Here is a 144,179-nt window from a genome sequence, read left to right as displayed (position 1 = left end):
GGCCTAAAGTGCTTTAAAACATCTTGCATGTGTATATATCAATCAGGTAGTGTAATTAAGGTACTGCTTCACACTGACACACCAAACTGTTCACTGAACAGAACAGGTATGCAGTGGCGGGTTCACTGAACAGAACAGGTATACAGTGGCGGGTTCACTGAACAGAACAGGTATACAGTGGCGGGTTCACTGAACAGAACAGGTATGCAGGGGCGGGTTCACTGAACAGAACAGGTATACAGTGGCGGGTTCACTGAACAGAACAGGTATACAGTGGCGGGTTCACTGAACAGAACAGGTATACAGTGGCGGGTTCACTGAACAGAACAGGTATACAGTGGCGGGTTCACTGAACAGAACAGGTATGCAGTGGTGGGTTCACAGAACAGGTATGCAGTGGTGGGTTCACAGAACAGGTATGCAGTGGTGGGTTCACAGAACAGGTATGCAGTAGTGGGTTCACAGAACAGGTATGCAGTGGTGGGTTCACAGAACAGGTATGCAGTGGTGGGTTCACAGAACAGGTATGCAGTGGTGGGTTCACAGAACAGGTATGCAGTGGTGGGTTCACTGAACAGGTATGCAGTGGTGGGTTCACAGAACAGGTATGCAGCCAGGGACAAGCTAAGCCTAACTAATCTTTCCCTATGAGAGAGTGTGCAGCAGCTCGCCCTACTCTAACTAATGCAGGCACACGAGTGACCGTAATGGCCGCCGCTGCCTGCCTTATATAAGGGGGGTGGGGCTCCAGGGGCTAGTGTAGCCTAATTGGCTACACTGGGCCTGCTGACTGTGATGTAGAGGGTCAAAGTTGACCCTCCATGGTGCATTATGGGGCGAACCGAACTTCCGCAAACGTTCGCCTGCGGGACGCGAACGCGAACCACGGAAGTTCGCATGGAACCGTTCGCAGGCGAACCGTTCGGCCCAACTCTATTGCTGGTGTGCTCTTATTAGTACAATGAACAGAGGACTTCTGCCCAAAAGAGTCACAGACAGCAACTGCAACCTGACAGAGGTGCTAGAGCTTTTCTTTTATCTCCAAAACTGGGAGAATAAAAGTTTGTAAAGTTTTTGTGTGAGAGAAGAGGATCGATGCAGCAACAAGGCACAAGTTGCACTAACTTAGTGTTTTAACCTCGATGTTATGGATTGTTCTCTAGAAGAACCTGAGATACCTTACTACGTAGATGCTAATGGGTTTTAGTATTAAGGTGGAAAGTTAATGTTCCTGTCTGAAGACCAAGCAGAATGTGTGTCACCCCATCTGCTCATATTTTCCACCGCTGGTTACACATTACCGGATAACAGACACAAAGCAGTTTTTCTGGCTGGTTGGCTTTTGTCTCCAGCTAACACTGAGCAGAATTCCGGCTAACAGACTCATCATTAACCGGACTCTGATTATTGTTCAACATCTGGACTGCTGAGACCTCATCTCCTACAAGGGAAGAGTTCCTTGATAGGTGCATACCCAATAATGGCCTGGTACCTATACCCTTTTTACAACCACCCCCCCCCCCCCCTACTTATCTCTACAATAACCACTCTGGACTGCTGATGACATTGGATAATTTAGGCCAATGCAGCCTGAGTTTATTTAAATTTACAACCTTATTTTAATGTAAAACAATATAACCATAATACTTCGTATAACAAGAAAACTTTATAACCGTTGCAAGGCAAGGAGTTCCGGAGGTAACTAAACCGATGAACAGATCCATCAGGAAAAACTTCGGGCATGCAGCCATATTCTGGCCCCCAGCCGCAACATGACTCGGGGACAGCGGCATGCCCCTTTTTAAACCTTTTGTTATGACGCCTCTTAATATGAGGAACTCACCCGTGTGAATTCCTCTAACCGGTTCTACCTCCCTTCTCCGGAAACCTTGCCCCGCCAGCTGCAATGACTAGAGCTCCAAACCATAAGAAGAGGGCGGGCGGGTGGGCACTTCTTCCAAGCTTCCTCCTAATGGCTGCCTCTCCTCTCTCTATCAGCCCCGGGCGAAGCTCCTCCCTTCCTGTTCCTGTCCAGTCACTCACTCCAGCTCCTCCCTTCTAGCAGAGGCCCCGGGAAAAAACCCTGCCCTGCCTGAACTTAACCCCTAACTCCCCGTCCCTATGGCTAGCCCTATCATGGGTGGCCCTCCTCAGCTACGCTCCTCCAGGCCTTGCTTGATAGGTGCATACCCAATAATGGCCTGGTACCTATACCCTTTTTACAACCACCCCCCCCCCCCTACTTATCTCTACAATAACCACTCTGGACTGCTGATGACATTGGATAATTTAGGCCAATGCAGCCTGAGTTTATTTAAATTTACAACCTTATTTTAATGTAAAACAATATAACCATAATACTTCGTATAACAAGAAAACTTTATAACCGTTGCAAGGCAAGGAGTTCCGGAGGTAACTAAACCGATGAACAGATCCATCAGGAAAAACTTCGGGCATGCAGCCATATTCTGGCCCCCAGCCGCAACATGACTCGGGGACAGCGGCATGCCCCTTTTTAAACCTTTTGTTATGACGCCTCTTAATATGAGGAACTCACCCGTGTGAATTCCTCTAACCGGTTCTACCTCCCTTCTCCGGAAACCTTGCCCCGCCACCTGCAAGCAAGGGAGATACCTCACCCTTGCGCTGCCCGCAACGAAAAAGCCCTCTGGATTCCTTCCTCCAAAGCCATATTCCATAAGTCGGTGCCTATGGCGTTTAAGTGAACCCCATCCCCACTCAGGAACAGCCTAGTATCCTCCTCTAGCTCTACGTGCCTCACCGCCACGCCCCCGTGATTAACTATGAATCTTGAAACCTCTCGATTCAGCTTCCTCCTGGCCCTGTTGATCTTGTCAACAGACCGTGCGAGTCTCCATGTCATCCGGCCGATGATCTCTGACCATACAACCACGGTGCTAGGGAAAGTAACGCGCAGCCTTGTCAAGTCACTTTTTATTTCTTGAGTGATTTGCCTCGTGGTCCTAGAGGCCAAATCGTTACCACCGGCGTGAATTACCAGAACATCCGGCGCCCTGTCCAGGGCCACAAATCGATGTACCTCGGATAAGACACTCGACCAGCACATCCCAGGAATCCCAATCCACCTGAGACTTGCCGTCAACCTGGAAATGCCCAATTGACGTCCGTCCGGCCTTACCGCGGCTCTCCGGGCTCCTCTTGCGACATATGAATGCCCTAGGATCCAGACCAGGAACGGAGCGTGTAAACCAGCTGGAAAACAAACAAAAAGGGGGGGCAGCAAAAACTAACGGCAACCTCCCCTACAACCTCAGTCATGAACAAACTAACTTTTTATTCTACACCGCTAGGTGCGGCCTAACATATAGCAGAAACCTAGATGACTCCCATCTCCCTATTCGCTTGATTTGCTCGTTACCCAAGCCCCACCTGGCTGCCTCCGTAGCCGCCCCAATCCTAAATGAATGAGAAGCATATTCCGCTGGAATGTATCCCAAACATGCTAAAGCTTTTCTAAAAACCGCTGTGAATTGGAACTTCGAAAGCGAAGTACCATCCGCATGACATAGAAATGCCCCCTCGACTCCTGCCCGTACTTCCATGAAATTCTCCACTATACGCACCGGGCATGCCGTAAAATCAGCCAAAGGAAACAACGATATCAGTCTTCCCTCCCCTCGCCGATCCGTTTTCGATCGGCGCAGGAAAACCTGCAACCCTTCCGAGGTGCGGTGCACCTCGCTGCGTGTCAACCCCCCAACGTGCTTCCTATTTCTGCTAACTAATTCGCTGATTCTAAACGCCCCGAAGAAAGCCAATGCAAATGCGGCACTAAATAAACGCACCTCGTACTGGGAGGTACAAAGTCCTTCCAGCGTACCCATCACCGCCACTAACAACTGGAAAGTGACTGGGCGTCTAGTGTCCTGCGCAACCCTGACTTGCGATCTAAAACCCCTCATGGCCATACGCACCCGGAAATCCTTCGTAATGTCCGTACTACCCTGCATCTTAAAACAAAAAGCCAATGCTGCTAAGCATTTCGCAAGCGCTGCTGCTGATATGCCTGAAGCCCCTTTTAAAGCCATAAAATTAAATAAAAGATACAACCGCTCTTCGTCAGTATTGCAGCCTCCAGCCTGCCGGGACAATTCGTTCCATTGTCCCCATACAGCCGCATATGCTGCCCATGTAGAAGCTGACAACGCTCTGGAAATCCAGTCTTCTATGCATTGAGGGGTATGTCCCATAAGGCCCAGGGGCAGAGAGCCCCCTGCCGATCCGCTTCCGGCACGATGCTCCAAAATCTCTGCCATTGGAATCGAGAGAGAGCGTCAGCCACCTCATTCTCAACCCCAGGCAAATGCACAGCGAAAACAAACATGTTGAACTTTAAGCAGCTGAGAACTAGTCGCCGTAACACCCGTATCACCGGTGGGGATGAAGCCGATAATTGATTCACTGCTGTTACCACCCCGAGATTGTCGCAGTTAAAGCGAATACGTTTGTTCTGCAATAAGGGTCCCCACAACTCCACTGCTACCAAAATCGGGAACAGCTCCAATAATAGCAAATTTTTAGTGAAACCTAACTGATCCCAATTGTCTGGCCATCGTTCCGCGCACCACTTACCTGCGAAGTAGGCTCCAAAACCACAGGACCCTGCTGCATCTGTGAACAGCTCCAAGTCGTGGTTACCTACGCAATCTTCCATCCACATCGAACGACCATTGTAGCCAGCCAAGAAAAAGAGCCACATGCGTAAATCCTCCTTATGCTCCGCCACCAACCGAATCCGGTGGTGTGGTAGCTGTGCTCCTGCCGTGGCCTTAGCCAAGCGCCTGCAGAAAATACGCCCCATTGGCATAATCCTGCAGGCAAAATTCAGTTTTCCGAGAAGGGACTGTAACTCCCGGAGGGTCACCTTTTTCTTGGCCAGTACCAAACCTATCTGGGACCGTAAATCATCCACTTTATCCTGTGGCAACCTGCATTCCATGGCCAATGAATCAATCATAATTCCTAAGAACTTCATTACCGGCTGAGGGCCCTCAGTCTTTTCTTCCGCCAAAGGAATGCCGAATTTCTCGCAAACTTGCCGCATGGTTGCCAAAAGATAAGCGCAATCTGCCGACTCCCTCCCGCTGATGAACAGAAAGTCATCCAAGTAATGGATGACCGTCTGCACACCCGAAACCTCCTTGACCACCCACTCGAGAAAAGAACTAAATCGTTCAAAATATGAACACGAGATGGAACACCCCATTGGCAGGCAACAATCGACGTAATATCGGCCTTCCCAAAAGCAACCCAGCAAACGAAAACTGTTTGGGTGTACCGGGAGCAACCTGAACGCGGCTTCGACATCCGTCTTAGCCATTAATGCCCCCTGGCCAGCCCGCTTCACTAATCGCACCGCTGAGTCAAATGACGCATATAAAACCGAAGTTGCCTCCGGGTCAATGCCATCATTGACTGACGCTCCCTTTGGGTGTGAAAGGTGGTGTATGAGCCGAAAGGAATTTGGCTCTTTTTTTGGAACTAAACCTAACGGTGACACAACTAAATTCTCAACCGGAGGTTGCAAAAAGGGGCCCGCCATACGACCCAGACTTACCTCCTTGTCCAATTTTGCCGACACCACCTCTGGGAAACTTGTAACGGATTTTAGATTACGATGCGGGGGATGGGAACCACTTACCCCAAAACTGGGAATGACAAAACCTTCAGAAAACCCTCGGCGAAGAAAATCAGCTATGGCGACGTCCGGATACTTACTTAGGAACTGTTCCATCCTTTCCACCCTCACCGGACTCCTCCCTTTTCCCAGCAGCATCTGATGAGCGACTCTTCCCATGGCGGTAGCACCTGGAGACTGTATGGCTCCCGCCGCAGGAGGAGCACTCATGTTTGAATCTGCACGAGCTTCCGAACTTACATGCTCCTTCATTGTATTTCCAGCACACTCCTGGTCGTCTGCTGGCCGGCTGCCCCGATGTTCCTGAACCGCCGGCCCCCCCTTGAAAGGACTGGCTAGTCCTGGTTCCCGGGATCATCAGACTCATCCATAGGTTGATGTCTTTATGATTCCATTTTATTGCAGGGTGACATGCTTTTGACTGCCGAAAATGTTCATCATAACGCAACCACGCGTTACCCCCGTACATCCTGTGCGCCTCGCCAATTGTGTCTAGATAACAAAACAGCGCCGAGCAACACTCCGGCTGTTTTTCACCCAAGACGCTTGCAAATATCGAAAATGCTTGCCTCCAATTCTCAAAATTCCTCGGAATCAATCTATATCTCCTCCTCTCTTCTTCTTCCTTCTTGCTCTCATCTGGCTTAACGCGGTCTAGATTAAATTTACTCAGGCGGAGGAGTGAGAATATTTCCACATACTCACCCCTCCAAATCCTCTCCCGAGTCTCCTGCTTAAGATGCGAACCCAGTGGTCCGCCCACGCACAGATATGACTCCCCCTTTGCTGTATCCGCTAGCCGGACTAACTCCGTCTCATTCTCGCTTGCTCCGACCTGCACTGACGCAGTTCCCGTTGTTACGCTAGCTGTTGCTGACTGCGCGCTCACTGCGCTTACCTGTGGTTCTACCGCAGCAACTGCCTGCGCCATTCCCCCCGCACCAATCCAAGCTTGGGCAGGTGACCCCGCTGATGCTGTATTTTGTGTAGGTGGATGCAGCGCATCCCTAATAGTCTGCATAAATGCTGACATCAGAGCCACCATATTTGGGTCAGTAACCGGCGTGGGCTGGGAAGCCCCCGGTAGAGTTGCCCCCCCCCCAGTACCCTGAGCCGCCCTGCATCCCGAACAACCACCACTGCAAGATAGTACATTGGACGCACGAACACAGACTGTCTCACCTGGCTGCACCGGATGGCGATCCCGATCAGCCGGAACCTCTGGTCTCGCTGCCGTGCCTTGGTCTCTCTCTCCTTCGGATCCCCCTGAACCTGACTCCACAGGTGAAGCGGATCGCCTGGCATCCCTGCGGCTGACATGCGCTCGACTCCCATGGCTGTGACTCGTTCCTGGCCTTTCCGCATCAGCCGGCCTGCCGTGACGTTGGCCGTGTGTCCCCATTTCGTCGTCCCGTCTTCGTTGGCGTGGGGGTGATATAGAGGGTTGCCTGCCGTTACTGGCAGCCGTTCCCCCACGACCCTGCCCAGAGCTGGGCTTGCCCTTCCCAGGTGCCGATTTTCCCTTTGCCGCTGTACCTGTACGCTTGGCCGGCTGCTGGGTTTTCTGCTGCCTCTTCCCTGCGGCAGCCGCGGGGTTTTTCCCTGAGTGGCCTGCCTCTTGAGCTGTCTGGGACCTCGTGCTGGCCGTGCGGCTCACCGCTGGGGCTGCCACGTGCTGCTGCTCTGGACCCTCTGCGGCTGGGGATTCCCCATTGGCGTCTTGTGCGGCGCTGGTGGCTGCAGCAGCCGACTTCCCTGCTCCCCGCTTGCCGCTCGCCCCCTTGCCGCTCTGACCTTTTCCTTTTTTGCTGGGGGGCGCAGGTGGAGTCAGCGGCGGACTGCCGCTTCTTCTGCGCCGGCGGGGGGATGTGGCTGGGCTCAGCCGATCCGGAGGCCTGGACACGCGGGCACTGCTGCGACCTGCGGGATCGCCGGATCCGCCTCCCGCCATCCGCGCCATCTGGTCCGCGATCCACTGCGGGCCCTGAGCCGCTGCTTCACTCCGCACGAACTGCAGGAGTCTCTCCACGTCCTCCATCTCTTCGGGTAAGGCAGGCACTTCTTCCAAGCTTCCTCCTAATGGCTGCCTCTCCTCTCTCTATCAGCCCCGGGCGAAGCTCCTCCCTTCCTGTTCCTGTCCAGTCACTCACTCCAGCTCCTCCCTTCTAGCAGAGGCCCCGGGAAAAAACCCTGCCCTGCCTGAACTTAACCCCTAACTCCCCGTCCCTATGGCTAGCCCTATCATGGGTGGCCCTCCTCAGCTACGCTCCTCCAGGCCTTGCTTTCTGCTGCTGGGGGAACAGTCAGTGAGTGTTGAAGGAACAGTTAGTGGGTGTTAGGGGAGAAGTTGGTGGGTGCTGGAGGAACATTCGGTAGGTCTTGGTGGAACAGTCGTGGGTCTTGAGGGAACAATCGGTGGGTGTTGGGGAACAGTTGGGGGAGTCGTGGGCATTGGGGGCACAGTCGGTGGGTGTTGGGGGAGTCATGGGTGTTGGGGAACAGTCGTTGGCTGTTGAGGGAGTCGTGAGCATTGGAAGAACAGTCGGTGGGTGTTGGGGGAGTCGTGAGCATTGTGGGAACAGTCAGTGGGTGTTGGGAAACGGTGGGTGTTGGGGGAACAGTTGTTGGCTGTTGGGGGAGTTGTGAGCGTTGTGGGAACAGTTGGTGGGTGTTGGGGAGTCGTGGGTTTTGGAGGAACAGGCTGAGGGTGTTGGGAAACAGTCAGTTGGCATTAGGGGAACATTTGGTGGGTGTAAGGGGAGCAGTAGGTGGGTATTGGGGGAACAGTTGTGGATGTTGGGGGAACAGGCTGAGTGTGTTTGGAAACAGTCAGTTGGCATTAGGGGAACATTTGGTGGGTGTAAGGGGAGCAGTAGGTGGGTATTGGGGGAACAGTTGTGGATGTTGGGGGAACAGGCTGAGTGTGTTTGGAAACAGTCAGTTGGCATTAGGGGAACATTTGGTGGGTGTAAGGGGAGCAGTAGATGGGTATTGGGGGAACAGTTGTGGATGTTGGGGGAACAGGCTGAGGGTGTTGGATGAACAGTTAGTTAACATTAGAGGAACATTTGGTGGGTTTTGGGGAACATGCGGTAGGTTGTTGTGAAGACAATTGAACACACTTTTTAAAGGAGCTCACAATAATAACAGAATATTGTTTTGGGTGACTTCAGTTGAAAGTGGTTACAGACCTTTTACATAAGAAGTAAAATTTAAGAGACTGGAAGAAATGAGGAAAGGCAAATGCTCACTACCAAGCTGCACCTAGCTATTTAAATGAATACCTCACAACCTTCTGAAGTAAGAAAGAGGCACACCTTTAAGACACGCCCCTGCCACACCTCTAGACACGCCCCTGCCACACTCCTAATCATGCATACCACTAAGAGTTCATAAGCAAAATACATTGTTTTTATAATTCAAACCAACTGTTTTTAATATCATCATTAGTTTTCCTTCATATTAACATTTGAAAACAAGAAATATATCTACTTAATGGATGGAAATAAAGTTTAAATTCAAATAGACACATTTTTCAATAGAAAAATATATATATTTTCCTAGATCTGTAGACTGGTACTGAAAGAGGGACAAATCAGGAGGAAAGAGGGACAGGGCTCCCAAAGAGGGACTGTCTCTCTCAAAAAGGCATAGCTCTCAGCTGTCCCTCTTTTGGAGGGACAGTCCCTCTTTGGGAGCCATGTCCCTCTTTCCTCCTCATTTGTCCCTCTTTCAGGACTTTGTCCCTCTTTCTATGTAAATATATGTATTTCACACTAAAAAAATGTGTTTAATTGACGCTAAACTTTATTCCTATCTTTTAAATGGATATATCACTAATCTTCAAAATGTTAATATGAAGGAAAATGAACCAGGATAGAAAGTACCAATGTGGTTTGAATTATAAAACAACATATTTTTCTTATGAAATCTTTATGGTATGCGTGACAAGGGGTGTGACGGCGGCATGATCAGGGGCGTGGCTTAAATGTCCCTCTTTCTCCTCTCAAAAAGTTGGGAGGTATGAAAAAGGGACAGTTGGGAGCTATGGAAATGGTCTGCAGGGTAAAGCTAGTTTGCAGATTTAAACGCACAGTGTATGTGTCTGTACCTGCAGTACCCGGATTTAGCACTGACTGAACCGAATACGTTGTATCCTGTAAGTAAATATTCCGTTTTGGTTTGTTCGTTTTTTTCTACTTTTTTTCATTACAGGTTCGCATTAGTTTCTCTCAGTTTTACAATAGCAATTAACATTTGACTTAGTTCTTCTATTATTATTATTTAGTGTATTTATAAAGCACCAACATATTACACATTGCTGGACAAATATATAGGAAGGGGATACATAGACAAGGGGTGACAGGCAGAGTGGTAGCACATGGTAATACAACACTAGCTGGTCGCCCGGCGTTGCCCAGTTATGTATTTGGCTGGTGTTCGATACGGCCCCTTTTTCTAACCCTAACACACAATTACTTAATGACCAAGTTTGTAAGCTTTGGGGTCTTTGTCATCAATAATTTTCATTGAAATGAAACCAATCTGATTGGCTGTTTGTGGCTCCACCCCCTTTTCTGAATTTGAACCCCAGTCACCCAAAGACCAACTGTACCAGGTTTGAGGCTTGTGCCATTAACAGTGCAAGAATGGCAGCAATGAAATATTTCCCTTGAAAATCAATAGGTGGATTTTGATTGGCTTATGTAGGCTCCACCCATTTTTCTGAATATTAATCTCAGTCACCCAGTGACCAACTGTGCAAAGTTTGAGAACCCTACCACTAATAGTGTAAGAATGGCTGCAGTTTATATTTGACCAATGAAATTTGTATTTGTCTCCGCCCACTTTTTGGTTATGGGGATATAACGTTTCCTATACTTTATTCCAGGTAATGTACTGTGTGTGCCAAATTTTATTCAAATCCGTTCAGCCATTGTTGCGTGATTAACAAACATCCGAACTTTCCCATTTATAATATAAGTAGGATAGTACAAGGTTATCCATGCAAACAGGATATAGGGCCCGTTCACACTAGGGCGATTAGCGAGCGATTCCTGCTAATCGCCAAAGTGCTAGCGCTTTTTAAAGCACAAGTGTTATACTAACCTATGCCAGTGATCTCAGTGCCACGATTGGCGCAGATCGCAGGCGTTTTGCGATTAGTTCCAATCGCAAAATGCGTTACTTGCAGCATTTTTGCTACGAATATGGAGCAATCGCGGTACAGTGCTTAAAGGGGAACTTCAGCCTAAACAAACATACTGTCATAAAGTTACATTAGTTATGTTAATTAGAATAGATAGGTAATATAATCTCTTACCCTCCCTGTTTTAAAAGAACAGGCAAATGTTTGTGATTAATGGGGGCTGCCATCTTTGTCATGGGGGCAGCCATCTTTTTGGTTGAAAGGAGGTGACAAGGAGCAGGAGAGACAGTTCCAACTATCCTGTGTCCTGATTACCTCTCCCAGCTGCACACGCTAGGCTTCAAATGTCAAATTCAAAATGTAAAAAAAAAAAATTGCACCAAAACAGCAGAACGAGAACAACAAAATCAGAAATCCCATCATGCTTTGCACAGCATCAAGGGAAAAAAGCCCGGGCAGTTTTCTTCTGTGCAGCTAAAAATGAGGCTTGTATAATAGAAACAAAGTTCTGATGCTGTGAAACTGTTAAAGAAACACAATGCCTTTTCAGTGCTGCTGAGTCGATTTTTAGTCCAGAGGTTCACTTTAATGAAGCGCTGATCACAATCGCTCTGAATCGCGGAAGTGCTAATCGCAGTAAATTCATCTGCGCAAAACGCTAGCATTTTGTGCTTTTTAAGTGTGAACAGGCCCATAAGATGCATGCGATTTTACAGATACCGAGCAATTCAAATCTGAGTTAGTCCATAGGAAGGGTGGCATTGCTGCTGGGGTTGCAAGATTAGTAAAGGCACACGGGGTGCGGGGGTGGGGGGGGGGGGGGTTAAAAGACCCTGCCAATGGCTTACAATCTAAATGTATGCATTTATTCTCCTCTAAACAGTGTGCATCATCAGGTGAGTATAAATACATTTTTAGAAGGTGTCTTAACACAACCTGCTGGGTATAGCTACTACAAGAACTTTTCTAAAGCTGGCCATACACTGGCCCGATTTGCTGCCGTTTCGACAGCAGATTCGATCACTGGGATCGAATCTGCTGCCAATCGTTCGTGCTACACGCCGAATTTCGATCCATTTTGTCCGATCCCGTCGATCGCTCCGTGCGGAAAATTACCGTCGGTCTCCCGCGGGTAGGGAGCTAGCGGCGTTCGAGTGCCCCACGACCGACGCAATAGAGCGGCAATACACTACCTGCTCCACCGGCGCGACTACCCCCGGTCACCGCTGCTCCGTGTCCGCGCTGGTCTACGACATGCTTCAGTTCCTCCTGCCCAGCAGGAAGTTTAAACAGTAGAAGGCGCTCTACTGTTTAAACTTCCTGCCGGGCAGGAAGAAGTAAAGCATGCCGGACCTGGAGACCAGAGCGGAGAAGACAGCGGAGACCTGGGGACTGGAGTCGCGCCGGCGGAGCAGGTAATGTATGCGGGGGGGGGGGGGGGAGTGGCGGCAGCACCACCACCACAACAGATTGTGAATGGTTTCAGGCTGAAATCGGTTCACAATCTGTTTGCAGTAAAGGTAGCCGTACGATCCCTCTCTGATCAGATTCGATCAGATAGGGATCTGTCTGTTGGTCGAATCTGATGGCAAATCGACCAGTGTTTGGCTACCTTAGGGCAGAGCCATTCATTCTATTGACTTTAAAGATTATGGGGTTAGTTAAAGCTGATCGTCAGCAATCTCTTTCTGTAATCATCGCCTTCAAAACATAACAGAGTTGACCAGAGTTCTATTTTGTTCATTCATTGGGCAGCATGGTGGTGTAGTGGATCCGCCCTCCTGCATGCAGTGCAAGGCAGGGCATTATCTGCAATGATTTTGTATGTTTTCACCCATGTCTGCATGGTTTTCCTCCTGCCACATGCCAAACACATACACATAACCTGATTAGCTTCCCCCTACAGTTGGCCCTAGACTATGATGGACACATGACTATAGTAGGGATTAGATTGTGAGCCCCTCTGAGCGACAGTTAAAGGGGACCTGAACTCAGAACTTCCTCACTGCTCTAAAGGTTATCATGCTGTTGTTTGTCTTTTAAAGAAAAACATTTCTTTGTTACAGATTATACAAATCCTGCAATAATTCTGCAGTGTGTCTAATTTCTGCTTTCATGGAAGCAAACATCCTGTGCTTACAAATTAGCTGCTCTGCCGAGGACTGCCAAGATTCCAGAGCTGACACAGCCGAGAGATCAAATTACACTGGTGATTAGTCACAGATGAAGGGGAATTACAGGCTAAACTCTCTAAATACATACAGAATGTATTTCTCTGTTTTCCTTCTATATTGTGCAAGAGTTCAGGTCCGATTTAAGGATCAAACTATATACTCTGTACAGCGCTGCGGATGATGTCAGCACTATATAAATACTAAATGATGATAATTCTGCAACCAGCCACGGATTTCCAAAACTGACAGCAGGCACACATTGCTTTTCACTGTAACCTTGGCAACGGATTTCTGTTTTGAGTACTGTGTTGCCACAGGACTACCCAGGGACTCCTAAGAAGTATATTGCTGTTTACAGAATAAGGCGTTGCTGGACTGACACCCGCCCTGGCACGCAGCGATGTCCCCAGATTAGCGGCCGTCATGATGGTGTCCCTTGAAGTGGATGTCACCAAGTAAAGCAGATGCCACTGCATGTGAAAGTTCAGAGTGACTGTATAATTAAACCCCAGCGCTGTCCAAACAGAGAAACAAGAAGGGGAATGAATCATGCTGCTAGCTGGGTGCGGACGCCACTTACACACCCTCTGAGTGCTCCGCCAGGTGATCTGAGGTGTAACTCAGGAGGAGAGGTATGAGGAGGCAGTGACAGGGTGCGAGTCTGATGAGAGCTCTCTGCACAAAGAATGTCAATTATCTCTGATGAGAGACCATCCTCGACAGCTCAGAAATTATATAAAGGGGATCTCTGGGGGTTGTAAAGCTAAAACTACTTCACTTTACATTTTTAAACCGACGTCAGATTTAAAGTGGTATGAAAAAGCATTTCCTCTTTGCTCTAAAAGATTATTTACAGCATAAAATCTACTACCACAAATGTAGCAAAACAGCATTCAAATAGTGAAACACAGCACTTTGTTCTTCAGTGGAAAACTCCTTGCTTCAGTGGGCAGCTTCTGGCCATATCCTAGGAGGTGATAACATTATCTTTTGTTTACATACCTTTGTCAGATACATTTAGTAAACATTAGCAAACTGCTGAAACTGAGCTGTACTGAGCTGAAAAGCAGAAAGAGCTGAGAAATGATCTCTAGATAGATTTTAATATATAAAGCAGCTATGCAATAAACTGCAATGGCAGCTTTCAGAGCAGATAAACTGTACTTTGGGAACTTGTAATTTGTAGACAGGCAATATTGCTTGTGCACAACAGCAAATATATGGGTAATAAAAAGTAGGAAAACACAATTTTATTGGATGTTATGTCAGAGTTTTATGCCACTTTAACCTGCCTGGCGTTCTATTAAGATCGCCAGGGAGGCTGCGGGAGGGTTTTTTTTTAATAAAAAAAAACTATTTCATGCAGCCAACTGAAAGTTGGCTGCATGAAAGCCCACTAGAGGGCGCTCCGGAGGCGTTCTTCCGATCGCCTCTGGCGCCCAGAATAAACAAGGAAGGCCGCAATGAGCAGCCTTCCTTGTTTTGCTTACATCGTCGCCATAGCGACGAGCGGAGTGACGTCATCGACGTCAGCCGACGTCCTGATGTCAGCCGCCTCCGATCCAGCCCTTAGCGCTGGCCGGAACTTTTTGTTCCGGCTACGCTGGGCTCAGGCGGCTGGGGGGACCCTCTTTCGCCGCTGCTCGCGGCGGATCGCCGCAGAGCGGCGGCGATCAGGCAACACACGCAGCTGGCAAAGTGCCGGCTGCGTGTGCTGCTTTTTATTTGAGCCAAATCGGCCCAGCAGGGCCTGAGCGGCAGGCTCCGGCGGTACTGGACAAGCTGAGCTCGTCCAGACCGCCCAGCAGGTTAATAAAAGCATTGAATCAAAAATCCATATAAAGGCTGCCATCTTCATCGTCTAACAAACAATGCCCGTTGCCTGACTTCTGTGCTGATGCTCCGCCTCTTAAAGGGAACCTGAAGCAAGGAAATGTATTTAAAATAAACACATGACGTAGCTGCAAATGAATGTTACATACTAACCTCACCATCAGTTCCACTCAGAAGCTCACCATTTTTTTCTTACTGTGATCCCTTCCAGTTCTGCCAAGATTTTGGAAACAAGGCCTTACGATCCAATTTCCTGAATGGCCGATCATCCAACCCGATCGCTGCGATTGATTGGAAAAAATAATTTGGGCCCACCAACAGAGAGAAGAATGATAAGCAATCTGACCAGGCTAAAACAATCATTCTGAAATTCATGTTGAAGGCATGATCTGGAAAATGATTATTCCTCTTGGATCAGCAACATTAAAGAGTAACTGTCAGGCTGCAAAAGTTAATTTAAACCTCTATTCTCCTGTGTTAAACAGTTTAGAAGGAAGCCAAAAAGGCAATACTGAAGTTAAAAATTTCTCTTACTTTGATGTGTGCTGAACAGCAAGGCTGTTATCCCCAAGCTCCTAAGGAGGCCGGCAGGATGCATAACAGATACTGCAAAGCATTCTGGGGCTGCTTCTTCTTCCCACTGCACTACCTTGGGTCCTCCCCTTTATTTCCCTATCACGCCCTAAGGCTGCTTTCACAGTGGGAAGTTACAGGCTCATGTTACAGCAGCTTGTAACAGCAGCCTAAACTCACGGCACTGAAAAATCACAGGGCACATGTTCCGTTAGAGTATACTGCTTGAGTCCGCTATTGTTCCTAGCCACATGGATAATTAATAATCACTGCACAGTAGTGTTGTCCATTACGATCTTTTTTGTGAGTCCAATCATCAGGAAGCAAGGAGGATATGACATCACAATTGGCTTCATAGGAGACAGACAAACATGGAACCTGCCATGAGCTGTCAGGAGCATTATTCTCTGCAAATACTATATAAAAATTCTGTGAAATCCAAACGTGGACAGTGAAATGCATATGTAATGTAAGTACAGACAATATTTAGCTACTGATATATGTGTTTTTTTTCTCTGACACCCTATACCTAACAGCTCCTCTTTAACAGAATCCGATCGTTTAGGAGACTGTTCCAATAATGGTCACCTTTATACTATATAGTCCATGGCCACAACACATTGTGAACACGCCCAATATCATTGGCTACTGCATCTCACTGATCCAATCCCAAACTGCGTAAAAGTTACATAAACTTTGCATCACCTTGAGATTAATTTGCATTTCACTCTCCATCTTTACTCTTTATATTCTATTATGGTGTGTACATACAACGTACAGTTTCACCTTCTTAAAACTGAAGGCATTTTCAGATTTCACTTCTATGAGCGCTGTAGGGAACGACCAGTTCCAAGCAGTAAATTTGGGCGCACGCGGCAAGTGGGCTAATTGGGCGCCGCCATAGGCACCAATGTATTTTAGCGGTATTTGGGTGCCGGAGCTGAAATTTGGGCTCCTGATATGCTGTTTATCGGGCACCGGAATTTCAGCTCAAGGCCCCGATGGTGGCGCCCAAGAATTTAGGTTTCGGCTGTGATGGGGTGGGTGGGTGATTAGGCGTTAGGTAGGCAGTTTGGGAGGGAGGTAAAGGGTTAGGCTTAAGGTAGGTAGTTTGTGGGTGGTGTTTTAAGGGTTACGCATTATGTAGGTAGTTTGTGTGTGTGTGGGGGGGGGGGCGTTAAAGTGACTCTGTAACAAAAATTACAACATTTTTTCTACCATCCTACAAGTTCCTAAACCTATTCTAATCTGTTCTGGCTCACTGCAGCACTTTCTGCTATCACTATCTCTGTAATAAATCAATGTATCTTTCCCCTGTCAGACTTGTCGGCCTGTGTCTGGAAGGCTGCCAACTCTTCCATGCTGGTCTGTTCCTCTATGCACACTCCAGTGTGTGTTTTATTTACATAAGCCAGCAGCTTCTCTGCTATCTTATCAGTGATAGAAGAGTGCTGGATAAAAATCCTCCTCTGTTAGGCTGTGAAAGTAGCTGGCTGACACATACTGAGGAATTACAAACACAGTCACAGGCAGAGCTGTCTGCAGGAAGCCTGTAATGTTCAGTGCATGAGAGAAGAAGGGGACAGAAGGTAAACACACAAATGAACTTTTGAGATTCAAAAGGAAGGGTGTATACAGCCTGCTTGTGTATGGATGTATTTTCTATGTGTGGACATACTGTACATCAACCTACTTCCTGTTTTGGTGGCCATTTTGTTTGTTTATAAACAAACTTTTTAAAACTGTTTTTGACTACTTTTAATGCGGCGCGGAGCGGCGAAATTGTGACAGAGGGTAATAGGAGATGTCCCCTAACACACTGGTATGTTTACTTTTGTGCGATTTTAACAATACAGATTCTCTTTAAGGGTTAGGCAGGTAGCGTGTGTGTGTGTGTGTGTGTGTGTGTGTGTGTGTGTGTGTGTGTGTGTGTGTGTGTGTGTGTGTGTGTGTGTGTGTTTTTAAAGGTTAGGTAGGTAGTTTTAGGGGGTTAAGGGTTGGCCGTTAGGTAGCTCATTTCTTGGTAGGGGGGGCATTAAAGATTAGGCAGGTAGTTTGTGTGTGTGCGTGGGGGGTTAAGGGTTAGGTAGGTAGTTTTAGGGGGTTAAGGGTTAGCCGTTAGGTAGCTCATTTCTTGGTAGGGGGGGCATTAAAGATTAGGCAGGTAGTTTGTGTGTGTGTGTGCGTGGGGGGTTAAGGGTTAGGTAGGTAGTTTTAGGGGGTTAAGGGTTAGCCGTTAGGTAGCTCATTTTTTGGTAGGGGGGGCATTAAAGATTAGGCAGGTAGTTTGTGTGTGCGCGTGGGGGGGGGGGGGGGGTTAGGGGTTAGGTAGGTTGTTTTGGTGGGTTACGGGTTAGGTGTTAGGTGGGTAGTTTGTGGAAGGGGGGGCATTAAAGATTAGGCAGGTAGTTTGTGGGGGTGGTTAATGGTTAGGTAGGTAATTTGTGGGGGGAGTTAAGAGTTAGGCAGGTAGTTTGTGTGTGTGTGGGGGGGAGAGGCTTGAGGGTTATGCAGGTAGTTTGGAGGGGTTAACGGTAGGAGTTAGGTAGGTAGTTTTGGGGGGGGAGGTAAGAGTTAAGGGTTAGGTAGGTAGTTTGTGCGGGGGGGGGGGGGGGGTTAAGGGTTAGGTAGATAGTTTGGGGAGATTAAGGGTTAGGCTCTAAGTAGGTCGTTTTGGGGGGTTAATAGTTAGGTGTTATGTAGGTAGTTTGTGCGGGGGTTGGGGTGGGGTTAAGGGTTAGGTGTTGGGGGGGGGGGGGTCTATATAAGAGTAGGGTTAGGTTTAGCTATAGTAAAATATCAGTATTTTACACACTATAGTAAATTATTGGTATTTATTAACAATATGTTACTAGCGAATTACTGGGCAGAATTTGATGTACGCCAACCAGTTATGCAGGACAGTGGGTGGAGCTATGCAAATCACTCCTCTGAGCACTTGTGAGCCAGGCGTACATCCAGAACCGTTCGTTTACAGCACGCCTGTCAGAATTACTCTGTAAAGTTATTAATCCACCTTGAGGACAGCAGTTTCAGGATTTTTTGGCCTTGATCACTGCAAGGTGTGGACTAGATATGGATCTATACATAGGGCTTGTGAGAGAAAAATTAAAAGTACATGATTGCTTTCTTAAAATAGAAGGCATTAGCAGGTATCCCTTTCGCGGAAGCAGGAAATTTGGGAGCATGAGGCAGGTGGACAAAAAGGGCGCCGTCATTGACTCCCATAATAAATATCGTTTAATGGGCGCCCAACAGGAAAAAAAGGGCGCCGGAGAAAAATAACGTTTTAAAAGCGGCGCCCGGAGACTTTTAATGTTTTATAACTGCTTCTCATGATTACACATTATTTAATGATTTATAATTTTTTAAACATTATTTTTAAACGAAAAACAGTACAATATTTTTTTAAAACATTTATTTTAAACGAAAACCGTACAATTTTTTTTGTTTAAAACATTATTTTTAAACGAAAAACCGCACAATGTTTTTTTAAAACGTTATTAATGCTTATCACAGGGGGGTCTTAGGTTTAGGCACCACCAAGGGGGTCTTGGGTTTAGGCACCACCAGGGGGGGTCTTAGGTTTAGGCATCACCAAGGGGGTCTTAGGTTTAGGCACCACCAAGGGGGTCTTGGGTTTAGGCACCACCAGGGGGGGTCTTAGGTTTAGGCATCACCAAGGGGGTCTTAGGTTTAGGCACCACCAGGTAGGTATTAGGTTTAGGCATCACCAGGAGGGTCTTAGGGTTAGGCACCACCAGGGGGGTCTTAGGTTTAGGCACCACCAGGGGGGTCTTAGGTTTAGGCACCACCAGGGGGGTCTTAGGTTTAGGCACCACCAGGGGGGTCTTAGGTTTAGGCACCACCAGGGGGGTCTTAGGTTTAGGCACCACCAGGGGGGTCTTAGGGTTAGGCACCACCAGCGGGGTCTTAGGGTTAGGCACCACCAGGGGGGTCTTAGGTTTAGGCACCACCAGGGGGGTCTTAGGTTTAGGCACCACCAGGGGGGTCTTTGGTTTAGGCATCACCAGGGGGGTCTAGGGGTTGGGGTAGGTACAGGGAGGGTTCTGTGTGAGAGTAGGGTTAGGTATAGCTTTAGTAACATTCTTATTAATGTTTTATAAAACGTTATTATAAATTTCACTTTTTAAACAGGGAAGATTAACGTTTTTACAATTGCCGATTTCATACACATTATTTAATGATTTATAACTTTATAAAACATTATTTTTAAATGAAATATAGCACAATTTTTTTTAAAACGTTATTCTTGCTTATCGTTTAAAACCCTGCGCCCTTTTTTAACGTACGCCCCTTTCACGTGTGCTAAAAGCATCACCCACAATGCATCACTTTAGGGCATTAAGCAGAACATGCAAACTAGACCTTTATCCACCTGGACATCTCCTCTTGTGACAGTAAGGGCCCTTTTCCACCAGCGCTGGCTGAATCTCAAAAACGCAAACCGCTAGCGATTTTACAGTCGCTACGGTTTGCTTTTTAACATAGGAATCGCGGTAGGTCATTTCCACTACCGCGATTCGTTTTTTACTTGATCGCGATCGCGCCGCGGAGCGACTTTTGCCGCGATTTTGCTATGCAGTGCATAGCATAGCAAAATCGCGGCCGCGAACGTCGGGGAATCGCCGCTAATTGCGATTCAGCAATCGCTAGCGTTCAGCGTGAACGCTAGCGATTGCTAGTGGAAAAGGGCCCTAAGTGGGGACTTATCTACAGAGGGTCCTATTTAGTAAGTAATAAAACATTTATAGCCTGGGGAAGACAAAAACCTCTGTAGTACTTAAAAGACAACAATTGTGAAAAAATGTAAAATTAAAAAAAAAAACAATACATATAAATGTACGTGTATTTCAGAGTAAAATGAACTGCAAATTACTTTTTTCCTATGTTGCTGTCACTTACTGTAGGTAGTGAAACTCTGTCAGATTTTGGATTAGTCTATCTCCTCATGGGGGGTTCTCAGGTATTTCCGTATTTACAACAGCACTCACTGAACTGCATTTGCTTAGTCTAACTGCAAAAATAGTATGCAAATGAGTAGGAAGGCTAGCCTGACATCTTTGTATAGATCATTTCCAGGGAGTGCTTTTATAAAGAATAATACTGTACTGAGAATCCCCCATGAGGAGATGCTCTAGTCTAAAATCGGTCAGATCTGTCAGCTTTTTACTACTTACTTGTAAGTGGTCGCAACATAGGAAAAGGACAATTTACAGTGCATTGACTCTGAAAGAAATGTAAATTTCTATGAATGTATTATAATCTTTACCACTTTTCACAATAGTGGTCTTTTAAATGGTTGCCCCCTTACTTCCTGTGCCCAGGACCACAAAGGTTAAGCCTAATGGTCACAGAAGTCCATGGGGGTGTCACGGGGGGACATTTATCAAGAGTGCCTGAGATAAAATATTAGAAGATTTTTAGAAATCCGTGCAGAATTGTCTCAGTCATCTTAAGAAATCACTAAATGGTGCAGATTCCTTCTTAAACTGTTAGGAATAGGAGGAGCTAGGAAGGTCTTTCAGACAGTGCAGTGTGTGAGGGGAATTGCTGTTGCCGAGGTAACCAATACACCTGCTGTATTGCATCAATGCCCAGCACTGGAAGGGTTAAGCACAGAACAGCTTCACAGGATTCAGCAGGGGGAGGAGCCCTTCACAAATCACATCTAGCCTGCACTGCACCAGCTGTGTAGAAGTGCTAGTAAGCCATTCTTATTCTGCATATATCTGCAGCAATTTAGGGATGGATTTGCACTTTTCTTAACTGTAGTGCAGCTCTAGAAATTCATGCTAAACTGCCGCTATTAAGTAGAATTTAGGAACGTTCTTATTATCATGCAGAACAGTTCCTCTGCTGGTTGGAACAGTTTAAAAGGGTTCTGTGGAGTGCTGCAAAAAATTAAAACTGACACTTACCTGGGGCTTTTATCAGCCCCCTGTAGCTGTTATGTCTAGCACCGTCCTCCTCCGATCACTCGTTCCCCGCCGCCGGTCCCGATCTAATTACGCGTCTAGCAGCGCGTGCGTGCGTGCATGCTCGCTCGCGTCTCTGGGAGCTTACTGCACAGGCGCAGGACAAGAAAACCTCGTACTGCGCCTGCACAGTAAGCTCCCGGAGACGTGAGCGGGTGCGCTCACTATTTGTCAAATTATTGACTGGTGCTGGCGGCGGGGAACTGGTGATGGGAGGAGGACGGCGCGGGACATAACAGCTACAGGGGGATGATAGAAGCCCCAGGTAAGTTTCAGTTTTTATTTTTTGCAGCACTCCACAGAACCTCTTTAAGAAGAAAAAACTGTCAGTAATGCTTTGATAAATCTGGCCCATAGAGACAGGAAACACTTGAGGTGCGGGAAACACCTGACAGAACTGAGCTATGCATAACTAACAAAGTGCTGCTTTTGTTGCGCTTTCAGAATAAAATAGGGCCTAACCATAAAGCAGGCCCTACATGGGTCTGGGGCTATCAAGCATAACTGCTCATGCATGAACATTTGTTAGGGCCTAGTATTGTCTGTCAGGAAGATAGCATTAAGCTATTTGTGAGGTAAAGTCTCTCCTGATTGGCCAAGTTTTGGTGCAGTGTAAAAAAAAAAAATAAAAAAAAAAAAAAATGACAAGGTGATGTCAGTCAAGTGTGATTGGTCGGCTGACAGGTGAAGGTATGGTGGTCAGATGTTGCTGGGGGCTAAGGTAGTTTTGGCCGACCAATCAGGTGTGAGTTAGGACTATATAAGTAGGTCCGTTTCAGCTATCAGCTGCCTGTCACCTCTGTGGCATAAGGTGAGCTCTGAGCTGTGATACGAGGGCTTGTAATACCGGCTCACCTTGCCACGATGGAGGTCCTGAGGCAGTTGGCGGCGAGAGCGGAAGAGCCCGGCGGAATGGAGGTCCTGGAGCGGTGCCTTAGACTGGCGGAAGAAGAGCAAGGAGGTCGGGTGGAAGTTGCAGGCAGAAGCGGAGAAGCAGGAGTTTCCAGCCGGCAATCCCAGAGGAAGAAGGCGGCGAAGCGTGCCTACTCTCCTGGAGAGCCCAGCGGTGCCGCCCGGCGCGGATCGTCATCGGATCAGCAGCGGGCCAGAAGCGGCGCACCCCATGGGAAGTCTGGCGGCAGTGGAGGCGGAGATCGCTCTTCCAAGAAGAAGGGAAGCGGAGCCAAGGGTTCCGGAGCGGCGGCGCATCCTGTCCCGGCCAGTCGGGCCTTTCCGGCAGCAACAGGAGCAAGCGCGGCCTTTCGGGCCGCCGGTGAGGTGGCTTCAGCGTGTGCAGCCAGTCGGGCTGCGGAGGAGGCGGCTTCGGTGTGCGCAGCCAGTCGGGCTGAGGGGGAGGCGGCATCTACGAGCGCAGCCAATCCAGCTGAGGCGGCTGCTACAGATTTAAACTCAGCCAGTCGGGCTGTCCTGGAGGCGGTGCTGGGCGGGAGCCTGGTAGCGGCGACCAGTCGGGTAGCCGCGCTGGAAAGTGGGCGGAGCGGAGTTCCAGCGTCAGCGGTGGTAACCCAGCCCGGGCTTCAAGAAGATGGCGGAGGTCCGGCATCCAGGTCGACTCCTTCCGGAGCAGCAAGCAACAGTGTCGGGGGGCGTGTCCTCGCCCCTGCAACATCGGGAGAAGCAGCGGTTACGCGGCTAGAAGAGCGCAGTGACCCGGGCGGTGGGGGCAGGCGCACGCACACAGTGGCTGCAGCGGGAGCATTTCTTGAGCTTGGTGCCCCTCATGCTGCGGCTGCTAGTGGTGCAGCGCTGCCTCATGCCCTGGGTCCTGTTGAAGATATGACTCGTCTGGGTCAGCCTCCGGGTCCAGGATATCCACAACCTGCAGGAGCCGGTGAGCATGCTAATATAGCACCTTTGTTGCAGGCTTTTTTGCAGGTGTTACAGCAGCAGACTAGCATTAATGTGGGCAGCAGTGGGGCTAATGTGGTGTGGGGTAGTCAGGTGAACGGGCAAGGGGCACAGCATAGCTTATTACAAAGTGCTGTTTCAATGATTCCGCCCCCTCCTCCCCCGCCCACCCCCCTCCTCCCCCGCCCACTTCCCCTCCCACTCCTATCATTGACTCTATTCCTGTAAATAGACCAGGTGTGGACGAGTCAGCATATAAGGAACACCTTCCTTGTGACTTGTCCCCCCTGGGTTTTCATTTATCAACAAGCACTAAAGAGAAAATTTGGAAAGGGGATTACATTGACATTCTGTCATTATTACCCCTTTCCAAAGACTTTGTAAAGAAAGAAAAAACGGACGATAAAGGTGATATCGATAGGAGAAGACCAGTGAGTAGGTCATTTAACAACTGGTTACAATCATTTTGTATTTACGCCAGTGTATTAGGCGAAAAGTACCCAGAAAAATGCCCTCAAATGTTTCAGTATTTAGATATAATTCATGGAGCATACAAAGCCTTTGGTGGTTTAGCGTGGTTTAACTACGATGAGGCTTTCCGCCAAAGAATCTCGGTGTACCCTCAAATGAAATGGAATACCAAGGATGTCGGGCTATGGCTTGAGCTAATGATGCCACAGAGGGTATCTACTTTTAAGCAGCAATCTTCTAACGCTACTTCCTCCACAGGTTACAAAAAAGGTGTATGTTATGCATTTAACGACACTCAGTGCAGATGGCCGGGGACTTGTAAGTACCGCCATGAGTGTGGTTTCTGTGCCGGATCGCATCCAATTGCAAAATGTTTTAAAAAATTGAATTCAGGTTCAACTAGCTCAAAAGAGCTTTTTCTCAAAAGCAGCCACTCCAGTGAGGCTGCAAAACATGTTGCCATGGCTACAAGTTTATCCAAACAGGGAGAGGGCCCAGCTGCTAACTGAGGGTTTTAGGGAGGGTTTTCGTTTGCCTGTATTTTCTGGTTCAGGATGCTCATGGTCAGCTAATTTAAAATCTGTAGATGCTATGATAGATGTGGTACAAGAAAAACTTGACAAAGAACTTAAAGAGAAACTCCGACCAAGAATTGAACTTTATCCCAATCAGTAGCTGATACCCACTTTTACATGAGAAAAATAATGATTTTAACAAACAGACCATCAGGGGGCGCTGTATGACTGATTTTGTGCTGAAACCCCTCCCACAAGAGGCTCTGGTACCGTACGGTACTCTGGGCAAACTGTCACAATGTAACAATGTTCAGACAGGAAATAGCTGTCTGTTAAAGCCAGACCAGCTAGAAACAGCTCCATAATCTGCCCACAGTAACAATGTCACCATGTAATACAAGTCAGAATGTGAATCTGGGAGAGGAAAGATTTTACAATGAGCAAACACTGACTAAATCATGTATACATAATTATTGTAAAAATGAAGCACTTTTTTTATTACATTATTTTCACTGGAGTTCCTCTTTAAGGAGGGTAGAATAGCAGGTCCTTTTCCTCTCCCTCCTTTTAAGAATTTTAGGATTTCTCCACTTGGTATTGTCCCTAAAAAAGAGCCAGGCTCATACAGGTTGATACATCATCTATCTTACCCAACAGGCCAGTCTTTAAATGACGAAATATCCAGTGACCTGTCCTCAGTTTGTTATGCATCTTTTGATGATGCTTTGCAAATTTTGAGGTCTTTAGGTCAGGGAGCGTTATTGTCAAAAGCAGACGTCAAATCGGCCTTTCGTTTACTTCCAATTCATCCAACTGCATTTAATTCACTAGGGTTTTATTTTCGGAATGCTTATTATTTTGATCGTTGCCTGCCTATGGGCTGTGCATTATCGTGCAACTATTTTGAAAGCTTTTCGTGTTTTTTAGAATGGGTGGTTTCTGCCCTTACGGATCAATTTTCATTAATTCATTATTTGGATGATTTTTTGTTTATGGGCCCGAGGGATTCTGAAATCTGCAAAAGGCTTTTAATTACTTTTTCGGTCATTTGCAATCATTTCGGGGTTCCTCTAGCTGATGAAAAAACAGTGGGTCCTTGTACCTGTCTTGAATTTTTAGGTATCATTATTGATACTGTTCAGATGGAATTCAGGCTGCCAGCGGCCAAGTTAGAAAAAATTGAGCGTTTAATCGGAAATTTTTTGCGGCGCAAAAAAGTTCTTTTGAAGGAGATGCAATCATTGCTAGGAAACTTAGCCTTTGCTACAAGAATTATGCCCATGGGCAGAATTTTTTCCAGGCGTTTGGCAACATCAATGAGAGGATTGAAATCCCCTTTTTCTCATATTAGAGTGAATTCGGATTTAAAGGCTGATCTACTGGTATGGGCGGAGTTCCTTTCCTCCTATAACGGTAGGTCAATTTGGCAGAGTGAATTTGTATCCAGTACTGAACTAAATTTTTTCACAGATGCAGCCGGCAGCGTGGGCTGCGGTGCATTTTGGTCCAATAAATGGTTTTGTGCTCAATGGCCAGCAGAATGGTGTCAGCCAGAGATTACAGGCAACATCGTGTTATTAGAACTATTCCCTGTGGTGGCAGCTTTATTCATATGGGGGGAGGCTTTTGAAGGGAAACGTATTATAATTCACACTGATAATAAAGGAGTTGTGTACGCAATAAATTGCCTCACTTCCAAATCCCCGCTAGTAGTTAATCTATTGAGAGTGTTAGTGTTGTATGCATTGAAGTTCAATGTATGGATTAAAGCTCAGCATATACCGGGTGCAAAGAACGACATTGCTGATTCCTTGTCACGGTTGCAGATGCACAGATTTTGGGTATTGGCTCCAGCTGCGCAGCCCAGAGGGGAAGAAATCCCGTCGTTCCTGTGGAATCTGATTTGGAACTGATATGTTTAGGGATTCAGCAGTCTGTATCCATGGCGACCTGGCAAGCGTATTCCGTCGCATGGAAAGAATGGAAGGCATTCATGAACAGCATAAACAGTAATGAATGGAATATATCCGAAGAAACCGCATTAAAGTTTGTGGCGTGTAATATGCAAAAAGGTTACTCACACTCTCATATTTCAAAAAGTCTGTCGGGTATTTCGTTTTTTCTAAAGCTTCGTAACCTCCCTGCGTGCAATTCGTATTTTTCGGTTAGGCAGTTGCTAAAAGGTTTCAAACGAAAATCTTCTCACCCAGACACGAGAAGGCCAATTACGGTCAGCGTGCTGTCCTTGTTATGGGATAGTTTGGAAGCGGTATGCTCCTCTAGTTTTGAGGTCTTGCTTTTTAGATGTGCTTTTTCTTTAATGTTTTTTGCGGCATTGCGAATTTCGGAGCTTGTGTCCCAGAGCTCTCAGATTTCGTCTGGTTTGAAATATGAGGATGTGAGTGGATCTACTTCAAGTTTGAGGTTATGCATCAAAAAATCTAAGACAGACCAGTTAGGTAAAGGTTTGTCAGTACACTTAAATTCTTGGCCTGAGAGTAAGTTATGTCCTGTAAAAAATGTGAACAATTACCTTCTGGTAAGGGGTACCTCGTTGGGCCCTTTGCTTAAGCATGAGACAGGTCTACCTTTGACGAAATTTCAGTTTAACGCTGTTTTGAAACTTTGTGCGTCTAACGCAGGATTTCAAAAAGAAAAATTAACTTCACATTCTTTTCGCATAGGCGCAGCTACAGAAGCAGCCAAGTTAGGTTTAGACGATAGCGTAATCCAAAGGATAGGCCGTTGGAAGTCTGCAGCGTTTAGATTGTATGTTCGTACTTGACTTAGAGCTTTATTTTGCAGGAAAGAAAATAATAGTCTGGATCGTAGGACATTCTTTCATATTTTGGGCATATGAGAGAGCCAGCAACAGATCATACTCCTCTAACTTGAACATGGATCGCAGCAAGTATGCAATTTACTGGTATGGAATTAGGGGAATGTTATGGTCACAGCTAATATCAGAACTGTTTCAATTGTTAAACGTGTTCCCTCTGCCAGACATCTTGATTGTTCATTTGGGTGGCAATGACATTGGGAAAAAGAAAACCCTTGAATTATTCTTTAATATTCGAGATGATCTGAGTACCTTTCAGGCATTTGCAAAAAATACAGCTATTGTATTCTCAGAAATAGTGCCACGTTTAAAATGGTTGTCATCTCCAGGGCTGTTTCCTTGTGAGAAAATCCGAAAGCGTATTAACCACCAGCTGTCAAAATGTCTGCAAAAACTTGGATTCTTTACTTTTAGGCATGTTGATTTGGAAGGAGGCCTTACAGGCCTTTACAGGGAGGATGGTGTACACCTTAGCGATATAGGTCTAGACATTTTCAACTGGGACCTCCAAAGCTGCATTGAAATGGTCGTGGGTGGGGTGCCAGCCTAGGAGTCTGGCCGGTGGGGTCTGGAGTTCATATGGTTTAACATATCTGGACTGTAGTAGTCAGATATGCATCTGAGTTATGTTATCACTATTTGAATTTACGTTTATATATTTATATATCTATTGGTTAATAAAGTTATTTATAGACCTCAATTTACTTATTTATTTACTTACTTATTTATTTGTTTAAATTGACAAATAAAGATGGCCACGGCCTTTAAAATGCCAGCTTGGAGTGTCTTGTGTCTTCAATTTAGTGGTTAAGTATATTAAATTTATGCGGTATTGCCTCCAGTCCCATAAAATAGGGCCTAACCATAAAGCAGGCCCTACATGGGTCTGGGGCTATCAAGCATAACTGCTCATGCATGAACATTTGTTAGGGCCTAGTATTGTCTGTCAGGAAGATAGCATTAAGCTATTTGTGAGGTAAAGTCTCTCCTGATTGGCCAAGTTTTGGTGCAGTGTAAAAAAAAAAAATAAAAAAAAAAAAAAATGACAAGGTGATGTCAGTCAAGTGTGATTGGTCGGCTGACAGGTGAAGGTATGGTGGTCAGATGTTGCTGGGGGCTAAGGTAGTTTTGGCCGACCAATCAGGTGTGAGTTAGGACTATATAAGTAGGTCCGTTTCAGCTATCAGCTGCCTGTCACCTCTGTGGCATAAGGTGAGCTCCCCGCCCACCGCACCCTACTGGTTCCAGAAGACGTCGTGGTCATTCTTTATGAAGTCAGGTCTTGCCTAAGGCATGATTAGGTGAAATTGGGGTCTGGAGTTCATATGGTTTAACATATCTGGACTGTAGTAGTCAGATATGCATCTGAGTTATGTTATCACTATTTGAATTTACGTTTATATATTTATATATCTATTGGTTAATAAAGTTATTTATAGACCTCAATTTACTTATTTATTTACTTACTTATTTATTTGTTTAAATTGACAAATAAAGATGGCCACGGCCTTTAAAATGCCAGCTTGGAGTGTCTTGTGTCTTCAATTTAGTGGTTAAGTATATTAAATTTATGCGGTATTGCCTCCAGTCCCATTGATTTTCACGTCTTCGGCCTCAGCATCCGTCAGCAGAGGAGTTGGGAGGTGTCGCGATGCCACAAGGGTTAATTAAAAGGGAGAGCGTTCACGCTGCAGCGAGCACAGGTGGGAACCAGCCTTCCCAGACTTTGCCCTGTGCGTTAAGGTGCTGGGATCCTGTTACTATTTAACCTGCCTGGGCCCCTCCCACCTGCACCTTCATGTCAGGGGCGTTGGTAGGGAATCCTGTGCCTGACAGACAGACAGAGAGAGAGAAGGAGCTTCGCCAGACCTGCCCTGAGCTGCTGGCTGCAGTCACACACCTTGTACGAGCAGCACGTATCCCTTATGAGCATCGCCCTCCCCGCCCTACGCTAAACACCCTCAAACAACAATGGCCGAGTTCCCCCCCAAAGTCAGCACCCAGACCAGCACCCCGGAGGCCACCGGCCTGGGCTTCAGGTCCTTCTGTACCCCCGATATCGGCTTCCTCAAGTCCATCCCCGGAATCCTGATGATGATTGAGATTGTGAGTACCTCTCTTTCATTTTTTCTTTTCTTGACATTCTACCAAACCCGTTGGGGTGTTGGGGGGCTTCTGCGGATTTTCCATTTCATTCAAAAATATGGGGTACGCTGAAGGGGACGAAGACCCCTTTACTAATGTCATCCCGGTGATGGTATTGGCCTCGCAACCCCTTGAGTTTCGGTTGTGTTTGTCCTCTAAGGGGATGGAGATCAATCATTCTTCACCACGTTCACCTGATGTATCTCGTCAAGTTTCCCCAAAAAATTCTGTTTGGACCGTCTCCGCTCTCCACGTAGCGCCAACGTTTGTAGACTCCCTCGACCTCCCTTCAGAAGTCTCCTTCTCTTCTATGAATAAACTCTAAACCTGACCAGGTACATTCTGGCGGGTAAGGTGCCAACCTAAGCGCTTACAGCAATTCTGCTGGATTCAGCCATTCAGTCCAGGTCCTTGTTTGCCGTCTCTCCCCTCCCCCCTCCCCGGAGCCCCTGGGAACAATCGCGCTGCTAAGAACAAGCGTAATGAGTGAACTATTTGTTGCGTGTAACCCTGTACACATGTATCTATTACAGCCACAGGTACTAAGATGACAGGGACGTGTCGCTGTCACCCCAGACTAAAGATCATCCGTAGTCCTCCCAACCCTAAAGATGCCCAGAGCCGTGATACTACATATCGGCCTGTTTCTACAAACTACGAGGCCTGTTTTTACTGTAAACGATCTCACTTGTAGCTCCAGCAGCAGAACAATGGGTGCATGTGACAAAAGGCGATCAGGTTGGGTTTTGTTTGCACAAGTGTTGGTGAGTTTTGCTTGTCTATACAGGAATGTTGGCTTCAGTGATTATTACACGTCTGTAACTCTAAAGGATTAGTCTGTGGAGGCTTTAATACAAGTGATCGATTGCTTGTTGTTTAAGGGGCCCACACACTTGTCGATTTCAGCGATCGATCGATTCTACAGAATCAGAAATCGATTCTAATTACCCATTCGATCGATTTGCGGTCAATTTCGATCGATTTGATCTATCTGACAGGGTGGAAAATCGAGGTCAATCTGCTGCTGGCAGCAAATCGATGGCCTATAGAGTTGCATTGGATCTAGTGGTCTAATGATGCATTTAGATTGATTTCCAGTAGATTTCATTCTGTAATCTATTGGAAATCTGTTCCTAGTGTGTGGCACACATCAGATAGATTCCCGGCAGATTCACCCTGACAGGCATCTGACAGAAATCTATCTGATGGCCGAATCTGCTGCAAATCTAGAAATGTGTGGCCACCTATAGGGAATATTGATTACTCTGCTACGTCGTACCGCTGAACAGATTGAGAGATAGAGACCAGATGACTTTCCAAGAATGCCAGGAACCCAAAAAGCAAACAAAGAAACAGACCAGGGCCCATACGCAATTAACTTTTTCACCTTAGTTTTCTCCAAAGTGATATTTTCAAAACTATAAACGAAATGCCTTTTAAACGATGAGCAAGCAACAAAATACTTTGGCCTCAATTCACTAAGCTTATCTCCTGTCTTTAATAACTCTTCTAGAGTTGTTACCATGGTGATAAGGCATGATGGCCTCAATTCACTAAACTTATCTCCTGTCTTTAATAACTCTTCTAGAGTTGTTACCATGGTGATGAGGCATGTAGTATTCAGGAAACATTTTACCTCAGGCAAGCCTAAAGTTAACTCTTCTGTCTTTAAATTAACTCTCCAATCCTTAAAATAACTCCAGAGTTAAAGACAAGCTGTTAATTAGCTGCATGTGAAAATAACTACAGAGGAGGTAAATTAACTACAGGAGAGGTAACTTAAGGAATGAAGAGGTAAGATAACTCTCTCACGTGTGGAGGTAAGTTTTCTCTTGCCTTATTATCTCTAGCATGATCTTAGTGAATTGAGGCCGTAGTATTCAGGAAACATTTTACCTCAGGCAAACCTAAAGTTAACTCTTCTGTCTTTAAGTTAACTCTCCAATCCCTAAAATAACTCCAGAGTTAAAGACAGGCTGTTACTTAACTGCGTGTGAAAATAACTACAGAGGAGGTCAATTAACTACAGAGGAGGTAAGTTAAGGAATGAAGAGATAAGATAACGCTCTCACTGTGTGAGGTAAGTTTTCTCTTGCCTTATTATCTCCAGCATGATCTTAGTGAATTGAGGCCAAAATAATTTTGATAGTACTTTTCCACTTACTTTTTGGTACTTTTTCCATTACATAGTGCTAAAAACATATTTCAAATAAAAGATGAAAAATGATCTCCTAGAAGAAAAAACTCAGGAGAAAAAGTATTATCGGCCCCGGAGTCAATAGTGCAGTATTGTATTACAGCATGATGTACATCAAATCTTATGCTGGGTACACACAATGCAATAACCGATGCGATTGATGGGTAATGTGACAGGTGGCTGCATCGTGTGTACATGTCCAAACTGCTCCCGACCGATAACGGGATCGATTTTCCTGTGATAATGTCAGAAAATCGATCCCGTTATCGAACAGGAGCAGATCTGGCATGCCCAAAATAATCGTCTGATTACCGTCGATCAGACAGGAAATGACATCGTGGATACCCCAGCATTATGTCTGGTACAAACCAAGCGATTTCAGATAGACTGGTCGAATCGATTATTTCCAACAGGTCCAATTTGAGTTCCGATAATTTTTCTGATTGATTTTCTGATCACTTCTATACAAAATCGATAAAAAAAACGATCGGAAATCAGATCGGACCTGTCAGAAATAATCGATTTGACCTGTCTATCTAACAGTAAATTGCATGGTGTGTACCAGGCAGGCCCGGATTTACATCACAGGAGCCTATAGGCACAGATGTCCTGCCACCCTAGACTCCGCCCTCCATGAACCTACAAACCCCCACAGGACCGCATTGCATGTGTTCTGGCTGGCCCAGCTGCAGGGGCATAGCAATAGCCATAGCAGCTACTATGGGGCCCCGGATCAGAGGGGGCCCAGGTGCTACTTAATGTATTCACCTTTAAAGGGGAACTGAAGTAAGAGGTATACGGAGGCTGCCATATTTATTTCCTTTTAATGAATACCAGTTGCCTGGCAGCCCTGCTGATCCTCTGCCTCTAATACTATTAGCCATAGCCCCTGAACAAGCATGCAGCAGATCAGGTGTTTCAGAATTTAAAGTCAGATCTGACAAGACTAGCTGCATGCTTGTTTCTGGTGGTATGCAGATACTACTGCAGAGAAATAGACCAGCAGGGCTGCCAGGAAGCTGGTATTGATCAAAAGGAAATAAATATGGCAGCCTCCATATATCTCTTACTTCAGTTCCCCTTTAACTTTCCTGTGTTTCTCCTCTGAGTTTGTCTCAGTGCCCATGAACTATGTTTAGTGTAGATTGCATGAGAATGTAAATTGCCCAATTAACTCAAATCTATAGGGTAGGGCAGATGGCATTGCTTAACCTCCTGGGCGATAATCCCGAGCTGAGCTCGGGGTATGTCGCGCAGGAGGATTTCTCAGGCCCTGGTGGGCCGATTTGCATAATTTTTTTTTGTTACACGCAGCTAGCACTTTGCTAGCTGCGTGTAACTTCCGATCGCCGCCGATCCGCCGCTACCTGCCGTGCCGCGCAGCCTCCCCCCCAGACCCCTTGCGCAGCCTGGCCAATCAGTGCCAGGCAGCGCTGAGGGGTGGATCGGGACTCCCTCTGACGTCACGACGTCCATGACGTCGGTGACGTCAACCCGCCCCGTCGCCATGGCGACCGGGGAAGCCCAGCAGGAAATCCCGTTCTGAACGGGATTTCCTGCTTACTCTGATCGCCGAAGGGTGGCGCTAGGCTAGCTACATGATTTAAAAAAAAAAAAAAAGTGATGCGCCCCCTCCTGGGCGATGTAATTGTATCGCCCAAAGGGTTAAGAGTGCCTAAATCTGAGCGCCCTGTGTACATTTTGCTATGGGGCCGCATAATCTCTAGCTACGCCACTGCCCAGCTGTCAATTCTCCCTTACTTCCCTTGCCCGTCGTAGGTACCTACAGGTGTCCTTTAGCATTAGGTAGCCAGATCTATTCACAGTAATAAGTAGCTGGAGGTGCCCCCGACTGAAGGAAGATCTCATCACTGGAATGCTGAGAGCCGGGTGAGTAACCTCTCATTTATGCTCTGCTCGGGACTCTGCATAGGGACGTAAGGAGGGAGGCGCTGGGGGAGGGGAGTGAGCTCCATTTCCATCATAAGGCGCCTGTAGGCTTGTGCCTACAGTGCCTTATGGGAAATCCAGCCCTAGTACCAGACATAACTCACAAGACAGGTTGCAATGGATTGCAACCACTACTGCAAGCCAACAGAGGGAAACAACCAGTCCTCATTTTGGTTTGGGTCCCCGGAACCAGGGCCGGCCTTAGGTTTCACAGCGCCCTGAGCGAAACCTGATTTTTGTGCCCCCCCCCTCATCCTCTTCCCACGTGCATATACACGCACGCACGTATACACACACACAGGCCCATATGCAATTCCCCTTTTCTCCTGAGATATCTCCTAGGACAGTGGTTTCCAACTTTTTTGACGTTGTGACACATCACGCCAAATGCTCAGATCTCTGTGTCACGTATGTATAGTAGAAAAAATACTATTAAAAACCACGAATGGATGGAAAGAGTGCATTATCCTGAATACACTTAAAATTGAAGGCTAGAACCTTTCAGGAATATTAATAAAAAGTGGGGCAGTTAGCCGCCTCCCCCCCATTTAGAATGAAAGCACAACATCGACAATTTGCACCATGCGTTATAGCCGCAGTGCCCCCCTCACCCCCCAAAACGCCCTCAGACTCAGTATAGGTAGGTAGCCAGTTATCGGTGCCCCCAGTATAGGATCTCATGTGTAGGCGCCCTCAATATAGGTTGCCAAGCATATGTGCCCCCAGTATAGGAAGTCAGTTGAAGGTCTCCATCACCCCCATAGGTAGCCAGGCGTAGGTGCCTCCAGTATAGGTAGCCAGGTGTTGGAGCCCTCAGTAAAGGTAGCCAGCTATAGGTGCCCTCAGTATTGGAAATCAGGTGTAGGTGACCTCAGTATAGACAACCAGCTATAGGCGCCCCCTTGGAAGCTGGCGCCCTGAGCGACCGCTCCGGTCGCTCATATCAAAGGCCGGCTATGCCCGGAACTTCGGAACTCAAATGGCCGCGCTCCTGAACAGATACTGGTTTTAAAATAAAAAAAGAAGCTACAACCTCCCAACAGAAGTGTATACAGTAAGTAGCAATTTAGGGTGGAGGTGCCAAAAAAATGATAAAATAAGTTAAAAACAGTTTAAAAAGCGAAGTGTTGTTGCGTTACCTGTCGAGAAGATGCGCACCAGTCATATTTTGGTGGGTACTCTAAATTTTATTGTCATTATTGTTTAAAACGATTCATTTGTTAAAGGCCACTAAACCAATCAAAATAAGAACAATTACAATGCGAAATGTAATCAAAAGGCCAATGGTACTACCATCCACTGTTTGATTACATTATGTATTGACCACTTTTCCACGTGGCTTCTCCAGTTTCTATCCACTGACATTTCTTCCATCATCATTGGGGACTTTAACATCCCCATAGACACTAATTTCCCCACTACCACTAAACTCTCACTCACCTCATCCTATGACCCCCTGTGGTCCTCAACTTCCACCCACAAAGATGGCCACACTCTGGACCTGATATTTTACCCGGCTCTGCCCAGTTTCTACATCTATTAACTCTTCATATAACCACTTTCAGATCACAATCTCATAACTTTTACAATCAGCCCCTCCCTGCCTCCTCCAGCTACTGTACTGCAGCCTAGGGGCTTGATTCACAAAGCGGTGCTAACCCAGTTAGAGACTTTAGGCGTGATAACCATTGCACCATGCTGGTGAAAAGACAGTTTAGGTGTGATAAGTTTAGGTGTGATAAGTTTAGGCATGCTAAGTTTAGATAAGTGTAGATAGCGTGCAAAGTCCCGCACGCAAAGCAGCGCCATTAAACTCTATGCGAAGTGCACCAGACTTTGCTAGCGGAAAACTTTTGATCAGCTGTGCACTGCGGTGCTAACGCAGTTGGTGCCTAAACTTATCATGCCTAAACTTATCACACCTAAACTTATCATGCCTAAACTTATCACACCTAAACTTATCATGCCTAAACTGAGATTAGGCATGATAAAGGGCTTTTCACCAGCGTGCTAACTGTTAGCACCGCTTTGTGAATCAGGCCCTATATACTCATGCAGGAATTATCGCAAACTCGGCCTCTGCTCCCTGGCTGATTCTCTAAAACCCCTGGGCTCCCTGTCGTCCTACACTGACCCCGAGACAGCATCCATCTACTACTCCACCAGAGTCACCGCTGTCATGAACACAGCCGCCCCTCTCACCAACTTCCGCCCCCGCCGCATCAACAGACAGCCCTGGCTGACCGACTCCATCAAACAACTGAAAAGGCGCTCCAGGGCAGCAGAATGGCAGTGGAGGAAAAGCTCCACTGCAGATGACTTCTTCCACTACAAAAATACGCTACTCCAGCTCAGAGATGCTCTCTCACTTGCAAAGCAGTCATACTTCTCTATACTTATTTCTTCGCAATCCCATAACCCTAAATAACTTTTTAACACCTTCAACTCTCTTCTCCACCCTCCGCCTCCCCCTACAACCACATGCTTGTCTGCAGAAGACTTTTGTGAATAAAACTGCAGCATATTTTGTGAATAAAATTGAAACACTACAGAACAGCTTTCAAAAGGAACCCACTTCACCAGCCCAGTCACCTCTTCCTTTCTCCTCTCTGCCCGGCAGCTGCCCAACTATCAACTATCCCTCTCTACATAACCACTCACGCACTCAAAACTCCTCCCTGCTAACAACCTTCTCTGCCTTAACTGAACAGCTCTTTCTTCACTAATCTCTAAAGGCCCATACTCACGGGGGACGGCCGTCGCCGCAACCGCGTGGCACGCGCGTGTTGCGGCGACAGTTCCCCCGTGTGTATGATGCGCGCGCCCCGAACCGTCGCCCGTCGGAGCTGTCGCCAGGCGATTGAACTGTTCAATCGCCGGCTACAGTCGTCGCCGCAACCTCGCCGGAACTGTCGCTAGCCCCGCATGTGTATGCGGGCTAGCGACAGCTACCCACACACACCACACGGAGCTTCCGGCGGGGGGAAGGAAACTCGGCGACAGCTTCCGCCGCATCGCTAATCCCTCTGCTGCCGTGTGGATGCAGAGGGATTTGGCGACGAGCTGTCGCCGAACTGCCGCCGAACTGTCGCGCACACACTCCCGTGTGCGGCGACAGCTACAATTGTACCCCCGTGGGTACTTAGCTTAAAGCTCATCTTACTACATGTGCCCTGGACCCTATTCCCTCTCATCTTATCCCCCAGCTCTCCTCCCCTCTTATTCCTGCTTTAACAACAGGCAGAGGCGATAGAGGCTCCAGCCTCAGGCGCAGTGTAGGAGGGGGCAAACAACTTACTCAGCTAGTATTCCCCTATTGTGTTTGAAGCAGAGAGAAATAAGAAAAGGGGATACATGGCAGTGACTGCAAGCCAGATAACTAGAGATTAAAGAGAACCTGTACTGAGTAAAATTATTTAAAATAAACACATGAGGTAACATCAAATGAACATTACATAGTTACCTTGCCATCATTTCCTCTCAGAAGCTCACCATTTTCTTCTGACAATAATCCCTTCCGGTTCTGACAACATTTTGTCAGAACTGAAATATATCAGTTGCTGTCGGTTATATATCAGCAGCTGTCAGTTATACCTGAGAGGAGAACTGATGTGTCCATGTTTCCCTATGGCTCAAGTGGGCGATGTTACAGTTTAACTGTGTGCTGACCAGAAAGCTGTTATGGGGTAATGGCCATTTTCAAAATGGAGGACAGAGAATTCCCTTGATCACAGTGAACAAACAGGACACAGGAGAGGGGAAAGAGATTGAGAAGTAGACTGCACAGGAGGTAAGTATGACTTGTGTATGGTTATTTTGACTTTTAATTTTCAGTTCAGGTTTTCTTTAAGGAGTTGGGGGCCCTTGTGCCTCTTAGTCTAATATCAATCAGTGTTACGGGTGGGAGGGATGGAGGGGTGTACTTTGGTGTCTCAGCCTTGGGTGCTGGAGGACCTTGTTCTGGATCTGCATAGCTGAAAAGTGGGAGTGAGGTCTATCTCACACAGGCTTCCCATCCTCAGGACTTACCAGCATCACACTGCTCATGTCACAGTTGAGGCGGCACAACTGACTGAGAGACGTTGCCTGGCAACACAGATGCCACTCACCAGCCCTGGTCCCTCATCCTGATCAGTGCAGGGACAGTGCGGCTGGGCTGTAAGGGGTAGCGCATGTCTCTGCTGTGCTACAGTCTCTGGCAGTGGCTGCACTGTGTCACATTATGGGTTAAATAAAAGTGCCCCCAAACCCCTCCTCACCTCTGCACCCAAGCATGATGCCTCTCTCGCCCCTGCCTCGCCCAGCTTTGCCCCACCCACTGGATGCCATGCACAACAATAGACCCTCAGTTCCCCACCACGTCACAACAATTAATTGCTTGTAACAGAAATAGTTCAACTGGTTATAAAAATCAAGTAGCGATATTGGGCTGGTACACAAGTATGAGGCCTGTCACCCAGCAGGGATGGTTATTGTGGAAATACCAGTCTGACTGGGGTATCTCAGCGTTGTACCTGTGCAGCTAAAAACAAACAAAAAAAAAAGAACGTCATAAAACTACTTTTTATTGCGAGCAGTAAAATGCCACAAACATATAAAGTAGCTTCTTGGGGAAGTGTGACGTCACATCACATAAATACAGCAGCTTATGCTTAGAGTGTGTATTCAGTTATAGAACCTCTCCTATATGTGAAACTGAGGACATTCCTTCAGTCCAAGCGTAACCAAACATATGAATTGTGTGTTGTTGATATTCTGACTATTCGCACTTCCTGGAGAGTGGAGAGAATCCTCAGATAGGAATTGTACATGAAACAGCGAGCTGTGGACTTTGTCTGTTGGACTCTTGGCTGTTGTACATTTGTTATGTTCCCTCTAATGCTAGGAACACACGATACGTTTCTGCGTTCAATAGATGCGTTCGATAATTTCCGACATGTCCGATATTACTTCCGATCGCTTTACGTTCGATCGTTTTTCTACTGGCTTTAGAACTCTCAGTAAATAAACATTCTGCAGAGATCACCTGCCATACATTTCAGAAAATAAATCAGGGAGAGGAAAAATGGGCAAACACTGATGAAATAATTTATAAATGAACACTGTAAAAAAAAAGAGCAATTTATACATTATGCTATTTTGACTACAGTTCCTCTTTAATAACACCAACCTGACACTAGTGGGCGAACTACTAAGGTGCCCATAACATGAGGCAGAGCTCTGCCTGATCCAATCTGATCAGAGAGGGATCTGTTGCTTGCCCATACACCACAGACCGGTTTCCATCAGAATTTGGCGTGCCCTGTAAAATCTCACCTCCCCGCCAGCGAGATTTGTGGCCTCCTTCGCTGTCACCACTGTATCTGTGTTTACAAAGACACAAGCGTCTGATGCCACGTGGTAAAGGCGCTAGCGGTAAAGGTGGACATGGCATTGATGGCGGAAAGGTGGGACTTTAACCTATTCCGGACCGCGTGTAGTAAATCCTACACCACACTTGAGGCTAGTCTAGCCTGATGTGGTGTAGGATTTACGCCCCCCGCCGTTTCCACTCATGACACCTGAGAGGGGAGATTAAGCTGTCATATGACAGCTGACATCTCCCCTCAGTGATCAGGGGCCATAGCGTAAGGCTTCTGATCACATAATCACTACGATCACCGGCGGATTGTAGTGATCACTGTTTAGTGATGCGGCGGTAGGGGGGGAAAGAAGAAGATCCACTCACCTTCCTGACGTTCCCTCAGCGATCGTCACTCCCCTCCGCTCTTGCCGGCATCCCCACTTGCTCTGATGTAAGTGTCGGGACCCGGCTTGATGACGTCATCGAGCTGCGACCCGGAACCAGGGATGCTCATTCGGATCTCGGGTATCCGACCTTTTTCTATTATCCGGATCGGATCCGGATTCCAGATAGTTTTGCAGATATCCGGATTGCTATCTGCAGATAGTTTAACCACCGATCCGGATATTCGTATTACCCGAATCACAGATTAAAAATCTCAATCTCTCTCTCTCTCTCCCCCTTCCTTCATTCCTCCTCATCCATCCATCCAGTAGGGAATTGCAGTTTTTCAAAACAGCTCACATACCATAGCTGGGATTAGAACCCAGGACTCAGTGTGTAGTAGGTCTCTGTCTTACCCACTAGACCATTAGCCACACTACATGCTAAAGCTGGCCTAGCATCAATGTACCATACTACCATTATGATCAATTCAATAGGGAGGAGGAGGAGGAGGATTTTAACCTTTAAAACGATTGTTTAAGGTTTTCAGTACAGGTATCCGAATCCGGGCGGATACCACAGATAATAGCGTTGGGTATCAGAATTCTGTTCGGGTACAAAAAAATGTCAAATTCGTATATCCGAATTGGATCCGAATAACTGGGTACCCGGATCTGGATTCGGGCAGGTAGTAAAATTTACTACCCGAGCATCCCTGCCCGGAACTTAATGTCAGTGCCAGCCAGGATGCCGGTGAGAGTGGAGGGGTTTACAGCGGCTCATCACTGGAGCCTGGGAGGTGAGTAAAGGCTTCTGGCTACAGGGGGGACATCTGGCTACAGGGAGGACACCATGCTCAGCAGGCCACACTCGGGATCCGGCTGCCTGACCCCCCTCAAACCCGCCGGTCCCAAAAGGGTTAAAAATATGGCATGGGGGACATTTTAAATGGGAGGGGGGGGGGTGAGACCGTCCGGGGGTCTGTCAGGTAAGTAGGTCGTTGTGATATGGAATACCATTACTGCCATGCACTCGATCGAGCACTTGCGACTAAGATTTTCTAGCATGTCCAATTGATCCCTTTGACGGATTTCTGACCAAAATCGATCAAAACGATGTCATGTTGCGGCACTGATTTTCCTCTGCTTCACTAAAATTGGAAGGTGGATTGGCCCACAAATAATGTATGGCCACCATTACTGTAATCTGTTCAAACCACATTCACTCGGGGCGACCTTTGGCCATTATAGTTGGTAACGTTGTGAAAAGATTGTCCAGTCAGATTGTAATGTGTGCAGGCCAGGCAGGCTCACATAAGTCCACTGTAATGCTGAATACTCACCTCACGATGCAGGAAGATGGATCCCAGCAACGTCTCACAATGACGAGCATTCCCCTCCAATCAATGCTCTGCCGCCGGATAACTTTAATGGCTGTAAAGGTGGCCACTAATAATCCAATTTCTAGCGAAATCGTTCGGAAGTGAAATATTGTTATACATCGTTCACTACACCATCAACGAGCCAATCTTTGCTTCCTATCTATGAATACCAACAAGAAAATCCAAATTTTGGTTCGACGAAAATTCATTCGGCCGACATTTTTTTCACTTGTTCATAATCGATTGTGTCCACCAATGGAGGTTATTTACAACCAATCCGATCAGAATTTCTGATCGCTCAAACGATTTTTCGCTAGAAATTGGACCGTTAGTGGCCACCTTAATTAGCTTATCAGTGATGTTTACTATATTCCCGACACGGTACCGGCAAGGCAGAAGCTGTCACTTGCATGCCTAGAAATTAAAATGGTTATTGATGGTTTTGTGGTTATTAACCACTTCACATCCAGACCTTGTTTCCCCCTTATGGACCAGAGCAGTTTTGACATTTTAGTGTGTCCCTATTTAATCAGCAATAACTTTATCCTTAGTTATGCCACCTAAATGAAATATATATTGTTTTTTTCAAGACTAACTAGGCTTTCATTGTATGGCATTTTTCCCCTCAAACAATTGTTTTCTATGCATTTTAACAGGAAAAAGAGGGAAAAAATAGAAAAAAAACCACATTACTTTTCAGTTTTACCAATTCCAATTAAAAAATAAAAAGCGCTATTGTAGATAAAAAACACAAATTTTATTTAGCTGTTTCTACTGCTTATCACAAAACTAAAACTTATGTTCCTGTCACAATTTATGGTGAGGATATTTGATTATGAAATAATGTTACAGTGTGTATTTTTCATTATGAACTGAGAAAATAAAAGTATTTTTAATAGTAAAAATCAATCTTATTGACTCAGGGAGCATGTATTCCCTTTCACCAATTAGTGCTGCAGCAGATAGTGCGGAGGTTTTGCACAGGAGCAAGCCCAATCCTGCACATCTGTGCTTCAGCTACGCGACTTATATCTACGTCCTCTGGCTTAGATGAAGTCACAGAGGACGTAGATGTACTGTACTGGTGGAAAAAGTGGTTAATACGGTGTTGTGGTTATTAATGTTTTGTACTATACATACACATGTTTATCTCGTCATGTCACTCGGGTAAACTTTAAAGATCCATTCCGCCGCGATGGTTGTTGTTGCCGTGCGTCGTCAAACCTTGTTCTTGTAATTGCATGCCTGTACCTACGTCGTAGCCGTGTTCAGATGCGGCAGGAGGGGTGTTACCGAATGCTGCCAATTGTCTGCGTGTAATTGCAGCTGATGGTGCTTTGTGAACAGCTGAATTGTTCCACAAACAGGCTGATCATCAGTCTTCCATGGAAAAGAGGCCTAACTGCAGCACCGGGAAGACCTGGGATATCGGTTTCCTGGACGGGTGTGATGAGTCTGCGGCTCCTACAACATCTCTTATCTTTAGTTAATGTTCAACAAGTCCCATGAATGGGTGACCTCCGGTTATCAAGCCCAGCGGAATCATGGCTTCCTCAGGTGTTCTGTACACCCTCTGTAAGGTCAGAGGTCAGGGGTAGTGATGTCGCGAACATCACATTTTCGGGCCGCCAAGGTTTGTGAACCACCATAGACTTCTAAAACCTAGAGGGACTGTTTCTGGGCACAAAAGTGATGGAAAAGTTGTTTCAAGGGCCCTAACACCTGGACCGTGGCACCGCACATACAAAAAGGGAGTCTGGAAAAAAGGGCGCGGGATATAGCCGAAATAAGTTTTTATCTAAAACAACATTTTTCGTTTATAGCTTATAAACAAAAATCAAATGCTAAATATGTTGACTAAATGGAAATGAAACGGCAAAATACCGTCTATAACAACAAGCGATAACGGAAATAAAGTGGCAAAATACCGTCTATAACAAAAATGATATTTACACTTGTTTTAACCATAGTAATACAATTGTAGATATTACAGGTATTTTACTGCAATTATACCTAACTGTACTCTCACACAGATCTCTCCCTATCCCATAGACCCCCCCCCCCCTTTGTGGAAATATGCATAATGTATTAAATTGTATATATCACAAATATTTTACTGTAACTATACCTCACCCTACTCTCACACAGAACCCTCCCTGCACCTATCCCTAACCCCTAGACCCCCTGTTGGTGCCTAACCCTAAACCCCCCCTGGTGGTGCCTAACCCTAAAACACCCCTGGTGGTGCCTAACCCTAACCACCCCCTGGTGGTGCCTAACTCTAACCACCCCCCTAGTGGTGCCTAACTCTAACCACCCCCCTAGTGGTACCTAACCAAAAAATCCCCCTGGTGGTGCCTAACCCTAAAACACCCCTGGTGGTGCCTAACCCTAAAACACCCCTGGTGGTGCCTAACCCTAATCACCCCTCTGGTGGTGCCTAACTAACCACCCCCCTAGTGGTGCCTAACCCTATAATCCCGCTGGTGGTGCCTAACCCTAACCACAACCCCCGTGGGTGGTGCCTAACCCTAACCATCCCCTGGTGGTGCCTAACCCTAACCATCCCTACTGCACAAACACCCTTACACACATATAAACAATAATATATTTAATCCGTAAAATTCTTCACTAGAAATATCGAATATAATAATTTATATATTTTTAATAGGATAAATGGCCTTAAAATCACGTACACGTTAAAAATATTATAAATAAAAAAATTTATATATTTAGAATAGAATAAATAGCCTTACAATCACGTACGCATTAAAAATATTAAAATAACTGTAATAATAAAAGGGATATATTAGTAAGATAATAAATCTGAAAACTATAATCGACGCATTATAATTCTGAACAAGGTTAACTCCAAAAGCGATGTATTTCTAATACATATGTGTAAAGGAGAAAAAGGCTGGTGGCACTAGATGAAGATCAGAGGAGGATGGCTAGTACTGGAGTATAACCTATAGTTACGTGCACAACATATAGATTGCTTACTGTGTCATCAGAAGAAAAAGATTGAGGCACTGTAACTTGCAAAAGGTACTTTTACTCACAGTATACAGACAGCGGAATTGCGGTGGGGGTGACGAGGCCTGACAGCTGTTTCGCTTAGAATAAGCTTCCTCAGGTACATACCTTTGGCCTCTGAGGAAGCTTATTCTAAGCGAAACAACTGTCAGGCCGTAGAGGAGATCGGCGATCCCCGGCCTCTGATTGGCCGGGGATCGCCGGCATCTGATAGGCTGAAGCCTATCTGAGGCGGCGCAGGACGGATTTCCGTCCTGCGCAGCCCATAAGAAAGAGGGGAGGGAGGGAAGGAGGCAGAGGGAGGAATAGCGCTGCGGAGGGGGGCTTTGAGGAGCCCCCCCCCGCTAGGCACAGCAGCGTGGCGGCGATCAGGCCCCCCCAGCAGGACATCCCCCTAGTGGGGAAAAAAGGGGGGAAGTCTGATCGCCCTGCCTGCTATCTGATCTGTGCTGCGGGCAGGAGAGCCCCCGCAGCACAGATCAGCCAAACCACCCGAAATCCGCAAGTGCTTAAAACATCAGCGCATGAATTGGCATTTTGCAAGGTCTTGTCTGGGCTTAGGGAGTTTATAACAATGAAGAAAGTGAACCCTGCTTCATAGAACAATAATAAAGAACGTCCCTAGATCAGAGCTTTGCGGTTTGCTTGGCAGTTCCGACGGTAATAAAAAGATAAATGCTCAACATGAAATCATGTGACCGAAGCTGGCCAGGACCTCTCCTCTCCAAGCAGTAAGTCCATAAAGTAGGAATTGGATGAAGTTTTGCAATAACTGCAGCACCTCTCTGACCTCAGAGAGACAAATTCAAACTACGTTTCAAGAAAAAGAAGGGACATCGAGAGCCCAATATAGTGTAGTAAGTTGGGTGATGGGTAAATGGAAAAAGTATATGATAGATATACTCACAAGTCAGGGTTACCAATTAGGCAACCACTGTATAGGCAGATGAGGAGATTAGACCTGTCCTCACTCAGGATTAAAATGTCGCTCTCTGTAGATTAGGAGAAGAAAGGGAATTCAACCCCTCCACCAGGGGTGGATGCTGATATTGTAAGGAGAACAGAGGCGTCGACAGAATAAAATATATCTAAAAACTTGAAAATTCCTCGGGAGGCGGTGGTGGACTCATCTCCCCGAAGCAGACATGATACTGTCGGTTTTAGTACAAACCCATTTATTTATATACTCCAACATACAGCGCAACGCGTTTCACGGCTTCTTCAGGCAATAATTAACCAGTTCGGCCTATCTGGACGAGTTTCCTCGTCCAGATAGGCACTGCTGTTTTCCCTGCGTGGTGCGCGCGATCGGGCGCGCGCCCGCCGCTAGCCCCCCGATCAGTGAATGGGAATATAATTCCCATTCACCGATCTAGCTTCCCCGCAGAAATACCGACGCTTTCTATCCAGAGGGCGCAGTATTTCTGCCCCAAGGAAACTTTTCCCCAGCATTTTAGTTCCTGGATGCGAGATCGTTCGCATCCAGGACTTTTTTCACTGTGGCCATCTTGTGGCCAAATAGTAAACTGCACCCACATACATTTTTGATTAAAAAAAAATATAATTTTACATTTAAAATTAGCAGTTTCCCTCCCACACCAAAAATTACCCACATACACTTTTTTTATTTAAAAAAAAAAAAAATACAATTAAAAAAAAAAAAAGAAACAACATAAATAGTTACTCGAGGGTCTGAACTTTTTAATTATGCATGTCAAGAGAATATGTTATTATAATATTTAAAATTATAAGCTTACAAATAGGGATGGACGCAAATTGAAAAAATGCACCTTTATTTCTAAATGAAATATCGGCATCATAAATTGTGATAGGGACATCGTTTAAACGGTGTAAGAACCGGGACATATGGGCATTGGGCAAATAAAATACATGCGTTTTAATTACGGTAGCGTATATTAATTTCAAACTATAATGGCCAAAAACTGAGAAATAATAAATTTTTTCCGGTTTTTTCTTATTCTTCCTGTTAAAATGCATTTACAGTAAAGTGGCTCTTAGCAAAATGTACCCCCCAAAGAAAGCCTAATTAGTGGCGGAAAAAACAAGACATAGATCAATTCATTGTGATAAGTAGCAATAAAGTTATAGGCGAATGAATGGGAGGTGAACGTTGCTCGGATGCATGAGATTTTCGGCACTGCGGCACTGAACTGGTTAACAGGAATACACGCAGTGCAGTCTTTAGGTCACGATAAGCGCCTCTGAAGACTGCACTGCGTGTACTCCTGTTAATTATTGCCTGAAGAAGCGGGAATATACTCGTGAAACGAGTTGCGCTGTATGTTGGAGTATATAAATAAATGTGTTTGTACTAAAACCGACAGTATCATGTCTGCTTCGGGGAGATGAGTCCACCACCGCCTCCCGAGGCAACCGACAGTATCATGTCTGCTTCGGGGAGATGAGTCCACCACCGCCTCCCGAGGCATTTTCAAGTTTTTAGATATATTTTATTCTGTTGGCGCCTCTGTTCTCCTTACAATACGTTTCAAGAAGAGAGTGTTTAGAATTATTTTTGATAGCATGGAAAGAAAAGCATGAAAACCTGTTTTGGGGTTTTTATTTCTGTTTGTCTCCATGTTGGATGATTTTACTTACGTCTTGCTGTGAGAGGAAGTGGATTTGAGCCAGTGAGATGCATTTCCTGTCGTTTTTGACTGGCCCAAGTGTAGGCTGCATACATTTTGCATTCAATTTGCATGTGGAATTATTAGAATTTTATTTACATTTGTTACCCAAGACTAAAAGAGTTTACCATAAAGGAATGGGGGTCCATGGAACATAAAAAAAAATGTCTTCAGTGGGGACACAGACAGCAGTAAAACCTTCAAAAAAGGTCTGTTTTCACACTTAGGAAAGATAAAATAACACATTTTCCTGGAGTTAGCATTTACATAATGCCTCGGCAAATCAGCTAATTTGTAAACACAGGATGTTAACACTATGGGCTCGATTCACAAAGCGGTGATAATTCAGTTATCACGCCTAAAAGACTTTAGGCGTGATAACCTTTGCACTAGCAAAGTTATCACCACTTTGTGCTCTAACTCGCGCGAAGCTACTGCGCGTACAAAGTCCCATAGGGCTTAATGGGAGCTTCGCGCGAAGTGCCGGGTGCTGCGCGCGCGCAAAACTGAGTTTAGGCGTGATAAAGGGGTTTTCACTCGCGTGCAAACACTTTGCACCGCTTTGTGAATCAGGCCCCATGTCTGCTTCCATGAAAGCAGGAAGTAGACACTGCAGATCTATTGCAGAGTTTGTATTAGCTGTAACGAATGTTTTTTTTAATGTTATTATGCTGTTGCTTATCTTTTAGAGTAGAGAGGACATTCTGCATTTGTATAAAAATGTAAATACATTTGCATAAACTTGGAAATATTTGCTTCTCATTGATCATCCCTAGTGGTCAGTGAGCCGCCATTAATTCTGGCTTGCATGCAAATTTAATGCAAATGATATGCATCTTGGAATTAGGCCAATCTGGATGCAAGTTGGAGTAAGGGCCTGCTTGCACTAGATGCAGACTAGATGCAGAAAAACGGACTCCAATGAATGCCTATGGGAAAATCTGCATCAGAAAAATCGCGTTTAGTGGAAACAGGCTAATAGGCTTTCATTGGAGTCAGTTTTTCTGCATCCAATCTGCGTCTAGTGGAAACAGACCCTTAGTCACATGACACCAACCATCTCCAGTATCTCCAGCTGGTGGGAAACTTATCACCAGGTGACAAGCTGACTCTGCTATGGGCCATTTAGGGTTTGTGACAGGTTTACTGTGTATAAAGTTGACGTTTTACGACAGAATCTATAGAGTGAGATTGTTTGTAGTGTAAACACATCAGTGCCACGGAGAGAATAAAAAAGTGTGTTCAGGCGTGAGATTGTGAGAACGCCGCCCTTCCCCCGACACCGCCAGTGGGCGGGACAATAAACGGAATTTCAGCCTGGGGCTTCGCAGTACTGTATGCCTATACCATGCATAGATGTGCAACATGTATGGATAGAGAGTCTCTCCAGTATTTGTGGTAAAAGCATTTATGTCGTGTGTTCCCTAAGGGCCCATTCACATTGGTGCGTTGAGACATAACGGCTGCTTTGTAATGCGACTTGCCGCATGGCAGTGCACCACCTATAGTGATGCTCACAATGCAGTACAATGGCATGCGGTATGGTACAATGGCTTGGAAGTCCTGCGCATGCACGGTTCAATATTAGAGAACCGCGCATGCGCAGGACTCTCACACCGACCGACGTGATGACGCGTAGTTGGCCGGCGTGATGTTGTGAATTGAGGAAGCGGGAAGCAGCCCTGACCACTTCAGGCAGAAGTCATCCCATAACGGAACCGCCAGCCGGGAGAGGAGCCAGGAGGACGCCAGGGGACCTTGCAACAGTGGGCTGGAGGAAGCCCCAGGTAAGTCACTATTTCATTTTTAGTGAGTGCTCAGGGTCCCTTTAAGGAGCACAGGTTTACACCCCCCCAGGTGACTAGGCTATTGTTTACAATTCAGGCCACTGCAGCTTTAACAGCTCACTGCAGGGTAATACGACGTAGCACACAAATTAATCTGCCCCGCTTTTCTGCCCACCAACAGAGATTTCTATTGGTGGGCTCTGATCTCTGCCGCAGCTGTATTTGTTTTGTAAATATACTGTAAATGTCTATTTTTTTATTTTTCTACCCAACTCCCCCCCCACTGAGGACCAATCAGAGCGATCCTCTCTGATAGGCATCAGCCTATGAGAGCCAATCGCTCTTGAGACTCTCTAGGCAACAGCCGAGTGACACGGCTGTCCCCAGTACAGCGCTGCCTTAGATCGCAATGTAAATAAATGGCGGTTTCGCCGTCTAACAATTTGCCGGCAACGATCGCCGCCGGCACACTGGTTACGGAGCACTGCTCCGTCACTCAAGCGGGGATGCGATTGACTTGACGACTTTCGGTGTTAGAGGGTCCCAGGGGAGCCACTCTGCGCCCGCCGATCGGCATTAGGCGGTCGTAGAGTGTTAAAGAAGACAGTAAGCAAACTATCATATATGTTTTACAGAGAACATTGTAAAGAGGACTGATTTCCTTTCAGGGTGATGAGTATTGTGTGGACATTTGGGCAGCCCACTCTGAACCTTCTTTTGTATGTATGTTTTTGATGTAATGTAAGGCCCTGTTCACAGTGCTCAGTTATGTTGCAGAATTATTCTGCAGAACAACTCACTGCCCATACAGTTCTATAGGCCTGTTCACAGTACTGCCTTGTAACTGATCGCGTTATTCGAACGCCCTGCATGCAGGCTTTGTTTAAAGTCTATGTCAAGTCTCTGTTTCAGTTCACTGTCATTATAACGCATGCGGAATAGATACAGAGCCAGATTAAGACCATACCCGGCCCCAAACAGAGAAATAAATGTAAGCCCCACCCTGGCCACCCTTATAAAAGGATGTCATCCCAGTATAGGTGACCAGATGTCCCCGCAGTACAGGGGACATCGGATGACCCCTAATTTAGGTAGTCAAGTGAACCCCTCCCAGTATTGGTAGTCAGATTACCCCCCCCCCCCCAAAGTATAGGTAGCCAGTCTGGTCAATCACAAGTCTAAGTGAGAATTTTTTTGTTGATTGTAGGATCATTTTCAAAAAGGTAGCCTTAAATAGACACTAAAGAGTTACTTAAAGACTACATGGACAGGGGCAATATTTATGGGGGCTCTTAACCGTTTACTGGGCCCCAATCAATTGCTTGGGTTGCCTGGTCAGTAATCCGGCCCTGGATAGGAACTAGGAGAGCACACCTATAACAAGCAATAATATATGCTTCACTGTATGCGTCAGAAAGCGGCCGTTACGTGCGGTATGATTTTTCCGTTCTGTAGCAGTCCTATTATGCAGAGGACAAAACGTCCCACTGCAAATGTGGCCTCAGGCTATGTTCACAGTGGAAACTGCTTTGCAATCCATTTGCAAAACAGAAATGCAATGAAACGGAATAAAAAAAGTCACACGTTATGCGACCTTTAGGAAATATACAGTGAAGCATGCATTGAAAAGTATGCTTCACTGCCTCTGTTAACGCACACATCATGCAGTGCGCTGGGATACTGTAGTGCATTGGATCCCAGTGCAACGCGAGTTGCGACTTTATTGATATGTTGCGATGTGATTGAGGAACAATTGTGTCACAACGTAATCTTCATAGTGTGAAAGGAGCCCTAGGCTGCGTTCACAGCGGTGTAACTTTGTGGGGGCATCTTAATTCAAAATCGCACTGCAATAGTCATTTTCTGCAATGTTCATAGTGCATATGTTACAAAGTATAAAATGCAACTTTTATTACAATAGCAAAACTTTTGACATAATGGACAGTGGATCATTCAGGGCGTAGCAATAGGCCCTGCAAGTAATGCATCCCCCATCTAGGGGGGCCCAGAAGCCGCAGGGAGACCCGCGGGGGGAGAAGCTTCTTTTCCCTGTCCTGAGAGACTGACAACTAAGGGCACAAAGAGAAAAAAAACAACTTTCTGCTCTCTGCACAATTATTCTAACATCTGCATCTGCTCAGCCACTAATAAGGAATCATACAAAGTTTTGCAGACAAAGATTTGTAGACAGTCCCTATTCAGTGTGCAGCAGGCTCTTGTTTACAGCGCCCAGCCCCCAACCTCTCTACCCTTCCCCAAGTGCTGTGTACTGTAGTGATGCTGGAGAAGGCTGCAGAGCCACTTCTGCTCCATCAGAGATGGACAGAGTGAGTGTAATAAGCTGAGGCTGGGAGCTCACTCATGTGTCGGTTTTCTGTATGTGGTTTCTGCACTTGCCAACCAAATAACATTGGTTCTCAGTTTAACTGTGCAGAAAGAGGGGGGGCATCCAAAGTTGTGCAGGGGGGCCCAGTGATTTCTAGTTACACCCCTGGGATCATGGTATCAAATCTAACTGTGGAACATTCAGCCTAACGCACGTTTCACAGACACCCGTGGGGCACTTCATCAGAGGCAGGAAGTTGTGGTAGAAAGTCCACAATGATATCAATTTAAAAGCAATATCTATAAATCAAATAGAAAGAAAATCAGTAACAAATCACGAAATATGGCGCCGTCTCATGATAGCATTGTATATCGCATAATCTTCTCCATTTGATGGACAAGCAATGGCGTGAGCAGAGACTCGGTGTTATGTGGCAATGGTTGCGTCGGTGTATTACCAACCTGGCTGTTATGCTTTGTACTAGCTGCTGGCAGGTCCTTACTTGGAAGACCTGTATAGAGGACTTTGCAGTAGTTCACCCATGTTATGGTGAAAGCATAAACTACGGTTGACAGATTCTGGTGGGATGGGTTGTTTAATCTTCATAGTTTTTCTATTGTGAAAGTAGGAATATTTCACAGCAGCAGAAATTTGACATCTGAACTGTAATTCGTCATTTAACCTCCAAACAGATCTGAGCTCCCTAGTCCCTACCCTCGGTAGTGATGATTGAGACTGGAGCTGATTTGCTGCCAAGCACTGACCTCCACTGCCAAGAACCTCAGTTTTCAAAAACAAGGGGGACTGGAGCGCAATCCTAGGAACTTTGTAATTTATTGAACTTTCATTGGCTGTGATACATGCATTCTTGGCCGGCACATCATTATGCCTTCCTCAAGGTCCATGGATTGCTTTCTTGTGAATGCTATGAACCTCAGTTTTGTCAATATTTAGTTACAGCCAGTTGTCATCTACTCCTGTAACTTATAGTAGGGTCTGTGACGCCAGGTTTAAATGATAAATATAGCAGGGGGTCATTAGCATAACAGGTATTTCAGGCCATGTTTTTGGCATGTATATAGTCCATGGGAAAGGAGCAAGCCTTAAGGCACACTCTATTTTAGCGATACAAGGTTGGACCTACAGATACCCTTTGTGTTCTTCTGAAGCATCTGGACCCCTGGAGAACCAAGCCATCAGTGCCACAGAACCCCTGTTACCGGCTAAGCAAGAGTTCATGGACTAATCTGCTGTATCAGATGTCTCTGAAAGATAAAACAGAATCAGGAGGAACACTCACCTCTGTCTCTGGCCATAGGCAGATCATTGTAAATTTGGAAGCCAAATTGAGGAGAAAGTCAAAGATATTGTGTCCTAAGAGCCAGGATTCAAGGTAGATGGCCCTTTCAATAACTTTCTCCAGATATGGGGGTTGAAGACAAGTCTGTACCTGCGTACAGCAGGGAAGACTTGATGAGTAGAATCCTAATGACTGCTTCTTTCAGGGCTTTTTCACAACTTTTATTACAATAGCAAAACATTTGACATAATGGTAAAGGGAGGGGGGGGGGCACCAAGAGCCCAATAGTGTGATATTGTATAGATGATAATTAATAATGAGTAATATAACAATTTAATACTCACAAACCAGGGTTACCATTAGGCAACCACTGTGAAGGCAGGTGGGGAGATTAACCTGACCCCACTCAGGATTAAAAGTCGCTCTCTGTAGATGGGAAGAAGATGGGTACAACCCTCCACCAAGGGTGGACTTAGCAATATGTAGAAGCTTTCCAGAGGCGCCAATAGAATGAAAGTCACTTAAACAAGCTTAAAACCGATGGGGCAGTGGTGGACCTATCCCATCCATGCAGACAAAGCAAACAAAGGAAGGACTGTGGCATCAACAGTCAAACAACAATTTATTTATACTCCACAGTAAAAATAGGCAACGCGTTTCACGGGCTCAATCCCGCTTCATCAGGCCAATCAAAAAGGAGCATACAGCTTATCAGCATCAAAACCACACTGAGTGCCTCTGTCAGAGGCGCTCAGTGTGGTTTTGACATCCTTTCACATAATGGATCATGGTATCAATTGTTTTGCAGGTTTTTTTTGAGCGCCAGCGATTTTTAAAAATGCCCTGAAATCGCTGAATGAATCCTTATGGGATAGTTCATATCAGCGCGTTTCTTCTGCTTTCCACTCAGAAAAGCGCTGCATGTACCATTTTCTAGGCGATTTTGCTACAATGGCCTCAATTCACTGAGCTTTATCAAACACTTTATCAAGCGTTTGATAATTTACCTCACGGGTAAAATCTCATTTTGAATGCACTAAGGCAGGGAACACATTTGACTTTCAGTTTTCCGTGCGCGTTTTTCTGCATACTTTTTCTGCACACCAAGTGTGTTTCCATGCAGGAAAACGCGCGCGTTTTTTCACAGCAGCTGATGTAAATGATAGAGGAAACTGCCAAAATGTGCAGAGTCATCATGCAGAATGTCAGTTTTTTTTCTGCGTGCGAACAACACAGTAAGTGTGCACTAGCACATTGATTAACAAGAGTTCTCAGTATTTCTGCGCAGAAAACGCGCACGAAAACAGTCAAGTGTGTTCCCTGCCTAAGGTGTTAAAGATTTATTGAACGCTTTATCGATAAGCATTAGATAAATATTTAACACCTCAGTGAATTCAAAATTATATTTTACCCATGAGGTAAATTATCAAACGTTTGATAAAGCTTAGTGGATTGAAGCCTATGGAAGGTATAGGAAAAACGCAAAATGCTCACAAAATCGCTTTATCCGGCGATTATCTGGCGATTGCGTTTACGCGTTTATAAATAAATACATTGTATTTATTCTTTTCCATGACCGTCAGCGATTTCGATTTTAGATGGGAACAAAGCCTTAGAGCTTGTAAGAAAAAGTTAACTATTTTGTGAAATCCCTGTCCAAACAGGTCAGGGCATTTCAACATGCCTGTGATGGGCAAAGGTCCAGGTCACAGACAATGTGGCGGAGGATTAAGACCGTCAAAACTTAATTCAATGGCCTCAATTTACGGAGCTTTATCAAACACTTTATCAAACGTTTGATAATTTACCTCATGGCTAAAATCTAATTTTGAATTCACTTAGGTGTTATAGATTTATTGAACGTTTTATCGGTAAAACATTCAATAAATATATAACACCTTAGTGAATTCAAAATTAGATTTTAGCCATGAGGTAAATTATCAAACGTTTGATAAAGTGTTTGATAAAGCTCCGTGAATTGAGGCCAATGTCTTTGTTGACTTTTAGCTTTTAGCTTGACTTGGTTTCCTCTGAACATTGATGGCCCGTTGCTGATCCAGTAGAGCACTCCCAGGGGTGGGGAGGAAGGGGGTGTATAGGTGTGTTGTAAAAACTTTTTTTTTTGGAACTGCTGATTATGGGAAGGGTTAACTCTGGCAGTTGTGAGGATGTTGCCAAGATTAGTAAAAGATTATGGTTGGCATTGTATTATACAACATATCAGCGTGCCTACACCCCATGCCAGGCACTGGGCCAGAGACCTCAGGAAAACCGGTTAGTGTGTTGGATACACAGAAACGTCTAAAGAGTAGCGAGGCAACACTATTCCTTTTCTTTGTTAAAGAGGCATTATAAGAAAATACTAAGGGGGGGGGGGGGGGGGAGAGTTGGGAAATAAATCAATCAATACATTGAAAAATGAGAAGTTTAAAAATAGAAGATAGATCAAGAAATTATTTCGCTATGTAATTTATTCATGTTGTTTGATCCACCTTGAGCCTGCATGTCATCATATTTACTGTTGGCAGACAAGAAAAAAAGGACAGCACTTTTCCTTATCTATAAACACACCCACTAACAATATGATAGGCTAAAAGATTTTTTTAGATAGATATATATAATATATAGACAGAAAGGGAGATACTGCTTGCTTTGCAGTTAGAAACAGCTGTTATTTCCCACAATGCAAAGAAGTACAGAGCCATGGTCATGACATCACACTGTGGGATCTATTTGAGAAAAGATAAAGCTTTCTCATGGGTAAGGGGGTATCGGCTACTGATAGAGATGAAGTGCAATCCTGGGTAGCGATGGCAGAACACGGTCGGCGGCGAATGGTCGCTGCTCACCCATTTATGAGTAACACAAACAACACGGGCCGTTCGACTTCCTTATTCTTTTCTATGGAGCCATTTTTTGACCCTTCACCCTGAAGTCACATGGGAGAGGATGGCCAATCAGAGAGTGTCACCATCCTATACCAACAGGTATCAGTTTACCTAATGCTGGATCCAAACCATACAATTTTTTAGCCCAATTTACCCACCCAATCGGTGATTTCCAGCATGTCCGATCTAAGGATCAATCGATTTTATGAGCGATTTCCATAGAAACGTATGGAAATCGGTCATAAAATCGCTCATAGAAATCGATCGATCCTCAGGTCGGACATGCTGGAAATAATCGATTGGGCAGGTAAATCGGCCGAAAAATTGTATGGTGTGAATCCAGCATTAGGTTAACGATCACTGTGGACACTCTGAGGAGCGAGGAACCTCTGGACTTCTGGGTGTGCGGGGTTGACCTGTGGCCAGAGCTGTCGCAATTTGCCACGGAGCTTTTGGCTGGCCCCGCCTCAAGTGTCCTATCAGAAAGGACATTCAGTGCAGCAGGAGGATGGTGACAGACAAGCAAAGTCACCTAGCGCACAGCAATGTCGATTGACATTCATAAAAACGAATGAGTCATGGATATCCGAGTTACATCACAGATGTGTAATACGATCATTACGCATTATTACCCAGGCACATGCCAGTTACTCCAGGCCTCAAGTCCACACTGGCCACAGGCACAGCTATCCTGCACCTCCACCAACATGGCACCCAGTATCCCATTTGGTCCTACTTTAATTGGCTTTACCCAAATAAAAAATTCATATTATTATCCTGGTGCAACCCAGTTACTCCAGGCCTCTGTCTCATCATACCTCCCAACTTTTTCAGATGAGAAAGAGGGACACTTAAGCCACGCCCCCGTCACACCCCTTATCACGCCCCTGGCACATCCCTAGTCACGCATACCATAAAGATTTCATAATAAAAATATATTGTTTTATAATACAAACCACACTGGTCCTTTCTATCCTGGTTAATTTCCGGTCATATTAACATTTGAGAATTAGTAATATATCAATTTAAAAGATGGGAATAAAGTTTAGAGTCAATCAAACATTTTTCAGTAGAGAAATATAAATATTTACCTAGAAAGAGGGACAAAGTCCTGAAAGAAGGACAGATAAGGAGGAAAGAGGGACAGGGCTCCAAAAGAGGGACAGTTGGGAGCTATGGTCTCATACAGAGGCTGAAATTTACATATTTTCTTTGGCAGGAAAAAGCCAAATGTTTGTGGACTCTGTCTCATACAGAGGCTGAAATTAAAATATATATTTGGCAGGTAATTGCCTAATGTTTCAGGCCTCACATACTGTGGCTACAATCAGGGCCGGTTTAAGCAACAATGGGGCCCCAGGGCAAAATAAACCAGGGGGGCCCCCCCAACATATACCCCGGAACAAAAATCAGCATTAGGGGACCTTTTTTGCAGCTGGTATAACAGGGTGTGAAGTCCCAATCGGTCGGAGCTCCACATTCTGGCTATCCCAGCCTGCATGGGGGACAAGGGGTTAAAAAGTTTCAAGAGGGGGGACCCCACATAATTTAAAAAAAAAAATTCCCACACTCTAAACATAAAAAAAAAAATTGGGAAAATAGGAAAAAATGCCAGAGATCTTCATACAGCCATATTGCGGCTGTATAGCGATCCCTGGCCAAAGCGCTGCGGCTGCGTATGGACCCCCTGGAAACCCCGTCAGGAAATTTATTGCGCTTTCGTTTGATGCATGTAAAATTACACTACCGTTAGGTTTGCTACCGTATTTAAAAGTATACTTTTTTCCTTCGAAACTTTAAAATCTATTTTCTCAAAAACTATAAGGTCTTTTTGAAAAATTGTTTTTTCCTCTTATTCCTAATAATCTCCTTAACATATCCTGCAAATTTAGGGTTTCTAGCATTTAAGGTGGATTTGCTATTAACCATTAAAGTCGGCAGGTTTTTAAATGTGTATTTTTTTTCCTTTGAAACTTTAAAATCGATTTTCTCAAAAACTATAAGGCCGATTTGAAAATTTTTTTTTCCTCTTGTAGCCCCTGGGGGCCCCTACAAGCTCTGGGGCCCTGGGGCAGCTGCCTACTTTGCCTTAATGGTAGCGCCGGCCCTGGCTACAATTTAAAATGTTTAGGCAGATCTCAGACACTGGCTGCACATAACGATTTATAGGCAGGCACACATGGGCCCATATGCAATCCATTTTTCTCCTAGGTAACTTAAATAAAATGCATTTGAAACCAACAGCAAGCAATAAAATACTCACGTTTTTACAGTCATTTTTCACCTACTTTTTGGTTCTTTTTCCACTGCAAAGTGCTAAAAAGTTGTTTTAAACTGTAGATGAAAAATTATCTCCTAGGGGAAAACTCAGGAGAAAAGTGAATTGCATATGGGCCCTTGTGTCCGTTCTAAAGAAATTGGTTTGAAAAATCTTGAAACTATTTATTTTGTCAATTATGCATGAAAAAAAAGCCGTTGATCCCCCGCCGCCGTGCCACTGTCCCGGTTTCTGTGCATGATGAGCACTTTTTAAAAGAAATCGTGGCTGCAGAGATGCTCTGAAGGTTTTTGATGTTTGCCTGCCATTAGGCTGGTTTCACACCAGGACGTTGCGTTTAGGGGACGTTAAGGTCGCATAACGTGCCCCTAACGCAACGCCTGGCGGTGTTGGAGCAGGACGCTACCAAGAGCCACGTTACAAGCAGCTCTTGGTGCGCCTGCTCTGTCGGATACGCTGCGGAGACCACGTGAGCGGGGCTCTCCGCATCACGTGGTCCCGCCAGCCAATCAGCGGCCGCTCCAGGAAGTAAACACTGCAAGTGCAGTGAATAATAAGTAGCCATGTGCCTGGCTACGTAGCGGACTCTCCCCGCCTCCTCTCCGCCCATAAAATAAAAAAAAATTCACATATACTGAGCATGTGCAAACAGTCTAGAATGCACAGTATGCTGCACTTCAAAAGAACGTGCAGCGTTACTGTGTAACGCAACGTGGGCACTGTGAACAGCCCATTGATTTTTCATTGCTGTGCGGTGGGCTGTGTTACAGGCTGCACTAACGTGCGCCTGTAACGTCCCACTGTGAAAGCAGCCTTAAAGTCAATGGGGGCTTGCATTTTGCAGTAATGGGGGCTTACCGCAAATTTCCGGTTCAGAAATTTTCATGGTAGGTTAAAGTTCCTCTTTAAATCCTATTTTTTTTTCTTTTTTTGTATTGCAATCTGTTGAATTAAATTTTTCAGGTTTGCAATTTTCCATTTCGAGGTCTGATCAAATAGAGAAGGATTTAGCTGCAGAACTGTAAAGTGATGCAATTTTACCAACTTCTACTGACGGGCCTTTAGCGAATAAAAACAAAAAAGGTCCCCACTGATATCAACAGTCTTTCATACGACGAGAGTTGAACCGGTTCTTGCAGGAATCTTCATTATAAAGATATAGACATGCGCGAGACGTGACATCATTGGTCATTTCTGCCCTAATCATTCTGTAAATTAACATTAATAAAAAAAATGACAATTCCAGTGCAATTTTTAGCCAGATATATTTTCCAAAATGGGCATAAAGTTCACATTCACTTCTTTGCAGTGATGACAGTGCTGTGTTTGGAGTAAAAGTTGCTCCCTGGGGAGCCTCTTAAGGCCCGTACACACGCTAGACAGGCTGGAATGACGGGTCCGTCAGACCCTCCCGCTGGGCGGGTGTTCCAGATACCGTGCGGCGTGTACAGTCTGTCAGGCAGACTGATGAGGCTGTTTCTGAGCGATCCGCCCGGCGGATCATTCAGAAACAGCCTTATCAGTCTGCAGACAGACTGTACACACGCCAGACTGTCGCTGGAACGCCCACCCAGCGGGAGGGTCTGACGGACCCGTCATTCCAGCCTGTCTAGCGTGTACGGGCCTTAAGAGGCTCCCCAGGGCCCCCAACACCTTAATCTCTAGTTATCTGGCTTGCAGTCACTGCCATGTATCCCCTTTTCTTATTTCTCTTTGCTTCATACACAATAGGGGAACGATAGCTGAGTGAGTTGTGCGCCCCTTTGGGGTGCACTTTGGTGTCTCAGCCTTGGGTGTTGGAGGACCTTGTCTCATCTCTGAGTGTAATGTCCACTCAGATGGTCCGGCTGTAGCTCGGGGCAAATGCATTACAGCCATACACTACAAGGAGAACGCATCTGCCTGTACAGGATTATTGTGGACTGCACAGAAGTGCGGCCTACTTACCGCAATGGATCTCACGGATCCGGCGCAGGCTTACAATTGTGAACAGCTCTTCTTTATAAAATAAATGTTCACTGTCAGTTTCACGATAAGTGGGGAATGGACAAAAAAATGTCAGCTCAAGTGAAAACACAGCCTCAGCTGGGTCCACACATAAAAGGTCTCCAGTCCTCTCCTGTCGGTTTTTGGCAGTTGGCATCAGTTTTGTATTTTTCTATGGCTGTGTTCGCAGATATATCTGTGCATGTCCGGTCCATATGTGTCCTGTCAGTTTTGCATTACATTTGTATGTGTTTATATGGCTTGCGTCACACATAAAGTCCTTATTCACACCTTAAAACGCAAATTTTTTGAAAAAGCACTTTTCTAATCGCTTTTGCAGAGCGGTTTTCGAGATTCGCTCCCTGACGCAAGTCAAGATATGAACTCTTTGACCCGGAAAAGAATAAATACAATGTATTTATTCTAAAAAACGCGAATGCAATCGCTGCACAAAGTGGTTTTGTGAGCGTTTAGCGCTCTCTTCCTATACCTTCCATGATAGCAAAACACCCCAAAAATGGTCCAGGCACCGCTTTGCTGACCGCACAGCGCACGAACCGCGCTGATATGAACCTTCTCATAGAGATTCATTGCGCAAGCGTTTTGTGAGCGATTTTAAAAATTGCTTGAAAAAAGGCCGAAAATGCCCCTAGTGTGAACAAGTCCACAAGGAGTACTTTACCGGTCAAGTCAGTTTTATATCAGTGTTCTAAAGGTGTGATCACACATAAAAAGTGTGCATTTCCAATCCTGTCAAGTAAAACTGCCAGTAAACTGATGCAGCACTGGACTGGACCGGAAATGTGCAGATTTATGTGTAAACACAGCCCATTAATAAGTATTACTTACATTTTTATACCCAATTAGTTTTAACACTGTATAGAAACTCTTTTGCCATTCACCAGCAACTCTTAGGCCTGGACCCCACTAGGAATTGCTGCAGCGCTGTGTGCATCGATTCCTAGGGTGATTGCGCTCGCAATGTTATTCATTTTTATTTTATTTCATAAAACTTTATTATGCTTACCCGGCGTTCATCTTCCATCCGTAGCCTCGCCCCCTAAAGGAAGAGGTCAAAGGTACTTCTCTAGGACCAATCAGAGAAGCGCCTGTGATCTCTTCCTTTAGGGGGCGGAGCTAAGGATGGAAGAAGGAAATCAAGACACCAGGTAAGTATTTAAAGTTTTATTCAAAGCGCGATCGCTCGGCCCCCCCAAGGTGCAGCATAATCGATTTGATAAGCGATTTATGCAGCGCTTATATACTTTGCATTGAGTGCTAACGCGCTCAACATGCTGCATGTCATGTGATTGCGATTACCCCTAATCGCAATCGCGCTAATAGGTTCCAGTGTTCTCCCCAGAATTTTTTTCCAGCTGGGTGGCATAAAAAAGTAGCCAGGTGAGACGAGTCAAAAGAATGCAGGGCTGGTGCTTCTCTGCACAACTCTGCTTACAGAAGAGGAGGTGGAGAGGCGATGACAGCCGGGTGCTCAACAAAACTAGCCGGGTGGAGCACACGGCTAAAAGAGCCTGGAGAGAACACTGGGTTCCCCCTTACTCACTTACATTGGCAAAGCGTTTTTGGGAATTGCCGGTGATCGACGACAATCCCAAAACGCTGCCAAAAATGTCCTGGTGGGTTCCAGGCCTCATTCTGAGTTCTCACGTCTTTATAGCAGATTATGGGGTTGACGCACATTACTAATTAGCGTTCCCATTAGTAACGCTCCTTATCATAGCAACGCTGATGCTACTGGAGTACAGCGGATTGCGCTAATAGCGTAACTCACGGTAAACACTGCCAGAAGTAACAGTAATATTGCGATGCGCTGTCTGTGCTCAGCAATGTTACAGCAGTATTTGTGCATCAGGCCTAATGTAGCTGGTCCTACAGGAAGGCCATAGACAGGCTTCTTCTAGTGTATGCACATGAGGACAAGGCACAGGGTTGGAATAATGTTCAGGGTAATCCCTGCTTGCACTGATCTGGAGTTTTCTTTCTGTTACAGGTGCTGGGACTGCTGGTTTGGGCATTAATAGCCGGGAGTCACTATCACCCCATTCCTGCCTACGGCTGGGTGATGTTTGTAGCGGTCTTCTGCTGGCTCGTCACCATCATCCTATTCGTCTTCTTACTTCTCCAATTGTACAGAAAGATCCCTGTCGTTCCATGGGCGCTGGTGGTAAGCTGTAGTGTGTGCAGCTGGGCTGCTCAAGTGATGTCTTCCCCTGTGTGTTCTTACACAGTTATTTGCATACCTCAGAACTTTTTGAAATAAGAAAGAGGGACACTTAAGCCACACCCCTAGCCACGCCCCTGGCACACCCTAGCCATGCCCTGGAACACCCCTAGCCACACCCTTGGCACACCCCTAGCCATGCCCTGGAACACCCCTAGCCACACCCTTGGCACACCCCTAGCCACGCCCCTGGCACACCCCTAGCCATGCATACCACAAAGATATCACATAGCTCCCAACTGTCCCTCTTTTGGAGAGACAGTGCCTCTTTGGGAGCCCTGTCCCTCTGTCCCTCTTTCCTCATTTGTCCCTCTTTCAGGACTTTGTGCCTCTTTCTATGTAAATATATATATTTCTCTACTAAAAGATGTGTTTGATTGACTCTAGACTTTATCTCCATCTTGTAAATGGATCTATTACTAATTTTAAAATGTTAATATGAAAGAAAATGAACCAGGATAGAAAGGACCAGTGTGATTTGAATTATAAAACATATATTTCTTATGAAATCTTTATGGTATGCGTGACTAGGGGTGCGGCAGGGGCGTGATCAGGGGTGTGGCATGGGTGTGGCCAGGGGTGTGGCATGGGTGTGGCTTACGTGTCCCTCTTTCTCATCTCAAAAAGTTGGGAGGTATGGATAGCATAGGAAAAAATGTTGTTTTTATAATTCAGACCACACTGTTCCATTCTATCCTGGTTCATGTTTCTTCATATTAACATGAAAATAAAAATATATCAATTCAAAAGCTGGAAATAAAGTTTAGAGCCAATTAAACACATTTTTCAGCAGATAAAATACATATATTTATCTTTATATGTATTATATATAAATATTTAAATATTTAAAATTTTTTAGATCTGTACATCAGTCCTGAAAGAGGGACAAATGAGGCAGAAAGAGGGACAGGGTTCCCAAAGAGGGACTGTCCCTTCAAAAGTGGGACGGTTAGGAGCTCTGTTATTTGGGTTGAAAAAAGACATACATCCATCGAGTTCAACCAGAGAATAACAACAAAGTCCAGTCTAGGGTCGGTTAGCACACCAATTTGTAAATTCTGAAGTGTTTAAAGGCCCATACACACGTCGGATTTTTGCGAACGACCCGTCGTTTGAACGTTCCGTCGTTCGCACGTCAAATCCGGCGTGTGTACAGACTATCGTTCGGGTGAGAAGACTGGTTTTCGCAAAAATCCGACGTGTGTATGGGCCTTTATTCTTCACATCACAAGTCAACACACAGATTGACAATTGTTTCGTTGCCCTTCATCAGAAAGTGCAGATTATACGTATAGTCTGCACTCTGATGAAGGGGACCCTCCGTGCCACCGAAACAATTGTCAATCTGTGTGTTGACTTGTGACGTAAAGAATAAAACACTTCGGAATTTACAAATTGGTGTGCTAACCGACCCTGGACTTTGTTGTTATGAATTGGGTGTGGCTTGACACCCAGGTTATGCACCCATCTTTGACGTTGGGAAAGGTGTGCTACCACTTTGTGAGATGAGGGCTGAGGAGTGCGCATTCCAGGACGCCTGCAAGACGAGAGCGAGCGGCGTGTCTTGGGAAGACAGAGGAAAGCATTCACAGGGGAGAAGAAAGGAAATACTGCGGCTTTTTTTTCCATACTGGACGGTCGGGTCGGGAGCCACAACAGGGGCAGAAACAGGGAGAACGGAGGCACGCAGATTCTAACAAAGGTAGCGGTGAGTGAACACTGACCCCTCCCATTAGCACAACATTTTGTTTAAGCAGAGCAAGTTGAGCTCTGGTATCCTTTGACACCTGACGACCCTATCGATCCTGGTCTGGTCGTCTCTGAGCCTGCCTGGTCACGCCCCCTGTCGCCTAGCTGTGCCCTGCTCTCGGGGTTCTTGGCTATGTGGGACATACAACCACAGCCAGATAGATAGGGGCTGATTCAGGATCTGTTCCCACTACAGCGGAGAATGGAAATGTTTTCGTCAATTCTCCACTTATTGCTAAGCAGACAGTGACGGGCTCATATATTATAAATAGTTCACTGTTGTCACTCTCAATGGATCCGTGAGATCAGGTGTTATAAGCTGGCCACACGGCGCAGTCCATGATAATCCCGGATAGGCGGATGCATCTGCCCCGGGCTACGCAAATCGCTGCCGCTCGGACCCTGTATACAGAGAAGCATGAGGATCCCTATTGAACTGCAAAAGACCAATGGGAATCCTCCGCAAGTGAGAATTCTCATTAGTTCATGGTTAACCAATGAAAAAATTACTTGTTGCTACAGAGAATTGGCCTAATGCAGCCTATGGAGAGCCCATTGCTCCTGCTGGCCTCCAGGCTGATTTCAGAGAGGGAGCGAGCGGCAGCAGGACAGGTGTGCGGCACTGGCGGCTCCGTCTTCACATCTGGGGGGGGGGGGGGGGCACAAAGGGGGCACGATGGCTGGCTGATGGTGCACGTTTGGGTGATCAAGAATGATATTTATATGGCGAGCTTTAATCTTTACATCCATTTTACCAAATAAGTATACCTCCAATGTTAAAATCACTGCTGCTTCCACCAGTTACCATGCTTTAATCCTTACTTGTTAGCAAGCTGCTCCTGCGTGGACAGATCACAGATAAATCATTCCAGCCCCCAGCCTTTGTCTCACTACCACGAGCAAGGGGGGGGGGGGGGGAGAAGAGGCAGAAGGGAGAGAATCACAATGGGCCATATGCAATTCACTTTTTCACCTGAGTTTTCTCCTAGGTGATATTTTTAAACTGGTCAATAAAATGCATTTTAAGCCCCCAGAAGGCAAGAATATGCTCACAATAATTTTAGTAGTACTTTTTTGCCAACTTTTTTGAACTTTTTTTAGTTGAAAAGTACTGGAAAGTTATTTAAAATCAAAGATGAAAAATGATCTCCTGGGAGAAAACTCAGGTGAAAAAGACAATTGCATATGGGCCTATGTGTGTAATGCCTTATCTCAGTAGCTAAGCAATGCTGCAGACTAGAGCTTGCATTTCACAGTCAGTAAGTTTTGAATCAGGATTACAATACTGGAGCCTGGAAAAAGTTAACTATGTTACTGAACGGGGGGAGGGGCGGAACTCAGGGACGCACAGTGATTCTATGACACTGATAGGTGCAGGCTGGGAGGAGGAGACATGGCAGCACAGGACACTGATAGGAGCAGGCTGGAAGGAGGAGGTATGGCAGCACAGGACACTGATAGGTGCAGGCTGGAGGAAGGGGGCATGGCAGCACAGGACACTGATAGGTGCAGGCTGGAAGGAGGAGGCATGGCAGCACAGGACACTGATAGGAGCAGGCTGGAAGGAGGAGGCATGGCAGCACAGGACACGGATAGGTGCAGGTTGGAAGGAGGAGGCATGGACACTGATAGGTGCAGGCTGGAGGGAGGAGGCATGGTAGCACAGGACACTGATAGGTGCAGGCTGGAAGGAGGAGGCATGGCAGCACAGGACACTGATAGGTGCAGGCTGGGAGGAGGAGACATGGCAGCACAGGGCACTGATAGGTGCAGGCTGGTAGGAGGAGGTATGGCAGCACAGGACACTAATAGGTGCAGGCTGGGAGGAGGAGACATGGCAGCACAGGGCACTGATAGGTGCAGGATGGAAGGAGGAGGCATGGCAGCACAGGACACTGATAGGCGCAGGCTGGGAGGAGGAGACATGGCAGCACAGGGCACTGATAGGTGCAGGTTGGAAGGAGGAGGCATGGACACTGATAGGTGCAGGCTGGAGGGAGGAGGCATGGTAGCACAGGACACTGATAGGTGCAGTTTGGAAGGAGGAGGCATGGCAGCACAGGACACTGATAGGTGCAGGCTGGAGGGAGGAGGCATGGCAGCACAGGACACTGATAGGTGCAGGCTGGGAGGAGGAGACATGGCAGCACAGGGCACTGATAGGTGCAGGCTGGGAGGAGGAGACATGGCAGCACAGGGCACTGATAGGTGCAGGATGGAAGGAGGATGCATGGCAGCACATGACACTGATAGGTGCAGGATGGAAGGAGGATGCATGGCAGCACAGGACACTGATAGGTGCAGGCTGGAAGGAGGAGGTATGGCAGCACAGGGGCACTGATAGGTGCAGGCTGGAAGGAGGAGGCATGGCAGCACAGGACACTGATAGGTGCAGGCTGGGAGGAGGAGACATGGCAGCACAGGGCACTGATAGGTGCAGGCTGGGAGGAGGAGACATGGCAGCACAGGGCACTGATAGGTGCAGGATGGAAAGAGGATGCATGGCAGCACATGACACTGATAGGTGCAGGATGGAAGGAGGATGCATGGCAGCACAGGACACTGATAGGTGCAGGCTGGAAGGAGGAGATATGGCAGCACAGGGGCACTGATAGGTGCAGGCTGGAAGGAGGAGGCATGGCAGCACAGGACACTGATAGGTGCAGGTTGGGAGGAGGAGGCATGGCAGCACAGGACACCGATAGGTGCAGGCTGGGAGGAGGAGGTATGGCAGCACAGGACACTGATAGGTGCAGGCTGGAAGGAGGAGACATGGCAGTACAGGACACCGATAGGTGCAGGCTGGAAGGAGGAGGCATGGCAGCACAGGACACCAATAGGTGCAGGCTGGGAGGAGGAGACATGGCAGTACAGGACACTGATAGGAGCAGGCTGGGAGGAGGAGGAATGGCAGCAGAGGGACACTGATAGGTGCAGGCTGGAAGGAGGAGGCATGGCAGCACAGGGACACTGATAGGTGCAGGTTGGAAGGAGGAGGAATGGTAGCACAGGACACTGATAGGTGCAGGTTGGAAGGAGGAGGCATGGCAGCACAGGACTCCGATAGGTGCAGGCTGGAAGGAGGAGGCATGGCAGTACAGGACACTGATAGGTGCAGACTGGAAGGAGGAGGCATGGCAGCACAGGACACTGATAGGTGCAGGCTGGAAGGAGGAGGCATGGCAGCACAGAACACTGATAGGTGCAGGCTGGAAGGAGGAGGCATGGCAGCACAGGACACTGATAGGTGCAGGCTGGAAGGAGGAGGCATGGCAGCACAGGACACTGATAGGTGCAGGCTGGAAGGAGGAGGCATGGCAGCACAGGACACTGATAGGTGCAGGCTGGAAGGAGGAGACATGGCAGTACAGGACACCGATAGGTGCAGGCTGGAAGGAGGAGGCATGGCAGCACAGGACACCAATAGGTGCAGGCTGGGAGGAGGAGACATGGCAGTACAGGACACTGATAGGAGCAGGCTGGGAGGAGGAGGAATGGCAGCAGAGGGACACTGATAGGTGCAGGCTGGAAGGAGGAGGCATGGCAGCACAGGGACACTGATAGGTGCAGGTTGGAAGGAGGAGGAATGGTAGCACAGGACACTGATAGGTGCAGGTTGGAAGGAGGAGGCATGGCAGCACAGGACTCCGATAGGTGCAGGCTGGAAGGAGGAGGCATGGCAGTACAGGACACTGATAGGTGCAGGCTGGAAGGAGGAGGCATGGCAGCACAGGACACTGATAGGTGCAGGCTGGAAGGAGGAGGCATGGCAGCACAGAACACTGATAGGTGCAGGCTGGAAGGAGGAGGCATGGCAGCACAGGACACTGATAGGTGCAGGCTGGAAGGAGGAGGCATGGCAGCACAGGACACTGATAGGTGCAGGCTGGAAGGAGGAGGCATGGCAGCACAGGACACTGATAGGTGCAGGCTGGAAGGAGGAGGCATGGCAGCTCAGGACACTGATAGGTGCAGGCTGGAAGGAGGAGACATGGCAGCACAGGACACTGATAGGTGCAGGCTGGAAGGAGGAGGCATGGCAGCACAGGACACTGATAGGTGTAGGCTGGGAGGAGGAGGAATGGCAGAACAGGACACTGATAGGTGCAGGCTGAAAGGAGGAGGCATGGCAGCACAGGACACTGATAGGTGCAGGATGGAAGGAGGAGGCATGGCAGCACAGGACACTGATAAGTGCAGGCTGGAAGGAGGAGACATGGCAGCACAGGACACTGATAGGTGTAGGCTGGGAGGAGGAGGCATGACAGAACAGGACACTGATAGGTGCTGGGTGGAAGGAGGAGGCATGGAAGCACAGGGCACTGATAGGTGTAGGCTGGGAGGAGGAGATATGGCAGCACAGGACACTGATAGGTGCAGGCTGGGAGGAGGAGGCATGGCAGCACAGGACACTGATATGTGCAGGCTGGGAGGAGGAGGCATGGCAGCACAGGACACCGATAGGTGCAGGCTAGAAGGAGGAGGCATGGCAGCACAGGACACTGCTAGATACAGGCTGGGAGGAGGAGGCATGGCAGCACAGGACACTGATAGGTGCAGGCTGGGAGGAGGAAGCATGTAAGCACAGGACACTGATAGGTGCAAGATGGGAGGAGGAGGCATGGCAGCACAGGACACTGGTAGCTGCAGGCTGGGAGGAGGAGACATGGCAGCACAGGACACTGATAGGTGCAGGCTGGAAGGAGGAAGCATGGCAGCACAGAACACTGATAGGTGCAGGCTGGGAGAAGGAGACATGGCAGCACAGGACACTGATAGGTGTAGGCTGGGAGGAGGAGGCATGGCAGAACAGGACACTGATAGGTGCTGGGTGGAAGGAGGAGGCATGGAAGCACAGGGCACTGATAGGTGTAGGCTGGGAGGAGGAGATATGGCAGCACAGGACACTGATAGGTGCAGGCTGGGAGGAGGAGGCATGGCAGCACAGGGACACTGATAGGTGCAGGCTGGGAGGAGGAGGCATGGCAGCACAGGACACTGATAGGTGCAGGCTAGAAGGAGGAGGCATGGCAGCACAGGACACTGCTAGATGCAGGCTGGGAGGAGGAAGCATGGCAGCACAGGGGCACTGATAGGTGCAGGCTGGAAGGAGGAGGCATGGCAGCACAGGACACTGATAGGTGCAGGCTGGAGGGAGGAGGCATGGCAGCACAGGACACTGATAGGTGCAGGCTGGAGGGAGGAGGCATGGCAGCACAGGACACTGATAGGAGCAGGCTAGAAGGAGGAGGCATGGCAGCACAGGACACTGCTAGATGCAGGCTGGGAGGAGGAGGCATGGCAGCACAGGGGCACTGATAGGTGCAGGCTGGAAGGAGGAGGCATGGCAGCACAGGACACTGATAGGTGCAGGCTGGAGGGAGGAGGCATGGCAGCACAGGACACTGATAGGTGCAGGCTGGAGGGAGGCGGCATGGCAGCACAGGACACTGATAGGAGCAGGCTGGGAGGAGGAGACATGGCAGCACAGGACACTGATAGGTGCAGGCTGGGAGGAGGAGACATGGCAGCACAGGACACTGATAGGTGCAGGCTGGAAGGAGTAGGCATGGCAGCACAGGACACTGATAGGTGCAGGCTGGGCGGAGGAGACATGGCAGCACAGGACACCGATAGGTGCAGGCTGGGAGGAGGAGGCATGGCAGCACAGGACACTGAGAGGTGCAGGCTGGGAGGAGGAGGCATGGCAGCACAGGACACTGATAGGTGTAGGCTGGGAGGAGGAGGAATGGCAGCACAGGACACTGATAGGTGCAGGCTGGGAGGAGGAGGCATGGCAGCACAGGACACTGATAGGTGCAGGCTGGAAGGAGGAGGCATGGCAGCACAGGACACTGATAGGTGCAGGCTGGAAGGAGGAGGCATGGCAGTACAGGACACTGATAGGTGCAGGCTGGGAGGAGGAGGCATGGCAGCACAGGACACTGATAGGTGCAGGCTGAAAGGAGGAGGCATGGCAGCACAGGACACTGATAGGTGCAGGATGGAAGGAGGAGGCATGGCAGCACAGGACACTGATAAGTGCAGGCTGGAAGGAGGAGGCATGGCAGAACAGGACACTGATAGGTGCTGGGTGGAAGGAGGAGGCATGGAAGCACAGGACACTGATAGGTGCAGGCTGGGAGGAGGAAGCATGGCAGCACAGGACACTGATAGGTGCAAGATGGGAGGAGGAGGCATGGCAGCACAGGACACTGGTAGCTGCAGGCTGGGAGGAGGAGACATGGCAGCACAGGACACTGATAGGTGCAGGCTGGAAGGAGGAAGCATGGCAGCACAGAACACTGATAGGTGCAGGCTGGGAGAAGGAGACATGGCAGCACAGGACACTGATAGGTGTAGGCTGGGAGGAGGAGGCATGGCAGAACAGGACACTGATAGGTGCTGGGTGGAAGGAGGAGGCATGGAAGCACAGGGCACTGATAGGTGTAGGCTGGGAGGAGGAGATATGGCAGCACAGGACACTGATAGGTGCAGGCTGGGAGGAGGAGGCATGGCAGCACAGGGACACTGATAGGTGCAGGCTGGGAGGAGGAGGCATGGCAGCACAGGACACTGATAGGTGCAGGCTAGAAGGAGGAGGCATGGCAGCACAGGACACTGCTAGATGCAGGCTGGGAGGAGGAAGCATGGCAGCACAGGGACGCTGATAGGTGTAGGCTGGGAGGAGGAGATATGGCAGCACAGGACACTGATAGGAGCAGACTGGGAGGAGGAGGCATGGCAGCACAGGGGCACTGATAGGTGCAGGCTGGAAGGAGGAGGCATGGCAGCACAGGACACTGATAGGTGCAGGCTGGAGGGAGGAGGCATGGCAGCACAGGACACTGATAGGTGCAGGCTGGAGGGAGGAGGCATGGCAGCACAGGACACTGATAGGAGCAGGCTGGGAGGAGGAGACATGGCAGCACAGGACACTGATAGGTGCAGGCTGGGAGGAGGAGACATGGCAGCACAGGACACTGATAGGTGCAGGCTGGAAGGAGGAGGCATGGCAACACAGGACACTGATAGGTGCAGGCTGGGAGGAGGAGACATGGCAGCACAGAACACTGATAGGTGCAGGCTGGGAGAAGGAGGCATGGCAGCACAGGACACCGATAGGTGCAGGCCGGGAGGAGGAGGCATGGCAGCACAGGACACTGAAAGGTGCAGGCTGGGAGGAGGAGGCATGGCAGCACAGGACAATGATAGGAGCAGGCTGAAAGGAGGAGGCATAGCAGCACAGACACTGATAGGTGCCGGCTGGAAGGAGGAGGCATGGCAGCACAGGGGCACTGATAGGTGCAGGCTGGGAGGAGGAGGCATGGCAGCACAGACACTGATAGGTGCAGGATGGAAGGAGGAGACATGGCAGCACAGGACACTGATAGGTGCAGGCTGGAAGGAGGAAGCATGGCAGTAGAGGGATACAGACTAGCTGTAGTTAGTAGGTCACCTAAAAGTGTGAGCGTTAATTAAGTCCCCTCTTCCCTTACCTAAAGACATTGTTAATACAAGGTGCCTGGTTTACATTCTCATGAACTAGATTGTATGCCTCTGGCAGGGTCCTCTATTCCCTAGTGTAATCTACAGGATCATGTACTCCTGTCCTATGACAGCCTGTACTTGTATTACTGGGCCTACCTAACCAGCCCATATTGCATGATCATGTATTTTGTACAATTTGCATGTATAACTTTGCTCTATGTTGTATAAGCTTGTTATGTCTGTCATCCTTGTATCATTCTATATATTTATTGTCCAGCGCTGCGTAATATGTTGGCGCTTTATAAATACAATAAATAATAATAATGAGCTATAACTATCTGGAATGGAGAAGCCAAATGCCAAAACAATGACTTAGAACCCTGTATTTGTGGGCGTGGCTATGTGACCCTTTTTCACTCAATGATAACTTTGTTTATGAATGTTGTTATTTCCAGATCTTCGTGTACCATGCTGTCGCCACCGTCCTCTATGTAACAGCGTTCATCACCTGTGCGGCCTCTGTAAATTCGCGAGGCACAAATGAAACTTCAACAACAGACTTCAACAACAGGGCAGCTGCCTCGGTAAGTAGATGCAGATACAGTGACTGAGGTATAATGATGTCACATAGAGGCGTCCTTCTGGGATGAGAGCCATGCAGTGTGTGGTCATTTGATGCAGTGTGCGGCAAGTGGTCATTTGATGCAGGTGCTGCGTGTGGTCATTTGATGCAGTGTGTGGCGTGTGGTAATTTGATGCAGTGTGCGGCGTGTGGCCATTTGATGCAGTGTGCGGCGTGTGGTAATTTGATGCAGTGTGTGGCGTGTGGTCATTTGATGCAGGTGCGGCGTGTGGTCATTTGATGCAGTGTGCGGCGTGTGGTAATTTGATGCAGTGTGTGGCGTGTGGTCAATTGATGCAGTGTGCGGCGTGTGGTCATTTGATGCAGGTGCGGCGTGTGGTCATTTGATGCAGGTGCGGCGTGTGGTCATTTGATGCAGTGTGCGGCGGGTGGCCATTTGATGCAGTGTGCGGCGTGTGGTCATTTGATGCAGTGTGTGGCGTGTGGTCATTTGATGCAGGTGCTGCGTGTGGTCATTTGATGCAGTGTGCGGCGTGTGGTCATTTGATGCAGTGTGCGGCGTGTGGTAATTTGATGCAGTGTGCGGCGTGTGGTCATTTGATGCAGTGTGCGGCGTGTGGTAATTTGATGCAGTGTGCGGCGTGTGGTAATTTGATGCAGTGTGCGGCGTGTGGTCATTTGATGCAGTGTGTGGCGTGTGGCCATTTGATGCAGTGTGCGGCGTGTGGTCATTTGATGCAGTGTGTGGCGTGTGGTCATTTGATGCAGTGTGTGGCGTGTGGTCATTTGATGCTGTGTTGCGTGTGGTCATTTGATGCAGTGTGCGGCGTGTGGTCATTTGATGCAGTGTGCGGTGTGTGGTCATTTGATGCAGTGTGTGGCGTGTGGCCATTTGATGCAGTGTGCGGCGTGTGGTAATTTGATGCAGTGTGCGGCGTGTGGTCATTTGATGCAGTGTGTGGCGTGTGGTCATTTGATGCAGTGTGTGGCGTGTGGTCATTTTATGCAGAGTGTGGCGTGTGGTCATTTGATGCAGTGTGTGGCGTGTGGTCATTTGATGCAGTGTGTGGCGTGTGGTCATTTGAAGCAGTGTGTGGCGTGTGGTCATTTGAAGCAGTGTGTGGCGTGTGGTCATTTGAAGCAGTGTGTGGCGTGTGGTCATTTGATGCAGTGTGTGGCCATTTGATGCAGTGTGCGGCGTGTGGTAATTTGATGCAGTGTGTGGCGTGTGGTAATTTGAGGCAGTGTGTGGCGTGTGGTCATTTGATGCAGGTGCGGCATGTGGTCATTTGATGCAGTGTGTGGCGTGTGGTCATTTGATGCAGTGTGTGGCGTGTGGTCATTTGAAGCAGTGTGTGGCGTGTGGTCATTTGATGCAGTGTGTGGCCATTTGATGCAGTGTGCGGCGTGTGGTAATTTGATGCAGTGTGCGGCGTGTGGTAATTTGAGGCAGTGTATGGCGTGTGGTCATTTGATGCAGGTGCGGCATGTGGTCATTTGATGCAGGTGCGGCATGTGGTCATTTGATGCAGTGTGTGGCGTGTGGTCATTTGATGCAGGTGCGGCATGTGGTCATTTGATGCAGTGTGCGGCGTGTGGTCATTTGATGCAGGTGCGGCGTGTGGTCATTTGATGCAGTGTGCGGCGTGTGGTCATTTGATGCAGTGTGTGGCGTGTGGTCATTTGATGCAGTGTGTGGCGTGTGGTCATTTGATGCAGTGTGCGGCTTGTGGTCATTTGATGCAGTGTGTGGCGTGTGGTCATTTGATGCAGTGTGTGGCGTGTGGCCATCTGATGCAGTGTGCGGCGTGTGGTAATTTGATGCAGTGTGCGGCGTGTGGTCATTTGATGCAGGTGCGGCGTGTGGTCATTTGATGCAGTGTGTGGCGTGTGGTCATTTGATGCAGTGTGCGGCGTGTGGTCATTTGATGCAGGCGCGGCGTGTGGTCATTTGATGCAGTGTGCGGCGTGTGGTCATTTGATGCAGTGTGCGGCGTGTGGTCATTTGATGCAGTGTGCGGCGTGTGGTCATTTGATGCAGTGTGTGGCGTGTGGTCATTTGATGCAGTGTGCGGCGTGTGGTCATTTGATGCAGTGTGTGGCGTGTGGTCATTTGATGCAGTGTGTGGCGTGTGGCCATCTGATGCAGTGTGCGGCGTGTGGTAATTTGATGCAGTGTGCGGCGTGTGGTCATTTGATGCAGTGTGCGGCGTGTGGTCATTTGATGCAGTGTGCGGCGTGTGGTCATTTGATGCAGTGTGTGGCGTGTGGTCATTTGAAGCAGTGTGTGGCATGTGGTCATTTGAAGCAGTGTGTGGCGTGTGGTCATTTGATGCAGTGTGTGGTCATTTGATGCAGGTGCGGCATGTGGTCATTTGATGCAGTGTGTGGCGTGTGGTCATTTGATGCAGTGTGCGGCGTGTGGTCATTCGAAGCAGTGTGTGGCGTGTGGTCATTTGATGCAGTGTGCGGCGTGTGGTCATTCGAAGCAGTGTGTGGCGTGTGGTCATTTGATGCAGTGTGTGGCCATTTGATGCAGTGTGCAGCGTGTGGTAATTTGATGCAGTGTGCGGCGTGTGGTCATTTGATGCAGTGTGCGGCGTGTGGTCATTTGATGCAGGCGCGGCGTGTGGTCATTTGATGCAGTGTGCGGCGTGTGGTCATTTGATGCAGTGTGTGGCGTGTGGTCATTAGATGCAGTGTGTGGCGTGTGGCCATCTGATGCAGTGTGCGGCGTGTGGTCATTTGGTGCAGTGTGCGGCGCGTGGTCATTTGATGCAGTGTGCGGCGTGTGGTCATTTGATGCAGTGTGCGGCGTGTGGTCATTTGATGCAGTGTGCGGCGTGTGGTCATTTGATGCAGTGTGTGGCGTGTGGTCATTTGATGCAGTGTGTGGCGTGTGGTCATTTTATGCAGTGTGTGGCGTGTGGTCATTTGAAGCAGTGTGCGGCGTGTGGTCATTTGAAGCAGTGTGTGGCGTGTGGTCATTTGATGCAGTGTGTGGCCATTTGATGCAGTGTGCGGCGTGTGGTAATTTGATGCAGTGTGTGGCGTGTGGTAATTTGAGGCAGTGTGTGGCGTGTGGTCATTTGATGCAGGTGCGGCATGTGGTCATTTGATGCAGTGTGTGGCGTGTGGTCATTTGATGCAGTGTGCGGCGTGTGGTCATTTGATGCAGTGTGTGGCGTGTGGTCATTTGATGCAGTGTGTGGCCATTTGATGCAGTGTGCGGCGTGTGGTAATTTGATGCAGTGTGTGGCGTGTGGTAATTTGAGGCAGTGTGTGGCGTGTGGTCATTTGATGCAGGTGCGGCGTGTGGCCATTTGATGCAGTGTGCGGCGTGTGGTCATTTGATGCAGTGTGTGGCGTGTGGTCATTTGATGCAGTGTGTGGCGTGTGGTCATTTTATGCAGTGTGTGGCGTGTGGTCATTTGATGCAGTGTGTGGCGTGTGGTCATTTAAAGCAGTGTGTGGCGTGTGGTCATTTGAAGCAGTGTGTGGCGTGTGGTCATTTGATGCAGTGTGTGGCCATTTGATGCAGGTGCGGCGTGTGGTCATTTGATGCAGGTGCGGCGTGTGGTCATTTGATGCAGGTGCGGCGTGTGGTCATTTGATGCAGGTGCGGCGTGTGGTCATTTGATGCAGGTGCGGAGTGTGGTCATTTGATGCAGTGTGTGGCGTGTGGTCATTTGATGCAGTGTGTGGCGTGTGGTCATTTGATGCAGTGTGCGGCGTGTGGTCATTTGATGCAGTGTGCGGCGTGTGGTCATTTGATGCAGTGTGTGGCGTGTGGTCATTTGAAGCAGTGTGTGGCGTGTGGTCATTTGAAGCAGTGTGTGGCGTGTGGTCATTTGATGCAGTGTGTGGTCATTTGATGCAGGTGCGGCATGTGGTCATTTGATGCAGTGTGTGGCGTGTGGTCATTTGATGCAGTGTGCGGCGTTTGGTCATTCGAAGCAGTGTGTGGCGTGTGGTCATTTGATGCAGTGTGCGGCGTGTGGTCATTCGAAGCAGTGTGTGGCGTGTGGTCATTTGATGCAGTGTGTGGCCATTTGATGCAGTGTGCAGCGTGTGGTAATTTGATGCAGTGTGCGGCGTGTGGTCATTTGATGCAGTGTGCGGCGTGTGGTCATTTGATGCAGGCGCGGCGTGTGGTCATTTGATGCAGTGTGCGGCGTGTGGTCATTTGATGCAGTGTGTGGCGTGTGGTCATTAGATGCAGTGTGTGGCGTGTGGCCATCTGATGCAGTGTGCGGCGCGTGGTCATTTGATGCAGTGTGCGGCGCGTGGTCATTTGATGCAGTGTGCGGCGTGTGGTCATTTGATGCAGTGTGCGGCGTGTGGTCATTTGATGCAGTGTGCGGCGTGTGGTCATTTGATGCAGTGTGTGGCGTGTGGTCATTTGATGCAGTGTGTGGCGTGTGGTCATTTTATGCAGTGTGTGGCGTGTGGTCATTTGATGCAGTGTGTGGCGTGTGGTCATTTGATGCAGTGTGTGGCGTGTGGTCATTTGAAGCAGTGTGCGGCGTGTGGTCATTTGAAGCAGTGTGTGGCGTGTGGTCATTTGATGCAGTGTGTGGCCATTTGATGCAGTGTGCGGCGTGTGGTAATTTGATGCAGTGTGTGGCGTGTGGTAATTTGAGGCAGTGTGTGGCGTGTGGTCATTTGATGCAGGTGCGGCGTGTGGTCATTTGATGCAGTGTGTGGCGTGTGGTCATTTGATGCAGTGTGCGGCGTGTGGTCATTTGATGCAGTGTGTGGCGTGTGGTCATTTGATGCAGTGTGTGGCCATTTGATGCAGTGTGCGGCGTGTGGTAATTTGATGCAGTGTGTGGCGTGTGGTAATTTGAGGCAGTGTGTGGCGTGTGGTCATTTGATGCAGGTGCGGCGTGTGGCCATTTGATGCAGTGTGCGGCGTGTGGTAATTTGATGCAGTGTGCGGCGTGTGGTCATTTGATGCAGTGTGTGGCGTGTGGTCATTTTATGCAGTGTGTGGCGTGTGGTCATTTTATGCAGTGTGTGGCGTGTGGTCATTTGATGCAGTGTGTGGCGTGTGGTCATTTGATGCAGTGTGTGGCGTGTGGTCATTTAAAGCAGTGTGTGGCGTGTGGTCATTTGAAGCAGTGTGTGGCGTGTGGTCATTTGATGCAGTGTGTGGCCATTTGATGCAGTGTGCGGCGTGTGGTAATTTGATGCAGTGTGTGGCGTGTGGTAATTTGAGGCAGTGTGTGGCGTGTGGTCATTTGATGCAGGTGCGGCATGTGGTCATTTGATGCAGTGTGTGGCGTGTGGTCATTTGATGCAGTGTGTGGCGTGTGGTCATTTGAAGCAGTGTGTGGCGTGTGGTCATTTGATGCAGTGTGTGGCCATTTGATGCAGTGTGCGGCGTGTGGTAATTTGATGCAGTGTGCGGCGTGTGGTATTTTGAGGCAGTGTATGGAGTGTGGTCATTTGATGCAGGTGCGGCATGTGGTCATTTGATGCAGGTGCGGCATGTGGTCATTTGATGCAGTGTGTGGCGTGTGGTCATTTGATGCAGGTGCGGCGTGTGGTCATTTGATGCAGTGTGCGGCGTGTGGTCATTTGATGCAGGTGCGGCGTGTGGTCATTTGATGCAGTGTGCGGCGTGTGGTCATTTGATGCAGTGTGTGGCGTGTGGTCATTTGATGCAGTGTGCGGCGTGTGGTCATTTGATGCAGTGTGTGGCGTGTGGTCATTTGATGCAGTGTGTGGCGTGTGGCCATCTGATGCAGTGTGCGGCGTGTGGTAATTTGATGCAGTGTGTGGCGTGTGGTCATTTGATGCAGTGTGCGGCGTGTGGTCATTTGATGCAGTGTGCGGCGTGTGGTCATTTGATGCAGTGTGCGGCGTGTGGTCATTTGATGCAGGCGCGGCGTGTGGTCATTTGATGCAGTGTGCGGCGTGTGGTCATTTGATGCAGTGTGTGGCGTGTGGTCATTAGATGCAGTGTGTGGCGTGTGGCCATCTGATGCAGTGTGCGGCGTGTGGTCATTTGATGCAGTGTGCGGCGCGTGGTCATTTGATGCAGTGTGCGGCGTGTGGTCATTTGATGCAGTGTGCGGCGTGTGGTCATTTGATGCAGTGTGCGGCGTGTGGTCATTTGATGCAGTGTGTGGCGTGTGGTCATTTGATGCAGGTGCTGCGTGTGGTCATTTGATGCAGTGTGCGGCGTGTGGTCATTTGATGCAGTGTGCGGCGTGTGGTCATTTGATGCAGTGTGTGGCGTGTGGTCATTTGATGCAGTGTGTGGCGTGTGGCCATCTGATGCAGTGTGCGGCGTGTGGTCATTTGATGCAGGTGCGGCAAGTGGTCATTTGATGCAGGTGCGGCGTGTGGTCATTTGATGCAGGTGCGGCGTGTGGTCATTTGATGCAGGTGCAGAGTGTGGTCATTTGAGGCAGTGTGTGGCGTGTGGTCATTTGATGCAGTGTGCGGCGTGTGGTCATTTGATGCAGTGTGCGGCGTGTGGTCATTTGATGCAGTGTGTGGCGTGTGGTCATTTGAAGCAGTGTGTGGCATGTGGTCATTTGAAGCAGTGTGTGGCGTGTGGTCATTTGATGCAGTGTGTGGTCATTTGATGCAGGTGCGGCATGTGGTCATTTGATGCAGTGTGTGGCGTGTGGTCATTTGATGCAGTGTGCGGCGTGTGGTCATTCGAAGCAGTGTGTGGTGTGTGGTCATTTGATGCAGTGTGCGGCGTGTGGTCATTCGAAGCAGTGTGTGGCGTGTGGTCATTTGATGCAGTGTGTGGCCATTTGATGCAGTGTGCAGCGTGTGGTAATTTGATGCAGTGTGCGGCGTGTGGTAATTTGAGGCAGTGTGTGGCGTGTGGTCATTTGATGCAGGTGCGGCATGTGGTCATTTAATGCAGTGTGCGGCGTATGGTCATTTGATGCAGTGTGTGGTCATTTGATGCAGGTGCGGCATGTGGTCATTTGATGCAGTGTGTGGCGTGTGGTCATTTGATGCAGTGTGCGGCGTGTGGTCATTCGAAGCAGTGTGTGGCGTGTGGTCATTTGATGCAGTGTGCGGCGTGTGGTCATTCGAAGCAGTGTGTGGCGTGTGGCCATTTGATGCAGTGTGCAGCGTGTGGTAATTTGATGCAGTGTGCGGCGTGTGGTAATTTGAGGCAGTGTGAAGCGTGTGGTCATTTGATGCAGGCGCGGCGTGTGGTCATTTGATGCAGTGTGCGGCGTGTGGTCATTTGATGCAGTGTGTGGCGTGTGGTCATTAGATGCAGTGTGTGGCGTGTGGTCATTAGATGCAGTGTGTGGCGTGTGGCCATCTGATGCAGTGTGCGGCGTGTGGCCATCTGATGCAGTGTGCGGCGTGTGGTCATTTGATGCAGTGTGTGGTCATTTGATGCAGGTGCGGCATGTGGTCATTTGATGCAGTGTGTGGCGTGTGGTCATTTGATGCAGTGTGCGGCGTGTGGTCATTCGAAGCAGTGTGTGGCGTGTGGTCATTTGATGCAGTGTGCGGCGTGTGGTCATTCGAAGCAGTGTGTGGCGTGTGGTCATTTGATGCAGTGTGTGGCCATTTGATGCAGTGTGCAGCGTGTGGTAATTTGATGCAGTGTGCGGCGTGTGGTAATTTGAGGCAGTGTGCGGCGTGTGGTCATTTGATGCAGGCGCGGCGTGTGGTCATTTGATGCAGTGTGCGGCGTGTGGTCATTTGATGCAGTGTGTGGCGTGTGGTCATTAGATGCAGTGTGTGGCGTGTGGCCATCTGATGCAGTGTGCGGCGTGTGGTCATTTGATGCAGTGTGTGGTCATTTGATGCAGGTGCGGCATGTGGTCATTTGATGCAGTGTGTGGCGTGTGGTCATTTGATGCAGTGTGCGGCGTGTGGTCATTCGAAGCAGTGTGTGGCGTGTGGTCATTTGATGCAGTGTGCGGCGTGTGGTCATTCGAAGCAGTGTGTGGCGTGTGGTCATTTCATGCAGTGTGTGGCCATTTGATGCAGTGTGCAGCGTGTGGTAATTTGATGCAGTGTGCGGCGTGTGGTCATTTGATGCAGTGTGCGGCGTGTGGTCATTTGATGCAGGCGCGGCGTGTGGTCATTTGATGCAGTGTGCGGCGTGTGGTCATTTGATGCAGTGTGTGGCGTGTGGTCATTAGATGCAGTGTGTGGCGTGTGGCCATCTGATGCAGTGTGCGGCGTGTGGTCATTTGATGCAGTGTGCGGCGCGTGGTCATTTGATGCAGTGTGCGGCGTGTGGTCATTTGATGCAGTGTGCGGCGTGTGGTCATTTGATGCAGTGTGCGGCGTGTGGTCATTTGATGCAGTGTGTGGCGTGTGGTCATTTGATGCAGTGTGTGGCGTGTGGTCATTTGATGCAGTGTGTGGCGTGTGGTCATTTTATGCAGTGTGTGGCGTGTGGTCATTTGATGCAGTGTGTGGCGTGTGGTCATTTGATGCAGTGTGTGGCGTGTGGTCATTTGAAGCAGTGTGCGGCGTGTGGTCATTTGAAGCAGTGTGTGGCGTGTGGTCATTTGATGCAGTGTGTGGCCATTTGATGCAGTGTGTGGCGTGTGGTCATTTGATGCAGTGTGTGGCCATTTGATGCAGTGTGCGGCGTGTGGTAATTTGATGCAGTGTGTGGCGTGTGGTAATTTGAGGCAGTGTGTGGCGTGTGGTCATTTGATGCAGGTGCGGCGTGTGGCCATTTGATGCAGTGTGCGGCGTGTGGTAATTTGATGCAGTGTGCGGCGTGTGGTCATTTGATGCAGTGTGTGGCGTGTGGTCATTTGATGCAGTGTGTGGCGTGTGGTCATTTTATGCAGTGTGTGGCGTGTGGTCATTTGATGCAGTGTGTGGCGTGTGGTCATTTGATGCAGTGTGTGGCGTGTGGTCATTTAAAGCAGTGTGTGGCGTGTGGTCATTTGAAGCAGTGTGTGGCGTGTGGTCATTTGATGCAGTGTGTGGCCATTTGATGCAGTGTGCGGCGTGTGGTAATTTGATGCAGTGTGTGGCGTGTGGTAATTTGAGGCAGTGTGTGGCGTGTGGTCATTTGATGCAGGTGCGGCATGTGGTCATTTGATGCAGTGTGTGGCGTGTGGTCATTTGATGCAGTGTGTGGCGTGTGGTCATTTGAAGCAGTGTGTGGCGTGTGGTCATTTGATGCAGTGTGTGGCCATTTGATGCAGTGTGCGGCGTGTGGTAATTTGATGCAGTGTGCGGCGTGTGGTAATTTGAGGCAGTGTATGGAGTGTGGTCATTTGATGCAGGTGCGGCATGTGGTCATTTGATGCAGGTGCGGCATGTGGTCATTTGATGCAGTGTGTGGCGTGTGGTCATTTGATGCAGGTGCGGCATGTGGTCATTTGATGCAGTGTGCGGCGTGTGGTCATTTGATGCAGGTGCGGCGTGTGGTCATTTGATGCAGTGTGCGGCGTGTGGTCATTTGATGCAGTGTGTGGCGTGTGGTCATTTGATGCAGTGTGCGGCGTGTGGTCATTTGATGCAGTGTGTGGCGTGTGGTCATTTGATGCAGTGTGTGGCGTGTGGCCATCTGATGCAGTGTGCGGCGTGTGGTAATTTGATGCAGTGTGCGGCGTGTGGTCATTTGATGCAGTGTGTGGCGTGTGGTCATTTGATGCAGTGTGCGGCGTGTGGTCATTTGATGCAGGCGCGGCGTGTGGTCATTTGATGCAGTGTGCGGCGTGTGGTCATTTGATGCAGTGTGTGGCGTGTGGTCATTAGATGCAGTGTGTGGCGTGTGGCCATTTGATGCAGTGTGTGGCGTGTGGCCATTTGATGCAGTGTGCGGCGTGTGGTCATTTGATGCAGTGTGCGGCGCGTGGTCATTTGATGCAGTGTGCGGCGTGTGGTCATTTGATGCAGTGTGCGGCGTGTGGTCATTTGATGCAGTGTGCGGCGTGTGGTCATTTGATGCAGTGTGTGGCGTGTGGTCATTTGATGCAGGTGCTGCGTGTGGTCATTTGATGCAGTGTGCGGCGTGTGGTCATTTGATGCAGTATGCGGCGTGTGGTCATTTGATGCAGTGTGTGGCGTGTGGTCATTTGATGCAGTGTGTGGCGTGTGGTCATTTGATGCAGTGTGCGGCGTGTGGTCATTTGATGCAGTGTGTGGCGTGTGGTCATTTGATGCAGTGTGTGGCGTGTGGTCATTTGAAGCAGTGTGTGGCATGTGGTCATTTGAAGCAGTGTGTGGCGTGTGGTCATTTGATGCAGTGTGTGGTCATTTGATGCAGGTGCGGCATGTGGTCATTTGATGCAGTGTGTGGCGTGTGGTCATTTGATGCAGTGTGCGGCGTGTGGTCATTCGAAGCAGTGTGTGGCGTGTGGTCATTTGATGCAGTGTGCGGCGTGTGGTCATTCGAAGCAGTGTGTGGCGTGTGGTCATTTGATGCAGTGTGTGGCCATTTGATGCAGTGTGCAGCGTGTGGTAATTTGATGCAGTGTGCGGCGTGTGGTAATTTGAGGCAGTGTGTGGCGTGTGGTCATTTGATGCAGGTGCGGCATGTGGTCATTTAATGCAGTGTGCGGCGTGTGGTCATTTGATGCAGTGTGTGGTCATTTGATGCAGGTGCGGCATGTGGTCATTTGATGCAGTGTGTGGCGTGTGGTCATTTGATGCAGTGTGCGGCGTGTGGTCATTCGAAGCAGTGTGTGGCGTGTGGTCATTTGATGCAGTGTGCGGCGTGTGGTCATTCGAAGCAGTGTGTGGCGTGTGGTCATTTGATGCAGTGTGTGGCCATTTGATGCAGTGTGCAGCGTGTGGTAATTTGATGCAGTGTGCGGCGTGTGGTAATTTGAGGCAGTGTGTGGCGTGTGGTCATTTGATGCAGTGTGCGGCGTGTGGTCATTTGATGCAGGTGTGGCATGTGGTCATTTGATGCAGTGTGTGGCGTGTGGTCATTTGATGCAGGTGCGGCATGTGGTCATTTAATGCAGTGTGCGACGTGTGGTCATTTGATGCAGGTGCGGCGTGTGGTCATTTGATGCAGTGTGCGGCGTGTGGTCATTTGATGCAGTGTGCGGCGTGTGGTAATTTGATGCAGTGTGCAGGGTGTGGCCATTTGATGCAGTGTGCGGCGTGTGGCCATTTGATGCAGTGTGCGGTAATTTGATGCAGTGTGCGGCGTGTGGTCATTTGATGCAGGTGCGGCGTGTGGTCATTTGATGCAGGTGCGGCGTGTGGTCATTTGATGCAGGTGCGGCGTGTGGTCATTTGATGCAGTGTGTGGCGTGTGGTCATTTGATGCAGTGTGTGGCGTGTGGTCATTTGATGCAGTGTGTGGCGTGTGGTCATTTACAGTGTGTGGCGTGTGGTCATTTGATGCAGTGTGCGGCGTGTGGTCATTTGATGCAGTGTGTGGCATGTGGTCATTTGATGCAGTGTGTGGCCATTTGATGCAGTGTGCGGCGTGTGGTAATTTGATGCAGTGTGTGGCGTGTGGTAATTTGAGGCAGTGTGTGGCGTGTGGTCATTTGATGCAGTGTGCGGCATGTGGTCATTTGATGCAGTGTGTGGCGTGTGGTCATTTGATGCAGTGTGCGGCGTGTGGTCATTTGAAGCAGTGTGTGGCATGTGGTCATTTGATGCAGTGTGTGGCCATTTGATGCAGTGTGCGGCGTGTGGTAATTTGATGCAGTGTGTGGCGTGTGGTCATTTGATGCAGGTGCGGCATGTGGTCATTTGATGCAGTGTGCGGCGTGTGGTCATTTGATGCAGTGTGCGGCGTGTGGTCATTTGATGCAGTGTGCGGCGTGTGGTCATTTGATGCAGTGTGCGGCGTGTGGTCGTTTGATGCAGGTGCGGCGTGTGGTCATTTGATGCAGGTGCGGCGTGTGGTCATTTTATGCAGGTGCGGCGTGTGGTCATTTGATGCATGTGGTCATTTTATGCAGGTGCGGCGTGTGGTCATTTGATGCAGTGTGCGGCGTGTGGTCATTTGATGCAGGTGCGGCATGTGGTCATTTGATGCAGTGTGTGGCGTGTGGTCATTTGATGCAGGTGCGGCGTGTGGTCATTTAATGCAGTGTGCGGCGTGTGGTCATTTGATGCAGGTGCGGCGTGTGGCAATTTGATGCAGTGTGCGGCGTGTGGCCATTTGATGCAGTGTGCGGCGTGTGGTAATTTGATGCAGTGTGCGGCGTGTGGTCATTTGATGCAGGTGCGGCGTGTGGTCATTTGATGCAGGTGCGGCGTGTGGTCATTTGATGCAGGTGCGGCGTGTGGTCATTTGATGCAGGTGCGGCGTGTGGTCATTTGATGCAGGTGCGGCGTGTGGTCATTTGATGCAGTGTGTGGCGTGTGGTCATTTGATGCAGTGTGCGGCGTGTGGTCATTTGATGCAGGTGCGGCGTGTGGTCATTTGATGCAGGTGCGGCGTGTGGTCATTTGATGCAGGTGCGGCGTGTGGTCATTTGATGCAGTGTGTGGCGTGTGGTCATTTGATGCAGTGTGTGGCGTGTGGTCATTTGATGCAGTGTGTGGCGTGTGGTCATTTGATGCAGTGTGTGGCGTGTGGTCATTTGATGCAGTGTGCGGCGTGTGGTCATTTGATGCAGTGTGCGGCGTGTGGTCATTTGATGCAGTGTGTGGCGTGTGGTCATTTGATGCAGTGTGTGGCGTGTGGTCATTTGATGCAGTGTGTGGCGTGTGGTCATTTGATGCAGTGTGTGGCGTGTGGTCATTTGATGCAGTGTGCGGCGTGTGGTCATTTGATGCAGTGTGCGGCGTGTGGTCATTTGATGCAGTGTGTGGCGTGTGGTCATTTGATGCAGTGTGTGGCCATTTGATGCAGTGTGCGGCGTGTGGTAATTTGATGCAGTGTGTGGCGTGTGGTAATTTGAGGCAGTGTGTGGCGTGTGGTCATTTGATGCAGTGTGTGGCGTGTGGTCATTTGATGCAGTGTGCGGCGTGTGGTCATTTGAAGCAGTGTGTGGCGTGTGGTCATTTGATGCAGTGTGTGGCCATTTAATGCAGTGTGCGGCGTGTGGTAATTTGATGCAGTGTGCGGCGTGTGGTAATTTGAGGCAGTGTATGGAGTGTGGTCATTTGATGCAGGTGCGGCATGTGGTCATTTGATGCAGTGTGTGGCGTGTGGTCATTTGATGCAGTGTGCGGCGTGTGGTCATTTGATGCAGTGTGCGGCGTGTGGTCATTTGATGCAGGTGCGGCGTGTGGTCATTTGATGCAGTGTGCGGCGTGTGGTCATTTGATGCAGTGTGCGGCGTGTGGTCATTTGATGCAGTGTGCGGCGTGTGGTCATTTGATGCAGGTGCGGCGTGTGGTCATTTGATGCAGGTGCGGCGTGTGGTCATTTGATGCAGTGTGTGGCGTGTGGTCATTTGATGCAGTGTGTGGCGTGTGGTCATTTGATGCAGTGTGTGGCGTGTGGTCATTTGATGCAGTGTGTGGCGTGTGGTCATTTTATGCAGGTGCTGCGTGTGGTCATTTGATGCAGTGTGTGGCGTGTGGTCATTTGATGCAGTGTGTGGCGTGTGGTCATTAGATGCAGTGTGTGGCGTGTGGTCATTTGATGCAGTGTGTGGCGTGTGGTCATTTTATGCAGGTGCTGCGTGTGGTAATTTGATGCAGTGTGTGGCGTGTGGTCATTTGATGCAATGTGCGGCGTGTGGTAATTTGATGCAGTGTGTGGTAATATGATGCAGTGTGCGGCGTGTGGTCATTTGATGCAGTGTGCGGCGTGTGGTCATTTGATGCAGTGTGTGGTCATTTGATGCAGTGTGCGGCGTGTGGTCATTTGATGCAGTGTGTGGTCATTTGATGCAGTGTGCGGCGTGTGGTCATTTGATGCAGTGTGTGGCGTGTGGTCATTTGATGCAGTGTGTGGCCATTTGATGCAGTGTGCGGCGTGTGGTCATTTGCTGCAGTGTGCGGCGTGTGGTCATTTGATGCAGTGTGTGGCGTGTGGTCATTTGATGCAGTGTGTGGCGTGTGGTCATTTGATGCAGTGTGTGGCGTGTGGTCATTTTATGCAGTGTGTGGCGTGTGGTCATTTGATGCAGTGTGTGGCGTGTGGTCATTTGATGCAGTGTGTGGCGTGTGGTCATTTGAAGCAGTGTGTGGCGTGTGGTCATTTGAAGCAGTGTGTGGCGTGTGGTCATTTGATGCAGTGTGTGGCCATTTGATGCAGTGTGCGGCGTGTGGTAATTTGATGCAGTGTGTGGCGTGTGGTAATTTGAGGCAGTGTGTGGCGTGTGGTCATTTGATGCAGGTGCGGCATGTGGTCATTTGATGCAGTGTGTGGCGTGTGGTCATTTGATGCAGTGTGTGGCGTGTGGTCATTTGAAGCAGTGTGTGGCGTGTGGTCATTTGATGCAGTGTGTGGCCATTTGATGCAGTGTGCGGCGTGTGGTAATTTGATGCAGTGTGCGGCGTGTGGTAATTTGAGGCAGTGTATGGCGTGTGGTCATTTGATGCAGGTGCGGCATGTGGTCATTTGATGCAGGTGCGGCATGTGGTCATTTGATGCAGTGTGTGGCGTGTGGTCATTTGATGCAGGTGCGGCATGTGGTCATTTGATGCAGTGTGCGGCGTGTGGTCATTTGATGCAGTGTGCGGCGTGTGGTCATTTGATGCAGTGTGTGGTCATTTGATGCAGTGTGCGGCGTGTGGTCATTTGATGCAGTGTGTGGTCATTTGATGCAGTGTGCGGCGTGTGGTCATTTGATGCAGTGTGTGGCGTGTGGTCATTTGATGCAGTGTGCGGCGTGTGGTCATTTGAAGCAGTGTGTGGCGTGTGGTCATTTGATGCAGTGTGTGGCCATTTAATGCAGTGTGCGGCGTGTGGTAATTTGATGCAGTGTGCGGCGTGTGGTAATTTGAGGCAGTGTATGGAGTGTGGTCATTTGATGCAGGTGCGGCATGTGGTCATTTGATGCAGTGTGTGGCGTGTGGTCATTTGATGCAGTGTGCGGCGTGTGGTCATTTGATGCAGTGTGCGGCGTGTGGTCATTTGATGCAGGTGCGGCGTGTGGTCATTTGATGCAGTGTGCGGCGTGTGGTCATTTGATGCAGTGTGCGGCGTGTGGTCATTTGATGCAGTGTGCGGCGTGTGGTCATTTGATGCAGGTGCGGCGTGTGGTCATTTGATGCAGGTGCGGCGTGTGGTCATTTGATGCAGTGTGTGGCGTGTGGTCATTTGATGCAGTGTGTGGCGTGTGGTCATTTGATGCAGTGTGTGGCGTGTGGTCATTTGATGCAGTGTGTGGCGTGTGGTCATTTTATGCAGGTGCTGCGTGTGGTCATTTGATGCAGTGTGTGGCGTGTGGTCATTTGATGCAGTGTGTGGCGTGTGGTCATTAGATGCAGTGTGTGGCGTGTGGTCATTTGATGCAGTGTGTGGCGTGTGGTCATTTTATGCAGGTGCTGCGTGTGGTAATTTGATGCAGTGTGTGGCGTGTGGTCATTTGATGCAATGTGCGGCGTGTGGTAATTTGATGCAGTGTGTGGTAATATGATGCAGTGTGCGGCGTGTGGTCATTTGATGCAGTGTGCGGCGTGTGGTCATTTGATGCAGTGTGTGGTCATTTGATGCAGTGTGCGGCGTGTGGTCATTTGATGCAGTGTGTGGTCATTTGATGCAGTGTGCGGCGTGTGGTCATTTGATGCAGTGTGTGGCGTGTGGTCATTTGATGCAGTGTGTGGCCATTTGATGCAGTGTGCGGCGTGTGGTCATTTGCTGCAGTGTGCGGCGTGTGGTCATTTGATGCAGTGTGTGGCGTGTGGTCATTTGATGCAGTGTGTGGCGTGTGGTCATTTGATGCAGTGTGTGGCGTGTGGTCATTTTATGCAGTGTGTGGCGTGTGGTCATTTGATGCAGTGTGTGGCGTGTGGTCATTTGATGCAGTGTGTGGCGTGTGGTCATTTGAAGCAGTGTGTGGCGTGTGGTCATTTGAAGCAGTGTGTGGCGTGTGGTCATTTGATGCAGTGTGTGGCCATTTGATGCAGTGTGCGGCGTGTGGTAATTTGATGCAGTGTGTGGCGTGTGGTAATTTGAGGCAGTGTGTGGCGTGTGGTCATTTGATGCAGGTGCGGCATGTGGTCATTTGATGCAGTGTGTGGCGTGTGGTCATTTGATGCAGTGTGTGGCGTGTGGTCATTTGAAGCAGTGTGTGGCGTGTGGTCATTTGATGCAGTGTGTGGCCATTTGATGCAGTGTGCGGCGTGTGGTAATTTGATGCAGTGTGCGGCGTGTGGTAATTTGAGGCAGTGTATGGCGTGTGGTCATTTGATGCAGGTGCGGCATGTGGTCATTTGATGCAGGTGCGGCATGTGGTCATTTGATGCAGTGTGTGGCGTGTGGTCATTTGATGCAGGTGCGGCATGTGGTCATTTGATGCAGTGTGCGGCGTGTGGTCATTTGATGCAGTGTGCGGCGTGTGGTCATTTGATGCAGTGTGTGGTCATTTGATGCAGTGTGCGGCGTGTGGTCATTTGATGCAGTGTGTGGTCATTTGATGCAGTGTGCGGCGTGTGGTCATTTGATGCAGTGTGTGGCGTGTGGTCATTTGATGCAGTGTGTGGCCATTTGATGCAGTGTGCGGCGTGTGGTCATTTGATGCAGTGTGCGGCGTGTGGTCATTTGATGCAGTGTGTGGCGTGTGGTCATTTGATGCAGTGTGTGGCGTGTGGTCATTTGATGCAGTGTGTGGCGTGTGGTCATTTTATGCAGTGTGTGGCGTGTGGTCATTTGATGCAGTGTGTGGCGTGTGGTCATTTGATGCAGTGTGTGGCGTGTGGTCATTTGAAGCAGTGTGTGGCGTGTGGTCATTTGAAGCAGTGTGTGGCGTGTGGTCATTTGATGCAGTGTGTGGCCATTTGATGCAGTGTGCGGCGTGTGGTAATTTGATGCAGTGTGTGGCGTGTGGTAATTTGAGGCAGTGTGTGGCGTGTGGTCATTTGATGCAGGTGCGGCATGTGGTCATTTGATGCAGTGTGTGGCGTGTGGTCATTTGATGCAGTGTGTGGCGTGTGGTCATTTGAAGTAGTGTGTGGCGTGTGGTCATTTGATGCAGTGTGTGGCCATTTGATGCAGTGTGCGGCGTGTGGTAATTTGATGCAGTGTGCGGCGTGTGGTAATTTGAGGCAGTGTATGGCGTGTGGTCATTTGATGCAGGTGCGGCATGTGGTCATTTGATGCAGGTGCGGCATGTGGTCATTTGATGCAGTGTGTGGCGTGTGGTCATTTGATGCAGGTGCGGCATGTGGTCATTTGATGCAGTGTGCGGCGTGTGGTCATTTGATGCAGGTGCGGCGTGTGGTCATTTGATGCAGTGTGCGGCGTGTGGTCATTTGATGCAGTGTGTGGCGTGTGGTCATTTGATGCAGTGTGCGGCGTGTGGTCATTTGATGCAGTGTGTGGCGTGTGGTCATTTGATGCAGTGTGTGGCGTGTGGCCATCTGATGCAGTGTGCGGCGTGTGGTAATTTGATGCAGTGTGCGGCGTGTGGTCATTTGATGCAGGTGCGGCGTGTGGTCATTTGATGCAGTGTGTGGCGTGTGGTCATTTGATGCAGTGTGCGGCGTGTGGTTATTTGATGCAGGCGCGGCGTGTGGTCATTTGATGCAGTGTGCGGCGTGTGGTCATTTGATGCAGTGTGTGGCGTGTGGTCATTAGATGCAGTGTGTGGCGTGTGGCCATCTGATGCAGTGTGCGGCGTGTGGCCATCTGATGCAGTGTGCGGCGCGTGGTCATTTGATACAGTGTGCGGCGTGTGGTCATTTGATGCAGTGTGCGGCGTGTGGTCATTTGATGCAGTGTGCGGCGTGTGGTCATTTGATGCAGTGTGTGGCGTGTGGTCATTTGATGCAGGTGCTGCGTGTGGTCATTTGATGCAGTGTGCGGCGTGTGGTCATTTGATGCAGTATGCGGCGTGTGGTCATTTGATGCAGTGTGTGGCGTGTGGTCATTTGATGCAGTGTGTGGCGTGGGGCCATCTGATGCAGTGTGCGGCGTGTGGTCATTTGATGCAGGTGCGGCGTGTGGTCATTTGATGCAGGTGCGGCGTGTGGTCATTTGATGCAGGTGCGGCGTGTGGTCATTTGATGCAGGTGCGGCGTGTGGTCATTTGATGCAGGTGCGGCGTGTGGTCATTTGATGCAGTGTGTGGCGTGTGGTCATTTGATGCAGTGTGTGGCGTGTGGTCATTTGATGCAGTGTGCGGCGTGTGGTCATTTGATGCAGTGTGTGGCGTGTGGTCATTTGAAGCAGTGTGTGGCATGTGGTCATTTGAAGCAGTGTGTGGCGTGTGGTCATTTGATGCAGTGTGTGGTCATTTGATGCAGGTGCGGCATGTGGTCATTTGATGCAGTGTGTGGCGTGTGGTCATTTGATGCAGTGTGCGGCGTGTGGTCATTCGAAGCAGTGTGTGGCGTGTGGTCATTTGATGCAGTGTGCGGCGTGTGGTCATTCGAAGCAGTGTGTGGCGTGTGGTCATTTGATGCAGTGTGTGGCCATTTGATGCAGTGTGCAGCGTGTGGTAATTTGATGCAGTGTGCGGCGTGTGGTAATTTGAGGCAGTGTGTGGCGTGTGGTCATTTGATGCAGGTGCGGCATGTGGTCATTTAATGCAGTGTGCGGCGTGTGGTCATTTGATGCAGGTGCGGCGTGTGGTCATTTGATGCAGTGTGCGGCGTGTGGTCATTTGATGCAGGTGCGGCATGTGGTCATTTGATGCAGTGTGTGGCGTGTGGTCATTTGATGCAGGTGCGGCATGTGGTCATTTAATGCAGTGTGCGACGTGTGGTCATTTGATGCAGGTGCGGCGTGTGGTCATTTGATGCAGTGTGCGGCGTGTGGTCATTTGATGCAGTGTGCGGCGTGTGGTAATTTGATGCAGTGTGCAGGGTGTGGCCATTTGATGCAGTGTGCGGCGTGTGGCCATTTGATGCAGTGTGCGGCGTGTGGTAATTTGATGCAGTGTGCGGCGTGTGGTCATTTGATGCAGGTGCGGCGTGTGGTCATTTGATGCAGGTGCGGCGTGTGGTCATTTGATGCAGGTGCGGCGTGTGGTCATTTGATGCAGTGTGTGGCGTGTGGTCATTTGATGCAGTGTGTGGCGTGTGGTCATTTGATGCAGTGTGTGGCGTGTGGTCATTTGCAGTGTGTGGCGTGTGGTCATTTGATGCAGTGTGCGGCGTGTGGTCATTTGATGCAGTGTGTGGCGTGTGGTAATTTGAGGCATTGTGTGGCGTGTGGTCATTTGATGCAGTGTGCGGCATGTGGTCATTTGATGCAGTGTGTGGCGTGTGGTCATTTGATGCAGTGTGCGGCGTGTGGTCATTTGAAGCAGTGTGTGGCATGTGGTCATTTGATGCAGTGTGTGGCCATTTGATGCAGTGTGCGGCGTGTGGTAATTTGATGCAGTGTGCGGCGTGTGGTAATTTGAGGCAGTGTATGGAGTGTGGTCATTTGATGCAGGTGCGGCATGTGGTCATTTGATGCAGTGTGTGGCGTGCGGTCATTTGATGCAGGTGCGGCATGTGGTCATTTGATGCAGTGTGCGGCGTGTGGTCATTTGATGCAGGTGCGGCGTGTGGTCATTTGATGCAGTGTGCGGCGTGTGGTCATTTGATGCAGTGTGCGGCGTGTGGTCATTTGATGCAGGTGCGGCGTGTGGTCATTTGATGCAGGTGCGGCGTGTGGTCATTTTATGCAGGTGCGGCGTGTGGTCATTTGATGCAGTGTGCGGCGTGTGGTCATTTGATGCAGGTGCGGCGTGTGGTCATTTGATGCAGTGTGTGGCGTGTGGTCATTTGATGCAGGTGCGGCGTGTGGTCATTTAATGCAGTGTGCGGCGTGTGGTCATTTGATGCAGGTGCGGCGTGTGGTCATTTGATGCAGTGTGCGGCGTGTGGTAATTTGATGCAGTGTGCGGTGTGTGGCCATTTGATGCAGTGTGCGGCGTGTGGTAATTTGATGCAGTGTGCGGCGTGTGGTCATTTGATGCAGGTGCGGCGTGTGGTCATTTGATGCAGGTGCGGCGTGTGGTCATTTGATGCAGGTGCGGCGTGTGGTCATTTGATGCAGGTGCGGCGTGTGGTCATTTGATGCAGTGTGTGGCGTGTGGTCATTTGATGCAGTGTGCGGCGTGTGGTCATTTGATGCAGGTGCGGCGTGTGGTCATTTGATGCAGGTGCGGCGTGTGGTCATTTGATGCAGTGTGTGGCGTGTGGTCATTTGATGCAGTGTGTGGCGTGTGGTCATTTGATGCAGTGTGTGGCGTGTGGTCATTTGATGCAGTGTGTGGCGTGTGGTCATTTGATGCAGTGTGCGGCGTGTGGTCATTTGATGCAGTGTGCGGCGTGTGGTCATTTGATGCAGTGTGTGGCGTGTGGTCATTTGATGCAGTGTGTGGCCATTTGATGCAGTGTGCGGCGTGTGGTAATTTGATGCAGTGTGTGGCATGTGGTCATTTGATGCAGTGTGTGGCCATTTAATGCAGTGTGCGGCTTGTGGTAATTTGATGCAGTGTGCGGCGTGTGGTAATTTGAGGCAGTGTATGGAGTGTGGTCATTTGATGCAGGTGCGGCATGTGGTCATTTGATGCAGTGTGTGGCGTGTGGTCATTTGATGCAGTGTGCGGCATGTGGTCATTTGATGCAGTGTGCGGCGTGTGGTCATTTGATGCAGGTGCGGCGTGTGGTCATTTGATGCAGTGTGCGGCGTGTGGTCATTTGATGCAGTGTGCGGCGTGTGGTCATTTGATGCAGTGTGCGGCGTGTGGTCATTTGATGCAGGTGCGGCGTGTGGTCATTTGATGCAGGTGCGGCGTGTGGTCATTTGATGCAGGTGCGGCGTGTGGTCATTTGATGCAGGTGCGGCGTGTGGTCATTTGATGCAGTGTGTGGCGTGTGGTCATTTGATGCAGTGTGTGGCGTGTGGTCATTTGATGCAGTGTGTGGCGTGTGGTCATTTGATGCAGTGTGCGGCGTGTGGTCATTTGATGCAGTGTGTGGCGTGTGGTCATTTTATGCAGGTGCTGCGTGTGGTCATTTGATGCAGTGTGTGGCGTGTGGTCATTTGATGCAGTGTGTGGCGTGTGGTCATTAGATGCAGTGTGTGGCGTGTGGTCATTTGATGCAGTGTGTGGCGTGTGGTCATTTTATGCAGGTGCTGCGTGTGGTAATTTGATGCAGTGTGTGGCGTGTGGTCATTTGATGCAATGTGCGGCGTGTGGTAATTTGATGCAGTGTGTGGTAATATGATGCAGTGTGCGGCGTGTGGTCATTTGATGCAGTGTGCGGCGTGTGGTCATTTGATGCAGTGTGTGGTAATTTGATGCAGTGTGCGGCGTGTGGTAATTTGATGCAGTGTGCGGCGTGTGGTAATTTGATGCAGTGTGTGGAGGAGGGGCCCCCTGTGATGCCAGGGGTTGCAGGAGTGACTGTTACACCTATGGAGCATGGTAATATTACCGTTACTACCGCTAGCAGTGTACCACATGTTATGCAATTAGCGCGACACGTGGTACATGGGTAATGTGAGCGTTGCTATGGTAACGCACATTTCGCTACTTTTGTAACGTTATACTGTAGTAATTGCTCAGATTAATTACGTATGACCGCTCCTGGTTATTACGTAAGGTGCGCCTAAATGATACACTGCTGGTGGTAATCATTCTAGCACACATTGCAAATTTAATGCACTTTGCATGCAACTTGGAACTGGTCCAATAAAATGCACTTCATGCTGATTGGCCCAGTTCTCTCCTGCACTCAGTTTGCATTATATTTGCATGCAAGTTTGAATTACTGGTGATTGTACAATCTTACCACTTCTATGTAATATGAGGGTCTGCCAAAAGTATCCATTCAAAGTATATTCACTCAATTTACCCTCCTACTCAGGGGCTTAGCAATAGGGGATGCAGAGGTTGCGATCGCACTGGGGCCCCTGGACCAGAGGGGCCCACTAAGGGCCCTCCATCATCCATCTTATTAGCTTTTCATTGGTGCTATGCAGGTAATGAACACCTCTATATATGTGCATTGCATAGTGGTAATCCTTAAAAAGGAGCTGTCAGCCATACTATCTCAGAAAATAAAACACATATATAAGTAGATAAATACTTGCTCTACTTACATAACACTTGTATCGCACAGTCCATGATTTGATTTTAGTGATTTTTTTTCTAATGTAAAAAAAAAAATGAGAAAATCCTTCTTAGCATTTCCCATTTTAACTGTGGCTATTTTGAAGCCAATCCTGATGTCATTTCCTACCTTACTCTCCTCTGCCTGATTTGCCCGTCCTTCCCTATAGAAAGTGCATTGTCTCAGCATGAGAAATACTGGCCAATCAGAGAGGAACAGAGGTGTGGGAGGGGAAAACAGGAGGGAAAGAGGCTTCAGCCAATCAGGCTGCATTAGTTAAGTCTGAGGGGAAGTAGAGAAACAAAAAAGGACAACCCAGCATGCCCTGCGACTTCTCTTTGTGTTTACCAAATAAGAGTCAGGTAAACTGGGGAATGATCTTTTATCGACAAGAAAAGTAATAGTGATTTTAACTTTTGGATTGCCTGGTTAGCATCCTTATTACTTGTTTACCAGATAAGATTTGATTTTATGTCCGACAGTTACACTTAAACTATTTCCTTATGGTGGCCATACATGGTACAATTTTTTTCATCCAATCTTACCATTTCTATGTAATATAAGGGAACTGCCTAAATTATCCTTTCAGTATATTCACTTAATTTACCCTTATACTACATAGAAATGGTAAGATTGGATGAAAAAATGGTACCATGTATGGCCACCATAACTCTAGGTACACCTCTCTGACACTGCAGCTGTCCTTGATAGGTTTTGGGGCTCCATATCAAGAGTGCTTGGGGCCCCATGTAAAACTTGCACCGGGGCCCCAAGCTCCTTAAAGCGGAATATAACCCAGGGTTACATCACAGGGCTGACTCTTTCTTCTGCAGGGAGAACCCGCATCCAAACTGCTTATAATCTTATCTTGTGTACACATTCTTTACTTCATACATTTATGTAAACATTCTCTGGCTGTGCAGGACTTCAGCTGATGAGTGCTAAAGTGAAAAACAGATCAGAAATAACTGCTGGCAGCATTTACAACAGAATGACAACAGTTATAAATAAAATGCACCAGCAGCTTTCAGGCAGGGAACACACTTGACTTTCAGTTTTCCGCGCGCGTTTTTCTGCATACTTTTTCTGCACACCAAGTGTGTTTCCATGCAGGAAAACACACGCGTTTTTTCACAGCAGCTGATGTAATTGATAGCGAAAACTGCCAAAATGTGCAGAGTCATCATGCAGAATGTCAGTTTTTTTTTCTGCACGCGAACAACTCAGTAAGTGTGTACTAGCACATTGATTAACATGAGTTCTCAGTTTTTCTGTGCCGAAAACGCGCAGGAAAACAGCCAAGTGTGTTCCCTGCCTCAAAGTAAATTAACTGAACTTTGGGAAGTTATAATATCTAAATGAATATGAATACTTGTGCACAAAAGCAAATATGATAATTGTATGGGTTATACAAAGTAGGAAAACACATTTTTGTTGAAAATTTTGTCAGAGTTTAAGGGCTGGTTCAGACGGACGTCTGCGTGGCGTTTGGGGGTGTTGTGGCGGCTGCGCGGTCAGGCTTTCAGTAGCCTTCGCGTTGCGTTCCGATGCGGTCGCGTTTTTTATTCCCCTAGGGAGACATTAGCCGTCGCGGTTGGCCGCCCCCTGGAAGCTACATGTCGCTTCCAGGGGCAGCTCGAACGCTAGCGAAAATCGGGACCCGAATGCCGCGATCGTGCAAAAGCTCGGTGTAAACGCTCCCATTCGCTTGAATGGGAGCGTTTACAGCGACGTTCCGAGCGCTTGCGGTAAACGCTCCGCAAGCGTCCGTCTGAACCAGCCCGTAAACCGCTTTAATTACGCCACTGCTCCTACTACATAGATTTGGTAAGACTGTACAATCAAAATTGCATCAATAATGGTCACCTTTAGCCACGCCCCATCCTGATGACCTCTCTTTTCGCAGTTCTTTGCCTGTCTGGTGATGATCGCCTATGGAGCAAGCACCTTCTTCAGCTTCAGCGAGTGGCGGGGTCCTGGCAGTAACGCAGCCTCAGCTCAGGCCTGAGCGCCCCCTCCTGGTGACACTGTACATAGATATTTTGTTTCTCGTAAGAACACTGAGAAGACGTGAACTGTGACCCGAGGTCTCACCCGCGATCTTGTATTAGGAGGGAACGGCGGTCGCCATTCCCACGGGATGGATCTTTGGGACGCTAAGCTCACAATCAAGCAGCCAGAAACGTGTGGATTCCGGACCGGCGGAAACGTCATCGACTTTCTGGATGGACGAGTTTCTGGACTGATCCTAAACGCTGGGACCTGCATATAACGGCGATTTTATTTTCTTCACTTTTTTTATGCTGTAGTTACATAATTATCCCAAACATTCCCTGTGATGTTTACTTGCAATACAATCAGCTGTTATCATTATTATTATATAGCGCTGGCATATTTTCCACCATGTTTTACAGAGTACAGTGTTATGCCACTAACCGTCCCTTATAGGATCTCACAATCTAATCTGTGCCATGGTCATACTCTAAGGACCTACCATATTATTACATATTTATATTGCTCTGACATCTGCTGCAGCACTTTACAGAGTACATAGTCATGTCACTAACCGTCCCTTATAGGATCTCAGAATCTAATTCCTGGCATGGTCATACTCTAAGGACCTACCATATTATTATGTGTTTATATAACGATGACATCTTCTGCAGCACTGTACAGAGTACATAGTCCTGTCACTAACTGTCCTCAGAGGAGCTCACAAGAGAAGATAACGGACTTACTATGAACTCTATGCAGATAATGTCTTGGTTGGGGTTTGAACCTTGGACTCCAGTGCTGTGAGGTGAGAGTGCCAATCTCTATACCACCCAGATATAAAATGTATCTAATGCTGGGAATATACGGTACGTTTTTGAGCCATTAAGATGGCTCGATTGATAATTTCCGACCTGTCCGATACTCTGCCGGATCGATTACGCGCTCGATTCCGCATAGGAAACAATGCGTACAGATAAGGGAACAATGCGGAAAGATAAGCGACCCAAGCGCGGAATCGAGCACGAAAATCGACCTGATGCGAAATCGAGCGCAAAAACGTACCGTGTATTCCCAGCATAACATGCAGTAGAGATATATAGGATACCATTGCTAATTTTTTATAGTAATTTATGGCAACTTAGAAATGGACCAATCAAATACAGGGGCTGCTGGTCTAATTCCCAGCTACATAAATATAATTTGTATAAACTTAGCAACTTGGCATTGCTAACGCCTCACTGACCATCCTTGCTTCTGAAGCTGCTGTATCCTCATCAGGGGAGGCGGGACAGCTATCCAGCATCCCGGTTCCTGGTCCAGAAAAGTATTATACCGGGAGATCAGCACTTACATTAGGATGACAATTGTAGTATCAAATTAGACGATTTCTTCTGATAGAGGGTAAGAAAATGGGAGCAGAACTGGAACAACCAATCGGAGTCCTACTCCATTCAGTGGCTGAAGCCCGATTGGTTTCTGCGAGGCGCTGGCTCCACCTTTACTCAAGCTTCCTGTACGTCTATCCTGATAAACTAGATGTGACATTTTGCCACATATGTGCCGTATATAAGGGCTGAAATCCACTACAGGGCTTTTTTGCAGCATTTTGTGAGCATTTGCGCTTCAATATAAAGTATATAAGAGCTGGCAAATCGCTCATGAATCGCTACACATAGCAATTTGTGTGCGATTTCAAATTACTACAAACTGTACAAAAAAATTATAATTTGAAAGACCAATCAGAATTAAAATCGTTAATCGCTATCACAATCACTGGCAAAAAGCTTACACTTTTTAAAGAGAACCTGTAACAAAAAAAAAAAAGTTCCCCTGGGGGGTACTCACCTCGGGAGGGGGAAGCCTCAGGGTCCCAATGAGGCTTCCCACATCCCTATAGCTGCATGCAATCCAGCGCTGGCTCCCCCGGAGTGTCCTGGAATCTTCCCTCGACAAGCGCTGATTTATTTACCTTCCCTGGCTCCAGCAGGGGCGCTGTTGCGGCTCTCAGCGCGGAAATAGGCGAAAATAGCCGATCTCTGTTGGGTCCGCTGAACTGTGCAGGCGTAGGAGACTTGCTCCTGTGCAGTAGAGCGGACTGACATCAATCGGCTATTTCTGCCTATCTCCAATGCGAAGAGCCGAGACTGCGCCTGCGCTGGAGCCGGGAAAGGTAAATATTTACATCCCCGCTGTTCGGGGAGCTTTATCTCCGCCGCCGTGGGACCGAGGAGGACGGGGGAAGCCTCAATAGGATCCGGAGGCTTCCCCCACGCGAGGGGAGTTTCCCCCAGCAGAGAATTTTTTCATTACAGGTTTTCTTTAAATCACTAAAAAAAAAATTGCAGGAAAACACTGATGAAATCGCTTACAAAACACTCATTAAGAATGCGAGTGATTACGATAGCGCTTTGAGATTTGTAGTGAGTTCCAGAATTGAACGTCATCCCAATCAGTAGCTGATGCCCCCTTTCCTATGAGAAATCTTTACCTTTTCACAAACGAATCATCAGGGGACTCTGTATGGCTGATATTGTGGTAAAACCCCTCCCACAGTGTGATGTCAGGACCATGGTTCTGACATCACACTGTGGGAGCCTTATTGCATTGTGGGAACTGCCAAAAAAGCCAGCAGTATAAATTGTCACCACGTGATAAATGCCAGAATGTAAATCAGGGAGAGGAAAAATTTTACAATGGGCAAACGCTGACTAAATCATTTATAAAAAATTATTGTAAAAATGAAGCACTTTTTTTTATTACATTATTTTCACTGGAGTTCCTCTTTAAAGGACCTCTGTCCTGAAAATCTTAAAATTTAAAATATATGTAAACATATACAATTAAGAGGTACGTTTCTTCCAGAGTAAAATGAGCCATAAATTACTTTTCTCCTATGTTGCTGTCACTTACAGTAGGCAGTAGAAATCTGACATTACCGACAGATTTTGGACTAGCCCATCTCCTCAAAGAGGGTTCACAGGGATTTCTTTATTTTCGAAATGCACTTAGTGAATCGCAGTTGCTCCATCCAACTGCCAAAAAAAGTGTGCAGGGAGGCTGGCCAGCATCACTGTATACCGGTAAATGTTTTTCAGGGACTGTCTTTATAAAGAATAAAGGCCATGCTGAGAATCCCCTATGGAGAGGTGGACTAGCCCAAAACCTGCCGGTAATGTAAGATTTCTACTTACTGTAAATGCCAGCAACGTAGGAGAGAAGTAATTTATGGCTCATTTTACTCAGGAAGAAACATACTTCTTATTTGTATGTGTTTAAATTTTAAGATTTTCGAGACAACACCTGAACTGGTATGGACATGGAGGCTGCCATACTTATCTCATTTTAAACATTGTGAATTGCCATGGCCATCATGCTGAACCTCTGATCCTTTGCCATAGACCCTGAACAAGCATGCAGATCAGATGTTTTTGAATAAAGTCTGAGGGTGGGAACACACTAGGCAGAAATGCTAGTGTTACGTAAAACGCTAGCGTTAATGCATGTAATGTAAGTCAATGGGACACATGAAAAAACGCATATGTTTGCGTTCTTCAATGTGCATTTTAGAAAACGATGAACTTGCTGCATATTTCTCCAAAACACACCTAATGTATTTCAATGGTGATGCAGAAGTACAGCGTTTTATTGCGTTTTGTATATATTTTGTATACTTTTTTAAAAAAGAAAAAAAAAAGTTTAATTATTGCCGCTTCCTATTGACTTCCTAGTGATTTGCATAAAACGCATATTAAAAACGCATTGCGATTTATATGTGCAAAATGCAAACACCTGAAAACACAAGTAATACGCATGTGCGAAACAGATTGCAAACGCACTGAAAACGCACAGACGCATTTGCAGCAAAACGCAACCTTTCACGCAACGCGTAGTGTATTCCCAGCCGGAGTGGAATATTTTAATAGGAAATACATATTGCAGTCTCCACATCTCTCTCGCTTAGGACACGCTGGTGTCCTTTATAAAACAATAATAAAATTATCTGTAAACTTTAAAGTGCCAACATATTGCGTGGCGCTGTACAGAGTAAGAAAACATACAAGGGATACATGATGATACAGATACTATACATCAAATATGGACACTGGTACAAAATACAGAAATGGTGATTACAATGACAAATGTAACATGATGAATAAAATGTATAACAGAGAGCAAGCTATGAAATGAACAACAAAATGCAAGACACAAAAGGTGAGAGCTCTGCCCTTGCATGCTTACAATCTAGTTTTCATGAACTTCCGCTCTCTGCCACCCACGCAAGTTAAAGGCCTAGAGCACACCAGAGCGGTTCTGCTGCAGTTTGCGATCCGCTTGCGGGTGCGGATCCGCTAGGGTAATGTATTTCAATGGGCTGGTGCACACCAGAGCGGGAGGCGTTTTGCAGAAACGCATACTCCCGGGCTGCTGCAGATTTTGGATTGCGGATGCGTTTCTGCCTCAATGTTAAGTATAGGAAAACCGCAAACCGCTCTGAAAAACGGTACTTCAGAGCGGTTTTCCAGGCCTTTTTTGTTACAGTAGCTGTTCAGTAACAGCTTTACTGTAACAATATATGAAATCTACTACACCAAAACCGCTACACAAAACCGCAAAATGCTAGCTGAAACGCTACAGAAAAATAAGAAAAAGCGTTTCAAGATCTGCTAGCGGTTTTTGGTGTGCACCAGGCCGAAGAGCCCACTTTTGCAGAAATAAATAATAAAGTTCCTATTTATAGACTACAAAATGCTAGTGGAGTGGCCTGTGTGCCCGTTTCCAAAACTCCTTCAGATCAGCATAGTGGGAGTCTTCTTGGTAACCACAGCAAGCCTTTGAGGGTGGTTTGTTTATTTTTCCTATCATGATGTTCCGACAGGATGAGGAGCGCACACAAAATTCTTGTCCCTCCTATAGGTAAATATGGTGTCCATATATATATGGGGGGGGGGGGGGGGGGGGGTCATATCCTCTGTCTTTATCTACCACCAGATAAATCACTATTCAGTTTGGTGTCAGACAGCAAAGCATAGGAGATATGTCTGCAGACACTCCCTACAGCTCGGATTTATATAATTACATGTGATAGGTTATTGAATTTCAGCCTGGAAAGTGTACAATGCCATTTCTGGAAATAGTGCAGTAAACGCAGATGTGGCAATTGTTTTGGTGGAGAAATGAGAATCCCTTGATTAACCTCCTTGGCGGTAACCCCGTGTGTGACACGGGGTAAGCCACCGGAGGGTGCCGCTCAGGCCCTGCTGGGCCGATTTTCATAATTTTTTTTTTTGCTGGACGCAGCTAGCACTTTGCTAGCTGCGCCAGCACTCTGATCGCCGCCGGCCCCCGCCCGATCGCCGCTATCTGCTGCAGCGCGCGGCCCCCCCAGCCCCAGACCCCAGCGCTGCCTGGCCAATCAGTGCCAGGCAGCGCCGAGGGGTGGCCCGGGACTCCCAATGACGTCCCGACGTCGGTGACGTCATCCCGCCCCGTCGCCATGGCGACGGGGGAAGCCCTCCAGGAAATCCCGTTCTATGAGATCGCCGGGATGCCGCTCAGCAGCGGCTATCATGTAGCGAGCCCTCGGCTCGCTACATGATAAAAAAAAAATTTTTTTAAAAAAACTGCTGCGCTCCCTCCTGGCGGTATTTTTCATACCGTCAAGGAGGTTAAAGGACACCTGAAGCGAATGGGATGTGGAGGCTGCCATATTGATTCCCTTCTAAACAATACCAGTTGCCTGGCAGCCCTGCTGATCTTTCTGGCTGCAGCTGTGTCTGAATTCCACCAGAAACAAGCATGCAGCTAATCCAGTCAGACTTCAGTCAAAAACACCTGATCTGCTGCATGCTTGTTCAGGGTCTATGGCTAAAGGTATTAGAGGCAGAGGATCAGCAGGGTAGCCGGGCAATGTGCATTGTTTAGAAGGAAATAAATATGGCAGCCTCCATATCCCTCTCTCTGCACCCCGAGGCCTCGTTTACATTGCGTTCCGTCCGCATTTGCCGTTTTTGGAGGTGTTTTTTTTTTCACCTCCTCCCAGCGCTCAGGTGGGCGATTCGTTTTTGTGCAAAGCACATTTCTAAGCGCTTTTCCCGAGTGTTTTTTTTTAATTCACTCCCTGACGCAAGTCAGGAAGTGAATTCTTTGACCTGGAAAAGATTAAATACAAAGTATTTATTCTTAAAAACGTGAACGCAATCGCTGCACAAAGCGATTTTGTGAGTGTTTCACGTTTTTTCCTATACCTTCCGTTGAGGTGAAATCGCCCCGAAAATGGTAAGCACACCGCTTCGCTGTCTGCCCAGCGCACGACCTGCGCTGATATGAACCTTCTCATAGACATTAATTGCACAAGCGATCGGGGGGCGTTTTTAAAAAGCGCACGCGGGTGAAAAAAAATTGAGAAAACGCCTCTAATGTGAATGAGCCCCGTGTAACCAAAATGACTGTAACACCCGCATTTATAATTTTTGGTCTGGAAAAGAGCGATGATTATTTAAGGAGGCGATATATTATCACACGCTGTCGTACTGATGGCTGAGGTGCCAGCTATGAGAAGTGACAAGAACGTGGACTTAAAGGAAACCAGAGATAAAGAATTAAAAGTTAGTTATACATACCTGGGGCTTTCCGCAGCTCCAGAAACCCTGATCGCTCCCACGCCGCGGTCTTCAGCCTTCCCCGTTCGCCGCACCGGCTCACGGACTTCCAGGGGGCGTGGCCAGCCTACGCAAGTGAAGTGCGCTCCTTGCGTATCTCTCTAGCAGCCGCTGGAAAGGGTACGCAAGGAGCGCACTTCAGCTACGCCTCGACTGGCCAGTCGGCTGAAGTCACGGGAGCCGGTGCGGCAAACGGGGAAGGCGGAGGACCGCGGCGTGGGAGCGATCAGGGTTTCTGGAGCTGCGGAAAGCCCCAGGTTTGTATAACTAACTTTTAATTCTTTATCTCTGGTTCTCTTTAATACCTGAGCGATGCCTAAGACCTTGTATAGTTTACACAATGCCTAGCATCAAAATGCCGTAACCTGAATCTCCAGCTCTAAAATAGAAATAGAGAAGATGTACCAGCATGCCCGGATTTACTTCACAGGAGCCTATAGGCACAGATGTCCCGCCACCCTAGACTCCGCCCTCCATGAGCCTACAAACCCTCCCCAAACTGCACCGCAAGTGTGCTGGCTGTCCCAGCTGTCACTTCTCCCTTGCCTGGCGTAGGTAGCTACAGGTGCCCTTTAGTGTTAGGTAGCCAGAGGAACCCTCAGTATTAAGTAGCTAGAGGTGACCCAAAGTATTAGGTAGCTAGAGGTGTCTCCAGTTGAAGGGAGATCTCATCAGTGGAATGCAGAGTCTGCTGAGTAACCTCATTTACACTCACCTCTGGATTCTGTATAGGTATGAGAGAGGGAGGTACTTCGGGAGGGGATAGAGCCGCCTTTCCATCATCAGGCGCCTGTAGGCTCGTGTCTACATTGCCTTATGGTAAATCCGGCCCTGTGTACCAGCCTGGAACGGCTTTCTGTTCTGTTGGTTTAATTGTATTACAACTTTTGACTTCAGGTAAGTTGGAAGGCCCCCAGTGAGGCTGTCTGGTGTACTGCCTGAGCTCAGCACATCTTGGCTGAACTTTCTCCTCTTGATAGCTCACAGATTATGTTCTTGTTACAGTTAAAGAATGTTCTTTTTAACAGTCCCAGGATCCAATAATTGGTTATGCCTGTAGGTGGACACACACACACGATACAATAAAATGATCCAATTTTACATCGATTTGATAAAAATGATCAGTTTTTTTTTTCCTCATTCGTTCGAGAAATCTGATCAAATTTCTAATTTTTATTCGATTACAGAGCAGGAGTGTGATTTTTCTGATCAATTTTTATTAAAATTGAATGGTGTGTGTGTGTGTGGTAGATTGTCAATTACTTGATGTACAGACCCAAGCAATTTTTTCTGAGTTTTCAATCATTTTTTTCATATTTGGGAAAAAATGTAACAAGCGTGTCAGATTTTTGAATTGTTACAATCAGTCAGAAAAATTGATTGCAATTCTTGAATTGAAAAGATATTAAAATATTGTATGGTGTGTGGCCACCTTAAATTACAGTGCACTATAGTGTTAAGGTGGCCATACACTGGTCGATTTGCCATCAGATTCGACCAAAAGATTGATCAGATTCGATCAGAGAGGGATTGTATGGCTGCCTTTACTGCAAACAGATTGTGAATTGATTTCACTATGGAACCGATCACAATCTGTGGAGCTGCCGCCCGCCCCTAAACCCCCCCCTGCATACATTACCTGCTCCGCCGGCGCGAGTCCCCTGGTCCACCGCTGTCTTCTCCGCCTGGTCCCGGCTGGCATCCGCGCATAACTTTCTGTCACTCCAGTGACAGCGGAAGTTCAAATAGAGCGCCCTCTATTTGTACTTTTGCTGTCACTGCAGTGACACAGGAAATTATGCCGGGATGCGGAAGCTAATGCCGGGACCAGGCGGAGAAGATGCCGGGACCAGGCGGAGAAGACAGCGGTGGACCAGGGGACTCGCGCCGGCGGAGCAGGTAATGTATACCCGCTGTATTGAGTCGGTCGTCGGGCATTCGAACGCCGCTATAAACGCACTCCCGACCCGCCGGCGATCAAGAAAAAATCTTCCGCACGGATGGATCGACGAGAGTCGACGGGAACGATGGATTTCGGAAGGAAATCCGTCGTTCTGTCAGCGGTGTGCGCGGCGATTTCACAGCCGTTTCGATCACTGTGATCGAAACGGCCGTATTTCGGCGGGAAAATCGTTAGGTGTATGGGCCCCTTTAACTGCAGCCAGCATTGACAAGTGCTCGCTACTTATAAGATCTACCACAAGGTGGCGCTCCTAACAAATGAAAATCATACTTTATACTGTCCTCAAATATTTTTGTACTAAACCTAAAAGAATAAAATAAGCCTGTATTATATTTGGGAAAAAAATATAATTATCCTGAAAAACTAATTTGAAAAATCAGATTTGTAACCAGGGACATAATTGCTGCCATGGAAGCCCCCTAAAGATACATCAGAACAAAGTGATTGGCCTGAATTACAGAAGGAAATCAACCTGTACTAACTGAATTTGCCACTAGGTGGCAGGCATGTACAGCATAGTAGGGCCTCTAGCTGCTGTACATCATGGAAACAGCACTGTGACCTGGCAAAAGATGCAGCTTTGAAAACTTATAACGTATTATGTAATATTCACGTCCCTCCTTTACTGGAATTACTATACTAATACTGGGTAGAGCCCAACTTTATTAGGAACACTACACTAATACTGGGTCAGGCCTCCCTTTATTAGGAACACTATACTAATACTGGGTAGGACCCCCCTTTATTAGGAACACTATACTAATACTGGGTAGTGCTTCCCTTTATTAGGAACACTATACTAATACTGGGTGTGGTCTCCCTTTATTAGGAACACTATACTAATACTGGGTAGGGCCTCCCTTTATTAGGAACACTATACTAATACTGGGTAGGACCCCCCTTTATTAGGAACACTATACTAATACTGGGTAGGACCCCCCTTCATTAGGAACACTATACTAATACTGGGTAGAGCTTCCCTTTATTAGGAACACTATACTAATACTGGGTACGGTCTCCCTTTATTAGGAACACTATACCAATACTGGGTAGGGTCTCCCTTTATTAGGAACACTATACTAATACTGGGTAGGACCCCCCTTTATTAGAAACACTATACTAATACTGGGTAGGGCCTCCCTTTATTAGGAACACTATACTAATACTGGGTAGGACCCCCCTTTATTAGGAACACTATACTAATACTGGGTAGTGCTTCCCTTTATTAGGAACACTATACTAATACTGGGTGTGGTCTCCCTTTATTAGGAACACTATACTAATACTGGGTAGGGCCTCCCTTTATTAGGAACACTATACTAATACTGGGTAGGACCCCCCTTTATTAGGAACACTATACTAATACTGTGTAGGACCCCCCTTCATTAGGAACACTATACTAATACTGGGTAGGGCTTCCCTTTATTAGGAACACTATACTAATACTGGGTACGGTCTCCCTTTATTAGGAACACTATACCAATACTGGGTAGGGTCTCCCTTTATTAGGAACACTATACTAATACTGGGTAGGACCCCCCTTTATTAGGAACACTATACTAATACTGGGTAGGATCTCCCTTTATTAGGAACACTATACTAATACTGGGTAGGATCTCCCTTTATTAGGAACACTATACTAATACTGGGTAGGGCCTCCCTTTATTAGGAACACTATACTAATACTGGGTAAGGACCTCCCTTTATTAGGTACACTATACTAATACTGGGTAGGGCCTCCCTTTATTAGGAACACTATACTAATACTGGGCAGGGCTTCCCTTTATTAGGAACACTATACTGATACTGGGTAGGGTCTCCCTTTATTAGGAACACTATACTAATACTGGGTAAGACCCCCCTTTATTAGGAACACTATACTAATACTGGGTAGGGTCTCCCTTTATTAGGAACACTATACCAATACTGGGTAGGGTCTCCCTTTATTAGAAACACTATACTAATACTGGGTAGGGTCTCCCTTTATTAGGAACACTATACTAATACTGGGTAGGGTCTCCCTTTATTAGGAACACTATACTAATACTGGGTAGGGTCTCCCTTTATTAGGAACACTATACTAATACTGGGTACGGTCTCCCTTTATTAGGAACACTATACCAATACTGGGTAGGGTCTCCCTTTATTAGGAACACTATACTAATACTGGGTAGGGTCTCCCTTTATTAGGAACACTATACTAATACTGGGTGGGGTCTCCCTTTATTAGGAACACTATACTAATACTGGGTAGGGCCTCCCTTTATTAGGAGCACTATACTAATACTGGGTAGGGTCTCCCTTTATTAGGAACACTATACTAATACTGGGTAGGGCCCCCCTTTATTGGGAACACTATACTAATACTGGGCAGGGCCTCCCTTTATTAGGAAGACTATACTAATACTGGGTAGTGCTTCCCTTTATTAGGAACACTATACTAATACTGGGTAGGGCCTCCCTTTATTAGGAACACTATACTAATACTGGGTAGGACCCCCCTTTATTAGGAACACTATACTGATACTGGGCAGGGCCCACCCTTTATTAGGAACACTATACTAATACTGGGTAGGGCCTACCTTTATAAGGGACACTATACTAATACTGGGTAGGGTCTCCCTTTATTAGGGACACTATACTAATACTGGGTAGGGTCTCCCTTTATTAGGGACACTATACTAATACTGGGTAGGACCCCCCTTTATTAGGAACACTATACTAACACTGGGTAGGGCCTACCTTTATTAGGGACACTATACTAACACTGGGTAGGATCCCCTTTATTAGGAACACTATACTAATACTGGGTAGGATCCCCTTTATTAGGAACACTATACTAATACTGGGTAGGACCCCCCTTTATTAGGAACACTATACTAATACTGGGTGGGGTCTCCCTTTATTAGGAACACTATACTAATGCTGGGTGGGGTCTCCCTTTATTAGGAACACTATACTAATACTGGGTAGGGCCCCCCTTTATTAGGAACACTATACTAATACTGGGTAGGACCCCCCTTTATTAGGAACACTATACTAACACTGGGTAGGATCCCCTTTATTAGGAACACTATACTAATACTGGGTAGGGCCTACCTTTATTAGGGACACTATACTAACACTGGGTAGGATCCCCTTTATTAGGAACACTATACTAATACTGGGTAGGGTCTCCCTTTATAAAAAGAGCCCCTACCCAGTATTAGTATAGTGTTCTTTATAAAGAGAGCCCCTACCCAGTATTAGTATAGTGCTCCTAATAAAGAACACTATACTAATACTGGGTAGGGCCCCCCTTTATTAGGAACACTATACTAATACTGGGTAGGACCCCCCTTTATTAGGAACACTATACTAATACTGGGTAGGATCTCCCTTTATTAGGGACACTATACTAATACTGGGTAGGGCCTCCCTTTATTAGGAACACTATACTAATACTGGGTAGGACCCCCCTTTATTAGGAACACTATACTAACACTGGGTAGGGCCTACCTTTATTAGGAACACTATACTAATACTGGGTAGGATCTCCCTTTATTAGGAACACTATACTAATACTGGGTAGGGCCTCCCTTTACTAGGAACACTATACTAATACTGGGCAGGGCCTCCCTTTATTAGGAACACTATACTAATACTGGGTAGGGCCTCCCTTTATTAGGAGCACTATACTAATACTGGGTAGTGTCTCCCTTTATCAGGAACACTATACTAATACTGGGTAGGGCCTCCCTTTATTAGGAACACTATACCAATACTGGGTGGGGTGTCCCTTTATTAGGAACACTATACTAACACTGGGCAGGGCTTCCCTTTATTAGGAACACTATACTAATACTGGGTAGGGCCTCCCTTTATTAGGAACACTATACTAATACTGGGTAGGACCCCCCTTTATTAGGAACACTATACTAATACTGGGTAGGATCTCCTTTTATTAGGAACACTATACTAATACTGGGTAGGGCCTCCCTTTACTAGGAACACTATACTAATACTGGGTAGGGCCTCCCTTTATTAGGAGCACTATACTAATACTGGGTAGTGTCTCCCTTTATCAGGAACACTATACTAATACTGGGTAGGGCCTCCCTTTATTAGGAACACTATACTAATACTGGGTAGGACCCCCCTTTATTAGGAACACTATACTAATACTGGGTAGGATCTCCTTTTATTAGGAACACTATACTAATACTGGGTAGTGTATCCCTTTATCAGGAACACTATACTAATACTGGGTAGGGCCTCCCTTTATTAGGAACACTATACTAATACTGGGCAGGGCCTCCCTTTATTAGGAACACTATACTAATACTGGGTAGTGCTTCCCTTTATTAGGAACACTATACCAATACTGGGTGGGGCCTCCCTTTATTAGGAGCACTATACTAATACTGGGTAGGGTCTCCCTTTATTAGGGACACTATACTAATACTGGGTAGGGTCTCCCTTTATTAGGAACACTATACTAATACTGGGTAGGACCCCCCTTTATTAGGAACACTATACTGATACTAGGCAGGGCCCGCCCTTTATTAGGAACACTATACTAATACTGGGTAGGGTCTCCCTTTATTAGGAACACTATACTAATACTGGGTGGGGTCTCCCTTTATTAGGAACACTATACTAATACTGGGTAGGGCCTCCCTTTATTAGGAGCACTATACTAATACTGGGTAGGGTCTCCCTTTATTAGGAACACTATACTAATACTGGGTAGGGCCCCCCTTTATTGGGAACACTATACTAATACTGGGTAGGACCCCCCTTTATTAGGAACACTATACTAATACTGGGTGGGGTCTCCCTTTATTAGGAACACTATACTAATGCTGGGTGGAGTCTCCCTTTATTAGGAACACTATACTAATACTGGGTAGAGTCTCCCTTTATTAGGAACACTATACTAACACTGGGTAGGGCCTACCTTTATTAGGGACACTATACTAACACTGGGTAGGATCCCCTTTATTAGGAACACTATACTAATACTGGGTAGGACCCCCCTTTATTAGTGACACTATACTGATACTGGGCAGGGCCCCCCTTTATTAGGAACACTATACTAATACTGGGTAGGATCTCCCTTTATTAGGAACACTATACTAATACTGGGTAGGACCTCCCTTTACTAGGAACACTATACTAATACTGGGCAGGGCCTCCCTTTATTAGGAACACTATACTAATACTGGGTAGGGCCTCCCTTTATTAGGAGCACTATACTAATACTGGGTAGTGTCTCCCTTTATCAGGAACACTATACTAATACTGGGTAGGGCCTCCCTTTATTAGGAACACTATACTAATACTGGGTAGGGTCTCCCTTTATTAGGAACACTATACTAATTCTGGGTAGGACCCCCTTTATTAGGAACACTATACTAATACTGGGTAGGACCCCCCTTTATTAGGAACACTATACTAATACTGGGTAGGGCTTCCCTTTATTAGGAACACTATACTAATACTGGGTAGGGCCTCCCTTTATTAGGAACACTATACTAATACTGGGTAGGGTCTCCCTTTATTAGTAACACTATACTAATACTGGGCAGGGCCTCCCTTTATTAGGAGCACTATACTAATACTGGGTAGGGTCTCCCTTTATTAGTAACACTATACTAATACTGGGTAGGGCCTCCCTTTATTAGGAGCACTATACTAATACTGGGTAGGGTCTCCCTTTATTAGGAGCACAATACTAATACTGGGTAGGGTCTCCCTTTATTAGTAACACTATACTAATACTGGGCAGGGCCTCCCTTTATTAGGAGCACTATACTAATACTGGGTAGGGTCTCCCTTTATTAGGAGCACTATACTAATACTGGGTAGGGTCTCCCTTTATTAGGAACACTATACTAATACTGGGTAGGGCCTCCCTTTATTAGGAACACTATACCAATACTGGGTAGGGCCTCCCTTTATTAGGAACACTATACTAATACTGGGTAGGACCCCCCTTTATTAGGAACACTATACTAATACTGGGTAGGATGAGGATCTCCTTTTATTAGGAACACTATACTAATACTGGGTAGGGCCTCCCTTTACTAGGAACACTATACTAATACTGGGTAGGGCCTCCCTTTATTAGGAGCACAATACTAATACTGGGTAGTGTCTCCCTTTATCAGGAACACTATACTAATACTGGGTAGGGCCTCCCTTTATTAGGAACACTATACTAATACTGGGTAGGACCCCCCTTTATTAGGAACACTATACTAATACTGGGTAGGGCCTCCCTTTACTAGGAACACTATACTAATACTGGGTAGGGCCTCCCTTTATTAGGAACACTATACTAATACTGGGTAGGGTCTCCCTTTATTAGGAACACTATACTAATTCTGGGCAGGACCCCCTTTATTAGGAACACTATACTAATACTGGGTAGGACCCCCCTTTATTAGGAACACTATACTAATACTGGGTAGGACCCCCCTTTATTAGGAACACTATACTAATACTGGGTAGGGCCTCCCTTTATTAGGAACACTATACCAATACTGGGTGGGGCCTCCCTTTATTAGGAGCACTATACTAATACTGGGTAGGGTCTCCCTTTATTAGGGACACTATACTAATACTGGGTAGGACCCCCCTTTATTAGTGACACTATACTGATACTGGGCAGGGCCCCCCTTTATTAGGAACACTATACTAATACTGGGTAGGACCCCCCCCCCCCCTTTATTAGTGACACTATACTGATACTGGGCAGGGCCTCCCTTTATTAGGAACACTATACTAATACTGGGCAGGGCCTCCCTTTATTAGGAACACTATACTAATACTGGGTAGTGCTTCCCTTTATTAGGAACACTATACTAATACTGGGTAGGGCCTCCCTTTATTAGGAACACTATACCAATACTGGGTGGGGCCTCCCTTTATTAGGAGCACTATACTAATACTGGGTAGGGTCTCCCTTTATTAGGGACACTATACTAATACTGGGTAGGACCCCCCTTTATTAGTGACACTATACTGATACTGGGCAGGGCCCCCCTTTATTAGGAACACTATACTAATACTGGGTAGGATCTCCCTTTATTAGGAACACTATACTAATACTGGGTAGGGCCCCCTTTATTAGGAACACTATACTAATACTGGGTAGGACCCCCCCTTTATTAGGAACACTATACTAATACTGGGTAGGATCTCCCTTTATTAGGGACACTATACTAATACTGGGTAGGGCCTCCCTTTATTAGGAACACTATACTAATACTGGGTAGGACCCCCCTTTATTAGGAACACTATACTAATACTGGGTAGGATCTCCCTTTATTAGGAACACTATACTAATACTGGGTAGGGCCTCACTTTACTAGGAACACTATACTAATACTGGGCAGGGTCTCCCTTTATTAGGAACACTATACTAATACTGGGTAGGGCCTCCCTTTATTAGGAGCACTATACTAATACTGGGTAGTGTCTCCCTTTATCAGGAACACTATACTAATACTGGGTAGGGCCTCCCTTTATTAGGAACACTATACTAATACTGGGTAGGGTCTCCCTTTATTAGGAACACTATACTAATTCTGGGTAGGACCCCCTTTATTAGGAACACTATACTAATACTGGGTAGGACCCCCCTTTATTAGTAACACTATACTAATACTGGGCAGGACCCCCCTTTATTAGGAACACTATACCAATACTGGGTAGGGGCTCTCTTTATAAAGAACACTATACTAATACTGGGTAGGGTCCCCCTTTATTAGGAACACTATACTAATACTGGGTAGGGCCTCCCTTTATTAGGAGCACTATACTAATACTGGGTAGGGTCTCCCTTTATTAGGAGCACTATACTAATACTGGGTAGGGTCTCCCTTTATTAGTAACACTATACTAATACTGGGCAGGGCCTCCCTTTATTAGGAGCACTATACTAATACTGGGTAGGGTCTCCCTTTATTAGTAACACTATACTAATACTGGGTAGGGCCTCCCTTTATTAGGAGCACTATACTAATACTGGGTAGGGTCTCCCTTTATTAGGAGCACTATACTAATACTGGGTAGGGTCTCCCTTTATTAGTAACACTATACTAATACTGGGCAGGGCCTCCCTTTATTAGTAACACTATACTAATACTGGGTAGGGTCTCCCTTTATTAGGAGCACTATACTAATACTGGGTAGGGTCTCCCTTTATTAGGAACACTATACTAATACTGGGTAGGGTCTCCCTTTATTAGGAACACTATACTAATACTGGGTAGGGTCTCCCTTTATTAGCAACACTATACTAATACTGGGTACGGTCTCCCTTTATTAGGAACACTATACCAATACTGGGCAGGGCCCACCCTTTATTAGGAACACTATACTAATACTGGGTAGGACCCCCCTTTATTAGGAACACTATACTGATACTAGGCAGGGCCCACCCTTTATTAGGAACACTATACTAATACTGGGTAGGGTCTCCCTTTATTAGGAACACTATACTAATACTGGGTAGGGTCTCCCTTTATTAGGAACACTATACTAATACTGGGTAGGGTCTCCCTTTATTAGGAACACTATACTAATACTGGGTAGGGTCTCCCTTTATTAGGAACACTATACCAATACTGGGTAGGGCTTCCCTTTATTAGGAACACTATACGAATACTGGGCAGGGCCTCCCTTTATTAGGAAGACTATACTAATACTGGGTAGTGCTTCCCTTTATTAGGAACACTATACTAATACTGGGTAGGGCCTCCCTTTATTAGGAACACTATACCAATACTGGGCAGGGCCCACCCTTTATTAGGAACACTATACTAATACTGGGTAGGACCCCCCTTTATTAGGAACACTATACTGATACTGGGCAGGGCCCACCCTTTATTAGGAACACTATACTAATACTGGGTAGGGCCTACCTTTATTAGGGACACTATACTAATACTGGGTAGGGTCTCCCTTTATTAGGAACACTATACTAATACTGGGTAGGACCCCCCCCCCCTTTATTAGTGACACTATACTGATACTGGGTAGGGCCTCCCTTTATTAGGAACACTATACTAATACTGGGCAGGGCCTCCCTTTATTAGGAACACTATACTAATACTGGGTAGTGCTTCCCTTTATTAGGAACACTATACTAATACTGGGTAGGGCCTCCCTTTATTAGGAACACTATACCAATACTGGGTGGGGCCTCCCTTTATTAGGAGCACTATACTAATACTGGGTAGGGTCTCCCTTTATTAGGGACACTATACTAATACTGGGTAGGACCCCCCTTTATTAGTGACACTATACTGATACTGGGCAGGGCCCCCCTTTATTAGGAACACTATACTAATACTGGGTAGGATCTCCCTTTATTAGGAACACTATACTAATACTGGGTAGGGCCCCCTTTATTAGGAACACTATACTAATACTGGGTAGGACCCCCCCTTTATTAGGAACACTATACTAATACTGGGTAGGATCTCCCTTTATTAGGGACACTATACTAATACTGGGTAGGGCCTCCCTTTATTAGGAACACTATACTAATACTGGGTAGGACCCCCCTTTATTAGGAACACTATACTAATACTGGGTAGGATCTCCCTTTATTAGGAACACTATACTAATACTGGGTAGGGCCTCACTTTACTAGGAACACTATACTAATACTGGGCAGGGTCTCCCTTTATTAGGAACACTATACTAATACTGGGTAGGGCCTCCCTTTATTAGGAGCACTATACTAATACTGGGTAGTGTCTCCCTTTATCAGGAACACTATACTAATACTGGGTAGGGCCTCCCTTTATTAGGAACACTATACTAATACTGGGTAGGGTCTCCCTTTATTAGGAACACTATACTAATTCTGGGTAGGACCCCCTTTATTAGGAACACTATACTAATACTGGGTAGGACCCCCCTTTATTAGTAACACTATACTAATACTGGGCAGGACCCCCCTTTATTAGGAACACTATACCAATACTGGGTAGGGGCTCTCTTTATAAAGAACACTATACTAATACTGGGTAGGGTCCCCCTTTATTAGGAACACTATACTAATACTGGGTAGGGCCTCCCTTTATTAGGAGCACTATACTAATACTGGGTAGGGTCTCCCTTTATTAGGAGCACTATACTAATACTGGGTAGGGTCTCCCTTTATTAGTAACACTATACTAATACTGGGCAGGGCCTCCCTTTATTAGGAGCACTATACTAATACTGGGTAGGGTCTCCCTTTATTAGTAACACTATACTAATACTGGGTAGGGCCTCCCTTTATTAGGAGCACTATACTAATACTGGGTAGGGTCTCCCTTTATTAGGAGCACTATACTAATACTGGGTAGGGTCTCCCTTTATTAGTAACACTATACTAATACTGGGCAGGGCCTCCCTTTATTAGTAACACTATACTAATACTGGGTAGGGTCTCCCTTTATTAGGAGCACTATACTAATACTGGGTAGGGTCTCCCTTTATTAGGAACACTATACTAATACTGGGTAGGGTCTCCCTTTATTAGGAACACTATACTAATACTGGGTAGGGTCTCCCTTTATTAGCAACACTATACTAATACTGGGTACGGTCTCCCTTTATTAGGAACACTATACCAATACTGGGTAGGGGCTCTCTTTATAAAGAACACTATACTAATACTGGGTAGGGTCCCCCTTTATTAGGAACACTATACTAATACTGGGTAGGGCCTCCCTTTATTAGGAGCACTATACTAATACTGGGTAGGGTCTCCCTTTATTAGGAACACTATACCAATACTGGGTAGGGTCTCCCTTTATTAGGAACACTATACTAATACTGGGTAGGGTCTCCCTTTATTAGGAACACTATACCAATACTGGGTAGGGTCTCCCTTTATTAGGAACACTATACTAATACTGGGTAGGACCCCCCCTTATTAGGAACACTATACCAATACTGGGTAGGGTCTCCCTTTATTAGGAACACTATACCAATACTGGGCAGGGCCCACCCTTTATTAGGAACACTATACTAATACTGGGTAGGACCCCCCTTTATTAGGAACACTATACTGATACTAGGCAGGGCCCACCCTTTATTAGGAACACTATACTAATACTGGGTAGGGTCTCCCTTTATTAGGAACACTATACTAATACTGGGTAGGGTCTCCCTTTATTAGGAACACTATACTAATACTGGGTAGGGTCTCCCTTTATTAGGAACACTATACTAATACTGGGTAGGGTCTCCCTTTATTAGGAACACTATACCAATACTGGGTAGGGCTTCCCTTTATTAGGAACACTATACTAATACTGGGCAGGGCCTCCCTTTATTAGGAAGACTATACTAATACTGGGTAGTGCTTCCCTTTATTAGGAACACTATACTAATACTGGGTAGGGCCTCCCTTTATTAGGAACACTATACCAATACTGGGCAGGGCCCACCCTTTATTAGGAACACTATACTAATACTGGGTAGGACCCCCCTTTATTAGGAACACTATACTGATACTGGGCAGGGCCCACCCTTTATTAGGAACACTATACTAATACTGGGTAGGGCCTACCTTTATTAGGGACACTATACTAATACTGGGTAGGGTCTCCCTTTATTAGGGACACTATACTAATACTGGGTAGGACCCCCCTTTATTAGGGACACTATACTAATACTGGGTAGGATCCCCCTTTATTAGGAACACTATACTAATACTGGGTAGGGTCTCCCTTTATTAGGAACACTATACCAATACTGGGTAGGATCCCCTTTATTAGGAACACTATACTAATACTGGGTAGGGTCTCCCTTTATTAGGGACACTATACTAATACTGGGAAGGACCCCCCTTTATTAGGAACACTATACTAATACTGGGTGGGGTCTCCCTTTATTAGGAACACTATACTAATACTGGGTAGGATCCCCTTTATTAGGAACACTATACTAATACTGGGTAGGACCCCCCTTTATTAGGAACACTATACTAATACTGGGTGGGGTCTCCCTTTATTAGGAACACTATACTAATACTGGGTAGGGCCCCCTTTATTAGGAACACTATACTAATACTGGGTAGGACCCCCCCTTTATTAGGAACACTATACTAATACTGGGTAGGATCTCCCTTTATTAGGGACACTATACTAATACTGGGTAGGGCCTCCCTTTATTAGGAACACTATACTAATACTGGGTAGGACCCCCCTTTATTAGGAACACTATACTAATACTGGGTAGGATCTCCCTTTATTAGTAACACTATACTAATACTGGGTAGGGCCTCACTTTACTAGGAACACTATACTAATACTGGGCAGGGCCTCCCTTTATTAGGAACACTATACTAATACTGGGTAGGGCCTCCCTTTATTAGGAGCACTATACTAATACTGGGTAGTGTCTCCCTTTATCAGGAACACTATACTAATACTGGGTAGGGCCTCCCTTTATTAGGAACACTATACTAATACTGGGTAGGGTCTCCCTTTATTAGGAACACTATACTAATTCTGGGTAGGACCCCCTTTATTAGGAACACTATACTAATACTGGGTAGGACCCCCCTTTATTAGTAACACTATACTAATACTGGGCAGGACCCCCCTTTATTAGGAACACTATACCAATACTGGGTAGGGGCTCTCTTTATAAAGAACACTATACTAATACTGGGTAGGGTCCCCCTTTATTAGGAACACTATACTAATACTGGGTAGGGCCTCCCTTTATTAGGAGCACTATACTAATACTGGGTAGGATCTCCCTTTATTAGGAGCACTATACTAATACTGGGTAGGGTCTCCCTTTATTAGTAACACTATACTAATACTGGGCAGGGCCTCCCTTTATTAGGAGCACTATACTAATACTGGGTAGGGTCTCCCTTTATTAGTAACACTATACTAATACTGGGTAGGGCCTCCCTTTATTAGGAGCACTATACTAATACTGGGTAGGGTCTCCCTTTATTAGGAGCACTATACTAATACTGGGTAGGGTCTCCCTTTATTAGTAACACTATACTAATACTGGGCAGGGCCTCCCTTTATTAGTAACACTATACTAATACTGGGTAGGGTCTCCCTTTATTAGGAGCACTATACTAATACTGGGTAGGGTCTCCCTTTATTAGCAACACTATACTAATACTGGGTAGGGTCTCCCTTTATTAGGAACACTATACCAATACTGGGTAGGGGCTCTCTTTATAAAGAACACTATACTAATACTGGGTAGGGTCCCCCTTTATTAGGAACACTATACTAATACTGGGTAGGGCCTCCCTTTATTAGGAGCACTATACTAATACTGGGTAGGGTCTCCCTTTATTAGGAACACTATACCAATACTGGGTAGGGTCTCCCTTTATTAGGAACACTATACTAATACTGGGTAGGGTCTCCCTTTATTAGGAACACTATACCAATACTGGGTAGGGTCTCCCTTTATTAGGAACACTATACTAATACTGGGTAGGACCCCCCTTTATTAGGAACACTATACTAATACTGGGTAGGGCTTCCCTTTATTAGGAACACTATACTAATACTGGGTAGGGCCTCCCTTTATTAGGAACACTATACCAATACTGGGCAGGGCCCACCCTTTATTAGGAACACTATACTAATACTGGGTAGGACCCCCCTTTATTAGGAACACTATACTGATACTAGGCAGGGCCCGCCCTTTATTAGGAACACTATACTAATACTGGGTAGGGTCTCCCTTTATTAGGAACACTATACTAATACTGGGTAGGGTCTCCCTTTATTAGGAACACTATACTAATACTGGGTAGGGTCTCCCTTTATTAGGAACACTATACCAATACTGGGTAGGGCTTCCCTTTATTAGGAACACTATACTAATACTGGGCAGGGCCTCCCTTTATTAGGAAGACTATACTAATACTGGGTAGTGCTTCCCTTTATTAGGAACACTATACTAATACTGGGTAGGGCCTCCCTTTATTAGGAACACTATACCAATACTGGGCAGGGCCCACCCTTTATTAGGAACACTATACTAATACTGGGTAGGACCCCCCTTTATTAGGAACACTATACTGATACTGGGCAGGGCCCACCCTTTATTAGGAACACTATACTAATACTGGGTAGGGCCTACCTTTATTAGGGACACTATACTAATACTGGGTAGGGTCTCCCTTTATTAGGGACACTATACTAATACTGGGTAGGACCCCCCTTTATTAGGGACACTATACTAATACTGGGTAGGATCCCCCTTTATTAGGAACACTATACTAATACTGGGTAGGGTCTCCCTTTATTAGGAACACTATACCAATACTGGGTAGGATCCCCTTTATTAGGAACACTATACTAATACTGGGTAGGGTCTCCCTTTATTAGGGACACTATACTAATACTGGGAAGGACCCCCCTTTATTAGGAACACTATACTAATACTGGGTGGGGTCTCCCTTTATTAGGAACACTATACTAATACTGGGTAGGATCCCCTTTATTAGGAACACTATACTAATACTGGGTAGGATCTCCCTTTATTAGGAACACTATACTAATACTGGGTAGGGCCTCACTTTACTAGGAACACTATACTAATACTGGGCAGGGTCTCCCTTTATTAGGAACACTATACTAATACTGGGTAGGGCCTCCCTTTATTAGGAGCACTATACTAATACTGGGTAGTGTCTCCCTTTATCAGGAACACTATACTAATACTGGGTAGGGCCTCCCTTTATTAGGAACACTATACTAATACTGGGTAGGGTCTCCCTTTATTAGGAACACTATACTAATTCTGGGTAGGACCCCCTTTATTAGGAACACTATACTAATACTGGGTAGGACACCCCTTTATTAGTAACACTATACTAATACTGGGAAGGACCCCCCTTTATTAGGAACACTATACCAATACTGGGTAGGGGCTCTCTTTATAAAGAACACTATACTAACACTGGGTAGGGTCCCCCTTTATTAGGAACACTATACTAATACTGGGTAGGGCCTCCCTTTATTAGGAGCACTATACTAATACTGGGTAGGGTCTCCCTTTATTAGGAGCACTATACTAATACTGGGTAGGGTCTCCCTTTATTAGTAACACTATACTAATATTGGGCAGGGCCTCCCTTTATTAGGAGCACTATACTAATACTGGGTAGGGTCTCCCTTTATTAGTAACACTATACTAATACTGGGTAGGGCCTCCCTTTATTAGGAGCACTATACTAATACTGGGTAGGGTCTCCCTTTATTAGGAGCACTATACTAATACTGGGTAGGGTCTCCCTTTATTAGTAACACTATACTAATACTGGGCAGGGCCTCCCTTTATTAGTAACACTATACTAATACTGGGTAGGGTCTCCCTTTATTAGGAGCACTATACTAATACTGGGTAGGGTCTCCCTTTATTAGGAACACTATACTAATACTGGGTAGGGTCTCCCTTTATTAGGAACACTATACTAATACTGGGTAGGGTCTCCCTTTATTAGCAACACTATACTAATACTGGGTACGGTCTCCCTTTATTAGGAACACTATACCAATACTGGGTAGGGGCTCTCTTTATAAAGAACACTATACTAATACTGGGTAGGGTCCCCCTTTATTAGGAACACTATACTAATACTGGGTAGGGCCTCCCTTTATTAGGAGCACTATACTAATACTGGGTAGGGTCTCCCTTTATTAGGAACACTATACCAATACTGGGTAGGGTCTCCCTTTATTAGGAACACTATACTAATACTGGGTAGGGTCTCCCTTTATTAGGAACACTATACCAATACTGGGTAGGGTCTCCCTTTATTAGGAACACTATACTAATACTGGGTAGGACCCCCCTTTATTAGGAACACTATACTAATACTGGGTAGGGCTTCCCTTTATTAGGAACACTATACTAATACTGGGTAGGGCCTCCCTTTATTAGGAACACTATACCAATACTGGGCAGGGCCCACCCTTTATTAGGAACACTATACTAATACTGGGTAGGACCCCCCTTTATTAGGAACACTATACTGATACTAGGCAGGGCCCACCCTTTATTAGGAAGACTATACTAATACTGGGTAGGGTCTCCCTTTATTAGGAACACTATACTAATACTGGGTAGGGTCTCCCTTTATTAGGAACACTATACTAATACTGGGTAGGGTCTCCCTTTATTAGGAACACTATACTAATACTGGGTAGGGTCTCCCTTTATTAGGAACACTATACCAATACTGGGTAGGGCTTCCCTTTATTAGGAACACTATACTAATACTGGGCAGGGCCTCCCTTTATTAGGAAGACTATACTAATACTGGGTAGTGCTTCCCTTTATTAGGAACACTATACTAATACTGGGTAGGGCCTCCCTTTATTAGGAACACTATACCAATACTGGGCAGGGCCCACCCTTTATTAGGAACACTATACTAATACTGGGTAGGACCCCCCTTTATTAGGAACACTATACTGATACTGGGCAGGGCCCACCCTTTATTAGGAACACTATACTAATACTGGGTAGGGCCTACCTTTATTAGGGACACTATACTAATACTGGGTAGGGTCTCCCTTTATTAGGGACACTATACTAATACTGGGTAGGACCCCCCTTTATTAGGGACACTATACTAATACTGGGTAGGATCCCCCTTTATTAGGAACACTATACTAATACTGGGTAGGGTCTCCCTTTATTAGGAACACTATACCAATACTGGGTAGGATCCCCTTTATTAGGAACACTATACTAATACTGGGTAGGGTCTCCCTTTATTAGGGACACTATACTAATACTGGGAAGGACCCCCCTTTATTAGGAACACTATACTAATACTGGGTGGGGTCTCCCTTTATTAGGAACACTATACTAATACTGGGTAGGATCCCCTTTATTAGGAACACTATACTAATACTGGGTAGGACCCCCCTTTATTAGGAACACTATACTAATACTGGGTGGGGTCTCCCTTTATTAGGAACACTATACTAATACTGGGTAGGGCCCCCTTTATTAGGAACACTATACTAATACTGGGTAGGACCCCCCCTTTATTAGGAACACTATACTAATACTGGGTAGGATCTCCCTTTATTAGGGACACTATACTAATACTGGGTAGGGCCTCCCTTTATTAGGAACACTATACTAATACTGGGTAGGACCCCCCTTTATTAGGAACACTATACTAATACTGGGTAGGATCTCCCTTTATTAGGAACACTATACTAATACTGGGTAGAGCCTCACTTTACTAGGAACACTATACTAATACTGGGCAGGGCCTCCCTTTATTAGGAACACTATACTAATACTGGGTAGGGCCTCCCTTTATTAGGAGCACTATACTAATACTGGGTAGTGTCTCCCTTTATCAGGAACACTATACTAATACTGGGTAGGGCCTCCCTTTATTAGGAACACTATACTAATACTGGGTAGGGTCTCCCTTTATTAGGAACACTATACTAATTCTGGGTAGGACCCCCTTTATTAGGAACACTATACTAATACTGGGTAGGACCCCCCTTTATTAGTAACACTATACTAATACTGGGCAGGACCCCCCTTTATTAGGAACACTATACCAATACTGGGTAGGGGCTCTCTTTATAAAGAACACTATACTAATACTGGGTAGGGTCCCCCTTTATTAGGAACACTATACTAATACTGGGTAGGGCCTCCCTTTATTAGGAGCACTATACTAATACTGGGTAGGGTCTCCCTTTATTAGGAGCACTATACTAATACTGGGTAGGGTCTCCCTTTATTAGTAACACTATACTAATACTGGGCAGGGCCTCCCTTTATTAGGAGCACTATACTAATACTGGGTAGGGTCTCCCTTTATTAGTAACACTATACTAATACTGGGTAGGGCCTCCCTTTATTAGGAGCACTATACTAATACTGGGTAGGGTCTCCCTTTATTAGTAACACTATACTAATACTGGGCAGGGCCTCCCTTTATTAGTAACACTATACTAATACTGGGTAGGGTCTCCCTTTATTAGGAGCACTATACTAATACTGGGTAGGGTCTCCCTTTATTAGGAACACTATACTAATACTGGGTAGGGTCTCCCTTTATTAGGAACACTATACTAATACTGGGTAGGGTCTCCCTTTATTAGCAACACTATACTAATACTGGGTACGGTCTCCCTTTATTAGGAACACTATACCAATACTGGGTAGGGGCTCTCTTTATAAAGAACACTATACTAATACTGGGTAGGGTCCCCCTTTATTAGGAACACTATACTAATACTGGGTAGGGCCTCCCTTTATTAGGAGCACTATACTAATACTGGGTAGGGTCTCCCTTTATTAGGAACACTATACCAATACTGGGTAGGGTCTCCCTTTATTAGGAACACTATACTAATACTGGGTAGGGTCTCCCTTTATTAGGAACACTATACCAATACTGGGTAGGGTCTCCCTTTATTAGGAACACTATACTAATACTGGGTAGGACCCCCCTTTATTAGGAACACTATACTAATACTGGGTAGGGCTTCCCTTTATTAGGAACACTATACTAATACTGGGTAGGGCCTCCCTTTATTAGGAACACTATACCAATACTGGGCAGGGCCCACCCTTTATTAGGAACACTATACTAATACTGGGTAGGACCCCCCTTTATTAGGAACACTATACTGATACTAGGCAGGGCCCACCCTTTATTAGGAACACTATACTAATACTGGGTAGGGTCTCCCTTTATTAGGAACACTATACTAATACTGGGTAGGGTCTCCCTTTATTAGGAACACTATACTAATACTGGGTAGGGTCTCCCTTTATTAGGAACACTATACTAATACTGGGTAGGGTCTCCCTTTATTAGGAACACTATACCAATACTGGGTAGGGCTTCCCTTTATTAGGAACACTATACTAATACTGGGCAGGGCCTCCCTTTATTAGGAAGACTATACTAATACTGGGTAGTGCTTCCCTTTATTAGGAACACTATACTAATACTGGGTAGGGCCTCCCTTTATTAGGAACACTATACCAATACTGGGCAGGGCCCACCCTTTATTAGGAACACTATACTAATACTGGGTAGGACCCCCCTTTATTAGGAACACTATACTGATACTGGGCAGGGCCCACCCTTTATTAGGAACACTATACTAATACTGGGTAGGGCCTACCTTTATTAGGGACACTATACTAATACTGGGTAGGGTCTCCCTTTATTAGGGACACTATACTAATACTGGGTAGGACCCCCCTTTATTAGAGACACTATACTAATACTGGGTAGGATCCCCCTTTATTAGGAACACTATACTAATACTGGGTAGGGTCTCCCTTTATTAGGAACACTATACCAATACTGGGTAGGATCCCCTTTATTAGGAACACTATACTAATACTGGGTAGGGTCTCCCTTTATTAGGGACACTATACTAATACTGGGAAGGACCCCCCTTTATTAGGAACACTATACTAATACTGGGTGGGGTCTCCCTTTATTAGGAACACTATACTAATACTGGGTAGGATCGCCTTTATTAGGAACACTATACTAATACTGGGTAGGATCTCCCTTTATTAGGAACACTATACTAATACTGGGTAGGGCCTCACTTTACTAGGAACACTATACTAATACTGGGCAGGGTCTCCCTTTATTAGGAACACTATACTAATACTGGGTAGGGCCTCCCTTTATTAGGAGCACTATACTAATACTGGGTAGTGTCTCCCTTTATCAGGAACACTATACTAATACTGGGTAGGGCCTCCCTTTATTAGGAACACTATACTAATACTGGGTAGGGTCTCCCTTTATTAGGAACACTATACTAATTCTGGGTAGGACCCCCTTTATTAGGAACACTATACTAATACTGGGTAGGACCCCCCTTTATTAGTAACACTATACTAATACTGGGCAGGACCCCCCTTTATTAGGAACACTATACCAATACTGGGTAGGGGCTCTCTTTATAAAGAACACTATACTAATACTGGGTAGGGTCCCCCTTTATTAGGAACACTATACTAATACTGGGTAGGGCCTCCCTTTATTAGGAGCACTATACTAATACTGGGTAGGGTCTCCCTTTATTAGGAGCACTATACTAATACTGGGTAGGGTCTCCCTTTATTAGTAACACTATACTAATACTGGGCAGGGCCTCCCTTTATTAGGAGCACTATACTAATACTGGGTAGGGTCTCCCTTTATTAGTAACACTATACTAATACTGGGTAGGGCCTCCCTTTATTAGGAGCACTATACTAATACTGGGTAGGGTCTCCCTTTATTAGGAGCACTATACTAATACTGGGTAGGGTCTCCCTTTATTAGTAACACTATACTAATACTGGGCAGGGCCTCCCTTTATTAGTAACACTATACTAATACTGGGTAGGGTCTCCCTTTATTAGGAGCACTATACTAATACTGGGTAGGGTCTCCCTTTATTAGGAACACTATACTAATACTGGGTAGGGTCTCCCTTTATTAGGAACACTATACTAATACTGGGTAGGGTCTCCCTTTATTAGGAACACTATACTAATACTGGGTAGGGTCTCCCTTTATTAGCAACACTATACTAATACTGGGTACGGTCTCCCTTTATTAGGAACACTATACCAATACTGGGTAGGGGCTCTCTTTATAAAGAACACTATACTAATACTGGGTAGGGTCCCCCTTTATTAGGAACACTATACTAATACTGGGTAGGGCCTCCCTTTATTAGGAGCACTATACTAATACTGGGTAGGGTCTCCCTTTATTAGGAACACTATACCAATACTGGGTAGGGTCTCCCTTTATTAGGAACACTATACTAATACTGGGTAGGGTCTCCCTTTATTAGGAACACTATACCAATACTGGGTAGGGTCTCCCTTTATTAGGAACACTATACTAATACTGGGTAGGACCCCCCTTTATTAGGAACACTATACTAATACTGGGTAGGGCTTCCCTTTATTAGGAACACTATACTAATACTGGGTAGGGCCTCCCTTTATTAGGAACACTATACCAATACTGGGCAGGGCCCACCCTTTATTAGGAACACTATACTAATACTGGGTAGGACCCCCCTTTATTAGGAACACTATACTGATACTAGGCAGGGCCCACCCTTTATTAGGAACACTATACTAATACTGGGTAGGGTCTCCCTTTATTAGGAACACTATACTAATACTGGGTAGGGTCTCCCTTTATTAGGAACACTATACTAATACTGGGTAGGGTCTCCCTTTATTAGGAACACTATACTAATACTGGGTAGGGTCTCCCTTTATTAGGAACACTATACCAATACTGGGTAGGGCTTCCCTTTATTAGGAACACTATACTAATACTGGGCAGGGCCTCCCTTTATTAGGAAGACTATACTAATACTGGGTAGTGCTTCCCTTTATTAGGAACACTATACTAATACTGGGTAGGGCCTCCCTTTATTAGGAACACTATACCAATACTGGGCAGGGCCCACCCTTTATTAGGAACACTATACTAATACTGGGTAGGACCCCCCTTTATTAGGAACACTATACTGATACTGGGCAGGGCCCACCCTTTATTAGGAACACTATACTAATACTGGGTAGGGCCTACCTTTATTAGGGACACTATACTAATACTGGGTAGGGTCTCCCTTTATTAGGGACACTATACTAATACTGGGTAGGACCCCCCTTTATTAGGGACACTATACTAATACTGGGTAGGATCCCCCTTTATTAGGAACACTATACTAATACTGGGTAGGGTCTCCCTTTATTAGGAACACTATACCAATACTGGGTAGGATCCCCTTTATTAGGAACACTATACTAATACTGGGTAGGGTCTCCCTTTATTAGGGACACTATACTAATACTGGGAAGGACCCCCCTTTATTAGGAACACTATACTAATACTGGGTGGGGTCTCCCTTTATTAGGAACACTATACTAATACTGGGTAGGATCCCCTTTATTAGGAACACTATACTAATACTGGGTAGGACCCCCCTTTATTAGGAACACTATACTAATACTGGGTGGGGTCTCCCTTTATTAGGAACACTATACTAATACTGGGTAGGGCCCCCTTTATTAGGAACACTATACTAATACTGGGTAGGACCCCCCCTTTATTAGGAACACTATACTAATACTGGGTAGGATCTCCCTTTATTAGGGACACTATACTAATACTGGGTAGGGCCTCCCTTTATTAGGAACACTATACTAATACTGGGTAGGACCCCCCTTTATTAGGAACACTATACTAATACTGGGTAGGATCTCCCTTTATTAGGAACACTATACTAATACTGGGTAGAGCCTCACTTTACTAGGAACACTATACTAATACTGGGCAGGGCCTCCCTTTATTAGGAACACTATACTAATACTGGGTAGGGCCTCCCTTTATTAGGAGCACTATACTAATACTGGGTAGTGTCTCCCTTTATCAGGAACACTATACTAATACTGGGTAGGGCCTCCCTTTATTAGGAACACTATACTAATACTGGGTAGGGTCTCCCTTTATTAGGAACACTATACTAATTCTGGGTAGGACCCCCTTTATTAGGAACACTATACTAATACTGGGTAGGACCCCCCTTTATTAGTAACACTATACTAATACTGGGCAGGACCCCCCTTTATTAGGAACACTATACCAATACTGGGTAGGGGCTCTCTTTATAAAGAACACTATACTAATACTGGGTAGGGTCCCCCTTTATTAGGAACACTATACTAATACTGGGTAGGGCCTCCCTTTATTAGGAGCACTATACTAATACTGGGTAGGGTCTCCCTTTATTAGGAGCACTATACTAATACTGGGTAGGGTCTCCCTTTATTAGTAACACTATACTAATACTGGGCAGGGCCTCCCTTTATTAGGAGCACTATACTAATACTGGGTAGGGTCTCCCTTTATTAGTAACACTATACTAATACTGGGTAGGGCCTCCCTTTATTAGGAGCACTATACTAATACTGGGTAGGGTCTCCCTTTATTAGGAGCACTATACTAATACTGGGTAGGGTCTCCCTTTATTAGTAACACTATACTAATACTGGGCAGGGCCTCCCTTTATTAGTAACACTATACTAATACTGGGTAGGGTCTCCCTTTATTAGGAGCACTATACTAATACTGGGTAGGGTCTCCCTTTATTAGGAACACTATACTAATACTGGGTAGGGTCTCCCTTTATTAGGAACACTATACTAATACTGGGTAGGGTCTCCCTTTATTAGCAACACTATACTAATACTGGGTACGGTCTCCATTTATTAGGAACACTATACCAATACTGGGTAGGGGCTCTCTTTATAAAGAACACTATACTAATACTGGGTAGGGTCCCCCTTTATTAGGAACACTATACTAATACTGGGTAGGGCCTCCCTTTATTAGGAGCACTATACTAATACTGGGTAGGGTCTCCCTTTATTAGGAACACTATACCAATACTGGGTAGGGTCTCCCTTTATTAGGAACACTATACTAATACTGGGTAGGGTCTCCCTTTATTAGGAACACTATACCAATACTGGGTAGGGTCTCCCTTTATTAGGAACACTATACTAATACTGGGTAGGACCCCCCTTTATTAGGAACACTATACTAATACTGGGTAGGGCTTCCCTTTATTAGGAACACTATACTAATACTGGGTAGGGCCTCCCTTTATTAGGAACACTATACCAATACTGGGCAGGGCCCACCCTTTATTAGGAACACTATACTAATACTGGGTAGGACCCCCCTTTATTAGGAACACTATACTGATACTGGGCAGGGCCCACCCTTTATTAGGAACACTATACTAATACTGGGTAGGGCCTACCTTTATTAGGGACACTATACTAATACTGGGTAGGGTCTCCCTTTATTAGGGACACTATACTAATACTGGGTAGGACCCCCCTTTATTAGGGACACTATACTAATACTGGGTAGGATCCCCCTTTATTAGGAACACTATACTAATACTGGGTAGGGTCTCCCTTTATTAGGAACACTATACCAATACTGGGTAGGATCCCCTTTATTAGGAACACTATACTAATACTGGGTAGGGTCTCCCTTTATTAGGGACACTATACTAATACTGGGAAGGACCCCCCTTTATTAGGAACACTATACTAATACTGGGTGGGGTCTCCCTTTATTAGGAACACTATACTAATACTGGGTAGGATCCCCTTTATTAGGAACACTATACTAATACTGGGTAGGACCCCCCTTTATTAGGAACACTATACTAATACTGGGTGGGGTCTCCCTTTATTAGGAACACTATACTAATGCTGGGTGGGGTCTCCCTTTATTAGGAACACTATACTAATACTGGGTAGGGCCTCCCTTTATTAGGAGCACTATACTAATACTGGGTAGGGTCTCCCTTTATTAGGAACACTATACTAATACTGGGTAGGGCCCCCCTTTATTGGGAACACTATACTAATACTGGGTAGGACCCCCCTTTATTAGGAACACTATACTAATACTGGGTGGGGTCTCCCTTTATTAGGAACACTATACTAATGCTGGGTGGGGTCTCCCTTAATTAGGAACACTATACTAATACTGGGTAGAGTCTCCCTTTATTAGGAACACTATACTAACACTGGGTAGGGCCTACCTTTATTAGGGACACTATACTAACACTGGGTAGGATCCCCTTTATTAGGAACACTATACTAATACTGGGTAGGACCCCCCTTTATTAGTGACACTATACTGATACTGGGCAGGGCCCCCCTTTATTAGGAACACTATACTAATACTGGGTAGGACCCCCCCTTTATTAGTGACACTATACTGATACTGGGTAGGGCCTCCCTTTATTAGGAACACTATACTAATACTGGGTAGGATCTCCCTTTATTAGGAACACTATACTAATACTGGGTAGGACCTCCCTTTACTAGGAACACTATACTAATACTGGGCAGGGCCTCCCTTTATTAGGAACACTATACTAATACTGGGTAGGGCCTCCCTTTATTAGGAGCACTATACTAATACTGGGTAGTGTCTCCCTTTATCAGGAACACTATACTAATACTGGGTAGTGTCTCCCTTTATCAGGAACACTATACTAATACTGGGTAGGGCCTCCCTTTATTAGGAACACTATACTAATACTGGGCAGGACCCCCCTTTATTAGGAACACTATACTAATACTGGGTAGGGCTTCCCTTTATTAGGAACACTATACTAATACTGGGTAGGGCCTCCCTTTATTAGGAACACTATACCAATACTGGGTGGGGTCTCCCTTTATTAGGAACACTATACTAATACTGGGCAGGGCTTCCCTTTATTAGGAAAACTATACTAATACTGGGTAGGGCCTCCCTTTATTAGGAACACTATACTAATACTGGGTAGGGTCTCCCTTTATTAGGAACACTATACTAATACTGGGTAGGGCCTCCCTTTATTAGGAGCACTATACTAATACTGGGTAGGGTCTCCCTTTATTAGGAACACTATACTAATACTGGGTAGGGCCCCCCTTTATTGGGAACACTATACTAATACTGGGTAGGACCCCCCTTTATTAGGAACACTATACTAATACTGGGTGGGGTCTCCCTTTATTAGGAACACTATACTAATGCTGGGTGGGGTCTCCCTTAATTAGGAACACTATACTAATACTGGGTAGAGTCTCCCTTTATTAGGAACACTATACTAACACTGGGTAGGGCCTACCTTTATTAGGGACACTATACTAACACTGGGTAGGATCCCCTTTATTAGGAACACTATACTAATACTGGGTAGGACCCCCCTTTATTAGTGACACTATACTGATACTGGGCAGGGCCCCCCTTTATTAGGAACACTATACTAATACTGGGTAGGACCCCCCCTTTATTAGTGACACTATACTGATACTGGGTAGGGCCTCCCTTTATTAGGAACACTATACTAATACTGGGTAGGATCTCCCTTTATTAGGAACACTATACTAATACTGGGTAGGACCTCCCTTTACTAGGAACACTATACTAATACTGGGCAGGGCCTCCCTTTATTAGGAACACTATACTAATACTGGGTAGGGCCTCCCTTTATTAGGAGCACTATACTAATACTGGGTAGTGTCTCCCTTTATCAGGAACACTATACTAATACTGGGTAGTGTCTCCCTTTATCAGGAACACTATACTAATACTGGGTAGGGCCTCCCTTTATTAGGAACACTATACTAATACTGGGCAGGACCCCCCTTTATTAGGAACACTATACTAATACTGGGTAGGGCTTCCCTTTATTAGGAACACTATACTAATACTGGGTAGGGCCTCCCTTTATTAGGAACACTATACCAATACTGGGTGGGGTCTCCCTTTATTAGGAACACTATACTAATACTGGGCAGGGCTTCCCTTTATTAGGAAAACTATACTAATACTGGGTAGGGCCTCCCTTTATTAGGAACACTATACTAATACTGGGTAGGGTCTCCCTTTATTAGGAACACTATACTAATACTGGGTAGGGCCTCCCTTTATTAGGAGCACTATACTAATACTGGGTAGGGTCTCCCTTTATTAGGAACACTATACTAATACTGGGTAGGGCCCCCCTTTATTGGGAACACTATACTAATACTGGGTAGGACCCCCCTTTATTAGGAACACTATACTAATACTGGGTGGGGTCTCCCTTTATTAGGAACACTATACTAATGCTGGGTGGGGTCTCCCTTAATTAGGAACACTATACTAATACTGGGTAGAGTCTCCCTTTATTAGGAACACTATACTAACACTGGGTAGGGCCTACCTTTATTAGGGACACTATACTAACACTGGGTAGGATCCCCTTTATTAGGAACACTATACTAATACTGGGTAGGACCCCCCTTTATTAGTGACACTATACTGATACTGGGCAGGGCCCCCCTTTATTAGGAACACTATACTAATACTGGGTAGGACCCCCCCTTTATTAGTGACACTATACTGATACTGGGTAGGGCCTCCCTTTATTAGGAACACTATACTAATACTGGGTAGGATCTCCCTTTATTAGGAACACTATACTAATACTGGGTAGGACCTCCCTTTACTAGGAACACTATACTAATACTGGGCAGGGCCTCCCTTTATTAGGAACACTATACTAATACTGGGTAGGGCCTCCCTTTATTAGGAGCACTATACTAATACTGGGTAGTGTCTCCCTTTATCAGGAACACTATACTAATACTGGGTAGTGTCTCCCTTTATCAGGAACACTATACTAATACTGGGTAGGGCCTCCCTTTATTAGGAACACTATACTAATACTGGGCAGGACCCCCCTTTATTAGGAACACTATACTAATACTGGGTAGGGCTTCCCTTTATTAGGAACACTATACTAATACTGGGTAGGGCCTCCCTTTATTAGGAACACTATACCAATACTGGGTGGGGTCTCCCTTTATTAGGAACACTATACTAATACTGGGCAGGGCTTCCCTTTATTAGGAAAACTATACTAATACTGGGTAGGGCCTCCCTTTATTAGGAACACTATACTAATACTGGGTAGGGTCTCCCTTTATTAGGAACACGATACTAATACTGGGTAGGGCCTCCCTTTATTAGGAGCACTATACTAATACTGGGTAGGGTCTCCCTTTATTAGGAACACTATACTAATACTGGGTAGGGCCCCCCTTTATTGGGAACACTATACTAATACTGGGTAGGACCCCCCTTTATTAGGAACACTATACTAATACTGGGTGGGGTCTCCCTTTATTAGGAACACTATACTAATGCTGGGTGGGGTCTCCCTTAATTAGGAACACTATACTAATACTGGGTAGAGTCTCCCTTTATTAGGAACACTATACTAACACTGGGTAGGGCCTACCTTTATTAGGGACACTATACTAACACTGGGTAGGATCCCCTTTATTAGGAACACTATACTAATACTGGGTAGGACCCCCCTTTATTAGTGACACTATACTGATACTGGGCAGGGCCCCCCTTTATTAGGAACACTATACTAATACTGGGTAGGACCCCCCCTTTATTAGTGACACTATACTGATACTGGGTAGGGCCTCCCTTTATTAGGAACACTATACTAATACTGGGTAGGATCTCCCTTTATTAGGAACACTATACTAATACTGGGTAGGACCTCCCTTTACTAGGAACACTATACTAATACTGGGCAGGGCCTCCCTTTATTAGGAACACTATACTAATACTGGGTAGGGCCTCCCTTTATTAGGAGCACTATACTAATACTGGGTAGTGTCTCCCTTTATCAGGAACACTATACTAATACTGGGTAGTGTCTCCCTTTATCAGGAACACTATACTAATACTGGGTAGGGCCTCCCTTTATTAGGAACACTATACTAATACTGGGCAGGACCCCCCTTTATTAGGAACACTATACTAATACTGGGTAGGGCTTCCCTTTATTAGGAACACTATACTAATACTGGGTAGGGCCTCCCTTTATTAGGAACACTATACCAATACTGGGTGGGGTCTCCCTTTATTAGGAACACTATACTAATACTGGGCAGGGCTTCCCTTTATTAGGAAAACTATACTAATACTGGGTAGGGCCTCCCTTTATTAGGAACACTATACTAATACTGGGTAGGGTCTCCCTTTATTAGGAACACTATACTAATACTGGGTAGGGCCTCCCTTTATTAGGAGCACTATACTAATACTGGGTAGGGTCTCCCTTTATTAGGAGCACTATACTAATACTGGGTAGGGTCTCCCTTTATTAGTAACACTATACTAATACTGGGCAGGGCCTCCCTTTATTAGGAGCACTATACTAATACTGGGTAGGGTCTCCCTTTATTAGTAACACTATACTAATACTGGGTAGGGCTTCCCTTTATTAGGAGCACTATACTAATACTGGGTAGGGTCTCCCTTTATTAGGAGCACTATACTAATACTGGGTAGGGTCTCCCTTTATTATTAACACTATACTAATACTGGGCAGGGCCTCCCTTTATTAGGAGCACTATACTAATACTGGGTAGGGTCTCCCTTTATTAGGAGCACTATACTAATACTGGGTAGGGTCTCCCTTTATTAGGAACACTATACTAATACTGGGTAGGGCCTCCCTTTATTAGGAACACTATACCAATACTGGGTAGGGCCTCCCTTTATTAGGAACACTATACTAATACTGGGTAGGACCCCCCTTTATTTGGAACACTATACTAATACTGGGTAGGATATCCTTTTATTAGGAACACTATACTAATACTGGGTAGGGCCTCCCTTTACTAGGAACACTATACTAATACTGGGTAGGGCCTCCCTTTATTAGGAGCACTATACTAATACTGGGTAGTGTCTCCCTTTATCAGGAACACTATACTAATACTGGGTAGGGCCTCCCTTTATTAGGAACACTATACTAATACTGGGTAGGACCCCCCTTTATTAGGAACACTATACTAATACTGGGTAGGGCCTCCCTTTACTAGGAACACTATACTAATACTGGGTAGGGCCTCCCTTTATTAGGAACACTATACTAATACTGGGTAGGGTCTCCCTTTATTAGGAACACTATACTAATTCTGGGTAGGACCCCCCTTTATTAGGAACACTATACTAATACTGGGTAGGACCCCCCTTTATTAGGAACACTATACTAATACTGGGTAGGGCCTCCCTTTATTAGGAACACTATACCAATACTGGGTGGGGCCTCCCTTTATTAGGAGCACTATACTAATACTGGGTAGGGTCTCCCTTTATTAGGGACACTATACTAATACTGGGTAGGACCCCCCCCTTTATTAGTGACACTATACTGATACTGGGTAGGGCCTCCCTTTATTAGGAACACTATACTAATACTGGGCAGGGCCTCCCTTTATTAGGAACACTATACTAATACTGGGTAGTGCTTCCCTTTATTAGGAACACTATACTAATACTGGGTAGGGCCTCCCTTTATTAGGAACACTATACCAATACTGGGTGGGGCCTCCCTTTATTAGGAGCACTATACTAATACTGGGTAGGGTCTCCCTTTATTAGGGACACTATACTAATACTGGGTAGGACCCCCCTTTATTAGTGACACTATACTGATACTGGGCAGGGCCCCCCTTTATTAGGAACACTATACTAATACTGGGTAGGACCCCCCCCCCCCGCCTTTATTAGTGACACTATACTGATACTGGGTAGGGCCTCCCTTTATTAGGAACACTATACTAATACTGGGTAGGATCTCCCTTTATTAGGAACACTATACTAATACTGGGTAGGGCCCCCTTTATTAGGAACACTATACTAATACTGGGTAGGACCCCCCCTTTATTAGGAACACTATACTAATACTGGGTAGGATCTCCCTTTATTAGGAACACTATACTAATACTGGGTAGGATCTCCCTTTATTAGGGACACTATACTAATACTGGGTAGGGCCTCCCTTTATTAGGAACACTATACTAATACTGGGTAGGACCCCCCTTTATTAGGAACACTATACTAATACTGGGTAGGATCTCCCTTTATTAGGAACACTATACTAATACTGGGTAGGGCCTCACTTTACTAGGAACACTATACTAATACTGGGCAGGGCCTCCCTTTATTAGGAACACTATACTAATACTGGGTAGGGCCTCCCTTTATTAGGAGCACTATACTAATACTGGGTAGTGTCTCCCTTTATCAGGAACACTATACTAATACTGGGTAGGGCCTCCCTTTATTAGGAACACTATACTAATTCTGGGTAGGACCCCCTTTATTAGGAACACTATACTAATACTGGGTAGGACCCCCCTTTATTAGTAACACTATACTAATACTGGGCAGGACCCCCCTTTATTAGGAACACTATACCAATACTGGGTAGGGGCTCTCTTTATAAAGAACACTATACTAATACTGGGTAGGGTCCCCCTTTATTAGGAACACTATACTAATACTGGGTAGGGCCTCCCTTTATTAGGAGCACTATACTAATACTGGGTAGGGTCTCCCTTTATTAGGAGCACTATACTAATACTGGGTAGGGTCTCCCTTTATTAGTAACACTATACTAATACTGGGCAGGGCCTCCCTTTATTAGGAGCACTATACTAATACTGGGTAGGGTCTCCCTTTATTAGTAACACTATACTAATACTGGGTAGGGCCTCCCTTTATTAGGAGCACTATACTAATACTGGGTAGGGTCTCCCTTTATTAGGAGCACTATACTAATACTGGGTAGGGTCTCCCTTTATTAGTAACACTATACTAATACTGGGCAGGGCCTCCCTTTATTAGTAACACTATACTAATACTGGGTAGGGTCTCCCTTTATTAGGAGCACTATACTAATACTGGGTAGGGTCTCCCTTTATTAGGAACACTATACCAATACTGGGTAGGGGCTCTCTTTATAAAGAACACTATACTAATACTGGGTAGGGTCCCCCTTTATTAGGAACACTATACTAATACTGGGTAGGGCCTCCCTTTATTAGGAGCACTATACTAATACTGGGTAGGGTCTCCCTTTATTAGGAACACTATACCAATACTGGGTAGGGTCTCCCTTTATTAGGAACACTATACTAATACTGGGTAGGGTCTCCCTTTATTAGGAACACTATACCAATACTGGGTAGGGTCTCCCTTTATTAGGAACACTATACTAATACTGGGTAGGACCCCCCTTTATTAGGAACACTATACTAATACTGGGTAGGGCTTCCCTTTATTAGGAACACTATACTAATACTGGGTAGGGCCTCCCTTTATTAGGAACACTATACCAATACTGGGCAGGGCCCACCCTTTATTAGGAACACTATACTAATACTGGGTAGGACCCCCCTTTATTAGGAACACTATACTGATACTAGGCAGGGCCCACCCTTTATTAGGAACACTATACTAATACTGGGTAGGGTCTCCCTTTATTAGGAACACTATACTAATACTGGGTAGGGTCTCCCTTTATTAGGAACACTATACTAATACTGGGTAGGGCCTCCCTTTATTAGGAACACTATACCAATACTGGGTAGGGCTTCCCTTTATTAGGAACACTATACTAATACTGGGCAGGGCCTCCCTTTATTAGGAAGACTATACTAATACTGGGTAGTGCTTTCCTTTATTAGGAACACTATACTAATACTGGGTAGGGCCTCCCTTTATTAGGAACACTATACCAATACTGGGCAGGGCCCACCCTTTATTAGGAACACTATACTAATACTGGGTAGGACCCCCCTTTATTAGGAACACTATACTGATACCGGGCAGGGCCCACCCTTTATTAGGAACACTATACTAATACTGGGTAGGGCCTACCTTTATTAGGGACAGTATACTAATACTGGGTAGGGTCTCCCTTTATTAGGGACACTATACTAATACTGGGTAGGACCCCCCCTTTATTAGGGACACTATACTAATACTGGGTAGGATCCCCCTTTATTAGGAACACTATACTAATACTGGGTAGGGTCTCCCTTTATTAGGAACACTATACCAATACTGGGTAGGATCCCCTTTATTAGGAACACTATACTAATACTGGGTAGGGTCTCCCTTTATTAGGGACACTATACTAATACTGGGAAGGACCCCCTTTTATTAGGAACACTATACTAATACTGGGTGGGGTCTCCCTTTATTAGGAACACTATACTAATACTGGGTAGGATCCCCTTTATTAGGAACACTATACTAATACTGGGTGGGGTCTCCCTTTATTAGGAACACTATACTAATGCTGGGTGGGGTCTCCCTTTATTAGGAACACTATACTAATACTGGGTAGGGCCTCCCTTTATTAGGAGCACTATACTAATACTGGGTAGGGTCTCCCTTTATTAGGAACACTATACTAATACTGGGTAGGGCCCCCCTTTATTGGGAACACTATACTAATACTGGGTAGGACCCCCCTTTATTAGGAACACTATACTAATACTGGGTGGGGTCTCCCTTTATTAGGAACACTATACTAATGCTGGGTGGGGTCTCCCTTTATTAGGAACACTATACTAATACTGGGTAGAGTCTCCCTTTATTAGGAACACTATACTAACACTGGGTAGGGCCTACCTTTATTAGGGACACTATACTAACAACTGGGTAGGATCCCCTTTATTAGGAACACTATACTAATACTGGGTAGGACCCCCCTTTATTAGTGACACTATACTGATACTGGGCAGGGCCCCCCTTTATTAGGAACACTATACTAATACTGGGTAGGACCCCCCCTTTATTAGTGACACTATACTGATACTGGGTAGGGCCTCCCTTTATTAGGAACACTATACTAATACTGGGTAGGATCTCCCTTTATTAGGAACACTATACTAATACTGGGTAGGACCTCCCTTTACTAGGAACACTATACTAATACTGGGCAGGGCCTCCCTTTATTAGGAACACTATACTAATACTGGGTAGGGCCTCCCTTTATTAGGAGCACTATACTAATACTGGGTAGTGTCTCCCTTTATCAGGAACACTATACTAATACTGGGTAGGGCCTCCCTTTATTAGGAACACTATACTAATACTGGGTAGGGTCTCCCTTTATTAGGAACACTATACTAATTCTGGGTAGGACCCCCTTTATTAGGAACACTATACTAATACTGGGTAGGACCCCCCTTTATTAGGAACACTATACTAATACTGGGCAGGACCCCCCTTTATTAGGAACACTATACTAATACTGGGTAGGGCTTTCCTTTATTAGGAACACTATACTAATACTGGGTAGGGCCCCCCTTTATTAGGAACACTATACCAATACTGGGTGGGGTCTCCCTTTATTAGGAACACTATACTAATACTGGGCAGGGCTTCCCTTTATTAGGAAAACTATACTAATACTGGGTAGGGCCTCCCTTTATTAGGAACACTATACTAATACTGGGTAGGGTCTCCCTTTATTAGGAACACTATACTAATACTGGGTAGGGCCTCCCTTTATTAGGAGCACTATACTAATACTGGGTAGGGTCTCCCTTTATTAGGAGCACTATACTAATACTGGGTAGGGTCTCTCTTTATTAGTAACACTATACTAATACTGGGCAGGGCCTCCCTTTATTAGGAGCACTATACTAATACTGGGTAGGGTCTCCCTTTATTAGTAACACTATACTAATACTGGGTAGGGCCTCCCTTTATTAGGAGCACTATACTAATACTGGGTAGGGTCTCCCTTTATTAGGAGCACTATACTAATACTGGGTAGGGTCTCCCTTTATTAGTAACACTATACTAATACTGGGCAGGGCCTCCCTTTATTAGGAGCACTATACTAATACTGGGTAGGGTCTCCCTTTATTAGGAACACTATACTAATACTGGGTAGGGCCTCCCTTTATTAGGAACACTATACCAATACTGGGTGGGGTCTCCCTTTATTAGGAACACTATACTAATACTGGGAAGGACCCCCTTTATTAGGGACACTATACTAATACTGGGTAGGATCTCCCTGTATTAGGAACACTATACCAATACTGGGTAGGGGCTCTCTTTATAAAGAACACTATACTAATACTGGGTAGGGTCTCCCTTTATTAGGGACACTATACTAATACTGGGTAGGACCCCCCTTTATTAGTGACACTATACTGATACTGGGCAGGGCCCCCCTTTATTAGGAACACTATACTAATACTGGGTAGGACCCCCCTTTATTAGTGACACTATACTGATACTGGGTAGGGCCTCCCTTTATTAGGAACACTATACTAATACTGGGTAGGATCTCCCTTTATTAGGAACACTATACTAATACTGGGTAGGATCTCCCTTTATTAGGAACACTATACTAATACTGGGTAGGGCCTCCCTTTACTAGGAACACTATACTAATACTGGGTAGGGTCTCCCTTTATTAGGAAGACTATACTAATACTGGGTAGTGCTTCCCTTTATTAGGAACACTATACTAATACTGGGAAGGACCCCCTTTATTAGGGACACTATACTAATACTGGGTAGGATCTCCCTTTATTAGGAACACTATACCAATACTGGGTAGGGGCTCTTTATAAAGAACACTATACTAATACTGGGTAGGGCCTCTCTTTATTAGGAACACTATACTAATACTGGGTAGGGTCTCCCTTTATTAGTAACACTATACTAATACTGGGCAGGGCCTCCCTTTATTAGACCCTACCCAGTATTAGTATAGTGCTCCTAATAAAGGGAGGCCCTGCCCAGTATTAGTATAGTGTTACTAATAAAGGGAGACCCTACCCAGTATTAGTATAGTGCTCCTAATAAAGGGAGACCCTACCCAGTATTAGTATAGTGCTCCTAATAAAGGGAGGCCCTACCCAGTATTAGTATAGTGTTACTAATAAAGGGAGGTCCTTACCCAGTATTAGTATAGTGTTCCTAATAAAGGGAGACCCTACCCAGTATTAGTATAGTGCTCCTCCCTGTATTAGGAGCACTATACTAATACTGGGTAGGGTCTCCCTTTATTAGGAACACTATACTAATACTGGGTAAGGACCTCCCTTTATTAGGAACACTATACTAATACTGGGCAGGGTCTCCCTTTATTAGGAACACTATACTAATACTGGGTAGAATCTCCCTTTATTAGGAACACTATACTACGGTAATACTAAGTAGAGACTCCCTTTATTAGGAAAACTATAACACTGGGTAGGGCCTCCCTTTATTGGGGACACTATTCCTATTAAAGGGAGACCCTACCCAATATTAGTACACTATACTAATATTGGGTAGGGTCTCCCACCTGCTGATCCTTGCAGCAATTATAGAGTTAATCACCTGCTCAATTCATTAATTGTCAAACTCCACCCCCCTCCATCTGCAAGAAAGCCACAACCATTTTCCTCCGAAGCACTGTGGCTACTCCCAACTCAGTAGCCAATTAGGCCATGGCTACTAAGCTGCTAAGCTTGGGGCGGGCCACAGCAGAAAGGTAGGGGTGGCCACAGAGCTCCGCAAGACTTTCGAAATAAAAAAAATAGTCACAGCAGTTTAGCCGAGGTCTGCTGAGTAAGGGCGGGGTCTATGACTAATTAATTATAGGCCCGTTGGTAACTTATTAACCCTACCAACCACTTAAGTAAAGTTGAGGGCCTCCCTTTAATTTTAAAGAGACAGTGGGGTCAGTTCAGCCCTTGCATAATTTGGTATTGCAGTTTGAATGCACATACTGTGCATTTAATTTGCTAATCAGACTTTTTATAAAGGCAGGTGCTGCTTTGAAGTCAGTTCTTACCTATTCAGCGTTTTTTAATCTTTGCTGCAGTATGCCAGAGCGTTGCGTTACTGTCTCTGCATTTTTCACTTGTTACACTTAGAAAATGATATGAGACTTTTTTTTTCAAATACAGGAAGAGTTAAAAAAATAAATAAAATAAAAACCCTTCAGTTACCTATGCAAAGGAGCTCTCCTGCCACTTGGTCGCTACAGTGCTATTCTCTGGAGCACTTATACAAAAACATTGAGACCGATTTAGATTGTACTGAAGGGAAGTTCAAAGTGTCATTAGCTCAATGAGTGCGGTTGTGCTTTAAAAGGGAACCTTAACTGTACTACAAAACAAAAAAAAAAACCCTGCAGCCGTCCTGTGCCTTCATCTGTCCTAGACTAGGGGTCCCCAACCCCTGGTCCGCGGCCCACTGCCGGTCCGTGGGCGTTTGCAGCTGGGCCGCGGGTCTGTCCTCTTACTGGGGCACTACACACCCATACTGGGCACTATACTAGCTATACTGGGGCACTACCTACCCATACTGGGCACTATACTGGACGATGCTCTGGTCCCCCCGCTGTGGGTTAATTTTGTTTTCGGCCCCTGTCCACGCATGAACTTGTACGCGTTCGTTATCAAGAATCCTGCACAAGCGCAGTAAGAGAAACTTCATACTGCGCTTGCGCAGGACTTGCTCGACGACAGAAATGCGTACAAGGAGACGCGTAGACCGGAGAAACTAAACTAACCCACAGCGGGGAACCAGAGCATCGTCAAGGACTGGCAAGGGCATAGGACGGCTGCAGGGGGCTTGGGGAAGCCCCAGGTGATTTTTTTTTTTTTTTTTAGTACAGCTAAGGTTCCCATTAAGTGGCCCTGCAGCTCTATGCAGCAAGTGTCAGTCAGATGCAGCTTTTGTCACCATAAAAATCAAATTTCAACAGCAACTGGTCAGAGTGTATTAAGTGATAAAGATGCTAGTCCTGCATTCAACACTTTCTCTGCTGTTATGGTTTGGAGTTATCACATACTTAAAGGGACACTTAAGTCAAACAAAAAAAATGAGTTTTACTCACCTTGGGCTTCCAATAGCCCCCTGCAGCTGTCCGGTGCCCTCGCCGTTTCCCTCCGATCCTCCTGGCCCCGCCGGCAGCCACTTCCTGTTTCGGTGACAGGAGCTGACAGGCTGGGGACGCGAGTGATTCTTCGCGTTCCAAGACACATTAGCACCCTCTACGCTGCTATATGGTATATGATATACGCTATAGCAGCATAGATGGTGCTATTGTGGCCAGGAACGCGAAGAATCACTCGCGTCCCCAGCCTGTCAGCTCCTGTCACCGAAACAGGAAGTGGCTGCCGGCGGGGCCAGGAGGATCGGAGGGAGACGGCGAGGGCACCGGACAGCTGCAGGGGGCTATTGGAAGCCCCAGGTGAGTAAAACTCATTTTTTTTTGTTTGACTTAAGTGTCCCTTTAAGGAGCACGGGCCCTTTAGTAGTCAGTGCCAAACAGATGCATGCGGGGGGTTCTTTTTATCTATAATATATTCCTCCTCTTCCATTTATTTCCCTGTCTAACGGTCTATCTTAAACATGATCCCCTGCTCACTTGTGTTTACAAGCAAGGCTGAGGTGACTCAGCAATTGGAGGAGAGAAAAAAAAAAAAGTAAAGGGCAGAAATGACATCAGGATTTAGCCTAAACTGTGGGCAAAAGACAAGGTTCCCACCAGGAACAGAATTTTCTTCATTTACTGTATAACATTCACTGAAATCAAAACTTGTATAGTACAATACATGTGTTATGTAAGTAGATCAAGTATTTATCTACTTATATATGTGTTTTTTCCCTGGCATAGTATGGTTGATCCTACTGCTTTAAGGTGTTCTGTCACTCCTCCCTACGCTTTAACCTCTTGAGGACCACAGTGCTAAACCCCCCCTAGTGACCAGGCCATTTTTAGTAAAATAGGCCACTGCAGCTTTAAGGCCAAGCTACAGGGCCGCACAACAGCACACAAGTGATTTCCCCCCCCCCCTTTACTCCCCACCAACAGAGCTCTCTGTTGGTGGGGTCTGATCGCTCCCCCATGTTTATTTTTGTTTATACAATTTAAGTGTTTAAATATTTTCCCTCCCTCCCCACAGCTGGCCAATCAAGGTGATTGGTTGTCATAGGCTTCTGCCTGTGAGAGCTCATCGCTCTCTTGTCCCCCAGGGGGACGGCCGTGTCACACGGCTGTCCGCAGTAAAACACTGCTACAGATCGCAGAGCTGTACAATGTAATTAGACGGCGGTTTCGCCATCTAACAGTCTCCCGAGCGGCAATGGCCGCTCGGAGACTGAAGGAGGGACGGCGCTCTGCACCCCGAACAGGAGATGCTCCCGCAGCCTGCGCGCAATTTCCTGCACTGCAAGCCCCAAGGACTTTACGCCGATCAGCGGTAGGCGGTCCTGGGGCTGCCGCCGCGGCCATCGGTATGACGCGGTCGGCAAGCAGTTAATATTGTTTTTTTCTATTTTAATGCAATCAATGAATAGACAAAGACGTGTGAATCTGTTAGACACAGGACGCCATAGCTGGTATATTCCTACCACGACCACATTTAGAACCAGCTTTCTGGATCTGGAAATTGGGGACACGATCCCCTACAGGATTAAATTCCAGATTGGATCTAAATACTTTCTATGATTAACAACAATGAATATCATCCAGTGTATGTGCGATATTGCAGTTTATTTCAGACATTGGGTGGATATTTTGGTAGGTTTTTAAGAAGTAATGTCATGCTGTATCTATTGTTTTTAAATGAAGATCTTATATATGCATTATGGTGTCATTAATCACCTTTTAATACTATGTTATGTATACCTTTAAGCACAGGGCTCACACCTCTAGGGGTGTGGCCGACTGCACTATATAACCTGTTAACACACTCATGTTAGTATGCTATGATTAAGGAGCTACTCTATGCTCCGATACGCGTGAGCCTTTTATTGCAATACTGATGATGGATTGAAATATCAATAAAGGATTTTCTATTTTCACCCGACCAACTGGTGCAGCGGGATTACTTCCTTCGTCTCACATTTAGAACCAGTTGTCAGGTTTATAAACGTCTGTTCTTGCACATTGCGTTGGTTAAAGAAGCACGAAATGAGTAGGGATAGTAAGTGGTATGTAAATAATTCCAAGCTGATGCAAGTTTTATGCAAATTCATGCAGCCAAACATAAAAAATATCAGTTCAAAATGATTTGCCTCTCCCTACTACAGAACACCTCAGTGTGATTTTGTTCGATATTAAAGGACACTTGAAGTGAGAGGGATATAGAGGCTGCCATCTTTATTTCCTTGTCCTGATCCTCTGCCTATAATACTCTTAGCCATAGAACCTGAACAAGCACGTTTAGATGCTTCTGACTGAAGCCTGACTGGTTCACACACCTGAAACTAGAATGCAGCTCATCCAGCCACTACCTGCAGCTAAAGAGATCAGCAGGAGGTTAGGCAACTGGTATTGCTTAACAGGAAATAAATATAGCAGCCTCCACATCCTTCACTTCAGGTGTACTTTAAGGGCTGGTCTAATTCCTAGCGACCTAGTTTTGCATAACATTTGCATCAACTTAGAGTTGGCATCCCACTGACCACCCAATCGCAATCTCTGATCGGGACAGGAGCTTCTCTTATCGTCCTCTAGAATTACCTCCTCGCACCCACGTATACAAGACTTCTCACGTGCCACACCAGTCCTCTGGAATGCCCTTCCACAGCACATCCATCGCTCTCCAACCTTCCAATTCTTTAAACGCTCCCTCAAAACCCACTTTTTCTGACAAGCATACACTAACTTAGGCTCTCCACGTTTAATCCTCACTAGATAACCTTAACAGGCACTGTGCCTTTATGCATTCCGCAGACCTCCCCACCTCTTGCTGCTGCCCCCCCCCCCCCAAATTCCTTTAGATTGTAAGCTCGCAAGGGAAGGGCTCTCACCCTTTGTGCCTTGGATTTTGTTCATTTCTTAGCTCACACTGCTATACATTCTATTCATCATGTTACATCTGTCATTGTAACCACCAGTTCTGTTTTGTACCCATATTTGATGTATATCTTTGTCGGTGTCATTATGTACCCCATGTTTGTTTTCCTAAATTTGTACAGCGCCACCGAATATGCGGGTGCTTTATAAATCAATATTATTAATCCCATAAAAATCAATACAGGAGTGATATAATGAAAAACACATCAGAGTCTGGAATCTGCAAAGACACATTTCTTTATTTTATAACAACAGATATACAACACAGTCTGTATTCTCACCTCCCACCCATCTTATAAAATTAATATAATAAAAAAAATTCACAACAGGGTAAATGGAG

At 46.5% G+C, this 144,179-nt stretch overlaps 2 protein-coding genes across 2 annotated transcripts in view; one reads left to right on the top strand and one right to left on the bottom strand.

Moving 5' to 3' along the window:
• Nucleotides 1-28,905: 28,905 nt before the first annotated feature.
• On the top strand, nucleotides 28,906-95,306 carry PLLP (plasmolipin). The gene is made up of 4 exons (XM_068260079.1): nucleotides 28,906-29,208; nucleotides 60,764-60,937; nucleotides 70,690-70,818; nucleotides 94,840-95,306. Exons 1-4 carry the CDS (start codon nucleotides 29,074-29,076, stop codon nucleotides 94,939-94,941), a joined length of 540 nt encoding a protein of 179 aa, XP_068116180.1. The 5' UTR covers nucleotides 28,906-29,073; the 3' UTR covers nucleotides 94,942-95,306.
• Nucleotides 95,307-144,058: 48,752 nt separating this feature from the next.
• Nucleotides 144,059-144,179, bottom strand: part of ZNRF1 (zinc and ring finger 1) — a 71,604-nt gene continuing 71,483 nt past the window's right edge. The window contains exon 5 of the mRNA XM_068259500.1: nucleotides 144,059-144,179. This exon is cut by the window's right edge and continues 3,077 nt beyond it. The gene's annotated coding sequence lies outside the window, so the exon portion shown is untranslated.

This window comes from Hyperolius riggenbachi, chromosome 11 (genome assembly GCF_040937935.1).
Source record: "Hyperolius riggenbachi isolate aHypRig1 chromosome 11, aHypRig1.pri, whole genome shotgun sequence".
NCBI lineage: Eukaryota > Metazoa > Chordata > Amphibia > Anura > Hyperoliidae > Hyperolius > Hyperolius riggenbachi.
The sequence above is the reverse complement of the archived record's forward strand: the minus strand, read 5'-3'. Positions and strand labels throughout refer to the sequence as shown.

What these genes read in the sequence shown, in the direction of transcription:
- PLLP (XM_068260079.1), top strand. Translation starts at nt 29,074, where the DNA reads ATGGCCGAGTTCCCCCCCAAAGTCAGCACCCAGACCAGCACCCCGGAG. An exon ending in TCCTGATGATGATTGAGATT is followed by an intron (nt 29,209 to 60,763) that starts GTGAGTACCTCT and finishes TTTCTGTTACAG; the next exon opens with GTGCTGGGACTGCTGGTTTG. An exon ending in TCGTTCCATGGGCGCTGGTG is followed by an intron (nt 60,938 to 70,689) that starts GTAAGCTGTAGT and finishes TGTTATTTCCAG; the next exon opens with ATCTTCGTGTACCATGCTGT.